Below are 144,179 nucleotides of genomic sequence, written 5' to 3'. Positions count from 1 at the left end.
CTGGATAGGGGTCATCAAGTCATGTGACCGCTAATTCTTCTGGTATGGACCTCTCTTCCAGCTCTGTGAACCTTCTCTAAAAGAAAAAGCCCTTAGATGAGAGTTTAAAGGCACAAGTTGTTGCTCTGCCACCTACTATGAGAACAGTGCAGTCATTTGACATTTCTGAATCTATGGCAAGATTAAGATGCTTGGAAGCCCTAAACATTGAGCATATCATGACGACATGACCCCAGATGTAACTGTCAGCAAATACAACAATATTCTGATTCTCTCCAATCTGACTACTTATGCCTTTTTCAAAAAAACCAATGACCAATTGTCAAATTTGCTCATCTCTTGTTCTTTTGGTGTCCCTAACTGAGTCTACTCATTGGGTAACTATTGTCTTGCTCTCAAGAGCTTCATCCATAAAATGAATAAGATGATCTGTTAAATTTCTTTCAGATCTAAACTTTGATTCTGATTCTTTAAAAAATCTTATTTATTTATGGCTGTGTTGGGTCTTCACTGCTGCAGACTTTTCTGTAGTTGCGGTGAGCAGGGCTATACTCTAGCTGTGGGGCGTGGGCTTCTCATGGTGGTGGCGTCTCTTGTTGAGGAGCATGGGTTCTAGGGGTCACAGGGTCAATAGTCATGGCTCTCAGGCTCTAGAGCACTGGCTCAGTAGTTGTAGTGCATAGGCTTAAGTTGCTCGGCAAAATGTGGCATCTTCCCAGACACAGGAGTCTCTACCATTGAGCCACTGGGGAAGCCCTCTGAATCTGTTTTAGTTCCTTTCTTTCGTTTGCTATGTTCTTTTTTTTTTTTTTTGCCCGTTGCTATAGCTTCGTTGGGGCTTCCCAGGTGGAACTAGTGGTAAAGAACCCGACTGCCAATGCAGGAGACATGAGAGACAGAGACGTGGGTTCCATCCCTGGGGTGGGAAGATCCCCTGGAGGAGGGCATGGCAACCCACTCCAGTATTCTTGCCTGGAGAATCCCATGGACAGAGAGGAGCCTGGCAGGCTATAGTCCACAGGGTCGCAAAGCCCTGGACACGACTGAAAGATATTAGCACTCACGCATGCATAGCTTTGTGTTAGTTGCTCAGTCGTGTCCGACTCTTTGCAACTTCATGGACTGTAGGCCGGCAGGCTCCTCTGTCCATGGGATTCTCCAGGCAGGAATACTGGAGTGGGTTGCCGTTTCCTTCTCCAGGGGATCTTCCCAACCCAGGGATCAAATCCAGGTCTCTCGCATTTCAAACAGATTCTCTACTATCTGAGCCACCAGGGAAGCACACACACAGCTTTATTGAGGTGTAATTGACAAATCATAAATTGCATAAATTTAAAGTATGCAAATTGAGAATTTTTGACGTAGTTATACACCCATGAATCCACTGCCATGGTTAGAATAGTGAACACACCCCTCATCCCTACAAATTTCCCTGTTGTCTTTGGTAAACACCCCCTTCCATCTTTACTTACCCCAGCCACCAGGTAGCTATTGAGTTAGCTGCTTTCTGTTACTATAGATGAGTTTACATTTTCCAGAGTTTTATATGAATGGAATCATACAATACGGACTTTCCTCTTTCTGGCCTCTTTAACTCAGCATAACTATTTTGAGATACAACCACGTTGTTCATGTATCAATTGTTCATTCCTTTTAGTTGCTGAGCAGTACTTCACCATGTAGATATTACCATAATCTATTTATCCATTATCCTGATGATGGATATTTGAGTTGTTCCTAGATTTTAGCTATTTTGAATAAATTTGCTGTGAACACTCCTGTATGAATCCTTATATGAATACATGAAGGCTCCATTTCTTCCATACTCTCACCAACACTTTGCATGGTCATTATTTTTAATTTTATCCATTCTAATTAAATTCACATTTCTCTAACCTAATGTTGTTGAAAAGCTTTTCATGTGCTTTTCATATGCTCCCATCAGTGTATCTTCCTTGGTAAAGCAACTGTCCAAATCTTCTGTACAATTTTTTATTATTGAATTTTGAGTGGTTTTCAAATATATGTATATTCTTGATGACAGTTCTTTGTTGTATATATAATTTGTGAATTTTTTATTTTACTCGATGACTTATTTTCATTTTCTTAAATTATGCTCCTAAAGAGAGAGTTTTAACACATGTAAGTTAATTTGCGAACTCTGTTAAGCTCAAAGAGGAGCATATGTGAATCTGGGAAGTAAAAAGATATTAGCAAACAATTCTGCATTTTAGCATTGAATTCCTTTTTGCATAATTTTCTTCAGTTAGCACTTATTGAGTGACTTTTCTGTGTAAAGCATTGTAGTATAAATAAGCATGGTGGTAAGTAAAGTTTAAACTTGAATTCTGGGCTCAAATCAAACTTTTAAAATGAGTCTCCAGTTTAGAGAAAACCCTTATTTTCATGGTTCTCACTGTACCATGTCTGATCAGCAAACAGTCTAAGCTAAAATACCCATGCATACCATCCATATATCTATACCTATATCATCATCTGTATGACTTATATTTCCATATATGTGTGTATGACTTGTAAAAAGCAATCTAACTTGCATTCACATTCAACTTACATCTTTGGTCAGACATAACCATTGTGGAGACTGTTATGAACTTAGAGGTAAACTAAATGATAATACGAAAATACATGTCACAAAGCCAATGAACTTTACTCCACAGTAAAAACACGGATCGTCCTTCAGGTCTTTATCCAGACAATTATTTATAAAGTAAGATATATTATAAGCAGCGAGACCAGCATGTGGAATAACAGTTTACAATGATGGGAGGAGAGAGCTAAAATACAGAGCCAAAAGCTACAATGCACAGAAGCCTGGATTTATTTTGTATAGCTACAGTAAGCTTAAAAGCATGAATTCTCCAGAGGACCCTGAGTCATGCAAAGTTTATAATAATTTATTTCAGAAATGGTTGGAATAAAATATAAGTTCTCAAAGGGAATAAAGTTTTAAGGAACATATAATTAAATCTTTGATAATATAAAAAATTTATATTATGGTGTAACTTGAAGCTATAAAATGTGTAAGATTTTAAAAGAATGGAGCCAGAGATCTGAACGAAGTGAAGGTCGAGTGTTTATCTTGAAAATGCTTCCGCTTTTAATATTCTAAGAACAGACAGGAAGTTACAGTTAATTCTAGGTGAGAAAGCAATAGCTATCGAATGGATTTCTAGTGGATATTGAATGGATAGTGACAGTAATTGAAAAGGGACACTCTCAAGTAATCTTGAGTGAAAAAAAATTGCTTAAAACTCAACATTCAAAATACTAAGATTGTGGCATCTGGCCTCATCACTTTATGGCAAATAGATGGGAAAACAATAGAAACAGTGACAGACTTTATTTTCTTGGCCTCCAAAATCACTGTCAATGGTGACTGGACCCATGAAATGAAAAGACGCTTGCTCCTTGGAAGAAAAGCTATGACAAACCTAGACAGTGTATCAAAAAGCAGAGATGTTACTTTGCCAACAAAGGTCCGTCAAGTCAAAGCTATTGTTTTACTAGTAGTCATGTAGGCATGTGAGAGTTGGACCATAAAGAAGCCTGAGCACTGAAGAATTGATGCTTTCAAACTGTTGAAATTTTAAGGAACAAAACTTGGAGAAGTTTTGGTGTTGGAGAAGACTCTTGAGAGTTTCTTGGACTGCAAGGAGATCAAACCAGTCAATCTTAAAGGAAATCAACACTGAATATGCATTGGAAGGACTGAGGCTAAAGTTGAAGTTCCAATACTTTGGCCACCTGATGCAAAGAACTGACTCATTGGAAAAGACTCTGATGTTGAGAAGGACTGAAAGCAGGAGGAGAAGGGGACGAGAAGGTGAGGAGACAGAAAATGAGATGGTTGGATGGCATCATCGACTCATTGGACATGAGTTTGAGCAAGCTCCGGAGAATGGTGAAGGTCAGGGAAGCCGGGTGTTCTGCAGTCAATGGGGTCTCAAACAGTCAGACGTGACTGAGTGACTGAACAAGGACAAACCACCTATTATCATAGTATTAAACTTTTAATCTAACGTTTGAAAATTTTAAAGGTAGGACTTCCTCCATCGTTTGTTATTTCCGTTGTTAGAGTTAATTAGTGCCTAACAGCATGCACTTTAGAAACTGTCCAATGTGGGTGCGAGTCCTAATACTATCACTGGGCTGGATTCCATAGACCCCAGGATTCTCATCTGCAAAACAGAGCTAGAAATCCTCACCTCATGGGGTGGTGGTGAAAGAGTTAGTTACTCAGTTGTGTCCGACTCTTTGAGACCCCGTGGACTGTAGCCCGCCAGGCTCCTCTGTCCACTGAATTCTCCAGGCAAGAATAGAGGAGTGGGTAGCCAGTATCTTCTCCAGGGAGTCTTCCTCACTCAGGGATCGAACCTTTGTCTCCTGCATTGGAGGAAGATTCTTTATCATCTGAGCCACCAGGTGGTGAAGATGACATGAAATACAGATAAAAAGCTTAGTCCAGTGCCTGGGCCAAGGTTTCAAACAAACCATATTAAATATTACAATCATTATTACGGTTTGTTCTAGTCAGAAATCAGAAAGTGAAGAAACATTGGAAAATTCAAGCAAAGAATACCAGTTGTTGGTATCCTATAATTTGGAATTGAGGATTGAAACTAGGTTTTATTTTCATCTGTTTTTGTTTCTCTGATTTTAATAATAAAACTTGAGGAAGCCCCCAAACATACTTGGCCACTCTTAGGGGCGTCTCTTGATGCTTCACGTGCTGCATCTGGGCTGCAGCCGTCATTCTAGCTCTACAGACGAGGAGGTCGCTGAGGTTAAGTGTCCTTCACAGCGACACCCAGGTCGATGGCAGAGTTAAAGTATGCCCCCCAGGTCACATAACTCATTCTCTGTTCAAAAATCTTCCCTAATCCCTGTGCCATTTGGGAACGGTTTCAAAGGCATTCCAACTGCAGCATCATGCCAGTGCACTGGTTATCAATTATTTTGTTGATCCTTTAGCAAATCCTCAAACTGATTTTTCTGCCCTCCTGGGACACAAGTCACAAAGCTGACCTTAACCGCTTTGGCATCCCCCTTCCACCCCCAAGGCACACAAAAGCGCTGTGCTAGATTGCTGATTTAGTGTTTTCCCACACAGGTCATGCTCGAGCCCAGACAGATAGAGATCTGTCTTCAATGAGAGAAATGTACCATTACTTGGTCATAAATTCAATGTAATGGTAATTTTAGTAGGGCAGCTAGCCCAGGGTTTGTAGAAACACAAATCAAAAATCCCAAATTCCAAGCATATCCTCCTAGAAACTCTTTTGGCAGCTCCATTCCCTTTGCTTTTTCAGGAACTCAATTTCCCTAGTTATGGTCCCCAGTTGCTTAGGGTAGATTTGCACAAGGACTGGAATCACTGTGGCAGCAGAGAGTAGAGTGAGTGGCATGCTGCTCAAATGATTTCTGCCAAGCATCAGACCTTGCCTTCAGTCGTCAAGGAGGCACAAATGAACTGACACACAGATTCGGTATACGGCCCAGAAAAGTAGTTTGCGGTAAGAATATTCAAGACAACTCCAAGGAAAGGTTTTATTTATTTATTTATTTCAAATCCTCATGTCCTTGGTCAATTCTACAACTGATTATTACTGGTCATTACCACTCTCAGATCTCAAAATAACTTTTTTCCCTAAGATTGATTGATTGATTTTTGGCTGACCTGGATCTTCATTGCTGGGCACGGACTTTCTCTAGTTGCGACAAGTGGGGGTTATTCTTCATCGTGGTGCAGGCTTCTCACTGCAGTGGCTTCTCTTGTTGCAGAGCACAGGCTTTAGGCATGTGCGCTCAGTAGGCATGGTGCTTGGGCTTAGTTACTACTTGGCACGTGGGATCTTCCCAGACCAGAACTCATGCACCCTGCATTGGCAAGTGGATTCTTAACCACTAGACCACCTGGAATCCTCAGAATAAATTTTTAATCTCTGAAGAGTTGACTTAGTTGGTGGTACTGGGTTAGGAGGATATGCAGAGTATATTCAGGCCCAATGCTACTAGATACCGCATTGAACTCTCAGAAGTAGACTTGAATATACCCTCTTGTCTTGTATCATATCCTATGCTCACTTTCATCATAGCAACTAGCATCTCCTTCTGGGTAGTTATTCATATGTATTGCCTTCTACTAAACTGTATGCTCCCAGGTATAGGGTGATGTCACATATATGTGCATTTTTCTCTAGTTTCTAGCCCTATGCCTGACATGTGACAGATGCACTGTGAATATTTGTTGAATGAATAGAACTGTGAATGAATGAAGTTCATGCCTTTCTGAGAAGGTCTGAATTTTAAGTCGGGGAATCTGGTAATGGCCATTTCTTTCTATTTGGTATGGTGTATGTGGATAGGTGAGACAGTGCTCTGGAAGACAGTGGAGAGAAAACAGAAGTGACGATAACTGACTTTCATGGAGTCTGTTAAAAATATTACTTCATTCATCTGAACAAATATGTATAGATTGCCAATACAGCCAAAGTGTTCGTGCCAGCTATTGAAGGACATTCAAGATGACTAGGAATCAAAGAGCCTGCAATTTACTTCTATTAATAACATCCAATGTGTAATCTTACAAATTATTTTTTCCTAAAAACATAGATTTGCCTGGTGAAAGGACGTGAACTCTAGTTCTCCTTCAGTGATTTGGTTTTGTAGGGGGTTGTACCTAAATACTCTCTCCAAATATAGAGGGGAGTTTAACTGGCACTTTATTTGTATTTTATTCACACATCTAGCATGTGGGAAGGTCAGGTTTAGAGCAGAAAGGGAGGCCTGGAGCCCATGAAAAACTCTGGGCTGAATGAAGCACAGGCTGGAATCAAGATTTCTGGGAGAAATATCAATAGCCTCAGATATGCAGATGACACCACCCTTATGGCAGAAAGTGAAGAGGAACTAAAAAGCCTCTTTAATGAAAGTGAAAGAGGAGAGTGAAAAGTTGGCTTAAAGCTTAACATTCAGAAAACTAAGATCATGGCATCTGGTCCCATCAACTCATGGGAAATAGATGGGGAGACAGTGGAAACAGTGTCAGACTTTATTTTTTTGGGCTCCAAAATCACTGCAGATGGTGACTGCAGCCATGAAATTAAAAGACGCTAACTCCTTGGAAGGAAAGTTATGACCAACCTAGAAAGCATATTAAAAAGCAGAGACATTACTTTGCCAACAAAGGTCCATCTAGTCAAGGCTATGGTTTTTCCAGTGGTCATGTATGGATGTGAGAGTTGGACTGTGAAGAAAGCTGAGCACCGAAAAATTGATGCTTTTGAACAGTGGTGTTGGAGAAGACTCTGGAGAGTCCCTTGGACTGCAAGGAGATCCAACCAGTTCATCCTGAAGGAGATCAGTCCTGGGTGTTCATTGGAAGGACTGATGTTGAAGCTGAAACTCCAATACTTTGGCCACCTCATGTAAAGTGTTGGCTCATTGGAAAAGACCCTGATGCTGGGAGGGATTGGGGGCAGGAGGAGAAGGGGATGACAGAGGATGAGATGGCTGGATGGCATCACCGACTCGATGGGCATGAGTTTGAGTAATCTCCGGGGGTTTTGGTGATGGACAGGGAGGCCTGGTGTGCTGCAATTCATGGGGTCGCAAAGAGTCGGACATGACTGAGTGACTGAACTGAACTGAAAATCACCGCAGATGTTGACTGTAGCCATGAAATTAAAAGACACTTACTCCTTGGAAGAAAAGTTATGACCAACCTAGACAGCATATTAAAAAGCAGAGATGTTACTTTGCCAACAAAGGACCGTCTAGTCAAGGCTATGATTTTCCCAGTAGTCATGTATGGATGCTAGAGTTGGACTATAAAGAAAGCTGAACACTGAAGAATTGATGCTTTTGAACTGTGGTGTTGGAGAAGACTTTTGAGAGTCCCTTGGACTGCCAGAAGATCCAACTAGTCCATCCTAAAGGAAATCAGTCCTGAATATTCATTGGAAGGACTGATGCTGAAGCTGAAACTCCAGTACTTTGGCCACCTGATTCAAAGAACTGACTCATCTGAAAAGACCCTGATGCTGGGAAAGATTGAAGGCAGGAGGAGAAGAGGATGGATGAGGAGAGAGGAGAGATAGTTTGTTGGCATCACTGATTCAATGGACATGAGTTTGAGTAAGCTCCGGGAGTTGGTGATGGACAGGGAGGCCTGGCGTGCTGCAGTCGATGGGGTTGCAAAGAGTCAGATGTGACTGAGTGGCTGAACACAACAAAAATTTTTTTTAAAAAGCAGTGACTTTTAAGCTTGATCAGGTTTGAGAATCATCAGGAGGCCTTGTTAAGATCCAGACTTCTGGCCCCCACCTCCAGAACTTCTCTGTGAGGAGGTCTGGGTTAGGATTCTGGAAGTTGCATTTCTAACTGGTTTCCAAACAGTGCAGATGCTGTAGGTCCAGGACAAGCTGATCTAAAGTAAGCCCTGACACTTACCTTCTACCGAATTTTATTCTCCCATTTTTTTGAATAACCCCACAGAGCGATTCCATTTGTATGGTTTTGTCAGGTGGCCTTGAACTGAGGTTAAAAAAAAAAACAACAATTTGGGTTATTTTGTAGCCACGTGCTAGTTATTGACCAGATTTTTCACATTGGTGATTTTCCTTTAGCCATTTAGCCCATGGAGTTATAGGCTGCATCTCCTAGCATTAGTTCAGAATAAGAATAAAGATAATATGAATGAAAACAGCACTTAGACCATTTGTTAACAGAGGGATGTGTACGTGTAAAGCATTTTACTCATGCCATTGGCCTTGTGTGAAAAACTCTGTGAAGTGATGAATTTAACATTGTCCCTTGGATTCCTGCTTTTTCCCCTCACCTGCTCTGACTAGGAAAATAATTGTAACTTTAGTCTGAATGGGAATGTAGCAGCCAGGTCTTTCTGACTTCTAGATAGCTTCTGGCCAAACTATCTGGCTTTCTGATTACACAGTTTTTATGAAGAGGGAAAAAATATTTCTGTAGGAATCCTTTTTAAATTATTTTCTCCTCTCATGATGAAAGGCTTATCTAAAAGCTGGCACGTCATTCAGGACTGTTTCCTGCTTTTTTGTCATTCCCCATTCTTCCCTGACGCCACCCACCCCTTAGACAGCCAGGGATTTAAAAGTATGTTGGAAGATTTTGATGGTATCTGCAGAGTTGAATTACATTCTTCTATATAACATTTGGACACCAAGCAGAAAGATAGCACAGTCTGTCTAGCTCTTTGTAATTAGTTTCATGATATTGTTTTAATTGTGGCACAGCTTAATCACTGGCTGTGCACAGATTATGCCACATGGTTAAAATAATTATGGGGATTTGATAAGATAATGCTTTGAATTCATATAATGTTTCTTTTCCAAAAAGCTCTACACTTTAAAAGGAGAGAGAGAGAGAGAGCAAAGAAGGAAAGCCATTCAATTCCAGCTTTGGTTGTTTTTTGCACCTTGTCAGGGCTGGTTGGTAATTATATATCTATAGATATATAGATACAGATAGATAGATAGATAGATAGATATACATAGTTATTTAAGGTCATAGTCTACTTGTCTAAGAAAGTATTTTATCCAGTACTCAAAGATTCTGAATATAGTGTGAAATGATACATACTTGATTTGCTAGCTAATGCCAGACTATACAACTGTTAGCCTAGGCAAGCCTGTATGGATGCATTAGTTCTAAATCTAAACATTTGCTTACAAAGCTGATAGCTACTGGCTCCATGAGCAGTTCTTTACTTTCAGAAGAGTGCAGTCTGGTCATAAACCTTTCTCAGAACTACCATACAATTTGTATGGTTTATTGAACATTCATTCATTCATTCCAAGTAGTATGCCTATTATGTGCTAGTCAGTAAGTTCAGTCACTCAGTCATACCCGACTGTTTGCGATCCCATGAACTGCAGCACGCCTGGCTTCCCTGTCCATCATCAACTTCCGGAGCTTGCTCAGACTCATGTCCATCAAGTCAGTGATGCCATCCAGCCATCTCATCCTCTGTCATCCCCTTCTCCTCCCACCTTCAATCTTTCCCAGCATCAGAGTCTTTTCCAATGAGTCAGCTCTTCCCATAAGGTGGCCTAAGTTTTGGAGTTTCAGCTTCAGCATCAGTCCTTCCAATGAATATTCAGGGTTGGTTTCCTTTAGGATTGACTGGTTTGATCTCCTTTCAGTCCAAGGGATGCTCAAGAGTCTTCTCCAACACCACAGTTCAAAAGCATCAATTCTTCAGCACTCGACTTTCTTTATGGGCTCAGTCAGTAAAGAGTCTGCCTGCAATACGGGAGACCTGGGTTCGATTCCTGGGTCAGGAAGATCTCCTGGAGAAGGAAATGGCAACCCACTCCTGTGTTTTTGCCTGGAGAATTCCAAGGACAGAGGACAGGGCTACAGTCCATGGGGTCACAAAGAGTCAGACATGACTGAGTGACTTTCACTTCACATCTTTCTTTATGGTTCAACTCTCACATTCATACATGACCACTGGAAAAAACATAGCTTTGACTAGACAGAACTTTATTGGTAAACTAATGTCTCTGCTTTTTAATATGCTGTCTAGGTTTGCCATAGCTTTTCTTCTAAGGATCAAGTGTCTTTTAATTTCACGGCTGAAGTCACCATCTGCAGTGATTTTGGAGCCCAAGAAAATAAAGTCTGTCACTGTTTCCATTGTTTCTCCATCTATTTGCCATAAAGCGATGGGACTGGATGCCATGATCTTAGTTTTCTGAATGTTAAACTTTAAGCCAGCTTTTTCACTCATCTCTTTCACTTGCATCAAAAGGCTCCTTAGTTCTTTACTTTCTGCCATAAAGGTGGTGTCCTCTGCATATCTGAGGTTATTGATATTTCTGCCTGCAATCTTGGTTCTAGCTTGTGCTTCATCCAGTCTGGCATTTTGCGTGATGTACTCTGCATATCAGTTAAATAAGCAGGGTGACAATATACAGCCTTGACGTACTCCTTTCCCAATTTGGAACTAGTCTATTGTTGCATATGCCGTTCTAACTGCTACTTCTTTCTTTTTTTGTCAGTATTTAAATAAATTTAATAGGACCAAGCCCATATTCCTCAATGTTAGACTAAATCTTAAGAACAAACTGAACATTTAAAGCTGTTAAAAACAGGTTCTACATCTTATTAAAAAAAAATCAACTCAAACCCTTTCAATTAAGGCATTTGATGAATGTTATAGTGAATGTTTGTTAACTTGAGCAGAATATAAAGGTTGTTTAAAGTGTTCCCTTTAATACAACAAATACAAAACCTTGTGAGATCATACCTCTATAATTTCATGTCTTTGAACAGGTGAAACTATGGTTACCAAACAGCTACTGTTGTCCCAGTGTCTGATACAGGGTAACAGTAAATAGCTGTAGGTGCAGCATAAGACACCCGTTTATTTAGTCACAGTAGTGGATCTTACTCCTCATTTTATTCTAAATTTCGTCTTTACTGTTCAGATTCTCCAGGCTTACGGATGTCGTCAATCTTCAAAGTCATTCTAACCATTTGTGTTACAAGAGAGATCAGCTGCTTTTTGCCGATCAAGATTTCTATGACATTTTGATGTTTCATATCATATAATGTTTCATATCATTGGATCCCGAGGGCGGGGTTCACCTCCTTCACGTGTCTGGCCCGGAACTCAGTCATGGTCTGGATGGGGTTCATGCCGCTGTTCTCCGCGGGCTCCATGGGGATGGCCACCAGTCCCTCGGCAAAGGCGTGCATGGCGTACTGCTCCAGGGCCGGCCTCCTGGCTGACCATCAGGGCGCAGGCCATCTCTGTAGCACCCTGGCAATACACCATGCGGTTGTCCGGGATGAGGTTGCCGATGACACGCAGAGCATCATGACGGGAACGCTTGGCCTCCTCTATGATCATCTTATTTCCTCCTCTGATGAAAACGGTGATGGCTCTGGAGTTCTTACACTGCTCGATGACCAGCATCTTGTCTTTGGTGGTCCCAAACGAGATCTCTTTCACAAGACCTGCAAAGCCCAGCTTCTCAGCAGTGAGCTCTGAGAACCTAGGGGTGATGTGGCCACCTGTGGCAATGGGATCAACTCAATTTCAGATCCTCCAACCTAGTGAACCGCCGGCAGGTTATTCTGGAGAAGTAAATGATTAGCTTCATCATCAAAGCCCCAATGGCAAATAACTAGGTTAGCACCAGTTTCTTTAATGTGCTGGGTCATCTCTTCAAGCTTCTCCATTTCACACTTCTGAAGGGCTTTAAAATCTGCCACAGATGTCACATCCAGCTTATGCTTCATCTTTGGTTTCGGTGGCTCAAATGAACATGTGAGGATTGCAACCTTAGCATCTTCCACTTGCTTGGGCATCTGCGGGTGACTGAAGTCCTTGTCCACAATCAAGCCCTTGATTAGCTTGGTGTCCTTCAGCCACTCACCCACCTTGCCTTCTACCTTGATGAGCTGGAAGTCAATGTCCCTGTGCTGCATGTCGGCCACAGTGCGGACAGTGCACGGTGATCTCAGCCGTTTGTCAGTGATAGCTGTTCATTACTTTGGAGCCCAGCGTGGTCTTCGCTGTCTGGATCAGGGGCTCAGTGTTCTTCATGTCGACAAGGACACTGTCGCTGATCTTGTCCAGGTGCTCAATAATGATGCAGGCGGCCTGCTCCTGGCCATTGGTGATCCTGATTGGGTGAATGTGGAGGTCCAGCAGCTGCTCAGCCATTTTCAACATGACAACCACTCCTGTGGTTCCATCTCCAATCTCATCATCCTGTGATTTGGACAGTTCAGCCATCAGGTTGGTGATCTGATGGTCAACATCCATCATGCTTAACAGGGTGACACTATCATTGGTTATAGTCATGTCTCCATGCTTATTCACCATCATCTTATCAAGCCCATTTGGTCCAAGTGATGTTTTCATTGTATTTGCTACAGGCTTTGCTGCCATTATACGAGATTTGAGGGCCTCAAGTACCAAAAGATGAGACTTGCAGTCCTGATCCTTGATGATGAAGAAAGGACCGCCATAAATGTCGAAGTCGAGGGTCCCCACAGACCCCATGATGCAGTAGCAAGAGTTACTCTCCCTCAACCAGCGGAGACCATGCCAGAACTCAGAGCCCACCTTCCTCTTCAGGGCTATCTGTTGCTTCTTGATCTGCATACAGGTTTCTCAGGAGGCAGGTAAGGTGGTCTGGTACTCTCATCTCTTTAAGAATTTTCCATAGTTTGTTGTGATCCACATAGTCAAAGGCTATGTGCCAAGTGCTGTTCTGAACTCTTACAGTGAACAAGTTAAGCAAAATTTCTACCCTCATGTCCCTGACATTCTAGATGTAGGGGAATTGACAATAAACAAACAATAAAGTAATAATTTCAGATATGATTAGTCCTATGAATAAAATAAAACACAGTTGGGGATCAGAGTGACTTGAGTGGGGAACTTCTAGATAGATTAGAATGTATCTTTCTCAGAATATGACACTGAACAGGGTCCTGATCGTGAGAAGGAATCAGACATGTGAAGGTGTGGGAAGGGAATTTTAGGCATAAGGAAGAGAAAGTGTAAGGGGCTGAGTCTATGATGAGCTGAGTGGTTCTAGGAAAAGCAGGTGGGGCAGAGGGGCTGGAGGAGAGTGAGTAAAGTGTAGACTTATTGGAGCTGAGATGACACAGAGGCTAGGTCAGGGGACTGTACCCCATGGCAACAAGATTTAAATTTTAAGGTGATGGCAGGTCATGGAGGGTTCACATGGGCTGATTCACATTTTTGAAAAGTCATACTAGATGAGGAGATTAGACTAATAGGCAAAAACAGATAGGAAATACTAAGGAATGCAAACCATTTTTTTTTTAAGACATGTTGAGTTTGACATAGGTATCATACATGCAAGTGTGGGGTCTAATTGGAGAAGGAAATGGCAACCCACTCCAGTATTCTTGCCTGGAGAATCCCATGGACAGAGGAGCCTGGCAGGCCACAGTCCGTGGGGTCACAAAGAGTCAGACACAACTGAAGTGACTTAGCACACACGTGGGGTCGAATAGATGGTTGAAAATGTAAATCTTAGCGCTTAGGAGATAGGTCAGAGTTGGAGATGTCTATGCGGGAGTCCTTACTGTGTACATATAATCATTATGCTGGGCTTAGTTGCTCAGTCATGTCCACCTCTTTGCGACCCATTGGACTGTAGCCCACCAGGCTTGAATACAATTTTTATTTTCTCATTTGCTTGTTTAATAGCAATTAGATCAAAATATAGGTCTTAAATAAGTCTTATCTTTCAAAGGAGCCAGGTGGGAGGGCTAGCCAATTGGGCCAACAAAGCCACCATTGCTCAGAACTTTCTTGGAGTGATCGGGGCTCCCTTTTAGATTTGCTTTTTCCTCACAAGAAAGTCAGCCTAACTTTTTCATAGACTTATGTCTCATTTTTGATTGAAAAATAGAACCAACTTGGAAACTCATCTGCTGTTGTACTTATAACAAAGCTAAAAAAAAAAAGCAAAACTGATTATTTCACCAGAGGGAGATGACTTGATTCCACTGATGATTTTAAAATGACTTTGTCATTTGCTTTGGCAATTCTCAGAATGGTGTCTAAATATGTCTGGGTCAATAAGGAGATGATCGGAATAAGTACACAGTCTTCCAGGTGATAAGTTTGAAGGAAATACTATTTATTTAGATTTGAAGTTTTAGCTTTATTCGTTCATTCACTTATTCATTCATGAAAAAGTTTATCATCTGCCATATTCCTGGTGGTTTTTTAAGCAGTGAAAACACAGTTACAAACAATGAAAGGCGTAAAACAATGCTAGCTTTTAGTACTTCATCTTTGAACTGAAGGATACCTTAACCATCAAAAATTCCATTTTTACAAATGGCTCAATTAATCAATTTATTGAAACAAAAACATTCAAGTGAAGGAATAAAATTTAATATGCTTGCTTTTGCCTTCCTCATCTGTTTTCTTCTTCCTGTCTTATTTCCAGAAACCTGCCTCTCAACCTCTGAGAGGTTTTTTTTTTTTAAAGTCTAAAGTGATCTATTCCTTATGCTATAAATTTCCCCTCAGACACGGAACATCCTTTTACTTTTCTTTCTCCTCCCATTTTGTTACTAGAAGATGTTGATGAATCTCTGGGATAAGATTCTGATACATGAATTAATTCATAAGAGGTATAAATGATTTGATGCTAATTTACTACAGCCTGATTTTTTTAAACAAAAGAACAAAACAGATTGAAGAAATGCATCTGTAAAAGTGGAAATTAAAGAATTTGCAAGTAATAAAGTAATATATTTCTTGGTTGAGAGACTTCTCCATGTTTCTGAAATCACAGCTATATAGTTTATATTGCCAATCAGCATCTCTAGGAACAAGAAACTTTCAGCTTCCCCTGATGCTACTATCTTTTTTTTTCTTTTTGAGGGATATTCTGCAGCCCTCATGTGCCATGTAATATACTAGCAAGATATCATAATAGTTTTGTTAGAGTAAAGGGCCAAATTTTGCCTTGGCCTTTGTTTAGCTGGAAGGTGCCTACCCCTGAACTGGGGCTCTCCACCACCATAGCGCCTTCAGCCTCATGCAACATATTATTACAATCAGCTTTACTTGTTCCCAGGGCTTTCAGCATCTGTAGTGGCAGCTGGCACATCTCCCACTTCATCAGGAAGTGCATTCAAGGGTATCCGGCTAGAAAGTTCCCCCAGCAAGCACTTCTTCATATTGCAAAATGAAGAAGCAAGGTTTCAGTTGGAGGTATTCATATTTGGGGTCAAGTAAGGTAGAGGAAAGTTGGGGAGCTCTTCCATCACCACTGTATCTTCTTCATGAGTGAGAGCAGTAAAAAAAACCCACTCTTTTTCTTCTAGTAGACTGGCATTCCTTTGACCCCGGGTTTAATCAGAAAAAGGATGAGCAGAATTATGCGATTGGCACTGCCCTTGTTTGTTTTCCAAATTCTCAGAGAGAATTGCTCTCATACCATGGGTTTCCCTCAAGATCTACGTTTCTGATTTCCATGGTTCAGTTTTATGCAGAGTTTTCTGTTTTGCCTGTGAACACCCATATTTCTCTTTCCAGCAGTTAATAGGAAAATTCCATTGTGCCAAGTATAACTTTGCTCTTCTTTCCTGTGAAAATAACCTCTATTGTTCTCCACCTGCTTTTACCTCCAGCCATCTGCACTAAATGTAATTGCATGTCAAAGAGGGTGGTGATGATAACCAGCATGTGTCAGAAACACTTGAAAACTGTTCTGGATAATTAGAAAGAGCTATGGTTTAGGAGATCGAGCTCAAGTGAAAATAATGTGGCCCAGAGATCTAACTCCTCTTCAGCATTTTCTCCCTTTGAGAATAAGAGCTTTGGGACAACATTGCTCAAGATCATTCCTTTTTATCTTTTAATTTATTAGTATGCCCAGTGTCTAGTCTGGAGTAGGAAATGGCAACCCATTTCAGTATTCTTGCCTGGAAATTCCTTGGACAGAGGAGCTTAGAGGGCTATAGTTCATGGGGTTGCAGAGTCAGACATGACTGAGTGACTGAGGATGGCGCTGGCGTCTTGTAATCAACCTTAGAGCCAGAAGCATTGAGCCTTCAGGAGTCTTTGATGGATACTGAAGTAGATGTATCTCCTGAAGAAAAATTAACTGAAGTCTGATATGTTTAAGGAAGCTAACAATTATTGAGTGCTTATTTTGCCAGGCAGTATGTTTAGAATTTTTGCACATATTATCTCATGTCATAAATTCTCAAATTTTCTGTTTATTCTAGTCACCCTTTGGTGTCTGTGGGGGATGGCTTCAGGACCCCTATTTTCCCCACTAAAATCTACAGATGCTCAAGTCCCTTGTATAAAATGGCATAGTATTTGCATACAATCTACATATAATCCTCATACACTTTAAATCATCTTTAGATTACTTATAATACCTAATAAAATATAAATACTATATAAATAGTTATAAGTTCAATTTAAATTGCTATGTAAATAGTTGCCTATGTGTGGCAAATTCAAGTTTTGCTTTTTGGAAATTTCTGGAATTTTGGGGGAAATTTTTTTGATCTGCAGTTGAGTTAATCCATGGATGTGGAACCTATAGATATGGAGGATGATTATAATTGGAATATAGATTTTATTTGGTTTTATTCAAATCTTATTTTTATTACTCTGGTATGAAATGTTACCTATGTAGTTTTGTGCTTGAGGGAAAATATGGTTAGTATTCTAGAAGAGCAGTGGTGGTTGTAAATAATTTGGAATTAAACTTGTTCATGACATACACAAATAAATTCAAAGTACACCAACAAATTTAAATTACAGCATCAAGACTGGTTAACACAATAAGAGTGAAGTAAGTTCACAGGGCAGTTTCATGAATTTGGTACTATGGTAGTCATTAGGAATATGCCTCAATATTTCCAGGCAGTGCTCTTGTGCCATATAAGAGCAATCAGTCCTTATAGTTAGACTGCATTAATCCACATCTTTAAATTATATGTGGCCACGTCAGGGCTGTATATTGTCACCCTGCTTATTTAACTTATATGCAGAGTACATCATGAGAAACGCTAGGCTGGATGAAGCACAAGCTGGTATCAAGATTGCCGGGAGAAATATCAATAACCTCAGATATGCAGATGACACCACCCTTATGACAGAAAGTGAAGAGGAACTAAAAAGCCTCTTGATGAAAGTGAAAGAGGAGAGTGAAAAAGTTGGCTTAAAGCTTAACATTCAGAAAACTAAGATCATGGCATCTGGTCCCATCAGCTCATGGGAAATAGATGGGGAGACAGTGGAAACAGTGAGACTTTATGTTTTTGGGCTCCAAAATCACTGCAGATGGTGACTGCAGCCATGAAATTAAAAGACACTTACTCCTTGGGAGGAAAGTTATGACCAACCTAGATAGCATATTAAAAAGCAGAGACATTACTTTGCCAACAAAGGTCCATCTAGTCAAGGCTATGGTTTTTCCAGTGGTCATGTATGGATGTGAGAGTTGGACTGTGAGGAAAGCTGAGCGCCGAAAAATTGATGCTTTTGAACGGTGGTGTTGGAGAAGGCTCTTGAGGTCCCTTGGACTGCAAGGAGATCCAACCAGTCCATCCTAAAGGAAATCAGCCCTGGGTGTTCACTGGAAGGACTGACGCTGAAGCTGAAACTCCAGTACTTTGGCCACCTCATGTGAAGTGTTGACTCATTGGAAAAGACCCTGATGCTGGGAGGGATTGGGGGCAGGAGGAGAAGGGGATGACAGAGGATGAGATGGCTGGATGGCATCACCGACTTGATGGGCATGGGTTTGGGTGGACTCCGGGAGTTGGTGATGGACAGGGAGGCCTGACGTGCTGCGATTCATGGGGTCACAAAGAGTCGGACATGACTGAGTGACTGAACTGAACTGAACTGAACTTGCTTCAGCCAAAGAAATGTGAGCAGAATTGATGAACATGGTGTGTGGGTGCTCAGTTGCTCAGTTGTGTCTCTGCGATCCCATGGTCTGTAACCCACCAGGTTCTTCTGTCCATGGGATTATTCAGGTAAGAATATTGGAGTTGGGTTGCCATTTCCTCTTCCAGGGCATCTTCCCCACCCAGGAAGTGAATCCCTGTCTCCTGCATCTCCTGCTTTGGCAGGCAGATTCTTTACCACTGAGCCATCATCTTCAAGTAAAAGCTTGTAAGGCCAGTGCATAAGTCACCATCTCCCTATTCTCCAGCCATAATGACCAACACTATTTCAGATGGTGAGGGTCTGCCAGTCTGAGTCCTGTGTGAAGATCATGTGATACCAAATTCATTGTGTGTGTGTGTGTGTGTTAGATGCTCAGTCATGTCCAATTCTTTGAGATCCCATGGACTGTAGCCTGCCAGGCTCCTGTGTCCTTGAAATTCTCCATGCAAGAATACTAGAGTGGGTAGTCATTCCCTTCTCCAGAGGATCTTCCTGACCCAGGGATTAAACCTGGGTCTCCCACTTTGTGAGCAGATTCTTTTATCATCTGAGCAACCAGGAAAGCCCCACCAAATTCATTCCTGACTTCATAGAGACTTGGGGATTGTTTGGTACAGTAGCACAACGTATTTGAACTAATGTAGGCATCATTCATCCAGAAAGTAGAGACCCAAAAAGTCCTTCCTAAATGTACCTTTTTTCATTATCTGTGTAGTTTAACCAGAGGTTTGAATTGACCAGACCCTTGGAATGATTAAATGGCATCGACATTAAGAGGTCTGTGCAGTCAGGCTGCTTCTGTTTAAACACTGGCCCTGCTGCTTTCTTCCTGGAAAGATTTAAACGAGTTACTTAATCTCTTTGAGTGTCAATTTCATTGCTTGGAAATTGTGGCTAATAGTAATACCTACCTTACAGAATTACTGTGAGATGAAATAAAATAATGCATAGAAAACACTTGGCTTTTCAGGTGTCTCAGTGGTGAAGACTCTGCCTGCCAATGCAGGAGAGGTGGGAGAGTTGGTTTCGAAGCCTGGGTCAGGAAGATCCCCCTGGTGTAGGAAATGGCAACTCCCTCCAGTAATTTTGCCTAGAAAATTCCATGGACAGAAGAGCCTGGCAGGCTACAATTCATGGGGTCGCAAAGAGTCAGACGCAACAGAGCACACACACACACACACACGCACACACATGCACGCACACACATGAAAAACACTTAATGTGGGGAATCATGCCTTGTCAGGTCTTGAAAAGAGGTGGGTGTGGAGAGTTCCTAAGTAACAGGCATAAACCTTCAGTCGACCAGATGACTGATCTGTTGTACAACATTGCACCCAATAATACAATGTACACAGATACATTTATTAAGAGGGTAGATCTCATGTTAAGTATTCTTTCTACAATAATAATTAAAGAATAAACGTTAGGTAGCGTTCTATTATTATCCAGTACACTTGACAACGACTTTATGGAGTCTATCTTTTTCAGTCTAATTGTCTGGATAACTGATTGTGAAAGCCCCTTCCAGCTCTAAAACATGCTTTATGGTTCCTACCTTTCCTTAGAGTAGCTTTAGTTGTGGTTTGAGTTTTGTGGTGCCTAAATGAACTGATTGTAGCAGAGTTCCTCTGGCTTAGTGAGAACTCTACAAAAATCAATTTATTACGCTGCAGCTTTCTCTTCCTTCTTCTGCTCCATCACTCTTAAGGTTGTCCCAGAATTCTGTTCGACTTTGTAGTTTTCTGCTTCTTTCTCACTCTGAAGTATATTTTTCCTTTTGGCTTTTGACTCTGGACAACATAAATTTTTCTTTTAATTGATTTGCCCATGTATATAGTAAATAAGATCAGGACTATGTCAGGGAAGTTTCCTCAAGAGATCAGGCCGGTTTTTGATGGTGAGGAAAAACTTGTTAGACACTTACACATGTAAAATATGTCAAAACATTTTATATACACATATTTGCAATAGTATTTCTGATGTATTGTGTTTATTTAACAGTGTTCTTTCTAGGAAAGAATAGATTGTCCCCTGAAAAACTAGTCATCATTAGCTAAAACTGCTTTGTCAAATTTAAAAGTACAGTCTTAAGTATTTTATTAGTGTGGTTGGGATCAATGACTATTGCTTTGCAATGCAGATGTGGGTGGTGGAGCCAGGAATGTGCAAGGAAAATGGCATTGTCTAGGTGAGGGAAAAACCTAGACCAGTGCCACATGTAGTTGCAGGTAATGCCAAGATTATTTGTAGAGAAAATAATGGTGGGAGGGTGCCTGAATTCCTGGGACAATAGCCTGAGAAGTCAGGCACTGGAAAGAGTAGAGGCAGGAAAAGTGAGCCTGGGGATGGAGGAGGGGGAAAATCCGAGGCAGGAAGAAGGACGAGATGAGAGAGGATGCATAATAAAGGCAGGGCAGCAGACAAAGCCCTCAGGAGCAAATGCCAGAGAGAATCCCAGTTTGTTTAGTGAAGAGACAGGAAAAAGGACATCCTCTCAAAGGACCTAGGTTATGGGACTGGATGGACGAGATAGATAACAGGAAAGAACCAGGCTTCTCTAGGGACCCAAAGAGCGAGGCCTGTCTCTCCTTCCCCCCACAATCCCCCACCCACCCCTTCATCCCTGCCCAAACCCTTCGTGTGTGTGTGTGTGTGTGTGTGTGTGTGTGTGTGTGTTTGTGTGTGAGTTATTCAGTCATGTCTGACTCTTTGCAACCCCTGGACTGTAGCCTGCCAGGTTCCTCTGTCCATGGGATTCTCCAGGCAAGAATACTGGAGAAGGTAGCTATTTTCTTCTCCAGGGGATCTTCCTGACCCAGGGATTGAACCGGGGTCTCCTACATTACAGGCAGATTCATTATCATCTGAGTCACCGGGGAAGCTCAACCTTTCTCATAGGATAATATAATAGCTTGACTTGAGACAAATGGGACAAACTATCTGAAAGGAGATAGAACCAAGTCCTCGAGGCAGGAGACTGCCAGAGTAGGCCTGTCAGGAAGTCCAGCATACTGATGCATCCCTCAGTGACAGGCTGTCTCATGCTTTATTTTTTTTTAACTTTTAATTTTGTATTGGAGTGTAGCTGATTAACAATGTTGTGATAATTTCAAGTGGACAGTAAAAGGATTTAGCCATATATATCCATTCTCTCCTGAACTCCCCTCCCATCCAGGCTGCCACAGAACATTGAGCAGAATTCCTTGTGCTACATGGTAGGTCCTTGTTGGTTATCCATTTCACTTATTTATTTATTTATTTCGTGGAGGGGGAGGAAGAAGGAGGAAAGGAGGGGAAAAAGGAAGGAGAGAAGGAGAGGGAGAAAGAAAGAAAAAGAGAGGAAGCTCTATGGTGACTCTTTTTAAAAAAAGTTTATTTGATTAGATAATATATGCCAGTGTCTGTAAATGCTTATATATTATTAGAATTAACAGTGCTGTTTAAACTTTTCATTTTGTGTTGATGTATATCTGATTAACAATGTGGTGGTAGCTTCAGGCAGACAGTGAAGGGACTCAGCCATGCATACACACGTATCCTATCTCCCATGCTCCCCTCCCATCCAGGCTGCCACTTAACATTGAGCAGAGTTCCATGTACTATGCGATAGGTCTTTGTGCTTAGTCGCTCAGTTGTGTCCGACTCGGACTGGGACTATAGCCCACCAGGCTCCTCTGTCCATGGAGATTCTCCAGGCAAGAATACTGGAGTGGGTTGCCATGCTCTCCTCCAGGGAATCTTTGTAACCCAGAGATCGAACCCAGGTCTTCCGCATTGCAGGCAGATTCTTTACTGACTGAGCCACCAGGGAAGGTTATCTATTTTAAATGTAGCAGTGTGTACATGTCCATCCCAAACTCCCTAACTAACCTTTTCCCACATTCATCCCCCTTGGCAAAGCATTCTTTTATCAAATAAATGAATGTGTGGAGTGGAAAGTGGTGAACTTGAGCTGGGCTAACCAGCCGCATGGCATTCAACTTCAACTCTTAAAAGCTGAGATCCTGAAATGCCCTCCCAGGTGGTAAGATGTCTTGTCTGGATTTGGAGCCCATCAGACGCTGGGGGAGACAGCACTGAAGCTGAGTCAGCTGTGAGCGGGCCGCAGAGAAGGGGCAGAAGGGGTATATGGTATCCTGGCTGGAAAGTCAGTGCAAACGCGGGGGTTCCCTCTTTGGCTTTCCCGCCTCTCTCAGATCAGGTGAGTAATGGGGAACCCTGGTAAATCCATCACACTAAGTAAGTTGTGTTGTGTAATTCACCGAAACATTTAAATTGTTTAGTCTACACTGGGGGGTCACTGATAATCCAAAGCAGATACAGGAAGCATTTTGAAAACAACCAATGCTAGACAAAGGTCCAGGATCCTCTGTCAATTCAGTGTCATGAATCCCAACCTACTTTTCCCTTGCAATCTCCATGAATCCCAAGCAAATCACATGTGAGTCAGTCTTAGGGAATTTGGTGCCCCCACTTTGGGCAACTAGACCCCGAGTGTCCCCTGCCTCCCCTCATTCCTCCTGAGGGGGCTTCTCAAACGTCTTCTGGGAGGATGGCCTTGGCTCTCCACTCGTTAGTTTTACGTCTTTAGGAATCTGCCTTGCTCACCTGAGCTTCAGTTTCCTCATCTATGAATTGGAGAATCACCACTACCACATGCTCCTGCTGCTGCTAGGTCGTTTCAGTCGTGTCCGACTCTGTGTGCCCCATAGACGGCAGCCCACCCGGCTCCTCTGTCCCTGAGATTCTCCAGGCAAGAACACTGGAGTGGGTTTCCAGTTCTTTCTCCAATGCATGCATGCATGCATGCTAAATCGCTTCAGTCGTGTCCAACTCTGTGAGACCCTATGGACAGCAGCCCACGAGGCTCCTCTGTTCATGGGATTCTCTAGGCAAGAATACTGGAGTGGGTTGCCATTTCCTTCTCCATCACTACCACATGGGGGGTTGTATAAACCGATGACATGGTACACTGGAAAGGTTCCAAGGCTGAATGTGGGCTTTTATTGTAGCTCAGATGGTCAAGAATCTGCCTGCAATGCAGGAGACCTGGGTTTGATTCCTGGGTCAGGAAGATCCTCTGGAGAAGGGAAATGGCAACCCACTCCAGTATTCTTGCCTGGAAAATCCCATGGACAGAGGAGTCTGGTGGGCTACATCCACGGGGTCTCAAGAGTTGGACACAACTTAGTGACTAAACCACCACCAAGGCTGGATGTGGTGTACAGAAGTTCTCCAATAGATGCTTTCCTTTTTTTCCTCTCAAAATGCCAGGCATCTAGTACATCATCTTTGCCCAAGTAATCTTGGAGGATCTTGCCCCAGAAAAAAAGCAAGGCAAATTTGTGTGAGAATCTTAAAGATTGCTTCAAGAAGATGAGTTTTCTCTTAGCCAAATGGGCTTGAGCAACAGACAATCCACTGTTACTTTCATCCCCCAGCTGTAGACCTGTTCTTGGAACACTGGCTGCCTGAAGGGTGGAGCCACTAACCCCTCCTTAAGTCCATCAGAGGACAGGTTTGAGAACTGGTGAAAACGAGCATCAGTACATGTACATGTAGCTCAAGCAGTAAAGAATCTGCCTGCAGTGCAGGAAACTGGGTTTGATCCCTGGGTCGGGAAGATCCCCTGGGGAAGGGAATGGCTACCCACTCCAGTATTCTTGCCTGGAGAATCCCATGGACAGAGGAGCCTGGAGGGCTACAGTCCATAGGGTCACAAAGAGTTGGACTCGACTGAGTGACTAACAGTTTCACTTTTCATTTCATGCATACATATTATGTGAGTTCTACTTTACTGAAGGTCAACTTGCAGGGAACACGTCTCAGCAAGCCTAAGGATGGTATCAGACAGGAGTATTTGCCTGGTATGGCTTCTCAGAAACCCACATATCCTAACGAAAGACACTTTTATCTACCTTGCTGACCCTCAACCACGTCAGCCCAGAACTCAGTATGGTCACTTCATGGTTGCAGTAGCATTGCGTTGCTGTTTTAGCCATGGCTATAAAATAATCATTAGGAGTAATATGAGTGCATCTATAATAATGCCTCACGTTCCAGCCATAAAGCCTAGGAGAGACTGAACACCTGCCTGGCTGTGACCTTCCGAGGCCTGCAGTGTTAGCACTGCCCGAGCCTGGAGCTCAGGGGTTTGTATTGTGTGGACTCCTGTACCTTTTGGTGGGATCCCTGAAGAGCTTATGCCATCTGCATTGCAGGCAACTACATTTTCCAGGTTCCCTTGACAACTGGCTTTCAAGTAGATTTGACCAATGGGCGGTACTGGTAGAAGACTGGAGGGCAGGACAAGCCAGAGTATTTCTCCTCGTTTTTGCTTCCAAAGAGGCTTCCAGCTCTGGCTGCTTGTGTTTGCTTGCTTATTTTGCGGTTTCAAGCCCATCCTCTGGGTTCCCAGCTCCTGCAGAACAGCTCCTGCCACAGAGCTAACTCTCACCCAATGGCTTCAGGTTCTGGCCCTGGTAACACACATCCTCCCTGGGTCCCTTCAGCCCTAGGGATGGTGGCAGCTTGCTGCTCTTGCTAATATCTGAGTTGCTTCACCATCCTCCCTTTGGCCTTTTAGCTCTTTCATTACCTATGTTACCAATTCCCTATGTTAAGTTGGTTCTATTTAAAATGCCACGGGTGGAGTCTGTTTTCCTGATGCGTTTCTCATTGCTTCACCTCCTTCAGTCAGCTCTATTTTACCTTCATGTTGAACCTAAGCCTCTCATGTAAGGTCTCTCCTCTCGCAGGCCATCCACTGGGAAACTGGGCAATGGTTTTTTCAGCTCTCAGGTTTCCCTGAACATATCCTGGATTTCACTTACTTCTGTGGGCTTTGGAACCCATGAAGGAGACAGAGTATTTTTCATTTCTTGGTGACCTATTTGATATAAACACCAGTCAGATTTCTTCAGATTGTCTTTGGCCTCCCACTCATTGGCTAAACTAATTTCTTTTAGAGTCCAAAAATGGCTGTAAGTTCACCATCTCTTCTCCTCCCTTCTTTGGTTTATGATATAAACTCTATGTCATCCTCCTACACTTTGCTGTTGGGAGACAAGCCTTTAATAAAACAAACACAAAACCAAGCTAACGAGCATTGAGTACCCTGTAGATCCATCCATTAAAGTGATTGGCAGCTGCATCAAGTTCCTAGGGACAGCAATGGTCCAGGGCTGTCAGCAGTGTCTAGTGATGGGAGTGTGGGTCTGCTACGATTGCTGGTGGCATGATGTCTTTACCACTGAGGCTCTGCGGCATAATTTGAACATGATCCCTGAATGGGTAGCTTCTGAACTTGGTTCTCTGACTTTCCTAGAGATTTTGTAAGCTACCCAATATAATTTTCCCCTTTAAATCCTTAAAAATTTGTTTCTGATGTGTATAACTAAGAAATAGGTATAGAAATTGGAACCATGCACAATGTTTTCTGATTCACAAAATCATGCATTTAGCTGTGTTCAGGTGCACTCTAATCTGATATGCTCTCAAAATAGGTCCACAAGGTCTGAGTTTCATGTAAATATTCACAAAAAGTCCTGGAGTACTTAGATGATCAATAAGATCCGCTCTTTGAAAGCTAGTAGCTCTTTATCCTCAGCTGAGCTCAGTGGGCTCAGTAGTTGAATGGCCATGGTGGCAGGAATTGACATACTAGCTCCATTACGTGAACTTCTTCACCAAGGCTCTCCCAGTATCACCAGCTTGCCAGCTCTAGTGACCAACCATGACTTTCCCAACTGATAACACTCCAAGGAGTCTAGTCATTCACATGATGGTAGGTTCATAGCATTTGATTCCTTCCTTTGTGGAGAGAGAAGCAATATGTCCTTACTAAAATACACAAGATTTGGATTTACTTCTCTTCCCTTAATGCCACTGCCAAAACCATAATCTGTAGGTATTCCAAATGCCTTTTTCACTGTCACAGTATCTCATTCAATGTTGCTTCTCAATAAGAACCTCACCTCACCTGTTAGGAGAGGAAGACAATGTGCTGATGCCCATGGAAATTCACGGTCTTATCTTAAACTCTGTTTTGGAAACAGCTGGCTTTATAAAACAATGGGATGACTGAAGTAGGAATCAGTCATGGTGCCAACTGAAACTTAGTGTCTTGAAGGATTGGAGTGCTGTCTTAGAGCTGACACTGATATCTGCTTGTGTTTGATAGATAGTGCAGGCTCTTGCAGAAAATGTGGATCCAGAGACCGAGGTGAGAAATGGGAATGTTACTTCTCACAGTTACATTTTATATCATACCTTTGACTTTGGGTAATGCTCATATATGGGCTTTAATACTTGGAGAAGAAAGGAAACAACAGAGACTGCTACCCTGCCACTCCAGGTTCTTTTTAACACCAGGTTGGGCTTTCTTGGTGGTTCAGACAGTAAAGAATCTGCCTGCAACACAGGAGACCTGGGTTTGATCCCTGGGCCAGAAAGATCCCCTGGAGAAGGAAACAGCTATCCACTCCAGTATTCTTGCCTGGAGAATTCCATGGACAGAGAAGTCTGGTGGGCTACAATCCATAGTGCTGCAAAGAGTTGGATGTGACTGAGTGACTAATGCTTTTACTTTCGGGGAAAACATAGGCTATAGTCCATCCTGGTTATCAAAGGTTCTGATACATAGCATAGTCAGAGGGGAATGTGAATAAAATTCAGAGGAAACTCCTAGGTCTGCCCTGTCCAGGCATAAATTAGGGGGGGTGGTCTATAGAAATTCTTTATAACCAGGGGCCCCTGAAAACTCAGATCCCTCTGGAATAAAGTTTTGGGTCACTCCCTGGTTGGAACACAGGCCATCTGAAGAGAAATTAAAGCAAACATAGGATGAGTAGTGGACAGTGGAAATAATAAACCTTCACTGTGGCCTTCAAGTCATGGTTTGAGAATGGACATAAAAAAGCAGGAAGTATCTACACTTGCAAGAACATAAAGGAAACCTCCAAAGCTTGTAATGTCTGGGATCCTTGATTTTATCTCATGTTTATAGTATTCCCCAAATAGTAGCTTAATATCTCAGTGTTGGACACATAGTAAATACAGTTTTAAAAAACAAAAAGCAATTGATTGACAGATTTTTGATTGATGCCCAATTGAGGCTTTTACTGAAATATAGGTGAGTTAGTATGTGTATGTATTTGAATATCTTTACCTCTATTTTAAACTTTTAGTAAAGCGACACTAGTTCTAATCTTTTCTTTGATTGACCCCATGACTCTGCAGTGTGGATGAGTGTCTTACAGCTTCATGGAAAATCCACTTTTGATTCTGCAACTTCAACTCCATTTCAAAGAAGGCAAAGAGCAGACCCTCTGTCCTCTTCAGGCCTCTTCTAGCCCAACCTCTGTGGAAGGGGAGGTGCCACCAGAGACAGTTCAATAATGTGGGCAATCAATCAACCAACTACATCTATGTAATGACGCTCTAATAAAAACTCTGGACTCCGAGGCTGGGTTCCCCAAGTTGGCAATATTCTGTATTGTCACACTAATGCCAGGGGGAGGGGGCGTTCCTGCATCCTCAGGACAACAAACTTTGCATTTGGAATCCTCCTAAACACTGCCCTTTGTGAATTTTCCTTTTGTTGCTTCTAACCCTTCCCTATGGTAAATCATGACCATATGTATAATAGCTTTCAGTGAGTTCTGTGAATCTTCCCGGTGAATGGTTAAACCTGGGGTGGTTTGGGGAATGCCGCAAACCAGCAGCTAGGATGAGAAGTAAGGGCGCCTGGGGAGACTGTGCCTTGAGACTGCAGTTTGGCTGACTCCGGTAATGACACCTCTCATTCCTCCTCTTTCAAGAGCTTGAAACATGATTGGAATCATAATTTTGTGTTATCGTAGTTTAGGAGAGACAGAGCTGACCCTTGCTTGTGTTCTGATTTATTTTATTTATTTATTTTTTCTTTTTTTTTTTTCTGATTTATTTTTCTGCCTACTCTGCTGGCTTCATTTCTACTGCCTTTTTCAACTTTTAGTTTCTCTCTTCATAATGTCCCTCACCATGTACTCCACCTTACCCAACTCCAGGGCTTCAGGAAGAAAGGTGGGCTAGAGAGGAAGAGCCACTTCTCAGCTGGTGTAGCCCGCATTAAGGTACTCTAAAGGTCTCTGGCCTCCTGGAACCCAGTGAAAACCCTTGGCCACTGCTTTGCAAACTTCAGACTTCCCCTTCACATCAGATGTGGACTTTGTGCTACCACAGCAGGTCATTCTGTGTCTGGGGACACTGGCTTTCTTTTGCATTAAAAACCTTTTCTGCCCATTTTGAGTACTTCCTAAAGTTGTTTAACCAGGTGTTTCATAAATCTAAGTGATCCTAAGGTTCTTGTTAAACGTTCAGGTTCTCTGTGTATCTCATGGAGATTTCAATTGAGGTCTGAACTTTGACTCAGACTCTGTTCTTTTAATATACCTCCAGCCTTCTCTGTCCAAGGGATTTTCCAGGCAAGAATACTAGAGTGGGTTGCCATGCCCTCCTCCAGCAGATCTTCCCAACCCAGGGATCAAATCCAGGCCTCCTGCATCGCAGGCAGATTCTTTACCAGCTGAGCTACTAGGGTAGCCCAATATAACTGATAAGTATCTAGTTATTCTTTATGATCACCAACCTTATCCATGAGCTTGGACTTCTGCTTCATATCTGCTTTTAACTTTCAAGGACCATCAGAAGCATTTTCCTGTCCCTACTAATGTAGGGAAGAAAACCTGAACCTGTCTGTATGCCCTCGGTGCCGGAGGAGTCATGCCTTCACCCTGGTCCCAGGGCTGGCATTTCTCCTACCTGGCATTGTTATGGCCGGCTCTCCTCTCTGGCACTAGGATCCTTCCTGTGCCCTATCCCAGTGTCTGTAGTCTTGCCACACATAGATGGATGGATATCTAATATGATGACCAACTCTACAAACAGCTTCATTTAACTCAATAAACATTTACTGACTTGAGTTATGTCCCAGGCACTGTGCTAGATCCTGGCAAGATGAAAAAAGGAAAATACTCATAGTTTAAAGGGTGTGACAGACACATAAAGAAACAGCCATAATATCGTGTGATAAATGCTTCAGCAGAAGCATGTACCAAGTGCTATGGAAACTCAGACGGGGGAGTAATTAATTCCTCCTGGGAAGGGTCAGGAAAAGTCACAGGGAAGAGTTTACATTTGGAAGGTGACCGAAAGTTCTCTCAGAGGTCAGGAAGAGGGGAGGGCATTCCAGGCAGAGAGCGAAGCCAAATTAAAGCCAAGGAGAGGGAGACTGCTCACTGTACTCAGGCAGCTTGGATGGAGTGGTTTCATGGACCAAGAGCAGTGTTTTTTCCAAGTGTGGTTCTCAGGCCATCTGCACTGTAATTCCCCTACAAGCCTATTGAAAATGCACATTTCAAGGACCCCACCTCACAGTTAGTGATTTAGAGTCTTAGGGGTGGGGGCCTAAGCAATATTTATTCTTAACAACCCCACTAGATGATTTTATTTTTAAAATTTTGGTGCTTGCCAATCAAATAGGTGAAAAGATGCTATTGCACATAGTGTTTTATTTTTATTTAAGATCCACTGGATCTTCATTGTGTGTGTATGGGGGGTGGGGGGTTTCCTCTAGGTGTGGTGTGGGAGCTTCTTCTTGTGGTGTGTGGGCTCAATAGTTGCAGTATGCCACCTTAGTTGCAAGTGGGATCTTAGTTTCCTGATCAGGGATTGAACCCATGTTCCCTGCCATTGGAAGGCAGATACTTAACCATTAGACCACTAGGGAAGTCCCCAAAAGATGATTCTTAGAACAATGAAAGCAGTGATTCTTTAGTTTGTTACACTATAATCACGGGGCAGGGAGGGGAAGCTTTAAAAACTCCTGATGCCTGAGTATCACCCTCAGAGAGTCTCATATAATGGGCCTGGGATGTGGCCTGGGCATCTGAATTTTTAAAGTTCCCTGGTGATTCTAATTGGAGAACTCCTGTACCCAGGTTGAGAACCATAGAACTAGAGCATCAGATGGTCAAGCAGGCACATGAACAGCTACAAATGATGATGAAGATGAAAAAAGTTTATGAAGGGCTTCCCATGCCAGGCTGAGGAGTTTGGTTTTGATTTTGTAGGAGATGGAGAGAGAATGGGTGTGGTGGAGCCTACAAGCTCATACTTCTATTTAGCTCTTACGAAATGGTAGTTTTCGGAAACAAGACCCAATCTGCTTTGTACTTCCTTTGTGTTCGGGAAGAGCTGTTCTCCAGGGAGCTTGTCTGCATAAAGTGTCTCAGCTGAACCCTCAGGAAAACTGTTCTTTCCTGATATCTGGGCACGGAGTATTCCTGTTACTTTCTTCAGAGATACATTAGACACCTATCCTGTGCCTGTGGTTGAAAAATCCCCATCTGTACCCCAGGCAAATTCTGAGCCATGACAAGTTCAAGGAGGCAAGACTATAGGCAGATTGGTGGTAGGGATTACACATCCACATAGTCTCGGTTAGGCTCAGAAGTTAGAGGTAAAAACCTCAACCAAGTCCCTGAGTTTCATGAATGGAAAGAAGTATGTTGTGTGGGTTATGGCACCTTTAGTGTGTAGAGAGAAGCTTACAATGGATTGCAATGGCAGAGAAGAGGGAGAGGTCCCAAGTGAGACAGAAAGTCTAGGAAAACAGCCAGTCACCACCCCAGGCTGAGGTCCAGGAACCTTAGTGGACCAATTTGATCAAGATAGAATCAGATATTTTGTGAGTAAAGGTGTGAAGAAGAAGGAAAGGAGGTCAGAAGTCCAGTCAGGAACCACCTGAGGGTCCTACCTAGCAAGCGGTCATGCAGACACTCAATGAAAGTTTCTCCTTCTTATAATCTCAATTTTCTTCTCTTTTCTCTTCTTCCTCTCTTTCCACTCTTCTTTAACCCTCTGCATCTTCAGTATTATCAACAGTACTCCTGGGGACAACCACCAACATTCACAACACTCCAAAGTTTTTTTTCACGAGCCTGTGAGTCACAGTCTTTGTTGAATCCCAGAGTGAGCCGAGAAAAATGTGGGCAGTTCTTTGGTCCAACCCTTTCAATTTGTAAATGAAGAAACAGAGGCTTGGAGAGGCGAAGTGACTGCCCAGAGAGACGGAGATCACATAGCTAGTCAATGGTAGAATTATGACAGACTCGTGTCCCTGGCTTACTCTCTGAGCCTGTTCTACTTGACTAAGCTGTTGTCACAGTGGTGAATTCTTGTGTTCTGCATGCTTTGAGTGGTGAATTTCACATTCATCATGCTCAGTTCCTACAGCCACTTTGTAAGAAGTCTATAGCAATTAATTCCTCATGTTTGCTGAATCAGCTGAAGGAGAATAGAACTTTGCTTAAAGATACAAGTTTTCTCAGACAGGAACTAGAAGTTTATAAAATAGGGAATTTCAGGTTCACATGCTGTTAAGGCATATGATCAGAATTTTCGTACAGTAGATTCCAGAATTACAGCTTACCATTATCATGATTTAGAGTCCCAGAAACCCCACCCTGGGATGAGGAGAGACTTTGATAGTTCTGTGGTCAAGTGCGGGAAAGAACATTAAGTGGTTTTGTTACTTTGGCACTTTGAACTTTGTCTTGCTTCCTTTTTGAGTCTTCTGACTTTGTCTGCTGGTGCTGTCACACTAGGTTGTGGGAAATGAGCTCACTACTTTCCTCACCAAGCAACACAATGACACCTTTGGCTTTATAGAACCAGGGAGCCCAATGTGGTGTCTGACTCAGTACCTGGCACATAGCAGGCACTCAAGGGATATTTGTTGACCTGAGTTGAGATGAAGTCAGAGGAGCTGCACTGAATTACTATCAGGGCAACCTTAGGCAAGTCATTTCCATCCTCTAAGCTCATTCTTTTCTCCTATAAAATAACAGACAAGAACCAGACAACCTCTGATGTTCCTTCCCGCTCAGAGATATGTTTTGGCATCCCTTTTTCAAAAAATCCCAGAAATTTGGACCTAGGAGTGACTTTGAAGGTCAATTAGCTCAACCCACAGTTGTTCAAGGCACAGCCAGACTATTCAAAGAAGTAGAGATTTGGCAACTCTGTGGTTTGTGTAATAGTGAAAGTCAGCCAGGAAGAATAATTCAGATTAAAAATCATTTGAGGGCCAGAATTATTCTCTTTTGCTCAATATCCATCAAGTTAATGAGAAATAGTTAAGTCTCTGCTTTGGTTTTCTTCTTTATTTTTTTATTACTGCATAACTTCCAGCAAAAAGCACAGATCTTAAAAGTATAGCTTAATGAATCTTTTACGTAGGTATCCATCCATGCAACTACCTCCCTCATCAAGACATAGAACATTTCAACACCCAGAGAAACTTCCTCATACCCCCTTTCAGTCATACCCTCTCCTAAGGAATAAAGATCTAGTTTCTACCACCATAGTTTGGTTTTGCCTAGTTTTGAACTTTGTATGAACAGAATCACATAATATATAGCTTATTATGTCTGATTGTTTCACTTAACATTTTGTCTGAGATTTAGCCATGTTGTTTCATATGTCAGCAGATGCTTTTTATTTTTAATTTCTAGATGTGAATTGTATGTGTGTATCACACTATATGGGCTTTCCTAGTAGCTCAGCTGGTAAGAATCTGCCTGCAATGCAGGACACCCCAGTTCGATTCCTGGGTCAGGAAGTTCCCCTGGATAAGGGGTAGGCTACCCACTCCAGTATTCTTGTGCTTCTGTGGTGGCTCAGATGGTAAAGAATCAACCAGCAATGTGGGAGACATGAGACGTGGGTTTGATCCCTGGGTTGGGAAGATCTCCTGGAGGAGGGCATGGCAACCCACTCCAGTATTCTTGCCTGGAGACTCCCATGGACAGAGGAGCCTGGCGGGCTACAGTCCATGGGGTCGCACAGAGTCAGACACGACTGAGCGACTAAGCACAGCACAGCACATCACACTGTATAACTATGACAACTGAGAATTCAGAATATTAGCTATATCGTAAGAGAAAAAGCCGGGAGAAATATCAATAACCTCAGATATACAGATGACACCACCCTTATGGCAGAAAGTGAAAAAGAACTAAAGAGTCTCATGATGAAAGTGAAAGAAGAGAGTGAAAAAGTGGACTTAAAGTTCAACATTCAGAAAACTAAGATCATGGCATCCAGCCCCATCACTTCATGGCAAATAGATGGGGAAACAGTGGAAACAGTGTCAGTCTTTATTTTTTGGGCTCCAAAGTCACTGCAGATGGTGACTGCAGTCATGAAATTAAAAGACGCTTACTCCTTGGAAGGAAAGTTATGACCGACCTAGACAGCATGTTAAAAAGCAGAGACATTACTTTGCCAACAAAGGTCCATCTAGTCAAGGCTGTGGTTTTTCCAGTAGTCATATATAGATGTGAGAGTTGGACTATAAAGAAAGCTGAGCGCAGAAGAATTGATGCTTTTGAACTGTGGTGTTGGAGAAGACTTTTGAGAATCCCTTGGACTGCAAGGAGATCCAACCAGTCCATCCTAAAGGACATCAGTCCTGAGTGTTCATTGGAAGGACTGATGTTGAAGCTGAAACTCCAATACTTTGGCCACCTGATGCAAAGAACTGACTCATTGGAAAAGACCCTGATGCTGGGAAAGATCAAAGGCAGGAGGATGAGATGGTTGGATGGCATTACCGACTCCACGGACATGCGTTTGGGTAAACTCTGGGAGCTGGTGATGGACAGGGAGGCCTGGCGTGCTGCAGTCCATGGGGTCGCAAAGAGTTGGACATAACTGAGCAAATGAACTGAACTGAACTGAACTGAGAAGGAAAAGTCAAGAAGACTAGAGTTCTAATTAAGCTACCACTAAGGAGCTAAGTGAACTTTCTGGACCAGTTGTCCTCATTTGTGGATGAAGAAGTTGAACTAAAGCCATTTTTCCAACCTGAAGTTCAACAAATAATGTACTAATCACACACTCAATAAGCAGTTGGAAGAGAGTAACAATCTTATACCTGTCAGGGCAGTCATAACAGCAATGTATAAGGATAGGGTGGGAGGAAAGAGACAGGCAAGGGATATATGTGTATTTATGGCTGATCCATGTTGATGTATGGCAGAAACCAACACAATATTGTAATTATCCTTCAATTAAAAATAAATAAATTAAAAGGACATAAAAAGGACTCCTATAAATCAGTAAGCAAAAAATATATACAACTCAACTAAGAACAGGAAATATGTTGTGTGTGTGTGTGTGTTACTGTTGTTACAATGGAGGAGAAATTTGTTGAATGGGAAATCTTGAGGTGCTATGATGATGTAAAAATTGTTTAGACACTCAGAAACATTTGTTATCTACATGCTGCAGAGGCTGATTTTGTTAAAAAAAAATCCTTTTGTATTGTTTTCTATAAGGGAGACACCATGTTTAATGTTAATGCATGAAATGCACATGAAAGGCTTCATAAACTGTAAAGCTTTCTGCGAATGAAAGGCATTATTATTATTCCCAGATACAATATGAACGCAGCTGATATCAACCGCCATTCATTTCAGTTGCAGGTGTAATGACCAACACAAGTATTTTCCTTTGTTCCTTTGCCATGGCCATGGGAGAATGTCTGAACCCAACACAGAAATAACAGCTGTGATTTTAATGGAGACTTCTGAGAGGATAAGCAAGGTGTACATGGAACACATAGCAACAGATAGATTTTCACTTGGGCAGCCACATTATTATTTCCTCAGACTTTGAAAAGGGAAAGTTTTAACAGACCTCTTGGAAGCCACCCTTGTTTTCCCCCCACCTGTTCAGTTACTGTCACAGAATGCGTCATCTCTCTCCCACGCGCACAGTGGGAAACAACTTTGCCATTCAGAGCAAAGGCAGTGTTTTGCTGTGTCGGGGATCGGGAGTCTGCATATGGTTCACTGTCCATTTCTCCATTAGGCTCCCTCCGTGGCTACTGGAGTTTTCTGCCCAGAGAGCCTACCTGGGATCCTTATCTTTTCAGCAGAAATAAGTCGGCGTGAGAGGCGATAGCAAACCAGAATTTTGCCAGAATGCTTGTGGTCTCTGCCTTGCCCTTTTGAAAAATATTTTGCAATTCTGGTTTTGCCTTAGCAGGGTGGGAAATCATCCCAACAACGTAATCAGCCCAGATTGGTCAACCAAAGGGAATGCAGTGATTTGTTCACATGTGTTGCCTGTATCTTCTGGGACCAGGTGGTCCTGGAGCTCTGTCCCTCAACTGGGCTGTCTAACTGTTGGTATTCTCTTTCTAGTATTATGTACAGATGTGTTTCAGACTTTGTATTTGCCTATGAACATCTCCCCTATGATAGATTTAGCAGCTCTGTAGTAACACACACACACACCCCCCAATCTAAATACTGTAGTCATACACACTGCTAAACTTAAAATGGATAACCAACAAGGTCTTACTGTATAAAAAGGGAACTCTGCTCAATGTTATGTGGCAGCTTGGATGGGAGGGGAGTTAGAAGGAAAATGGATCCATGTATAGGTGTGGCTGAGTCCCTTTGCCGTCCACCTGAAACTATCACAACGTTGTTAATTGGCTATACTTAATACAAAATAAAAAGTTAAAAAACACTATAGTTGTGGGGGTCTTTCCTGGTGGATCAGATGGCAAAGAATCTGATTGCAAGGCAGGAGACCTGGGTTCGAACCCAGGGTCGGGAAGATCCCTTGGAGAAGGGAATGGCTACCCACTCCAGTATTCTTGCCTGGAGAATTCCATGGACAGAGGAGCCTGACGGGTTATGGCCCATGGGGTTGCAAAGAGTCAGACAAAGTTGTAGAGTGTAAAGGGTCTCAGAGTCTAGAAAACCTTGGTTTGGATCCTGAACTTATTATTATACAATGATAGGCCTCAGCTGCCTTATCTGTGAAATGGGGATAAAAATACTTCCCTTGTTTCCAGGATTCTTGTGACGTCAAAGGAGGCAATGCGTATACAGCTTCCCAGAGAGGTCTGGTCCATAATAATTGTCATAAACAGTGAATGAGATGAGTTTTCTGTAAATGTTGCTTCTGAGACTGTCACCCAGAACACAGAAGTGGCCAGCCCATTTTGCAGTAAATTACTGGCAGGCGCAGGACAAAAGCTAAGGCTCTTTTCCCCTCCAGAGCAAAGGGAGCCATGTCCAAGAATTGCTTCTGGGGTTTGGGGAGGAGACAAAACAAAACAAAATGGAATGAAATACACTTCAATGAGGTGAGTTAACAAGCTTTGGTGATTTCTTAAACTTAGTGGCCTATAGTTGACTGTCTTGAAAGAGAAGTTTTTGGTTTTGTTTTTGAAATACTAATCTCTCTTTAAGTTTCAGTATTTTTTCCCTAATGCAGCCAGTAATCTGTATTACTTTGAGGAGAACTAGGATTGTTAGATAAGGAAAGCAAAAAGGAAGAAACTGGTAGGTTTCTAGTAGGCTGCCCAGCTTACAACAGAAGCGTGGATTTCAGTGCCAGAACTTTTGATTTTGAAGAACCAGGTTTGGAGAGAGGAAACAGTCACTGAGAATCTGAGATAAAGGTTCTTAAGGAAGCAGGCTATAGAATCTATGACATAAAATTTGGTGACATAGAGAATAGGGAAAGAACCAGGTTACTGAGCCCTGAGCCCCCTCTCTGGGCTGGCAGGTGGTGGTCTGGTTAGCTGATTAGGAAACGGAGAGGTGATGTGGTGGGCTGAGTGTTGGGATGAGTCAGCCATACCTGAGGGGACCAGGTAGAAGGGAGCTGGTGGGCACACATGGGTGGTGTGTCCTCCAGACTGTGCATGGCCATTTAAGGGAGGGCCATATTGGCTGTTTCTTTAAGTCTTTTCTGTTGAGGACCTTCCATACACAGCTTCCTACATGGCACTCATGTATTGTCATCAGAAGTGATACCCCACAATCTCCCAAGATTCTGCTAAAGTCCATATGAGCTACCTATTTGGACATGACTCTTTTTAAAGACCAAGGATACTAATAAAAAAGGCTGTGAAACACAGGCATAGTCCCCAGAAGATGGATGGAGATGTGGTGGGGAAACCCCAAGCACTCATCCCCAGCCATCTTTGTTAGATTTAATTTCTCTCCATGGAATTCTCCAGGCAAGAATACTAGAGTGAGTAGCCACTCCCTTCCCTAGGGGATCTTCCCAACCTAGGGATCAAACCTGGATCTCCTGCATTACACATATATCCTTCACCGTCTGAGCCACCAGGGAAGCCTCAGTTATTAGGATTGTGTTCTCTGGAGTCAGGATGATTGCTTTGTGTCCTGGTTCAGTTCCCCGATTAGTTGGGAAGTTTTGAAGAAATTTATGTAACTCTCGGCTTCCTCATCTGCTAGAGGACATAATCCCAATGTCTGCTACATAGGTCTGCAATGATCAAATGATTAACACACACAGAAGACTTGGTTAGAACAATGCCTGATACGTAGTAGGGCTCAATAATTGTCACTGACAGTTGTTCTAACTGTCCGTGTTTAGCCACACCAGGGCAAGTGTGTGTGTGTGTGTGTGTGTGTGTGTGTGTGTGTGTGTTAAAGAGCTGACAAACTCTGACAGCATTTTATAATAATCAAGAGAGAAGTTACATTTTAACTCTCTTGACTTTATGGGGTTGTTCACTTGATTTTCTGTGCATTCATTGTATATGCTTTCAAGAAACATTGGGTTGGCCAAAAAGTTCATTTGGGTTTTTCTGTAAGATGGTATGGAAAAACCCGAAGGAACTTTTTAATCCAACCCAATATTTATTGAGCCCTTTCTATATGCCGTCAGGCACCATGAAGGTGCTAAGGATAAAATGATGTATCCGGCACGTATACTTGTCCTCCTGTAACTTGTAACCCCAACTATTCTCTCTCAGTAACCCTTTTCCCTTCATCTGATCTGGGGGCCAGGGCGAGTTTCTTGAGTGCATTCCCCAGTGCTGGCAATCTGGGGTCCTGCAACAGGCCATAAAATGCATGGTATATGGGTTTAATAATGTCAAGGGAAATTTTCAGTTAATCCCTTGGACTGTGGGTACACTCAGGATTCAAAGGCCAGACCAAAACGGCACGAAGAGAAACAGAGAACTGGTAATTATCTGGTGAATTTGGGTCATGTGGAAAGCCAAACCAAATTACTTTAGCCAAGGAAAAAATGATTTTTTTTTTCTCCTCGCATGAATTAGTCGTTTTGGTAAGATTTTGCTGGGGTCTCCCTTCCCCTTTTTGCTTTATTCCACCAGATATTTCCTAGAAACCAGCTCCCTGTGGGAAATATGCAGACAGGACTTAGAGGGAAAGGACCACCATCCACTCACGGGAACCCTGGTTGTATTCCCAGTGCATCTGTAGATAGGAAGGTTGAAGCAGGATTCTCGGCTGGACTGAGCTCTAGGCTGGCAGTGCTGTCACAGACCCAGCCAAGTCTTAGGTGCTCGGATTGTGAACTAGATCTGACAGCCTCTCTCAGCTTGTGAAACAAATGTTTTGAGTTAGATGCTCTCTTATGTCTCTTTTAGTTCCAAATTATCTTATATCATGAATTTGTGTTTCTAAGGCAAAAGTGAATGAAGAGAACATGCTTTAATTTTGATGTTTCAAGTCATTTATTACCCTTTTAATAGAAGGTTTCAATGCAGTCCCCCTCCAGGAAATGGTAATGGAAATTGCCTACTTCCAGGTGTGATCTATAAAATCTCGTTAAGTAGTATAAAGAGAATTTGTCACTTTGTCACCTAACTGACCTTTTACAATGCTGAGACCCACAGTGATGTGACACCCTCCCCAACTCAGATGAAATGCCCACATATTTTACTGTGTTCTCACCAAGAAAAGCCTTCAGCCAAAATTTCAGCTAGTCCAAGTCAATTTTCAAGCAAAGTGCATAACCAGAAATTGGCACAAACATTTGTGTATCATCCTTTCCATATTCAAAAGCTGTCTGAGACTCATTTGATTAAGCATAAAAATAACTCTGTGAATGTCATTAGAAAGGCTGATGAACATTCCATGTCTGGTCCCTTGAATTTGTATTCTGGAGATGTATTATTAAGTCACCGCTAAATAGTTTCTCTTGTAAGAACCTGATCATGCTCTCTAGAGTCTGAAGGAATTATTTTCATATTGAGTTTAGAAGGTTTAATTTTTCTATTTCCACTCAACAGAAAGGAAACAGCTGGTAAATTAAGGAAGGCCGGTATAATTTATTTGGCTATGTGGCCTCCACTGGCTTCTTCGGTTAACAGAGCATCTTTATTCCAATGAGGGTCCCCTCGCTGCCAAATCTCCTCATTAAACTGAGTTGTGATTAGAAAAGAATAAATGACATTTCATTTCATATGCGATTCCTTCCAAACTTCCATACTCCTCTTTAAGTTTTCCTCTTACACAACTTTTCCTTTGCCTGGCATTTCTTCTCCCTGGCAGCTCTTCAACACAGACTGTGCAAAGTTCTTGTCCAGTCCTGTAGACGGCTACTCAAGGCAGCATCTCCTCAGCCCTTCCTTGGGTTCAGTTGTTATCCATTCATTTGTTTCTTCCATAAACATTAATTCTTACACACAACATGGCCTTGTGTTCTTTAGACTCAAGCAGTCACCTCTGAGGATCATGTATTGGTTCAGAAATGGAAACCTCATTTCACTTCCTCAGATTTATTTCCCTGTCATGCGGTGGTGGTGGAGTGCTTCTTTAAAAGTCAGGATCCACCACAATATACCTTGCATGTGGAAGTGTATGTTCCACATATGGGCTGATGTTGACTGAAAAAGTGCCGCTTGAGGACCTTGTTCAAAATGGGAATTTTAGGAGCCTAATTTCAGAAGTTCTGAAGCAGTTTAGGTAGAGCTCTGAGAATTCTCATGTATAGCTGACTTTGGTCCCTGTACTATGTAGGGCTAAAGCAATAGAAGTGGTTATGGAACAAGAGGAGACATTGCGAAAGGATGGACCTAGAAGGTAGAATGGGAAGGCTTGACTATTACAGGTGGTGAAGGGAGTGAAGAAGAGAGAAGAGCCTTTATACATATTGTCCTCAGTTCATTTATAAAAACAAAAAGAATGCTTCTCATTTAAGGGATGGAGAAGCTTCCAGAACAGCTTTAATAAAACCATACCAAGGAGTATTCCCTATGTAATTCTTTGACCTCAAAAACAAAACACCAGTTAGAATGCACATTTTTTAGGAAGAATTTATTTTTAATTGAAGGATAGAATGCACACTTTTTGACTGACTGTAAGGAGTTTACTGGAGGTTGAAGAAAGTAAAATTTAATGCTGTATTTAACAAAGACTTTGACCTTTTTCTCTAGTATATGCAACTGATAGCAGTAGACAAGTGGTCACACTGGTATCGCTGTGTATTTGCAATTATCATCTTCAAATAGACATTGTCTGCTAATGCGTTTCTCTCCTGTATGACCTTCTACCTTCTGCAACAGATAGATATCCCCTAATTACCCACCACAACGAATATATTTTTTACCTTTTATTCCCACCTCAGACTTCCACCTCCCCTGCCCCCTCTCCCCATCCCACACTACCCTCAATTTAAATGATGATCTTAAATCCTACTTCATGGAGAATATAAACATCATCAGATAGGCACACCTTTTTTTTTTTTTCCTACAAATTTATAAACCTACCTGCAGCTACGCATTTTTTTTCTTTTTCCCTGCATTGTTATCACAGAGGAAGTATCCTTTCTCCAGTCAAAGACCTTTTTTTTTTTTTTCAATCTATTGGGGTCGGTCTGGATCTCATCTTCATGTTTTCCCTTTTGTCTCTTTTTCATTTTAAACTTTTACCTTTTTTACTGGGTCATTTCTATATGGCTGCCTCAAATTCATATGATGAAATCTTAATGCCCAATATGATGGTATTAGGAATTGGGGCCTTTGGGAAGGGCTTAGGTCATGAAGCCTTCATGGATGGCATTAGTGCTTTTATCAAAGAGACTCCACAAGGCTCCCTACTGTCTTACACCATGTGAGGACACAATGAGAAATGTGCAGTCTGGAAGAGATTCCTCATTTGACCATGCTGGCACTCTTATCTCAGACTTCCAACTTCCAAGACTGTCAGAAACAAATTTCTGTTGTTTGAAAGCCACTCAGTCTATGGCATTTTCTTATAGCAGCTCAAATGAACTCAGATATCTGTCGTCTATCTATCTATCAGGCTCGTGCAAAAGTAATTGCAATTTTGCATTGCTGAACTTCACTGATATTGGAATATATTCTTAAATAAATGTGGTTATGTTATACATCAATTTAATGCACATTTCTTGCTTTATGTTTTTTGCTGATGACTTATTACTTGCTGTTTGTCCTATATGTAATTTAGACTATGGAAATGATGTTAGACAAAAAGCAAATTTGAGTGATTTTTTTATTCGAGTTCAAAATGGGTTGTAAAGCGGTGGAGACAACTCACCAACATACAACGTATTTGGCCCCGGAACTGCTAATGAGCCTACAGTGCAGTGGGGTTGGGGAAGCTTTGCAAAGGAGAGGAGAGCCCTGAAAATGAGGCGTGTAGTGGCAGTCATCAGAACCTGACGATGACCAACTGAGAGCAGCCACTGAAGCTGATGCTCTTGCAACTACATGAGAAGTTGCTGAAGAACTCAACACTGAGCATTCTTTGGTCATTTGGTGTTTGAAGCAAATTGGAAAGGAGAAAAAGCTTGATAAGTGGGTGCCTCATGAACGGACCAAAAATCAAAAACATCGTCATTCAGAAGTGACTTCTCTTATGCTATTCAACAACGAACCATTTCTCTATCAGATTGTGATGCGCGATGAAAAGTGGATTGTATACGACAACCAGCGATGACCAGCTCAGTGACTGGACTTACAGGAAGCTCCAGAGAACTTCCCAAAGCAGAACTTGCACCGAAGAGAAAGGTCATAGTCACTATTTGGTGGTGTCTGATCCATTACAGCTTTCTGAATCCCAGCGAGATCACTATACCCGAGAAGTATGCTCAGCAAATCGGTGAGATGCACTTAAAACTGCGATGCCTGCAGCCAGCATTGGTCAACAGAAAGGGCCCAATTCTTTTCCATAACAACGCCCGACTGCACATCACACAACCAATGCTTCAAAAGTTGGACAAATTGGGCTAGGAAGTTTGCCTTCATCTGCCACGTTCACTTGACCTCTCATCAACCGACTACCACTTCTTCAAGCATCTCAACAACTTTTTGTAGGGAAAACATTTCCACAACCAACAAGATGCAGAAAGTGTTTTCCAAGAGTTCACTGAATCCCAAAGCATGGATTTTTATGCTATAGGAATAAACAAATTTATATCTCATTGGTAAAAATGTGTTGATTGTAATGGTTCCTATTTTGATTAATAAAGATGTGTTTGAGCCTAGTTATAATGATTTAAAATTCATGGTCTGAAACTGCAATTATGTTTGTACCAACTTTAACATCTAACATCTGTCAATCATTTCCATAGAAAATGTCTTTTTTGCTGTTGTATACATGATATGTTATTACACATATCTTTATAAATCTTGCTTTTTTTAATTTAGCATTATGTCTTGAAAATCTGATCATATATTTCATAGAGATCTGCCTTATTATTTTAACTGTTTCATAGTGTTCATTGCCATGAATACATTCACTGTTATGTAATTGTTCCTCATACTGTGGACATTGATATTATTTACAGATTTTCGCTCTAACAGACAACACTTCAGTGAATATCCTTGTTCTTTCCTTTGTGGACATACATATAAAAGGACTTCCCTAGGGCAGAAGTAAAATCGATGAACCACAGGATATGGGCATTTAAAATATTAATTATTATTGCCCACTTGCCCTTTAATGAACCAGCTTATACCATCCATAAGCAGGATACACATGAGAATATCTGTTTTCCCATACTCTAGTCAATACTTGGTATTACCAAACTTAAAAATTTTGTCAATATGAACAAAAATTCTATCTCATTGTTTTTAAATTTTTCTGCTTATAAATGAAATTGAGTACTTTTTTTTTTCAAACGCCTTATTTTCAACATACAAAAGACAGCCATTTGTATATTTATTTCCATGAGTTCTATGTTCATATCTTTTGCCCATTTTTCTGCTAGGTTATTTGTATTTTTATACTGACTTACAGGAATTTTATATAGATACTGGATACTTCTACTTTTTTACATTTCATATTTTGTTTACTCATTTTTAAATTAATTTTTATTGGAGTTTTGTTGCCCTACAATGTTGTGCCAGTTTCCATTGTGCAGCAAAGTGAACCAGATACACATATAAAAATACATTCCTTTTCGGATCTCCTTCCCATTTCCTTCACCTCAGAGCTCTGAGTGGGGTTCCCTGTGCCATACAGTAGGTTTATACATAGTAGTGTGTGTATTAATATGCTAGGCCTAGTCTCCCCGCTCATCCCACCCCCTTCTTCCTCCCTTGCTAACCATAAGCTTATTCTCTGCATCTGTGACTCTATTTCTGCTTTGTGAATATATTCATCTGTACCATTTTTCTAGATTCCACATAAAAGTGATATTATTCAATATTTGTTTTTCTCCTATGACTTATTCTGTATGATGATCTCTAAGTTCACCAACATCTCTGCAAATGGCATTATTGCATTCTTTTTTTATGGCTGAGTAATATTCCACTGTATATATGTATCACATCTTTGTTATCCATTCCTTTGTTGATGGACATTTAGATTGCTTCCATGTCCTGGCTATTGTAAATAGTGCTGCAATGATTGGGGTGCATGCATCCTTTTGAATTCTGGTTTTCTCCAGATATATGTCCAGGAGTGGAATTACTGGGCCATATGATGGCTCTACTTTTAGTTTTTAAGGAATCTCCATACTGTTCTCCATAACGGTACCAATTTACATTCCAACCTACAGTGTAGGAGTGTTCCCTTTTCTCCACACCTCTCCAGTGTTTATTATTTGTAGATTTTTAGATGATGGCCATTCTGACTGGTGTGAGATGATACCTCTTTGTAGTTTTGATTTGCATTTCTCTAATAATTAATGATATTGAGTGTCTTTTCATGTATTTGTTGGCCATCTGTATGGCTTCTTTGGAGAAATGCCTATTTAGGTTTTCTGTCCATTTTTCAATTGGATTGTTTGTTTTTTTGATATTGAGCTGCACAAGCTGTTTTATATTTTGGAACATATATAAAGATATAACATATATATCTTTAACATATATAGGTATATATGTATCTATAACATATATAACATATCTATCTTTATAACATATATAAAGATATATGGGGCTTCCCTAGTGGCTCAGTGGTAAAGAATCTACCTGCCAATGCAGGAGACATCGGTTTGATCCCTGGGTTGAGAAGATTCCCTGGAGAAGGAAATGGCAACCTGCTCTAGTATTTTTCCTGTGAAATCCCGTGGACAGAGGAGCCTGGCCAGCTACAGTCCAGGTGTGTATACGTGTGTGTTAGTCGCTCAGTCATGTCTGACTCTTTGTGACCCCATGGACTGTAGCCCGCCAGGCTCCTCTGTCCATGGGACTTTCCAGCAAGAATGCTGGAATTGGTTGTTATTTTCTTATCTAGGGAATCTTCCTGACCCAGGAATTGAGCCCACATATCCTGCATTGCGGACAGATTTGTTACCATCTGAGCTACCAGAGCAGCCCATGGGGTTGCAAGAGTTGGACACGACTTAGCGACTAAACAACAACCACAACTACAACATGAGGATATATATGCAGATAGTGAGAAAGCGAACTTCGGATATATTTGTAATGGAGAGGTAATGGGGTTTGCTGATGAATTTGATTGGGGCATGGGAGAAAGATATCAAAAAGAGCTTAAGTTTTTTTACCTGAGTCCCTGGGTGAGTAGTGGTATCATTTCCTGATATGGAGAGAATAGCAAGTTTAGGGGAACAGGATTATGAAGACTTTCCCCATTTACTCTGATAATACAGCATAGAAATTAAGAGAAAGGCCTTTGGGGTCAGACAGGCCTGGGCTCACAACTGGTGTTGTGTTTTAGGGCATTTACTTCATCTCTCTGGACCTTGGGATCCCTATCTGCAAATTGGGTGTATTAATAATATCTCCCACATAAGGCTGTTGGAATGATTAAATGTGACTATAGATGGACATGAGTTTGAGCAAGCTCCAGGTGTTGGTGATGAACAGGGAAGCCTGGCGTTCTGCAGTCACTGGGTTGATACGACTGAGTGACTGGACTGAACTGAGCTGAGATGTGAGGTACTTAAGCGTTCATGGCAAATAGGCAGTACCCCCTCTATAACTCTTATCTATCCATTATTTTGAGAGGATCCCACAAGGATGCCCAATGTTCCTTCAGTTGTCACATTCTTTGATTCTGTTATCAGTGTGTTAGATTTGGAAAACTGATATAGCATCAACGTACAGGTTAGATGGGAATGGGGAGATTTGTTGTTGTTTATTTGCTAAGTGTGTCCTACTCTTTGTGACGCCATGGACTGCAGCACACCAGGCTCCTCTGTCCTCTAGTATCTCCTAGAGTTTGCTCAAATGTATGTCCATTGAGTCTGTGATGCTATGAAACCATCTTATCGTCTGCCACCCCCTTCTCCTTTTGCCGTCAATCTTTCCCAGCATCAGGCCGTTTCCAATGAGTCAGAAATGGGGAGATATGGAAGTGTACTATAGCCACAGCCCTTAGCATACGGCTGTGGCGGTGCCCCATTACTGACCCCACCCCCGTTACCCGGCAACAGTTACCCAGTACCATTAGTAGTCCTGCTCCGCCATTGGTCCATGCCTGTCAGAAGACCCCTCCCCAAAGCAACCAGCTTCAATGAGCAACCGCTAGTGGTCCTCCTCAGTCACTGGTCAGGGCCACAGTGGGCCCCTCCCACAAGCAACAAACTGTCAATGAGCGACCATTAGTGGTCCCATTTGTTGGTGGAATAGTGGCCCTCAAGCAGAGAGTGAGGTAAGAGGCAGATCCCGACTTTCTCCCCTGGGGCCCCCAGCTCATCGGGCCCTGGGCCAGCAGCGGAACTGGTGTTTCAGGGAGCAGGCTGGGACTGCATGTTCCAGCAGCACGCGGCCCGCTGGCCTTGGCTCAGGTCTTGAGGGAGCGGTGAACCTCTCTTCCATCCATGTCTCTGTGACCTAAGGGCAGCAGAAGTCTGCCTGGGTCGCAGTCTGTGGGATCTGGCCATCCCCCACCTCCCCTCCCCGTGGGGTGGCCTGTGGAGTCTGAGGACCAGTTGGGTCCTGGGCACTGCTACAGTTGGGCAGGGTCTGGGGGCCTGGCCCTGAGGAAGCTGCCAACTGAGATCTGCCTCCTCTTAGTTAGGACTGGGCCATCGTGGGGTGAAAGCTGTGCCTTGGAACCTTGCCCTTTCTTGTTAGAACAGAATAACATTTGTTTACTGGAGGTTTACAGGAACATCATTACCTGATCATGACCTGACCTCAAGAATAAAGGATCTGACAGGAAGAAGTTTACAACCCATGTGCCTCCATCACCTTTCCTAGAAAAGGGCTTTGCTGGAAGCTTGTGGGGAGTTCAGGGATTTTTAAGGCATGAGCTACAAACCTCCTTGCAGGGCCTTGTTATAAATCTTTCTCTGCCCCAAAGTCGGAAGTTTTGGTATTGCTTGGCCTCATTGTTCATCGGGCACACGGACTTGTGTTTCAGTGACATGAGCAGCATGCAAGCTAAGTTACTTCAGTCGTGTCTGACTCTTTGTGACCCTATGGACTGTAGCCCACCAGGCTCCTCTGTCCATAGGGTTTTCCAGGAAAAATACTGGAGTGGGTTGCCATGCCCTCCTCCAGGGGATCAAAACCACGTCTCCTGCATCTCCTGCATTGCAGGCAGATTGTTTACTGCTGAGCCACAAGGGAAGCCCAACAGGAGCAGAAATCACTAAATTATTCTTCGAGAGACATCAACAACAGTGGTGTGGGAACAGAAGGGAGGGAGGAAATAGAGACCATGCTACAGAGGAAACATGACAAGATTTGGCAAATGATGAGCTGTGAAAAAAAGGATAAGGATACCTGACTTCCTAACTTGGAAAAGTTGGAACAGAATCATTAACAAAGGTAGGAAGGCCAACATATCAGCTTCCCAGGTGGCACTAGTGGTAAAGAATCCACCTGCCACTGCAGGAGATGCGAGAAATGAGGGTTCGATCTCTGGGTAGGCAAGATCCCCTGGAGAAGGAAATGGCCACCCACTCCAGTATTCTTGCCTGGAAAATTCCATGAGCAAAGGAGCTTGGCAGGCTACAGTCCATGGGGCTGCAATACAAAACACGTATAATACATAGGAAAGCCAAAATACAGAGTAGCCTTGGGGAAAGGGAAAGACACCTTCAGTTTGAATTGAAGTACTAGCAATACTAGAAGTTAGGTATCAAGTAGAATCATGCCTAGTATACAGTAAGTGCTCAATATCTATTGAATGTTTTGTAGATCTTCTGGGTAAGCACTGTCTGATAGAAATACAATGAGAGACACAAATGTAAGCCATGTGTCATTAAAAAATTTTCTAGCAGTCACATTTAAAAAAGTAAAGAGAAACAGATGAAACTAATTTTGATAATATATTTTACTTAATGCCAAAATATTATTGTGCCAACACTTAGTCAATATAAAAATACCAAAAATACTAATATATTTTCACGCTTAGTCTTTGAAATCTAGTACATGTTTTATACCTACAGTGTATCCCCATTTTGACCTGCTGTCCGGTAGCTGCTGTACTGGACAGTTCTAGGTGGAGGTGATTGTCAGTGGGTGATAATGACTGAATTCCAGAAAAGAGATCAGCCTAGCATCGTCTTCATGGCAGAGAAAACCAGATGACAGGATGGGCTCTGTTAAGGGAGAGAATGCTAGAGGAAAAGTGAACCCAAGGCAAAATGGGATAGTAATTCATTTTGTAAGAATTCGACTTCTCCATTGGATTGCTTGGCCCCAGAAAAGAGATGAATTAGTAATACTGATTCAATCCACGTTTTCTTGAATTGCCCTCTTGTTTTCTCTACTATTTGAAAGTATCTTGTTCATATATTTGTCTACTCTTCACCTTCCTCTTATTATAATGTAAGTCTTTTTTGTTCATTATTATATTCCCAGGATAGTATTGCTCATATTAGGGCTCAGTAAATACCTGTGGGTTAAAATCCAAATCTCTGCCTTCAGAGATTTACAATATGATTGATAGACAAGTGTTCCATAGAAGAAAAAATAACATCATGATAGATTAGTAGAGAATTAAAGTCCCAATGAATAGTACTGCTAACGTGAGGTCCAAGAGTTCAAAAGAGATAGATTTATAGGGTTTCAAGTAGCCTAGAAAGACAGAGATGAAATACGCACTGTGTCTTTAATGGTAGCTAGCCTTTGGATATTTACAAAAGAGGGGCATATGCAAAGATGGGGATGAATAGAAATAGTTTAGTTGTAATAGATTTTGGGAAAATGTAAGATATCAAGTTGTAACAGTAGCCACTGAAGTTTCTGAGAAGGTGTACAAAGCAGAATTTTACAAATGGTCTATAAAATGGATCAGAGAAGCAAAAGCTGCTAGGCAGTTATTATAATATCCAGAAGGTGATGAGATTTGGATTGTGGTGATGCTTCCGGCGATAGGCAGGAGAAGAGATATGAGAGATGTTTGAATAAAGGCCTTAATGAATTTCGTTTTGGACTAAATATGCGTTGGATGGTCAAATGTGTTGCTAAGGACAGCGCCAAGTTTCTGAACTTGGTTGACTGAGTGATGGTGCCATAAACTGAAAGTTCCAAATGGTAAATTCCTTTCAGGGGTGGGGGCTGAGGGAGGAAAATGGTTGAAGTCAAAATGATGGAAGCTATCCAAGTGGAAATTTCCAGTAAGCCTTCAGATGACTAAGGGATTCAGAAAATGTAGGCACTTTCCAAAACGTCTGTTCTTTTTGCCTATATACAAAGTGTTTACTTTATGTGTTTCCCTGTGGCTCTGTTGATTACATTCTTAAGTGTGGTTTGAAGCGCCTCTGGCTTCAAACTTGTATTTGTTTTGGGCATGGTTGGAGTAGAGTGCTAATGAGCACAAGGTCAGAGGTTTGATCCCCAGAAGGGCCAGTTCATTTCATGGAGAGGAAAGTTGTGTTCCATGGTTCACAGACCTTACTCTTAAGCCTGTCTGCCTGTCTCTAAACTATGCAGCATGGGTCCCCAGAGGGCCCAGTGAGAAAGTGTGAGTGGTTGTTTGCAAATCATTAAAACTACTGGAAGAATGGCTCCACGTGGGTTTATCTCGGGTGCTCCTCCAAAAAGCTTAGTCTTCCTTCCTCCCTCAGCTCGTGGGACAGAGATCAGATTTTCAGAGGCAATAGCCCGACGAAATGCACATGAAACTGTCCTGTTGATGGCCACCCACATCTGTTTCCCACATTCATTTACTTCTTAGGTAAAAAGCAGTGTACTGATCCAGGAATATGTGGTACTTCAGTGCAAGAGTTTACTTATGAGTTTTGGAGTTTTATATGTTTGACTTTTAGAATTGGCTTATTAATACTATACAAATAAACCCTGGAGGGCTTGAACATGCCCCAGAGCCTCTAAGCAAACCTTTCACTGACTGATTTTCCTTATCTTATCCAGCTGCTTTTAGCTTGCTATGTATTCTTTCTGGGAAATACAACTCTACAGTCAGAATTCTTGCAATGGTCATACAAGGATACAGCATAGAATGTGCTGTGTTTAAAAGAGTGATGGTCTCCACAGACAGCCGCTGGGCAAACCCACAGAAGGCATCTTCCACAGAAGTGTAGAGTTGCCAGCATTTGCTGGGATAGCATCTGAGGTCTGTTTCTGTGGATACTGCATTTTCAAAAATCAATCCCAGAGATTCTCAAGTTGCTTTTCCAGTGACTGATACACCCCCTGGGTCCTGCAGGAGCAACCCCAAAGAGGATTCGGAATAATGTTACACATACAACGAAAGATAAAAACTAAATTCTCACAGCTTAAGAAGGACTTGAGAATATATTCTCTTCTCTTTCAGGGATGTGTTTGCCTCATGAGGGATATTTCTATTATTTGATATTATGGAAAATGGAAAAAACTGAGAAGTAAGAGACCAGGCCATCTAATATCATTTAACAGCAATTGCTAAGAATAATTGTGATGACTTAGAAGAATATGGATTGGAACAAATATGACTAAAAGTAAAAGGCAGAATAATTGAAGTTGTGTGTTGAAAAAGCCAGTAAAACTGGTTGAGAAATTATTGAAAAATACAAAGCCAATGGAGATTTTGCATGATGACAAATAACTGACTTATTTGCATTGTTTCTTTGAATTACTTAGATTAAATGTTTTGGTATTATTTAGGAAGGGCCTGAAAATACCATATAAATAGTTAAAAATCATTATATGGAAAATCTGTAGCTGTGCTGACTGGGATGGGCTGGGCTAGGGAGAAGAAAGAGAAAGGATTAAAGTGACACAGCAAGAAAATGCTAGACTTGAACTTTTACATTTGCTTTTGTAGTAGAAGGATTTTTTTTTTTTTGGCTCAAACATTACTTTCCCCCTGAAATGCTAAGTCAGAGTAAAATTAGGTGAGGAGGTGGTCACTTGTTCAGAATAGTTGGGGCCAAGAGAATTGTGCCTTGAATATCTTGTATCCTTAATAAGTACTGTCATTCCTAATAATAATAATAGAAGTAGTGACAACAGAAGTATCAACAAGAACTGAGGAGCAGACCAGTGCTGGACTGTGCCAGAGTTTTCAACCGTAGAAAAACCAAAAAGATGAAAGGAATGAATGGAGATGATGTGATGTTTTCCATAAAGATTAATTTATTAAATTTAAGAAACTGCTCTTAAGTCTGAGATTATATTCATGTCATGTTTTCAAATGATTCTCTTTGAATCACATGGTGGTAATGATTGGTTTTTTAAAATGTCCTTACTTTAACCAGATAAAGACTTTGCCATCCTGTTTCAGTTTCTTGAAAATTTTACTCTTATTTTTGGAAATTTTACAATTTTGAGAACCCTAGAAATTTAGGAACTGTTACATGATAGTGTTTAATCCTCAAATAGCAGTAAGAGGTAGATATTGTTGTTGTTGTTGTTAATACCATTTTACAAAAGGGAACTGAGCCTCACAGAAGTTGTTTGTCTAGAGAACCCAGCTAGAAGGGTCAGAGCCACAACACACACCCACATCTGCCTGATTTTAGCACCCATGCTTCTTACCTCGGTGTGATTCCTGCGGGTGTTAGTTAAGGTCCAGAGAGGGGAGCAGAAACGATTCTAGGTATTTTAATCAGAGGATATTTAGTACAGGTGATGGGAGAAATAAGTAGTCAAATAAGAGAAGGGAGTCAATCTAGAGATTAACAAAATCAGGAAGTCACAACCATCTCTAGAACTAGGGAGACACAGAGAGGAAGTCATGTTCCCATCTGAGAAAAACCATGTGGATGGATCTAGGTCCACCGGGGGGATAGAGTGCTGCTCCAGGTGGGAGGCCAAGACTGCAGTTACTGCTGAAGATGCTACTTGAAGCAGAGAAAAAAGGGAGGAGACCCCTGGCTCCTTCCTTCTTCCTGATCTCTATTGCTGTCAGTGCCTCCTGCTAGCCAAACCTGCCTGGAAATCACAGAAACAGGAGCTAGAAAATGTGAAACAGTGCAGATAAATAGAATGTTGGGAAATGGATATGAGAGCAAATAGATGAACATACAGTACATTCTAGCATACATATATATTAAATTATTTCACTGTCTCTTTTATTACTGCAGTGAAGACTAGAGATACCAGAAGAGACTTTTCAATATTAACTAAGAGAATGGCTCAGATGGTAAAGAATCTGCCTGCAGTGCAAGAGATCCAAGTTCAGTCTCTGGGTCGGGAAGATCCTCTGGAGAAGGGAATGGTTACCCACTTCAGTATTCTTGCTTGGAGAATTCCACGGACAGAGGGGCCTGGCAGGCTACCGTCCAAGGGGTCGCAAAGAGTCAGACCTGACTCAGCAACTACACTTTCACTTCAGGAAAGGAATGGAAATGTTTCCATTTCCAAAAGATCTTTAAAGGAGAGAGAGACAGAAAAAGACAAAAAAAATAGGGAGAGAATATTGGTCCTGGAGTAACCCTATCTGAATATTTTAGATTCTAGAAGAGTGGCTGAATTAGAAGATCTGGGCCAAATAAGGTGTGGGAGTACAATCCTGAGTATGATTTCTGCCTCTCTTACTGCTGTCTCCTTCCCTCTCTAGGAGGACCCTTTCTCCATCTCTGTTTGGATCACATCTTTTGGGCACTTGGGTTTGGGAAGGAGAGTTCCGTGTTTGTAGGATGGAATGGAGGATTCAGCCACAGCACTCATGTAGAGAAGTTGCTGTGAATACAGACTAGGAATCCCCCAAATTTCCATTTGGAGAGCCTCTCCCCAGTGTTCCCTCTAGTGGAGGAGTTTGGGGACTAGTGGGAGCCAATGACTTCAATAAATGCAGTAGAGTTAGAAAGTCATAAGACAGTTACTCTTAACTTGCCTGGTAGTAACCATTATAAAGAGAAACCTCCCTTCTAGGCCACATTTCCGACCTTGCTTGAAATCCAAGGTCGAATTTTACTTCTGATGTATTGCTGCTATTGTCTCAAATCCAATTTACATCTGTTTCTGTTTTCAGTGATTGCTTTATTCTTTTCCAAATCATCTCATCCCATCACAGGGTGAAGGAAAGAACATTTAGAAAACAGATGTTGTATCAACCATAACCATTATCCTTTATTGGATCCCAAAGAGGTTTATCTTTATCCATAAACAGGTGAGGAAGATACAAGCTTTCAGCTCAGCTCTACACTAAAATGCCTCACTGGGAAGAGGGCAAAGGCTCTGCCATCCATCTGTCATCATGACTCAGGTAGAATCATAATTGTTGTATTCAGCCCTATCATACCCAAAGCTCTCCTTTTTATAGCAAACATTTTATGATATACTCTTTAATATCCCAAAGTGAAATTCATAGATAATACATACACAAGTTCAACAAAAATAAAAGTGATGCCTGAACTGTAATATAAAGTAGAATGAAAACAGTTTGTAGCAAAATAACATGCATTGCAAGATAGAAATGCTAAGGCTCAATTCTATTAGAAAACATAGTGGTCAGATATTCACCCCATGTGGAAAATTATGAACATGACAGCTGCAAGATGACTGATACAGGTAGAGAATGAAGAGATTCAAATAGCACAGTTAGCACTGACATCAGTGATGCTTTTTTCTGGAACAGTGGGCAATGTTTGATAAAGTTCCAAATGAAATAAGTTACCACCTTCCACTTAGTTTACAATGGTAGCATTCCTGGAAAATTCAGTTTATGTTAAAATCATGCTTAGGTAATTATAAATAGGTTTTATCATTTGCATGAAGTGTCTGGAACTCTAACCTCTGCCCAATAAATATCCATAATACCCCCTAATCATTGTGATTGACAACCCCAAATGTCCCTGCACATTTCTAAAATGCCATCTAAGACTAGAACTATACCCACTGGGAATCCCTAGAGTGGAATAATTAAGGCCTTTTTGAAAGACAGGGATATAGAAACTAGGAACATGGACTCTGGGAGTCTACATTTTTGTCTGTGGAAGCCTTGCTTCAACTATGTTTCTTGAGACCTCACTGACTTTGACAAAATGTCACGAGAACAGTAGGTGTATTGTTGCCAGAGCCCTTGGCAAGATTCTTTGTGATCAGTTTCTAGTTTTAGTTTTTTAGAAAGAGTTTATTTCTGAACTGTGTAAGGACTCAAGAATACCCTTCCTGGCTGAGACTGATTTACCCTTGGGTATTATCTGCATGATGGGAAGGGCTATCACAGAATGACCCTGGGATGTGGACTGTGGAGGAATGGCCGTAGGTAAGGTTAAAAGCCTGGTTAGACATATTGATTATTGAGCAGAAAAGCTGATTTACCTTAAGTTCATATTCAAAAATAGTTTATCACTCAAACGTCCAATTAGCTCTGTTTCTGCCTCGTACAACCAAATATGAACAAGAATGTATCTGTGTATGGAACTGTCTTTGTGTCTGGATTGGGGCATGAATGATGAAGTAGTGAAAACACATGTTTTGAGGTCTTCAAACCCAGCTTCAAGGCTGCTCTGCCTGTCTCTGAGCTTCAGCAAGTTAAATAATGTCTTTGAACCTCCATTTCCTCATGTGTATAATAGGGTTCATAATAGTGCCAAACTCATAGGGTTTTTATAAAGACTAATGATAAAATATGTGTGAACCCCTTAGTGTAGTGACTGATCCATAGTTAGTACTCAGCAAATATTAACCATTGTTGGGGTGGCGATAATTTGTCACTCACACAGATCTTATAGGAAGGGAAAATATAATTTTTAAAAAGAGACTATAATTTGACCTTGATGATCTTGAAAGGAGGCAATTCTTTTGTTTAGGAAAGAAACAAGTTTTGGGCATATGCAATGATAAAAGGCGAGCTGGCCTGCCCCAGTTCCCACTATGGGCAAAGCTGTGGTGGAGAACTGTAGTAGAATTTTCTTGCAAGTTCTTTCAAGAGGGGAAGATGAAGGGTTGGATAGGAAGTAATTTCTGGGAGAGTTTGCAGAAGAGAGGAAGGGAACTTACTAAGATGACAGTTATGTTTGACGTCTTTCTGCCCTCTGCCTTCACCATCCACAAAACTTCTGATGAAAAGGCTGTACCCAGACGAGCCACACACATGTCACATCTGTACACAATGCACTTAGAAGCTTATGGTCACAGGAGGCGTGATGCTGAGCACAAGCAGAATGAGGAGGTTTAGTCCTCCCGTTGGTCCTAGGCAGAACCATGGAGACTCTGAATGAGTGAAATTGGGTGTAGTGGTGAGCCCCATGTGGGAAAATGATACAGGAAACTTTAGTAATATTATTAGTTCCTTAAAATCAAGTGCAAAACTTGTGAGCCTTTTTACATTTAGGTAAATTTCCCAATAATTCATGGAGGGTTTAAGTAAAGGGAAACAGAATGAGATGCTTTCAAACAACAAGAGGGAAATTATCAATACTAATTTCCACCTGGTGCTTCCACAAATGCTACTGTGAGTTTGATATTCACAGTGTCTATTCAGTAAAGAATTAGATTTATTGAAACAAAAATTCAGTGTTGAGAGATCACATTCTTATAACATCTCTCCACATGGGAGTGTATTAAATGCTGCTTGTATATTATGTACCCTGCATGATAGAAAAGTTTTTCCCAAATGCTTTGTGTCATGGGTTATAACTCACTGTTGGATTACAGTGAGTGGGATGGCTTACTTAAAACTGCTTTATTGTTAATGGATCTATTGTACAATTCATACATCTCTTACATAGTTTATACAAGTTCTTTGAAACATTTATTTTTAAATATAACCTGTAAATTTTGTAAGATATCTCCATTCTGGTGTATGATTAGTTTTATTTTCTGGGTAAGTTTTCATGTTTTATTTGCTGCAATGATCTTAATAAAAATGCTACATTACAATAGAATTCTTAAGGAATGACACATTACACCAACATTGTCCAAAAGAACGAATTAATCAAACATGATTAATTTTAATGTAACTACTAAAGAAAGATATATCATTTTATTATGACGCTCTAGCCATACATTTTCAAAATATGCTTATTAAACAGTAAATGTCAGATAATGATTCAGTTAGTTACATTTTTAGAAGTCATTAGGATCAATATTCCTCTGCCATAAATGAATTGAATAATAATTTCAAATACAGAGTTAATTTAATAAAAAATATGTTTTGAACTAAGACAGATATAGTGAATGACCAATCATTATTTTCTGGTTTCAGAGTAGCAGGGAAGATTAATTCAGTGTCTGTAAGTTTACTTATCACACTTGGCCTATAAATGTGATAAAAACAAATGAAGCAAAACACACGATGTAATCCCAGGTTTCAACTTCATTAGCTCTTTCAGCAAAAAGAGATCTGACATAGTACTTGGGGCCTTTGTATAAACTGAATACAAGCTGCATGATGTTTGAAAGTTTTTGATATTTGAATAGACATTTTAATAATACACAGACACAGATAAGAGATGTGAGTAGGTGGCTTGAGGTTTCAGAGTCCCTCCTGCAGTGTGTTTAGCAGCAGGTACAAGATAAATACCCAAAAAAAATCAGATTAAGGGATTAACAGTAGTGATTTTGCTATGGGTAGGTGAGTGGGGCCAGTGGGTGGTTTGGAAGGGATTTTTGAGCTCTTCTTTCATTTTTCCTACTTTTACATCAGTGCATTTAGGCCTGGGCAATTAAAAAAAGGGCATATCCTAAGGAGAATGAAGGCCATTTGAAGGTGACAGGTGAGATTCAGTAGAGGTTAAATTGGAGAAACTATATCTTAATTTACATTTCAACTGGGCAGTGACAATTGAATTTTTGTGTTCTCTTTTTAAGTGATTTTTTCTTGAAAGACCTTATCAATGACAGTTGAAGAATGGGGAGAAATGGGGACCATGTTTAAGATCAATGTGGCTTCATAAATTAAGAAAACAGGTGAAATGTATGTTTTAAAAGAGGTCCCTTTCATTTCAGGGTTTCAGTTTGGTCAGTCCTCTACAAAATTTTGAGACAGATACTAAATGAATAAGGACTAAGAGGAAAAAAAGAGTTTGAAAACTTCCCTGGGCCTCTGTCTCATCTATGAGAGGTTCTCTACAAAAAGTATTGCTCCAGATAGGATTTGATTGTTTAAATTTGTATCTTTATCCTGTACCACACGCACTTAAAGCTCAGACAGTCATCTCATCTCCTTTTTTTTTTTAAATAGAAATCACACAAAAAAGATATCTATGTATCAGTTTCTAATACCTAACAGAAAAGTCTTTTAAAATATTAACGTAGCAATAAGCAAATATGTACTATAGGATTAAACACTAGCATAAAAAACAAACAAACCCAAAACAAAGAACCAACAAAATTTTCTCTTGTTTTCTGCCCCTTTCAGATTTTGGACTTTACGAGCATTGCAGGAGAGGGGCATGAAGAATCACACTTATTTTATTTTAAAATTTGAAAATAAATGATGCCATAATGATGCATAAATCAGATTATTCTTTCAAAAACATCGATGGGAAAGCCCAGGTGATTTGAAGGGAAATGCTCTTTCTTATGAAGAAAGCCAAATAGGATCTGTCTCTAATAAATTAGTACAATCTTTTAAGATTAAAAATAGCAAACACATTTTTAAATAGTCTGATTATAGCTTCAACAAGTCAAACATACATTTCTATCTAGCCTATAGTTTTAAAGAATCAGTCTATATGGGTTTAACTTATCATCCCTTATTCCAATATAAAAAAAGAAGAAAAAAACAAGTCATTTTTGAACATTAAGATATTCATAAAGACTGTATAAAGTAAAAACAAAAACAAAAAAATCTTCACAGATTGTTAGCCATCTCTTTCAACGATTTCTCATAAATTCTTCTCTGTCCTTATCAGTAGATAACCCCCATCTCAGAAGGAAATACTTTCCAACACTTCCCAATGAGATCAGTGATTGCTTTTATGAGAGCTACTGCTCTTTGAGATGTTTAGGTGAAGGGAGAATATCTTCTATTAAACCAGTCGACGCCAAAGAACTACTCAAGGGGGATGTGGCAGAAGCTATTTTTAGCAGGTGAATCTATGCATTTTTCTCTTTGTTTTTATTTTCTCCACTTGCTGAGTATGTTTTAGAGCAGAGAGTACACACACACACACACACACACACACACACACACACAAATCAATGAATAACTCAATCATCTTTTCAATTCTGCCGTTTGCCTATAAGGTCTTTTTTTTTTTCTTTTTTCTTTCCCTTCTATACTCCATGCTCCTGAATCAAACAACATGTTCAGATTGGATAATATATTGCTAATTTTGTTGAGTTTGAGAGCCAACAAAACAATGGAGCCTTCTAACTTAAAACAATTTTCATCTTCAGCCCTCGCACCCCCAAACTCACAATTTGGTGAACAGTACACTACTTGCAAGTGATAAAAAGTTGAAAGGTGGTGGTGACTAGACCTAATGCTATTTTCTTATGCCATCTAGCTATAGAATTGTTGTTTTCATACTTTAAAAAAATATGTCTATGCTTTCTTTTTTTTCTTTTTTTCTTTTTTTTTTTTTTAGTCAAGTACTTTCTTAAAGAAACATTAGCACCACATTGGCATAGCTGGCCAAACAATAAATGGGAAAGCAAAATGTGCTACATCTTCCGTTTTAAAGCATTCTCCCAAGTGCATAAACTAGTAACAGAAACCCTGAAGCCACAGTGCATGAGATGGTTTCATCTACACAAACATTGACATTCCAAGGAGGGGAAGGATTCTCCAGGGACACCAGGCTTTTTTTTTTTTTTAAAGATTTTTCAAAGAAGCGATTTCTTCTCAATATTCCATTGGACTCTTAGAATGAGTGTGTGTGTGTGTGTAGGGTGAGTATTGGGAGAGTTTTCCCTTATCTCTAGAAGAGTGGATTCTAATGGAAAGATGCTTTCACTTTTTTAGTGGGTCTTCTTCATTTTAAAATGTTCTAATAATGCAATTATACTATTTGGGGAACTGGGAACGGACATTTGACCTAGGTATTGTGTTGTCAATTAAACTGGAAATCAACCCATAAATTGAAAGCTCACTCTTACATGTATTTATAGTTCTTTTGCAAATATCTTGATATTGCCTCATCTTAAAATTCTAAAGTAAAGCTTACAAATTGAGCTGTAAGATTTTTTGTGCTTCCTTCTGTCAATACTGGGTCATTCTGCTGTACTGTATAGTGATCAGCTGGTTTTTGGAGTTGACAGCAATTTGACTTCTAGTTTTAAATCATTTGAAAATAAGACAGTGGGTTAGCATAATTAGCTAATTTTTAACTAGCTGATTTATGATACAGTTGAATAGGACTGTGTGTTAGAAAAAATTAAGAAAAGTAATATGGCTTTCCATATTTAAGCTTTCCTCACTGGAGTATTTTTGGTTATGAATAGAATTATTAGTGAATCAAATAAGTCATAGACACTCTTAGAATTAACATATTCACCTATGTCTGGAAACATAAGTCTGTTGAAGGTTGCATGTAACATGTTATTGGTAGTCAGTAATTTAAAAAGGTATACACTAGGAATAAGAAATAAAAATCAGAAGTGCCATTTTGGGAAAATGTATCCATTTTCCCAGTGGATCCACAGAACCCATATGTCTAGAAAACAGATGAAGAGCAAAACCGCCTATGGTTTCTTTTACATTGTCCACAGTGATCAGAACATAGTTCAGCATGCTGGAGGTGCTGAATTCAAATAACACTGTGGACTGAGGTTAAAATACCAGTTGGCTGAAAGGGACATCCATTAAAGAGGCCTCTTTTTGCATAAGTTTGGAGATACAAGAAATCTCTTTTTTTTCTGGCCTCTGAACCTTGAGGTGAACCAGTGGAATGAAAACCAAAGATGCTATTTTTGTTTTGCATGTACACTCTCCAAGAATAAAAGGGATATAATTTACATGAAATAATCAAGTCTGGTTGCTTTTTACCAAAAAATTCTAAGGCAGATAAAAAGATATGAATGATGAATGATTTGTTGTTTTAGTAAGAAAACCTTGATATATAGACAGGAAATATTTTTCTAGGTCAGCACGGACTTGTTCTTATCACTGGGTTTTCTTGATACCAATTTTCAATTGAATGGATAAGATACATCCACAGAGGACTAGAAGCCACTCTTCTAAGCAGACAAGAGTTATGAGCTAGAAAATTTCTAGCTGTGAAAGAAACTTTTGTCTCTCAACTTGCAACTCTGGTTAAGCATGTTTTTGTGGAAAAAAAATTTAAAAATATATGTTTATGTATATACTTCCAAGGATAAGAACAAAATACATTCAGGAAAGTAAATTTGTGACTTTTTACTAGTTATTATTTCAGTATTTGAAATCTTGGGCTTAAAGAGAGGAAATAACTGTGGCTTTCAAAACGAATAGTCTCATTTATGATATTAAAATAAGTATTATTAGATTGGGTTTCCCAGGTGGCTCTGTGGTAAAGAATCTGCCTGCCAAGCAGAAGATGTGGGTTCGATCCCTGGGTTGGGAAGACCCCCTGGAGGAGGTAGTGGCAACCCCCTCCAATATTCTTGCCTGGGAAATCCCATGGACAGAGGAGCCTGGTGGGCTATGGTCCATGGGGTCACAAAGAGTAGGACATGACTGAGCGACTAAACAACAACAAATTATTCGATTATTAGTAAATGCCTGGAAGAGTCAATATGTGCTAACAAAAGGAGTAACCATTCTTTCACTTGTAGAAATCTGTTTTTCTCCTTCTTTCTTTTCCTTTCTCCATTTTCACTTTATATTTATAAATCCAAATGCAGAATTCAAAATCAAATTGTAGATGCAAATGTTTCTATTTTGAAAAGTGTTTTAAAAGAGATTGAACTGTTAGCTTTTAACAGATAGTTAGTTGGATAGCCTCACTGACAAGAACTGGCATGTCAAGAGCATTCAGCTTATCAATTTTCTAGCTATGCTGTGAATGGGTTGTTTATAGAATTCTTTGCATCCTAGCAACTCAAGGGCTCTGATCTTGATGCCCTCATAGCAACTCAGGATAAAAATCTGGAGCTTTATCTTTTTAATCCTCATACCACCCCTGTGAGGTAGGTAGATTACATATTGCCCCCATTTTGCAGATGAGGAAACTGAGGCACAGAGAGGTGAAGTGACTTGCCCAAGGTCACACAGTGGTGAGTCCATGGCAGAGTCGTCAGATGTTTGTTTCTTCAGCGAGAATAAGAAACCAGGATTATTAAACTCCTAGCCTTCTGCTTTTTCTACTCCTCTCTGGACTTGCCAATCAAATTTGTATCAGTGGACTTGGTGTCTTATTTTCCTTGGAAGCCATAATTGGGGAGCTTTTCTTTCCCAAATGTTTGAGTTTTGAGTACCCTTCCCCTCTGTGTAACCTTTGGCTCCAGGCTTCCTCTTCAGTTTTGCTTTCACCTTTTACCGTTTTGGCCAGACTCTTTCATATAACAAACTACAAAATAGCACCATTGTACTAAAAAACAGAGTTTTACATACTGTTTGATATATCCTGTAATATTGATACGCTAAATTTACATAGTGCTCTATATGGAAGAAATAAAAAGAGAGAAGTACTGATCAGGTCACACACTAACTCATCTCTTGAAGGAACCACTCAGTTTGAGACTTTCTATGCTTAAAACATACGCCTAAAACGATTGGCCTCAAAGTTGTAACTACTTGCATCTTTTAGCAAGATGTGGAAAAAATAAAGCTTTGTGTCTAAAATAAATGCATCCAACTTATATTTGGTACAAATGCCACAGATGGGATCTTGTGGGTTAAACACTGGTGTGCTACTTAACTGCTTGCTGCTGCTGTTTCGGAGGCCAAATTCAGCAAATATAAAGGTGATGGAGAGGGGGGCGGGATAGAGGAACAAGGTTTTCAGACACTGTAAAACAAACAGCCTGTGTTGCGTAAAAAGAAGTGCAAATAAAAAAATTAATAAACCACTTAGACAAGCCTGCTGAATGAATGTCTCTAGCAGCCAAGATTCAGAGATAAATTTAGTGCAACTGGATCTATACAACACCCATGCATTTGTGGCTCTTGAGAGGCAGGGACTAAGATCTATATATATATTTTTTCTCTATAGAACATTATTGATAAAGGATCAACAGCAATCTACCAACTCCAGGGTCATTTTTGCAAGGTGCAAAGCTTTGAACAATCACTCCTAAAGACAATGTTGGAATGTTTACTCGTTTCACTGGGGGGAATGCCCATCTTCTGAAATGTTATCAAACTTGTTTTTGGTGGGTCTTCTGGTGTTTGACCGGTGACTCGTGCAGAGCGAAGGGTCCTGCCGGTGGCGCATCATTCTTCACTCTTTGGGGAGGTCCTCCTACATCCTGTAGTTCTTGCTTCCTGCACTGCCTCTGCTTGTGTTCTTCAAATGTACTTCCTAAAAACATGGGAGAAAAAGTGACATCACTTGGATGAATTTTTATGTACCCAACCCATCTATTTCTAACACTGGGTCTCAACCTTCATTCCTTATGTCTCACCAGTCAGTTTAATAGACAACTTGGGCCAGGGTTTTCTGAGAAAGACATAAACAAGTGGATGGCCTTGGGTTTTTCATTTAGACAAACCTCACTAAAGCTACTTCAATTTACCCTTGATGGCATGGGGACCACAAATTGCTTTGTAATCACACAAAAATATGTGTTTATTCATCTGCCACTATCACAGGTTCTTTGGCAGGAAGGGGATCCTTTAAAATCCAGTCTTCTGGCTTGGAACATCTTTTCCTAGTGAGAAAAAAAAAATCATATGCTGGGATCATCCTCCATTGTTTTATTGCTTTTTGTTCTGTTTTAGTTTCTGTAAAAAGGAGATAACTTTTCACTTTCTTCTTTTTCTCCTCTGGAGAGAGGCAGAGGTTTTGAAGTAGAATATTGGGAAGTTTTGTACCAGATTTGGAAACTACAAAATCACAGACATTCTGAGCTGTGCTCAAATCCTGGTTCTTCTATTTTCTAGCTATGTGAACTTGTGTAAGTGACAATCTCCTGTGTCTCAATTTCATCCATTAACTGTGATAATAATAGTTTCTACCTTTTAGGATTAAGGATTAAAAAATTAGAACATAAAATCACTTATAATAGGCCTTGAACACCGTGAAAACTACATAAGTATTACCAATTGTTATTTACTATTATTATTATTATTCAATATTTATTGGAAAGGAACTATTCTTGGATTAAACATTCTGGGTTCCTTGTTTTGGTGCTACCATTCACCTATCAACAACCATTCTGTTATCCAAGGAATACTGAGTTTTGCTTAGAATAGAAGCCCTATGATAATAGGGACATGTCTCTGCTCACTGTTACAGCTCCATGTCTACACCAGTGCCCAAAACATTTCAGGTGCTCAATAAATACCTATTGAATGAATATAATGAACCCTCTGATAATGTGCAGGATCAAGTCATTATACTTCTTCTGTAATTATTATTTTATCCTTGAACATACTTAAGTAGCAACATTTATTTAGACAAATAAGCTGCAAAATAAAATCCAGAAGGAAATGACATTTACATGCATAAACATCAGGTGCGGCTTCTCTTGATTTTCCTTCTAGTCAGGAGGCCCTGAGAGAAGGACGTAATGGATAATCATTGGTACAGAATGAGTTTTAAGGATTCCTTTTTCCCAGGAACATTTTCCATCCAGACCAAAACCAAGGGTTCTCATCACAGGCACTGGAATCTCCAAATCTTTCCTTCTGGCTAAGGAAATGATCACTCTTCCAATCATTGTTAGACATTTAAAGATCATTGTGAGGGACCTTGGAGATCACTCAGACCTGAGAACTGGAGAGGGTGAGAAGCTGAGGCAGAGTCAACTACTAATCACTGGAAATGATACCTTTTGACTCAGACCCACAGGGATTTGATCATTTTTCTTACACATATTTTCAGCTCTACCTGGAACATTAGAGTTATCACCAAGTCCTTTATAAAAGCAAGTTAGTACTTTGTATGTTGATGGTGAAAATAGTACCATTACACGCCAGTCAGGATGGCTGCTATCCAAAAGTCTACAAGCAATAAATGCTGGAGAGGGTGTGGAGAAAAGGGAACCCTCTTACACTGTTGGTGGGAATGCAAACTAGTACAGCCACTATGGAGAACAGTGTGGAGATTCCTTAAAAAACTGGAAATAGAACTGCCGTATGACCCAGCAATCCCACTCCTGGGCATGCACACCGAGGAAACCAGATCTGAAAGAGACATGTGCACCCCAGTGTTCATCGCAGCACTGTTTATAATTGCCAGGACATGGAAGCAACCTAGATGCCCATCAGCAGACGAATGGATAAGGAAGCTGTGGTACATATACACCATGGAATATTACTCAGCCATTAAAAAGAATTCATTTGAATCAGTTCTAATGAGATGGATGAAACTGGAGCCCATTATACAGAGTGAAGTAAGCCAGAAAGATAAAGACCAATACAGTATACTAACGCATATATATGGAATTTTAAAAGATGGTAATGATAACCCAATATGCAAAACAGAAAGAGAGACACATATGTACAAAACAGACTTTTAGACTCTGAGGGAGAAGGCGAGGGTGGGATGTTCTGAGAGAACAGCATTGAAACAAGTATACTATCAAGGGTGAAACAGATCACCAGCCCAGGTGGGATGCATGAGACAAGTGCTCAGGGCTGGTGCACTGGGAAGACCCAGAGGGATGGGATAGTGAGGGAGGTGGGAGGGGGGATCGGGATGGGAAACACATGTATATCCATGGCTGATTCATGTCAATGTATGGCAAAAACCACTACAATATTGTAGAGTAATTAGCCTCCAACTAATAAAAATAAGTGAAAAGGAAAAAAAAATCATACCTCCTGAATAGAAGGAGGAAAACACCATTGTGTAAAAATGTTTATTAAAATATCTAGCTCAAAAAAAAATATATATCTAGCTCAGTGGCCACTGAAAAAAAATCTTTGTGGGAAGAAGATGGGCATTCGTGTAGGAGAGCTTGAGATGCTATCTGTTTACAATCCTGGCACTTTCCCCTCTAATATACAAATTTTACCATGTTCACTTGACATGCATTTGTTGCTCTACAAAGCATCTGCTGTTAAGCTACCGGTAAAGTTTTTATTTCTAAACTTACACCTTATTCTGCTTCCTTAAAGCAGTTCTCTGGAAAATGGAAGAAAGACATGTAGCGACAGAGTGGACATACTACTGTCCCAAACTCCTTGAAACATTTCTGTTCTGTTCTCAGTAGACCCTGCTGACGGTATATGGCTCATCAAACCCCCATAATCACTATTTTTAAGGATACTATTGCTCTATCTGACTAGTAACCAAATTAATTAACAGGACTAAAAATACCCTAATTTGGGTTTTAGCCTCTTTTTCTGTTTACAAGGCATGACAGCTTAGAAAAAGGATTTTAAAGAATCTGAATAAAGCCCATTCTAAGGAAACACTCGGTTACAAGTAAAAAGAAAGTATGTGAGGTACTTAATCTCCAGTCTTCTTCTCAAGCCAAATTAGTCACAGGCTTCCAGAAGAAAAAGTTCAGGTATATTCCGTACCTCTCTCTTCACATTCATGATCACTGTAGCAAAAACGATTGAGGTTGGTTTGGCCAACCACATAGATCTTATCCCTTTCCCCAATTCAGAAACTCTTTCTTTTCTCTTAAAGCAGAAGTATAAGGTGTAAAGTCTGAGTGGAGGGATCTTCTGGGCTCTTTCTGCTGGGTCTGTCTCGGCATCACAGCCAAGTCCTGGGCAGAAACTCACTCGATAAAGCTGACACTGCTCCAAGTAGCATGGTTCCCATGCACACAGGCGTATGATGGAGGCCATTCAGAACCAGCTGGGATGGCGTCTGGTTTGCATTTGGCTCTCTGCCCAGGCTCTCACATGTGACTTCTTTGTTGCAGACAATGACAGTGACAAAACAAAAGCACTCAGGATTTAGTCTCATTGCATCTGTTGCTTTGCTCATTGTTTTAATTTAATGACGCGGGCCCCCCTGGACAATGGGTGCAAGTGGAGGCCTGCGCGGGGCAGCCGTCGGAGCTGGCATCCTCCCTCCTCAGTGTGCTTCTTGAAGGGGTTATGAAACTGCCCCACATTCAGCCAAGCAAAAACTTTTCACTTCAACAGCCTGTCCAAGACAAACAAGCCAGCTAAAACCGTTTCTAGTATGCAACTAGACAGATTTTTTGAAAGGAAAACAGTAGTGAGTAAATACTGTTTCCTATTGACACCAGAGAAGGTAAGATTATTTACAAATAAAAAAAAGTTGGTCCTCAAGCTCAGTGGGGTTGGCTAAGGAAACATACCCTCTGAAGGAAGGGTTAACTGACTCATGAGCGATAGGTTTGCTAGGGGTTAATTTGTGATATACATTATTACACAGTGTATGCCATACACAGATATATAGGAAGTTGGAAAATGCCATGAAGGGATCATTCACATTCCCCCATTATCTCTTGGTGATCCTAGCTCTTAGTTCTCCAGTGGAAAACTGTCCACAAACTTTTTAAGTTCCCTGAGAGCTAACGACAATGGCAGTAATAGTTATCTTGATTAAAATTTGCACGCATTTTACAGTTTACACAGTCATCTCCGTGAATCCTCCCAACAACCTCAGGAGATGAGGTTGTTTACATTGGTATCATTCACAGTCTGAGGCTCCTGAAGATTTAGTGACTTGCTTGAGGTCACATAGGAACAACTTGACAGACCTAGAACTAATAGTAAAACCACCTATTATTTTCATCAAAGAATAACAGTTCTACCAGTTGAACATGTGTATGTGCTGGTCACTGTTTTATAAGTGTTAATTGTAGACATTTTATTATTTAATTCTCATAGTTCTCTCAGAGATGGGTACTAGTGTCTTACCCATTTTACCTTCATGAAATATGAATAAAAAGCAACGTGCCTGATTTCTTACAGTGAAGATGTAACCATGTTTGGGATTTGTATCAGTCGCTTCTGATCCTGGAGCTCACCAGATAGATACTCGACCATGATGCTTCCCAAAGAGGTAGACCAATATCTGGTGTTGCAAAACGCAACAGTAATTGATAATGTCATGAGTTGCCCATGATCCCAGATGGTGGCAGATGCTGGTTTAGAGGGTAAGGCAAGACTCTAAACTAGGGACGTGGGTACCCTCCCTGATCCCAGTGTGAGCTGAGTCCCGTTTGTATGCTATTAATGGAGATCTAGTAGCACAATATTCATTTAGCAAAAGCTAGCCCTGTGAATATGATTAGCCCTTACTTTCTCCCCGCCTATCTTTGTGAGACATTGCCTGAGAGGCAGAATCTAAAAGGATGATAATAGCCCCTTTAAATTTTAGGGAGGAAGCAGTGATGTTTTCAATAGACTATGTTTCCATCTCCACCCACTACAAACAAGTTAAGTATTGTATGACATAAACGCTAAGCCTGGCACCCTATAAAAAATGCTGGGAAAATACTGCCCATCATGGAATGTTAATAGCCTATTGTACAGCCTAAAGTTCTAACTCAGCATTGACTTTCTCCTAAAAAGGGCAAAATAGAAAAAAAAAAAAAAAAAAGGCAATGGATGATTGAAGAGATGGCCCAGATGTCAACCTGTTGAAAAGGATGTGCCCTGGCTATTTTGCTGGCTTAGCCTGGAGACATGTGAAATATTGGATGATGATTTAGATGTCTCAGTATCAACTTTGATATCATTATTTTGGGGGACTGCAAGTCCAAATTCCAGGAGAGTGAGGTCAGTCTTTCATCTCTGGGAGCCACGTAGAGTGAGTGTCATGAGATCAACTCAGTGCTCTGGGATGTGACTTTTAAAACCAATCGGGATGGGGAATACATGTAAATCTATGGCTGATTCATATCAATGTATGACAAAAATAAAAAATTAAAAATTAAAAAAAAAACAAACAAAACAAACAACAAGGTGCACTTTTCAAGAGATGTATGCTCCTGGTAGAGTAACGGCCTCTTCAGCAAAGAGATAGGTCTAACCGTCTGGGCACAGGGTTGGTCTGCCCAGCCCCCTTTCTATTTATGTTTTTCTAGAAATGACCTCACCCTATCTTTTATGTGGTTAGAGTGGGAAAGGACATTTTTTCCAACATGATCGTCTCCTCTGACCATGCAAGGTAGATGGGTCCCACAGCCCCCTCTCAGAGCTCAAGAGTGTAGTGGGGACACCAGGGCAGACCCAATATCTGGGAAACCCAAGACTTCTTTATTGGCCATCTTTGGCTCAAGGACTCCTCAGAGGCTTTGCTGACTTTTCTTTAGATGGTACAGCCATCCAGGATGCTTGTACCGAGTCATCTCTTCTCGGCTTCACTGAGGTCAGACTTGCACTTGCATTCTGCTGACTTACTCAGGCTTTCCTGATCCTCTCCTGCTGCTTTTCACATGGGTATTTTCCCTCATCAAACCCTTGCTCCTGTAACCCAGTCTCATACATATTTCTCAGAGAACCTGGATTTATATACCTAGCTTGGATCCCAGCTCCCAACACAGAATTGTGTGACCTTTGACAATCGCTACACTGTCCTCTCCTTCTCAGTTTCCTGTTCTGTAAAATGAAAGGGTGGAGTAAGAGCACCCACCTCATAATGTTGTTATGCTTCCATGTGATCACCCTTACACATTTACCTACCGCAGTGGTGTGCAAGAGAGCCAGTTGTTTCAAGGACCCTTGGTTTAGCTCTCATTTGTGAACGTGATGGCAACAGCTGTCTGTTCTGGCTCTGTGCTGTCAGAATCCACTCTGGGTCTGCCTTTGTTAGAGCACTGACGTGTTGTGGAACAAATTATCTAAGTGTTTGCTTTCCCACTAAAAAGTAATCTCCTTGAGGGCAGGTAGCATGGTCCCTTCACCTCTATCTCCTCCTTGGATGTGTGAGCAAAATGGCGAACCCGGAAATGCGTGTTCCATTGATTTGCATTTCCTGCAGGAGCGGTGGCATAGAGTTCAGGTTAACGGCAGCCTTACATGGCTTCCTACTTCCTGCTGCGCACAGAGCCCATCCTGTCTTGGAACTTAGAGGTGGCAGGCTGCAGTACAGTAAGTATCAGTGAAGAAATGCAGAAGAGAGGGCACAGTGCATGGTTAACATGCGGCAGTCCACCTTGAATTTGGATTCTGGTCTGACCACTGGTTAGGGCAAGACCTTGGCAAGACATCTAGCCCCCTTAGTCTAGGTTTTCTAATTGTACAGTGTGGGAGGGGGCGTAATTATAACATTTACCCTTTAGGCTAATGGTGAAGATTAAGGAAGTGATTTGTGAGAGCCTTTACCTCAGGGCATGTGCCTAATAAATAACAGCTATTATTATTGCCTTTTTAGAAATAGTTCCTGTTGGGAAGGCACACCCCATGCTCGAGTACTGCCCTTTCTCCGATTGGGGGGTAATAGTTACTTGTTGGGTGCCCAGGGCACCCTTGACCGCTGCACTAGCAGATGCGTAGCTCTTGTTTCTAGTGACAGGTACACCCCTAGGAATCCCCCAGTCTAGGGAATGTGTTTATCCTATAATTATTCACAGATTATCCTGTCTTGGCAATTCCTTACTTTTCAAAGGATACCACCTGACTCTGTTTGAAGTATTTTTGTCTGTGATGTAACAAATCACTACCAAAATGGTTTAAAAGCCTGAAAAAAGAAAAAGGAAAGGGAAAAAAAGCTGAAGGGTATTTTCCCTTGCTGGCAAGAGTTATTTATGTTGCCTTGAATAGTCTTGAAGGATGTTGTAAAATACTCCAGGGCTGCTTAGGCTGTTGATTTTACGGGCAGCCTGTTTTGTTAGCTGTTTGCGTTACATTTTTAAATTAAAAAAAAACACACAACACTTTGAGCACACTATCTTTCCCAGAGGGAGTTGATTTTAGAATTGCTGAAAGGTTCAACTGTTGTGGTATTTAAAAAAGTGAAACACCAGATTCTAGCAATTTTACTGATATGTGCTAAAGATTCAGCATATTTTTACCTAAAAACTGGATTTGATTATTTTTTTCTCGTTAGCCTCCAAAATAGCATTGTTTCATCTGACATAAAACATATGTTGGAGTCCTTAAACTCATGTATGCAGTAATTTATATTCTAATATTCTGGGGAGATGTGGGGCTCAAGGTTGTTACCTTTTGGTATCATTTCAATGCAATAGTGATGAGTTCAGAGATTAGTAGGAAAGGGCGTTACCCTCTTTCACTCATGCTTTGTGTGTGTGACAAATCTGGGCAGAACATTCAAATACTGTGTTCTGAATTTTCCTCCTCTGAATTGAGAGAAATTTTGCAAGTTTGGAAGGCTCTTCTGAACTTTTAGGATGAACAAAATAACACCATGACAAGTTAAAGTGATTTGCGTCTGTTTGAGGTTGACGTGAGTCTTCAGCATATAAAGTAAACGTGCATGGTGCCAGCCAGTGCTTTTCCAAGACAGAAAATGGCACAAGAACAATTCATGTGTGTATACAGTTTAAAAGAAAATCAGAATTGTGCCCAAAGTACTTTTACTTCCATCCTAGTGTTCTTTGAATAAGGAAACAAGTATCATTATTGACAGAGACAAACCAGAGCATCCAATAGTGGCCTTGGTCATTCAATACTGACAAAATAATGCTATGTATTTATCGATTCCTTTAATATTTTCCATTTTTTTCTAGCCCTCCAATGCCTCATGAATGATTCAAGTTTGCCACACTCAGATTGTGACATAAATATCACATATTCTCAAGTCTACAATAGGATTCCTTATCCAACCCTCAACCTGCCATAGTCTTACTCCTAATCATTTAGAATTTTTGTCTTGCCATAATTGTCATCTACAGCTGTGAAAATACCACATCATATTTTCATGGATGGCAGAGCTGGCTGGTCTTTGATTACATGACCTCTTGGAGCTGACCAGACAGAAAGCTCCATGTGAATGTTTATATATTTTACAGAGAATTTTGTAAGAAATTCTGGCATGTGAATCCCACTGTGTGCACGCGCGCGCACACACACACACACACACAAAGTAAAGAGAAAATAATCTTTCTTCCAAAACTAATTGCTGTAGTTAACTACAGATTGTAAGTTACCACCAAGGATATTTGGAATTAAAGTTGGATGGACCTTTAGCATTCTTATTTCTATCAAACCTCCACTTTTTCAAAAGACTTAGTTTTCTGACCAAATGGATCTGAAAACTATAATCTCATCAGTGAATAAAATAGATGGGAATCTTTGGAAATGTTTTCTAGCTCTTATTACTGATGGGGTAGTAGCCCATTGAGCTATGGTTGAGTTCCTCATGTGGTGAGAAGTTTCTTTGCTGCTCTCCATTAGTACCAGACATGAGCTCATATGCCCATTGTCCCACATCTCTCATAATTTCCTTGCTGTTATCAGTTTCCATTTCTCTCTACTTGAGTTTAAATGTAAGTCTATATTTCTAAGCCATCTCTTTTGTTTGCAAGATAAAAACAAGGTGGCCCTAAGGGTATTAAAGTGTTAGTCGCTCAATTGTGTCTGACTCTCTGTGACCTCATGGGCTGTAGCCCACCAGCTCCTCTGTCCATGGAGTTCTCCAGGCAAGAATACTGGAGTGGGTTGTCATGCCCTCCTCCAGGGGATCTTCCAACCCAGGGATTGAACCCAGATCTCCCGTATTGCAGGCAGATTCTGCACCATATGAGCCACCAGGGAAGGCCCCCTTAAGGGAGTTAAAGCAGTCCCATTAAAGAAGGAGTCCTAAATAGATGAGTATCAGGGAACGGTACTCAGATTTCAGTTAGAGCTCTGAGGATGAAAAAACTGACTTTGACCTTGCAGATCTGGAAATTTAATGACCACTGAAAAATTTTTCCTAACCTTGCCTGGTCCTTCTTTAAAAATAGACTTATCTTGCCTAGGCCAATATATATTGTCACTGATTTTCAGAGGATTCAGGTGCTGGGCTTTTAATCACTGGAGAATTCTATAGTGGATATTTAGAAACTCATAAAGGCACTCTGCTTCTTTTAAAACAATTTATCTTTATTTTTATTTTTATAATTATTTTCTATTGGAGTATAGTTGCTTTCTAATGTTGTGTTAGTTTCTACTGTAGAGCCAAGTGAATCAGCTATGTGTATGCATATATCCCCTCTCCTTTAGATTTCCATCCCATTTAGGTCACCACAGACCACTGTAAGTGATTTATCTTCTCATTGTCAGCAAAAGGCTTCCACCTTAACTCTAGACTATCAGTTTTGTCCTGGATTAAAAATCAGCTCTCTGTTGTCTAATAAACATTGCTCAAAGCCCTATTCCCTTCATACAGGCAAGCAAAGAGAACAGACCTCATCTTCCTCCATGGTGTGTAAGTGGACTTGAGAAATGGCAAGCCCTATTAGTTAGGAAAACATCGTTTCCTGTTGGTGCGGGTGGGAGGGAGAGGGTCAGGAGCTGGAGGGGAGAGGGAGGAGGGGCTCTCCCGGAGCTTCTTTCTCTGCCTCCTTTTCCACCCTTACATCCTAACAGCACGCACATGAGAAGCTGTATGAGGTTTTGTTTGTTTTCAAGAGATGTTTGAAAGAAGATCAAATGCTTGTGAGAGGCACTGAATCGGCAGCCCTAGAAACCGAAATGTCCCGGAAGCTGTGTGAGCCCGGAAATATCCCACATTTTTATTTATTTTGGCAATTTTACTTTAAACTAGTAAGGGCTGGAGTTCATGCTACAATTAAATTTTCCTCAGGCACTGTGAAATGAAAACACATTTTACATTTGATTTTAACTGGTTGAGAAAAATGGTGGTTTTCTGAAAGTTCTTTTCTACAACCTCAAAATAAAAGTTAACAGTTCCTCATACAGGACAGTCGAACTTCCATTGAAGTTGGAATAATTCATAGAACTGGGGTTCTCTGGGTTGGAAGGGGTCTTAGGTCACTGAATTCTCTTTCTCTTATCATGTGCTTGAAAGACACTACCACATCACTGGAAAGTGTTGGTAAGCTTAAGCTTGAAGATTTTGGTGACAGGGGACTTACTTCCACTCAATGAGACCTATTTCTTTTTCAGATGGCTCTAATTTTAAGAACTAAGAAAAATAATATCAACTAAAACTTTAATAGTGCTTACTATGTGCCAGGTACCATTTTAAACACTATAATTTATATTTGCACACACATACACAATCTCAATAAATCCTCACAACTCTTATGAGGTAGATTCAATTATTACTCCCATTTGGCAGATGAGGAATCTGAGGTACTGGTAAATTACATTATTTTCCCAAGGACATACAGCTATTAAGTGAGATAGCCAGGGTCTGAAACCAGGCAGTCTGATTCTAGATTCTGTACTCTTAACCACTATGTTTTGTTGCCTCTCCTATCTTTATCATTCTCCTTCATGCCTTGTACAGAGGTTTACATATCGTGGGGTACTCAGTAAAAATATTTTTCAACAATTTAAGGATCATGAGTCCTTACATATTCCTGTTAGTTTTACACACAATCATCAATTTGCCCTAAAAGAAGCAGTTGAAACAGAGGGCTTTTAAATTATTATGAATACTCTGCCTACTACAAGAAAGCATTGAGGGGATGAATAGGGAACATGACATTCACTATAAAGTACTCAGCTGGTTTCCATCTTTAGCAATAAGTCCTTGAATGAATTCAATTTTGGCTTGAGTATAGCAAATTCCAAACATGCAAAACTTGTGCAAGCACAACTCCTCTGCCTTCCCTCTTTTACTCTGCACTTGCGTTACTGTCTTAGGCAAGGACGAGAGGAATTATTTCATCTCAGCAGTGCTACCCTGGTGGCTCAGACAATAAAGAATCCACCTGCAACACAAGAACCCTAGGTTTCATCCCTGGGTTGGGAAGATCCCCTGGAGAAGGGAATGGCTACCCACTCCAGTATTCTTGCCTGGAGAATTCCATGGACAGAGGAGCCTGGTGGGCTACAGTCCACGGGTTTGCTAAGAGTCAGACATGACTGAACATCTAACACAGATACAGTGCTACTTATGGTCTATTTCCCTACCACTCTTCCCCTCCCTATCTCACTCATTTGTCCATCCATCCTTTCATTCATCATTATATGCCATGTATCACTAGTGCTTGTTTTAATAGTAGAAGGGAGGAGATGAAAGACAGCAATAGATTCTTTCTGTTTACTTAATTTATGTTATTTAGAAATCACATGTAGGCATTCAAGATGACTGCTTTAGTTAATATAACCCATTGCAAAAAGAAAGAAAGTGAAGTCGCTCAGTTGTGTCCGACTCTTTGCAGCCCCATGGACTGTAGCCCACCAGACTCCTCCATCCATGGAATTTTCCAGGCAAGAGTACTGGAGTGGGTTGCCATTTCCTTGTCCAGGGGATCTTCCTGACCCAGGGATTGAACCCGGGTCTCCCGCACTGCAGGCAGATGTTTCACCATCTGAGCCACCAGGGAAGCAGCGTTTTAACTAATAGTCTGATGGTGAAGCATTCTTTAACTGGAAAGTTCTATTGCTTTCTTTTCCTTTTAAAGTCTTTGCCTTTTTTCTTGAATGAAGTTCATTATTGGGTATAATTGTCATTTATCCCTGTGTTATAATGGCATTGATCCAACCATCAATGAAAAAGGGAAGGGATAATCCTCTAAGAAATCCCACAGAACATCGACTGTTACTTTTCTGCCAAACTGTGGTCCCTTGAAAAGCCATCTCAGTTTGAGGGTTACTCTCAGGTGGTAGAAACAGTAGGTGTTGGCTTATGCTTGAGGCTTATATCTGAGGCTGGTTCCAAACCATAGGTGTAATAGCAGGAGAACTGGGAGTCTCCTGAAGAAGGTGGCTGGCCAGATGGGCTCAGGCTCCAGCCTGGCTTTTATCTGTTCTGATAAGCCAGGACCCACATTGCAACCACAACAGAAGTGTCTTGGCTCCCATACGATACTCTGACAAGCTCGTGATCAAACTTTTTCCTCCTGGCTTGAGACTTGGACATACCTATATATCATATATCCTGCATTTTCAGTGAACCATGGACAAAGGATGATCCTGAAGTAGAAAGCACGGCTGGGGCAAGAAGGACAGGTAGAAAGGATGTTCCTTTATACCTCGACATCTTCCAAGGGGGCTATTTGGATGAAATGCTTCACTTCTTACCCTGTGTCGTCATTTGCTTGGCTGAGCACTTCTCTCTTGCCCCCTCCCTTAGCTTGCATAATTCACAATTTGAATGATCTCGAGACTTTTTGCTTTATTATCTATGAAGATACTAACCCTACTGCTTAAATCAAGGAAACTGAAGGAGGAAAGTCTCTAAGACTCAAATTCTGTGATTCTACCTGGCATTTCTTTACCCTCAAGAAAACTGAGTGCTTTTGTTCTCATTCGCTCCCATCTTTTCCTTTTGGAATTCTTTCTTAGTCTATGTTGATTTTGTGCTGCTTTCTCCTGGCCAGAAAGAGGGTGTGGCTTAGAAACCAAGCCATTTTCAGCCATTTCAGCCATCCTTCAGCCATTTATAGATCTCAGTATCTTTATCTTTAAAATGAAGGGATTGAAGCAAATGATTTGAGTCCTTTTGCAGCCCTAACATAACATGGCCCTGGTATTTCATGGAACATAAACTCATAGGATTTCAGGTCTAAATATCTAGTGGGGGGCTGTGTGAGGGGGGAGGGGGCGCATAAGAGAGAGACGTTTATAGGTGATAGAATCATAGGGCAGTAGTCAGACATCAGGAGTCTTTGATTTGGGGCTGACTTGTGTTCCCCCCACCCCCGCCCCAAATTCACAAGTTGAAGTCCTAACCCCTAGTACCTCAGAATGTTACTGTATTTGGAGATGGGGTCTTTACACAGATAACTTAAGTGAAAATAAGATCATGATGATCATATTTTAATCCAATATAACTAGTGTCCTTATAAGAAGAGGAAATCTGGGCACAGAGATTTGTACAGAGGGAAGATGATGTGAAAACACAGGGACAAGAAGGCCAGTTCCAAGTGGAAGAAAGAGACCTGAAACAGATCCTTCACTCACAGCTCCCAGAAGGAACCGATCCTGCCAATACTCTGACTTTGTACTTCCAGCCTCCAGGAATGTGTGAAAACGAATTTCTGTTGTGTAAGCCACCTAGTCTGTGGTGTGGTACTTTATTCTGGCAGCCCCAGAACATTAATACATCTTTCATATCTGATTCCAAAGTGCACACACAAAAAGTTCAGTGACCTCCTTTCATAGGTAAGCTCTCGGGCCTCGCGGGCCTTTAGGCAAATACTGGGTGCCCTTTGGCCCGGGCTTGACTAAGAAATGCAGGCTCCAGTCACACTGCAGGGAAGGAAATCTGGGGATGTTTATGACACAATTCAATCTTGCTGAAAATTTGAGGTTAACGTTTAACTCTGGACATTTATTGACATGGAAATTCTTGTAAAATTCACACAAAAAATTAAAATGCATATAAAAACCTTGATTTTTATTTTAATGCTTGTTTTTCTGTGGGGAAGGGAATATTGCTTTATTTCCCTCTTTCGTAATTTTTGTTCATGTTTTCATTCTTGCCACTGTCTTTGTTTGGATTTTCCCAGGCATTATATGTTACTTTTCCATTTCTCCATGTTTATCAGCCACTTCCTACAACAGGTTTCTTCTCCTCCTTCTGTCCCACGCATTCTCTAGCTCCAGCTGGCCTACTTTTCTTCATTTCCTTTATAGCATCTCCCACTTTTCTCTCTTGCCGTCTGCTTCTCTCTCATCCTCCTCATCTCTGTCTTAGTCTTTCTTTCCTCCATGTTCCTTTCTTGCCTGTGTTCAGTTCCTAGCTCCAGTCTCTCTCCTCTGCTCTTTCATCTTCCCTTTCATCTGCTGACTTCCTTCCGTCCCCTCCTTCTGTTCCCCTCCTGGGTGTTTCTTTGGCCCACCTTTCCTTCTCCTCTGAGACTTCATTTTCTTGTTGGTAGATGGGGGCTGATACTGTAAACATCACAAAAATAATTGCATTGAGAACAGGTGATCCCCTTGGTGTCCCAGAAGACAGAGCCTTTGAATGCCTTGGCTCCATAGATGCAGAAGACAGCACTGGTGTTGGAGAGGTGTCTGGACCTCAGTCACTATTAAACCTGCCATTCCAGAACTTAGGGACTCATCTCTGACACCACCCACCCCCTCCCAAAGTGGAAATTGAAAGGCATTGGGTCACCTGGAATGAGAAAGATTTAACCTGCCTCTGCTCACCTTGAGCACACTTCTCAGTCACATTCACCTGAAAGGTATGTGGGGCTTGCTCCCTGACACATCGACAGGCTCCCGTGTTCTCTCTGAATCAGACTCTGCCCAGTCTCTTCCATCACTCAGGGTGGCTCCCTGGGGTCACATCTCTGCTGAGGCCCCTGTTCCAGCCTCAGCTGCAGATGAGGACCAGGAAGCCACAAAGGTGCCATTATGAACATCTTGATCTCTTATCATGTGCCCTCTGCACGATGCTAGTTTTGACTCCAAAGATTAAAACCACTAGTTGGTTTTTTTCAAAAGAGTCCCCAGGGAAATCTGAGAGCATTTAACTTTCCTTATTCATTCTTCCTCATTTTCTTCACCTTCTCTTTAGTTCTCATTCTTTCTACTTAGTGATGAAAATGTAATCACTTACATACATTTGTTCACCCATTCACTCACTCAACAAAGGTTTATGAAGTGATCAATGTGCATCAGATGATTTACATATTTTTGATGGCATAGACAGTACCTCTAAGGCTTGTTTAAAGTCTTGCTGTTAGTAACAGACACCTGCAGATTTTGATCATTAGAATTTTCTTGCTGTTCTTAGAGCCAAACTGAAATTTCTATTTTTTTCCTCTGTGTTTGCCACTAAATGTGAATTTCTATTAGTTCCAATTTTAGAGTGTTATTTTTCTTTGCATGTTTACAGAATACCAGGACTTGAAAGGTCACATGCTTTGTTCATACAATTATGACAGAACTTAACACTTGTCTGACACTTACTTTGTGCAGGAGTGTGGAAAGCATTGCATGTGCATTAATGACCTGATGAGGTAACTGGTACTGCTATCCCATCTTTACTGATAGTTTCATCAGCAAAGGCTTGGGAGGCTACATTATTTGGCCACTGGCTCTCAGCTGGTGATTGGCAAAGCTAGGATGTCAGTTTTGTCTGATGCCAAAGCCCCAGGTTTAGTCACTCTTCTCCACCATCTTCTGGTGATCAGATGGGCCACAGCAGTGGAAGGGAGAATTTACCATGTGGAGTGATGGAATTTACAATGGAGCTCTTTTGACCCTATGAGCCAGCAGTCTATGAGGGTGTGAATTACTATCCGGCTGCTAGAGGCTCAGCCGCATCACTCAGCTCTCGCGAAGCTGGCCGACCCTCCCCGCCACCCCTGGCGGGCTTACCTTCTGAGCCTTGGGCATGTCGGTGTGGCGCTGGGCACGGACTGAGCGGGCCGCCTTGGTGGGCTTGAGAGGCGCGCAGTACATCTCCAGCCTCCTCAGATCACAGCTCCGGAAGCAGCACTCATCCACTATTCCCGTCTGGGGCGCCCTCCGACTGCTCGAGCCGTACCCCGTGGGCTTGTCTGTTCAGATCAAACAGAGGGCCTGGCTTTAGAGTGGGATAGTACGCTGTGTTCACGGCGACACCCAGCCCCTGAACACTCCTCTCCCCACGCCAGGTCAACCTACACCTTTACAAGTTAGTCTTCTTTCGAAGCTCCTCCAACAACTCCTGACCCTCCCAGATTTTTCCAGATTCCAGTATGCCTCCAGGAGTCAGTGCCACGCTCATTGGCAATAGCTCATTCATCATTCATTTATTTGTGTTAATTGTCCTCAAATTCTTAGCCACCTGTAGTCAAGGATCTTGTCTATGCCCAATCCTCACCACTCCTCATATATTGGCTTAATTGGGAGGCTGCTAAGAATATTAATTAAAAGATCATGTTTTCCACTTTTTTAATCTTTTTAGCAAATCTGCATGGTTTTCGTGCACAGGATGGCCCCAATGTTTGTTCTTTGTCTTATCTGCTTCCATTATAACATTCCACTGAAAATCAAAGAGGTTTTAAGTCTGGGAAGGTCTCATCACTTAACTGATGTGGAAACCTAGACTCAGGATTGGGAATGACATACTCAAATGACAAGTCATTCAAGTTTCCTGGGCCTCAGTTTACCCATTTGTAAAGGAGAGTTAATATGTTCTTTCTAATCATCGCTTGAGGATTACATGGCATACAGTATGAAAAGTACTAAGTGCATCACTTGACACCTAGTGGATCCTAAATATATGTTAGCTTGCTTTGAGCATCACTTTCTAGGATCATATAGGGTCTGTGAAGAGACAGCATTGCTACTGACTGCATCCAGAAGCTTTAGAACTTGAACTGATAACAATACCAGTGTGATAGGACTTCTTCTCCTATCACCTTAGAGGGACCAGAACATCAGCTCTGTTTTCTTGTAGAATGATCACTAGACTAAGAATGAACTAAATGTCCACCTTTCATTTGATTTTGATTGCCCAGAGGGAACACCATGAATCAAATTTCTTTTGATATTTGCAAATCAATTAGGCCTCTTTACTTGGCAAGTGGGTTTTAGTTTGATTCTATTTTGTTTTGTTTTGACTTGGACACACTTTCCCTGGCTCTAGAATTAAAAAGAGGGCAAAACAAGTTTATATGAAACTAAATTAAAAACGTACTTGAATTCTTTGTAAACTTTTTGTCATAGTAGAACTTTTGTTACACCAAATCTTGCGTATACATCAGTATACAAAAGAGACAAAAGTGAAACTGCTTTGGCTTATGCAAGAAAGCTATGGATCTTGACTTTCTCTGCCTCATTTTTCTCCCTTGGGAGGTGGAGGGCCTCAGTCTTCTTCACTGATGTCCAGGCTTCATGGAAGAAAATCTGTGAACCATTGACCCAGAAGGATCCAATCAGTCGATGTGATGTATGTCCAATCTCAGTTCCTGACACAGAAGACAGCATTATATTTTAAACAAAATTCTTACATTTGTGTAATGATGCTGTACTTCAGGATGGAGTTTTGAGAGTCAAAATCCCCATATGTATTTTGAACTCCCTAGTTGAAGGAGATCAGACCCACGGTCATGGCCTGCTACCAAGCTAGTTTGGCTGCCTTGCAGCCCAAGGGGCCAGCCATTCGTGGAATCTTCTGAGAACCCAAATGTGTTCCTGATGCTTGGCACTAGAACACGAGGATGCCTCCTCCCTTTAAGACAGGTTTATTGTCATTCTTAGGGCAGCTGGGGATAGAAACTCAGCGAGGGTTCCATTGTGGTCTCTCTGGGTGGGGTGTGCTGCTTTTGCTCAGGGCAAACCCTGTGGGCTCCTCATGGCTGAGGGATTTGGAAGGGACAGGCAGCTGTGCCCAGCTGGAATCTCAGTGGTGCTTTCACTTGCATCGGAGGATTGTCCAGCACAGAAGACTCTCTGCCTCTGCTCACCAGCCGGGGCAAACTAGGACTCATCTAGTTCCTTGAGCAATGTAAACAATGCTTTTTTGCTGTTGTTGTTTTGTTTGTTTGTTTATATAATATTTTCCTGTAACTATAAATTAAGGACAAAAATGTGATTACATGGTTTTTTGTGATCCACAAAGGACTTCTACATACTTTTAGCTCAGTGGCCATTTCAAGAGGCTGAAGCGGTCAGCCAGTGGAGAGTAGCTGATACACTTTGGTTTTCTCTTGGGGAGGGAGAGAGGGGAAGGTGACTCAGTCTACTTTGAGGTAACTGTCCCCATCATCCACCACAGGTAATAATTGCTTTCTGCTGAAACAATACATTTCTTAATGGGATATAACTGAGGTTCACTTGTTGGATTTGGAATGGTAATTTGAGGTTTAGAGGTAAAGTGGCAGGAGTGGTTTCAGAAACCTTCAAACTTGGCTAATTTAGAAATGACTAATTTCAAAATTCATCCTTATGGGTTGAAGATGCGGAAGGATAATCTCTGTGATCCTAGGACCTACTTAGCACCTCTGTTTTAAGTATCCCTTCTGTTTCCTCCTGATGCTTCACAGGTTCTGGAGCTCCTTGCATGCCACTGGAGGAAGACTCTAACCTTCATCTGAGAATAACATTAAACGTTGTGTATAGTGCATATTCCCTTCTTTGTGACTGTCGACAGGCATGAAACTCACCACAGGTCTGTTTCCTCTTGTGAGACAGAAGGTAATCCTCAGCAGAGCAAAAAATAATAGCACACACCAGGCGTCTGGTTTGTCACCTCTTAGATGAGCTCAGAGTTTGACACGGCCCCGTCTATAAAATAGCTGTGCTTTTTAGTCCATAGATCAGTGAATTTAGGAACAGAGAAATTTAGGACTCTTCTGTAATGCTCTAAAAAGAAAGTTTACCTTATGTCTATATCTGTTTTTTAATATTGTTGAAATATTATAGGCTTGGATTTTGCCATAAATGTAACTACCAGTTATCTCTAACCACTGCAGTCCTAGAAAGATGCTTTGTCTATTCATAATGTCTACAATGGACTAATTGTACTTCATTGAAAATATATGAATATAACAAGTGTTTACCTTGCCTTTTAAAGTTTAATTGATCCTTTGAAGTATCTTATAGACTTGATTTCTGGTTCTACATCAAGATATTTAATAACAACAACAAGAAATTTCTCACCAATTGAGAGGCCAGAGTTAGAGGGTCAAAGTTTTTCTCTTTATCTTCAAATGCCTCATATTTCTTATTTTTCCAGAGCCAAAATAAAGATATTTGTTGCTATGGGCTAAAACTAGGAGCCTGATGCAATGTGGTTTTCCAGGAAAGCAGTAAAATTATTTGCAACAATATCAATTTTGAGAAAAGTAGAGATTTTTAATGATCTCAAAATTGCACCTATTGTCAGTATGGGCAAGTTTTAAATGAGATGGAATGAACTGTTTTAAAGGAATCCTTATCTTTAAAAACTCCTCATTAAGCACTTGTTATCAATAATTGTGCTCCAGTGGGCAAAATTGTTAGACGAACAGGAAACAAATGTTGGATTAATATAAGAAAAAAATGTTTAACAATTTGAACTCAAAAGTGTTAAAAAATGGGACTGACTTCTTTTAAAGGTAATGAATGTCCCATTGCTGGAATCAGTGATGTAAATAAAGGCTGTATGAACACTTGTTAGAGATCCTACAAGCATATTCCTATACTGAACAGGGTCTGACTGCTATGGTCCTTTCTATTCCAAACATTCTGCAATATGTAAAGAAATGGAGAAAACTCATCAAGGCCAACTAAACATTCAGTATGATTGGAAGCCACTTACATTGTCTTCAAGAAAGAGGTCCAAATATTTTCTAAGTTAGAAGGTTAAAATTTGTTTTCTATTTGTCACCTGAGTTCCTGAAGATGCTCAAACCATTTTTCTGTACTCAATACTATAACAAAAGACAGGTGACTGGGATAATAAATATTTTCTACAACTAAGTATACTCCCAGAGTCCTGTTACACCAACATTTTTATGAAGGATCCATATACTTCCTCAACTGTTAGAGTGAACAAGTATGTATAGAATTTCACAGAATTTTCCTTGCTGATGAAGTACTGACTTTGGAAATCTATGTATTTATGTATTTATTTTTCAGTAGATTTGCTCCAGAGCACGCAGACCAAAGGCTGCTTAGCAGACAAGTTGGCTACCACCTGACTAGGCCTGAGTCTTCCATAAGCTGACACAAAGTACCATCACAGTGCTCTCCTCTATCCTGAAAGTTGGCCAACAGACAGGATTCCAATGATTAAACAGCTGGCTTCTATAATTATAGCACTTCCTTTTAAATAATGCATGGTCAGTGGAGTAATTCAATAATCTTCAGGGCAAACTTGCTAGTTATAAGGCTTTGGGGCAGAATTGTGGCATCATCAAAACCATCCCAATTAGCTAAGTGTCACATTTTGTCATGGATGCAAGATGCTTCCCTCCATCTCTGAAGGAGAAGGGGTAATACTGAAATTAAACTGGGGTCATCACTTCTAGAACAAAGAACTCTGGTCATTCATCATTGGTAAAAGAAAAAACCAGTACTGCCTTTATTGGTGCTACATAAACTGGTGTTTCTTATAGCTTTCTGAGAATGTAGTTGGGACATTGTACTCAACTTTAATTTCCTTTAAAACTTTGCCTCTCGGTTATTGGGACAGCTTTCCTTTAATTATTTTAACTATGTCATTAGAAAGAAGAGACATTGATTTGAAGAATCAGTATTTAAATAATGAAAAGAGCAAACATTTTCCAAATAGGGAAATATTCAATTCTGAAGACATACACTTGTTACTCTTTGAGTTCCAAGGACTAAAACTGTTCGCTAGAAATTGCTAAAAGAGGGAAGTTGAAAAGTTGATTGTGTTTTGAAAACAGGAAAAAAGTAAGACAGTTCACATACAGAGTGAAGCAAATCAGAAAATCAAATATTGTATATTAATGCATATATGTGGAATATGAAAAAAAACTTGGCACAGATGATCTTATTTACAAGGCAGAAATAGAGACATAGACATGGAGGACAAACCTACGTATACCAAGGGAGAAAGTGGGGGTGGGATGAATTAGGGGATTGGAGTTAAGATATATACATGATCAGTACTATGTATAGAGCAGATAATGAGAACCTACTGGATAGCACAGAGAACGCCATTCAGTGCTCTGTGGTGACCTAAAGGGGAAGGAGAGCCAAAGAAGCGGGATTTATGTGTAACGTGTAGCTGGTTCACTTTGCTCTATGGCAGAAACTAACACACCATTGTACAGAAAGAAGTAAGACAGTGCAAGTTGTATCTTCAGGGCTATTTCTAGAAAATTCACCTTTTTGTGTCTGCTAGAAAATGCACATGGATTATTAACTAATAAAAAAAATTTGCATTTAACTTTGATCACACAATCAAACACTGCAGTTAATATGTGTAGAAGTCAGACAGTTAGGTTTCCTATACCAACTATCTATCCAAAACCTCTAGATGTTTTTAAAACTTAGAAAATTCTAAATTTACACAATTTAGAATAACACAGAATGATTAGCTTCTTAGGCAACAATGCTCCATGGAACCACCTTATCTAGTAAAAATTCATCCAGGTAACATAATTCTGCGTGGGATGCTAGTAGGAAAGTTGGGTAAAATGTAAGTAATCTTAAATTTATCTCCATGTTAGCATTTTAACTGCTATGTGCATGTGTGGAAACGTGAGATTTGCTTCTCAGTCTTTCCTGTTTTATGGCTTTATGTGGGAAAACAACTCCTTTCATGAATTCCTAATATAAGGAAGATTGTGATAGGGCCATTACCTAGATCCCAATTGAAATACATTCTATAGTCAGTATTTCCTGAGTTCATAGGATTTGCATTTAAATTAAAGCCTTTTGATGAGTCAATATTTGCCTTTAAAAATTCTACAGAAATTATACTTGAATTGAAACAAATATTGAGATATATGTGGTCATGTACTTAGTAAAGATATGGAAAGATGCCTTCACTGCTGTTAAGACTATCCACATCATAATGCATTTAGAATAGCAAGGGTCTATACACACATGTACTCAAACACATATTGGGGAATTAAGTACCTGTCAGTATCAAGACTATTGTCAAAATATTTTGAAATTAGGATTGTTTTTGAAGAAATTTTTCAAAAATATATACCTATTGCCTGCCTCATATGTTGCTTGTGGACTCTGCACATTTCTGCCTTTTCTGCAGGTCTTTCCAAGTAGGACTGGCCTTTGGCATTTATAAAAGCGAACACTGAGAAAATGTCCTCTTTTCTATGAAAGGCATGTCATAAACTTTTCTTGAAAACCTATCAAATTGCATCACTGATTTCACTTTGGCCTGTGTTAATTTTTAATTGCCAGTGTTTGCTGGTCCCACTACTTCTCAATTGGACGAGGTCGTCTTTTCTAGGAATTGTGGTCCTATTAGACCTGCCGCCACCCCCACAACCCAGCAACTCATTCCCAGCTACTAAATCCCCATAACCCCAAAGACCAAAGTCTTCCCATTACCCAATCAAGTCAATGTTTGTGTATCTCTGGGCAGAAAAGGAATGAAGCAGAGCTCGGTGAGGCTGCTCCTCTCTCCAAATCTGCTTTTCTTTTGGAAGCCCCAACTCAAGGGCAGGTGTGAAACCAGCGCTGTTCAGTCTGCCTGTGTCCCAAAGGCCAGGGAGCTAAAGCGTAAGGCCTGCGGGCAAGAAAACTAGAGACTCAAAGAAGAAACATTACTGTTTTAGGGCTCTTTGGAGAAATGGGCCGACAGAGTGGGAAGCAACTTGATGTATTACTTTAGCCTGAGACAATGCCCTGGAGGGCGAGCGTCTTGCCAGGTCAGCAGAATTTACTAGTTTAGGTTTGATTCCAGGGCTTGGAGGAGACAGATGTAGCCAACAAAATTATACTTTGGCAAGAGAAATGCTTTGCTGGACAGAAATGTTGTCCTAAGGGAATGGTTTGGTTTATCAATGTCTAAGGTAAAAGATAATCAAATGCCAGGAGGTCATTTTTATTTTTGAATTATTTCAGTTGGGCCTGCTATATAACTTAGCTACCATTTTCCAGTTACATAGTTTTCATTATTTAGGACATACTGCAGGATTTGAGTATGATCTGCCCGTGACATCTGTCATACCAATGAAGGAGGCAACATGTGGCTAAAAGCACAGGTTTTGGAGTCAGACAGATCTGGAATCTGCCACTTATTCATCATTCACCTTGGGCAAGGCTCCAAATCTTCTAAGACTCAGATCCTCTTATGTAAAAAAGACTGTTGTGAAGGTTAAATGAGAATGTATGTAAAGTGTTTTGTACAATGTCTGGGATGCAATAAACTCCATTAGTTCCTTTTTTTTTTTTTAAATGAGGAACTGAGCCAGAGCAATTGTTTTTTTTAATTTGTGTTTGTTTATTTGTGGCCTCATGACACAGCATGAAATCAGGGATTGAACTTGCACTCCTTGCACTGGAAGTGCAGAATCTTAGCCACGGGACCACCAGGGAATTCTCATAAATGTTAGCTGTTATAATTACTATTGTTATGGAATTGAGTTGGTCAACAGGGCTAGCTGGGCAGGTATGCTCCTCCTTTCTTCCTCTTAAAAATGTGTCTTTCCAAAGTTTTGTTAAGAGATGGCTTTTCTAGATAAAACAGGACTGTTCTCCATTAAAGTGAATAGTTTTAATCTGGAATAGGCACTTTACAAGAACGGATCCTTCAACTGAGTCAAACAAGTTATATGGGCTTATCTGGAACTCTTGTTACCTTTGATTTCTCCCAAACAATCCACTCACTAAAATAATTGGTTTTTCAGCATTAGTAACTATTTACTTATTTCAAAACAATGCTGCAAGGCATGGGATGGGTGTGGACAAAATACATGGTCAGAAGTAGTTCCCCAATCACTTTTTTTTTCTTTTTATTTATTTATTTTTTTTTCAGTGGGTTTTCACTTTTTTTTTTTTTAACCTTTACAAATTTACTTATTTGGCTGGACTGGGTTTTAGTTGTGGCATGTGGGATCTATTCCCCTGACCAGAGATTGAATCCAGGCTTCCCTGCATTGGGGAGTCTTAGCTACTGGACCACCAGGGAAGTCCCTCCAATCACTTTCAACCAATGTATGTATTCCTCCCTTCTTTCTTTTCTCTTCTTCCTCTAGATCTTCTCATCTTCTGTTATCAACAATCACTAACATTCTTTTTCTCACTGGTGCATTTTAGGGTCAAAGCTCATATTATGCAGAGTTCATAGAAGGGTAAGAATTAGAGTTTAGTTCCCTCTCTGAAATGACTGAAATTTAAGGCTCCCTTTCCTGCCAACCATACTTTGGAAATAAGCAGCCGCCAGGTATACAATATCATCAGTCCCACTTAATCACTACTCCACCTTGGACCCATGCCTGAATGAGATGAAAACAGACAAAACAAAAGAAAGAATAAGAAGGGATGTTGAGGAATCACATACATGGACCTGAGTTATCTCACTTGTTTGAGAAAGACTGTGACGGAAATTGTAAGATGAATCCGGCTCCAATGTGGAGATTGTAGCCATGCCACCACCAGCATTATCTCCTATACTTACACTGGTATTGTCAGTTTACCCTTTCAGATGTGGGAAGAGAGGCCTCTTAGGCAAAACATAAGGCATTCACGAATAGAGGGCAACGCCCCTCTTCCTGGTGCCACAGGAAGATGAATCAGCCAAAGGGGTATTAAAACACATTCTCTTTATTTTTAGTTTCACTCTAAAGTCTATCATTTCTCTTTTCTTTTCAACTTGGCACCTGCCCCGTGTTCTCAGGGGCCCTACTCCCCATCCGTCTCCTCGCCCAGGCCTCTGTGTTTTGCTCCGGGTACACCTGGAGGTTTTCCCAGGGGTGGGTGTGACACGCTCAGCATGGCAGGTGAAGGGGTGACGGCTGCCAGGGCGGCCTGGCGTGTCTGAAGGGAGAGTGTCGGGAGGCGGAGGCCCTGGAGGGAGAGGCATCCGGGCCTGCATCAGGGAGTGAGCTGCTGGAAAACGGCCTCCACGGCAGCAGAGACAGCCCTTGGCATCACTGCAGAGAAGCAACAGCCAGAGTCAGCGACAGGTTGAACACAGGAGAGAAGCCGGGAGGGAGAGAGGGAAGGAGAGGTGGTTAGAGCGTCACAGGATATAAATAACTGCGGTGTGTGCACTTCAGTGCCAGTTGGGCTGTATGTGATGTCCCTTTCATGCTGGTGTGTCAGCAGCGTTGTTCCTGAACTGAAAAGGCCTGGGGAGTGTTTCTATAGCACCTAGCACTGTGCCATATGCAGAGAGGAAATAAGAAAGCAGGCAATATGGTATACTGAAAACAACATTGGCTTCCAGCCGCGGATTTTTTGTGCAAACTCACAAGTCGCACAGATTCTCTGAGATTCAGTTTTCTCATGAAGACAAAGTACTGGGTAACATCAAGCAGTCCTCCTAACAACGTGACTCTAAGGATTATCTAGATGGCCCCGGGGGCCCACTTTTTAATCAACAATGCATATATGGCACATAAGTGTTTTTCCCTGAAAGTGTAAGTCGCTCAGTCATGTCCAACTCTTTGCAACCCCCTGGATTATACAGTCCATGGAATTATCCAGGCCAGAATACTGGAGTGGGTAGCCTTTCCCTTCTCCAGGGGATCTTCCCAGCCCTGGGATTGAACCCAGATCTCCCACGTTGCAGGTGGATTCCATTACCAGCTGAGCCACAAGGGTAGCCCAAGAAGGCTGGAGTAGGTAGCCTATCCCTTTTCCAGTGATCTTCCCAACCCAGGGAATCGAACCGGGGTCACCTGTATTGCAGGCAGATTCTTTACCAACTGAGCTATGAGGGAAGCCTGCTTTTCCTTAATAATAGAGAAGAATCTTCTGAAGAAAAGTTTGATGAAAGAACTAGGACTTTCCTCTTTTTCAGGTTTAATTTTAGACAAAAACAAGATTGATATTTCAGATTAATTTAAGAGAAGTAGGGATCAGCATTGAGTGTGATGGAGGAAAACAGAGGAAATGCTCAATATAGAGGCGGGTTTGGGTAAGGAAAGGGAACAAGGCCCTGTTGGGACTGCAGAAGCCAGATCGAGGCATGATACAGGGGGGAATTAGGAGGCTAAGAAAGGTAAGAGTCATCTGCTGGAGCTGTTGAAACAGAAACAGTTTCCATCTCAAAAACTGAGATCCTAAAGGTTTTGAGGCATGAGGAAGTGGCCTCGCTTGTGTGGGCACTTAGAAATTAGAATGAGTATGAGAAAAGTCTTTCTAGAAATCACTGGACATGGTCTTTTAGCATTTCACAAAGCTGTATCTTCTAAAGGTAAGTGACTAGTCCTAGAAGGGTTGTTAATATTGTTGACCAGAGCACTGAACTTCCTAGTATTCAGTATGGGTAACACTTTATTTCACTGGTTTCCTGAGTGTCTGTCTATGGTATATGAATCCTCTGTGTGATATTCAATTCCTTCCTGGGGGGACAGGTGCAGAGTCCCCAGAAAATTCCATCTACAATTGCATGGTATTTTATCTGATAACATGAATGGGCATCCAGACAGGTCATCATCTCTGTCATTGGTATCCAACATCTGCCCAGAGGACAAAATAAAAAGTGGACCATTATAAATATGGTTTTACAAATGCTACACTTTTATTTATTTATTTTTTTTAATAAATTAATGTTGAGGTTGTTAAAATTTTGAAATCTGTACAGGGAGTTCTCAAGCAAGTGATAATATTAATATGATTCATCCGAATATCAAGCAAGTATGCAGACTGAGGCTGACTGCTTCCTTTGGAGAGTGATTATATTATCTAGGGGCTTCCCTAGTAGCTCAGCTGGTAAAGAATCTGCTTGCAGTGCAGGAGACCTGGGTCAGGAAGATCTGCTAGAGAAGGGATAGACTACCCACTCCAGTATTCTTGGGCTTCCCTGATGACTCAGCTGGTAATGAATCCATGTGTAATGGGGGAGACCTGAGTTACATCCCTGAGTTAGGAAGATCCCCTGGAGAAGGGAAAGGCTACCCACTCCAGTATTCTGTCCTGGAGAACTCCATTGATTGTACCATTCATGGGTTCACAAAGAGTCAGACACGACTGAGTACTTTTCACTTTCACTCTCTTTCTTTCTATATTATCTCAGAAACTTTCAGCTAAAATCTGGACTCATCCTACCATTCTTTATTTCTTTTTTTTATTTCTATAGAATTTTGCTATTATAATTTTCTTCCCTCCTCCTTAATGTTTACTTGCTTAAACATGACTAAGACTTCAACAGTTTTCCTCAAATTATTGTATTTTAGAAGTTTATGTATCTTTGGATATGATAGCTGTCCTTAACATTGACTTCAAGGTCAACTAAGAAGTATCTTAGTCATATGACAATCACAGAACTCAGTTTAGCCACCCCACTTCTCCCAATCTCTTTCCCTACCCCCAAATATTATTTTTCTGAATTGAGCAAGTGAAGTATGAAAAAAGAGAGAGGTGTGGCTAGGTTGCGACTCATCTCCAAGCTAAATCCTGTTTTGATCTTTACTTCTTCTGGGATCAATATCATGTCTGTTATTTCCAAACCTCATTCAATGCTTTTAGCAAATATTATTATCAATCAAGAAAAATATCTGCTTCTCTTATTTATGTTACTAATGGAAAACATTTTCAGCTTGTAATTTTGGCTGGAGAAACCAAACTTTTTCATTTTTATTTTTTCTCACATACTCCAACACACTTGTGAATGACCCCCTCACTCTACTCTGGGACCACACTCAGAGGCAATGTCCTCCTGGCCTTTGAGCCAGTCACTCACTTCTGTGAATTTTCTTTCTGAGAACTGGAGACAATTGCCCCAGAAGTCACTTTCCAATTTATCACAGAACCTGTCCGTGGCTGCAGAATTAGTTGGCCTCATTAGAAGCAAGCAACGTGAGGCCTGATGTGTCCTACAGCTGCAGAAGCTCCTTTGTGCAGGGACACTGGGCCAGGATAGCTGCTTGTGGGATATTTTATTTCCCTCAACACTTGCCTCCTGTCTGCTCGCTTTGGCTCAGGTCTGGGTTTGGGAAGCCTGCATGAAGGCACTGCTGATGCTAATATTTGGCATGATTGTTGTTGTTTAGTTGCTAAGTCATGTCCAACTTTTTTGCAACCCCATGGACTGTAGTCTGCCAGGCTCCTCTGGCCATGGGTTCTCCCAGGAAAGAATACTAGAGTGGGGGTGCCATTTCCTTCTCCAGGGGATCTTCTCAACCCAAGGATCGAACCTGTGTCTCCTGCATTGGCAGGCAGATTCTTTACCACTGATCCACCATGATTAGCTCTGACCTAACTCTGTTAGAAAGTCAGGGCCCAAGTTCAGGGGCAAAATACACAGTTGTCAAACAAGGTAGCCTCTATTCTCTCTTTCCAGCCTGCAAACAAGTACCTGCTTCCTTATAACCCTACAACTAGCCTCTCACATGTCTGAGAGAGGAGAATATAAAATCCAGTGACCTCTTAATGGGTATGGTCTCCATAATCACCACAATGTCAATTAAATACCTATTTGTATAATATTTGTTAAACTGCATGTATAAACCTTTAGATTGATGAGAAGAAATGATTGTCAAGGTCTTGCAGCACCTTCTGTGTAACAGGGATGGGAGGAGAAGTGAAGCGTTTTGATTCGAGTAGCAGGGATTCTGATAAGAGAATGTAGAGAGAGCTACATCCTCATTGTTGGATGTCAGTTCAAGTCTTTGGCAATGATTTTCACAAGAAAAAGTGACAGGAAAAAGAGGGCTGTTGCTTTAGAAATATTTTAATCTACTTCTAAAGACTCGCTAAATTTATTAATTTTTCTTCTCAAGCAACTTCTTGTCTTCCTCTTCCTCCTCCTCTGCTCCTGGTTCAGGATGATACTCTGAGAAAGGTACTTGTGAAGTCCTAGTCTTCCCGTATCTTCTCAAAGAACCAGTGCTCCCGCGGCCCACTGAGATCTGCCCTCTACAGGCATTTCCCGCGGTCAGACTATGAACCATCATAAATTCCTTGCATTCTTCAGAACATCTGTGCCTTCTTTTGCCACATCTTTTTTCCTGGTACTCAACAGGCCACAAATCACCCTGGACTTCTTCTTCCAGGCTGTTGATGTCTTAACACTCCCCTTTCAAATCAAATTCCTCTCGTCCTTGGCTGTGGCTCTTGGCTTTCCAGTCTTCTCATCTCCCCCATCTGGGTTAGTCATCTGTGGCATCACCACCTGTGGTTCTTCCTCCTAGCCTTCTATCTGGCCTGAAATGATGCACTTCTTCAAGTGTCAGAGTTACTACGCAGACCATACTACCTGGTTTGATGCTTAGTTAAGCTTCCTTTCCTTGGTTTAAACACAGTGGTGCAGACAACATCTTCACGTGCAAGAACACTTGAGAACACTAAAACTTAGAGGCTATTGATTAGCTAGTGAGAAAGAAGGAGCTATACCAAGACCTAAAGGTATATGAAATGAGGTTTGAACCTTTTCTATTAAACACAAGTTTCTCTGGAGATTGAAAGGGGCATTTCATTCTTCTGTCCATTTTACGTTTAAACTTATTTCTTTCACATTTAGAACAGATGGATGCCTTTGCAATAATATATTACCAACAGCTTCCCTTTGTTGAATGCTTTCTATTAAAATTGTATAGTAAATATTACTTTTCTTGTCTTATTTCATTTATAGCCTCTGCATGGAGTAGGCATTATTACTATATCCATTTTACAAAGGAGGACACTGAGGTTTAGCAAGGTTAAGTAGCTGGTAAGTTACCGAGCCAATTCACCTCAACTTGGGATACCTTGAAAGTGGGAGATTTCTCAGGTAAGGAAAATTTCTGAAGCTGATACCATTACCGGGATCCTCAAAGGCACATAATGCTAAAATCCATGATGGATGTGGGGAAGACTATCTAAATTAGCCCACTAACTCCAGTGTTAGAGCTCATGAGGCAGACAGAGGTTTAGCCTAGGCATTCCAGAGAGTGCCAGAAGGAATGTCATGCATGGCTTTTGCCCTTGAGAAAAAAGTCTGGGCAGCCCTGTGGTTTAAGGCATGGCTGGGTGTTCACATCTCACCCAGTACACTGCGATTCTTTCCACTTTCAAAAGGGGTAGTCAGCTCTGTCATGCAGCCAGACCATCTTGTTTCCAATCCCCTTGAATTGCACAAAGTCATAACAACTTTAGCAGAAATTGAAAAGAGAAATGTTAACCAGACTCTTGCTATCCCAACAAATCAAATATCATAATTTAAAATTTTTTTTTAGTTTTCACCCAGATGCATGCATCAGTTTGACACAGGTACGTCACAGCTTAAATTCAAGGTAGCATTTTTGTGTTTTTTCACTTTTTTTTCATTTTTGTGTTTATATTGTAGGCATTTTTCATACTGTTATATAATCTTCATAATTATAATTTTAAAGCTGAAGAATATTTTCTTGAGTAGATTTGCCACCATTTATTTTTTAAATCATTTTCCTGTAGTTAGACATTTAGGCTATGTCCAGCTTTATCACTATTTTAACTAATGCAACAATAAGTGTCTTTGTGCACATAACTTTCTACTTCTAGATCATTTGTAAGAATAAATTCCCAAATAATATTATCAGACAATCCTAATTTGATGAAAGCCCACAGTTTCTCATAAGGACCAAAACAGAGAATTATATCCAGATTTCCCCCCAGGATTAGAAAAGAGAGCATCAAGGTGGAGCATAAACAGGAATCTTACCTGCATCCCATGAATTAGAATAAAAGAACCAATTTCTGTTTTCAATTACTAGTGCAGTAATTGAATTGCAGTTTCCTAGTGCGTCCAAAAGTTTGCCAAGTAGAAGAAATACCAGGAAAAATGAAATTGATGACAAGAGACCCTGGTTCTCAGTTTTCAAAATCACCAAGTACCTATATGAGTTTTCTTCTCTGGGGTGGGGGAAGGGGATCCCCAGAAGCATAGCTGCTGACAGCATCACACCCCCGCAGGGAGCGGAGGAGTTTGTGGTCTAAATAGCAAAGGCTCTGCTCTCAGGAGCCTTCTGAACTCAGGTCCTCTCTGGAATGCCTTGTTCTGCCCAGCCTGGAGTCTCTCAACCTGCTTTCAGGGAGTAATACCCCTGACAGCCCATCTGACTCCAGATTTGACCACATCTGTCCTCCTTTTACTACATTATTCCTCTCTTGCTTATAATCATTCCATCACAAATGTTCATTGAACACCTACTATATTCTAGACACTGCTCTGAGTCCTGAGGATAAGACATGAACAAAACAGACGAAAATGGGATCACAGGTCACCATGCCCTCCATGACCCCGGTTCCTATGACAACCTGAAAGGAAGCTATAGTGCAGAGATGCTGACTTTAGCAGTTCAAACACCACTGCCCAGAGTGGCTGGAGTCTGAGTCTAGCAAGGGAGTTTCCTTCCAGTCCCTGAGAAAACTCTTGTCTGAGGGTTTCATTCCCGCCAACCTCTTTGCTATGGTTTTGCCAGTGGTCATGTATGGATGTGAGAGTTGGACTGTGAAGAAGGCTGAGCACCGAAGAATTGATGCTTTTGAACTGTGGTGTTGGAGAAGACTCTTGAGAGTCTCTTGGACTGCAAGGAGATCCAGCCAGTCCATACTAAAGGAGATCAGTCCTGGGTGTTCACTGGAAGGACTGATGCTGAAGCTGAAACTCCCATACTTTGGCCACCTCATGTGAAGTGTTGACTCATTGGAAAAGACCCTGATGCTGGGAGGGATTGGGGGCAGGAGGAGAAGGGGATGACAGAGGATGAGATGGCTGGATGGCATCACCGACTCAATGGGCATGAGTTTGAGTAAACTCTGGGAGTTGGTGATGGACAGGGAGGCCTGGCGTGCTGCGATTCACGGGGTCGCAAAGAGTCAGACACGACTGAGCAACTGAACTGAACTGAACTGAACCTCTTTGAAAGTGCAAAATGATTGTTTTGTGCATCACAAACTAGCACCTCATCTATACATTAGTCTTTATTTTCTGTTTTATTTCAAATGGTAAACATTCTCCACCCACATAACTGCCTCCTAATTCCCATGAAAAGACCAACTTCAGGTTCATATGCCTGTGGGGACTCTTGAAGCCTCCAGGGCCCAAGGTGACTCAGACGTCATACAGTGGGTGATTACACAGTGATACGTATCAGTACTTCTGAGGTTGTGCATCTATCAGTATCATCCAGAATTCTGGTTAAAACAACACTGTTGGGGTCCACCCTCAGTTTGTGTATCAGGAATTGTGAGCTGGTGCCTGAAAACCTGCATTTCCAAGTCTTCAGATGATGCCCTTGTGTTTCTGGTCTCCATGGGATACAGGCATCTAACATCAGGATGTAATATATGACTAAGTGGTGGAGCTCTGGTTAGGAGGAAAGGGCCAGTGAGGACCGACATCCAGAGAAGGACCCCTTACCCTTTCAAGACTCCATAAAGACTTCCTATCTCTTTGGATAACTGGTTAATAAAGGTAACCATATGTTAGTCTAGTAGCAGATCTAGTTTTACTGCAAGAAGGAAAAAAAAATCATAACCCTCCAAAGTAAGAAACTACACTGAAACACAAAATGCATGTTGACCTTTTTCCCTTCCCTGCCTTTTTTATCTGCACAGCCTGTGTTGTTCTGACTGCAGCTAGCACCTGAAGACAGCAAGCCAGTTTGCGGGGAGGGAAATTAGAGCCTTAACAAATTCGCTGGCCACGTGGAAAGCTGGAAACACAGGGACGTCCTCTGATATGGAAAGCTGCCTTTTCTAAGGATCAGGTTCAATTTATTTTTATGCTTCCAAATTGTCAGGTGGGTATTCAAGCCAGTCTGCTCAACTGTAAAACTTATTTCTAGACGACAGACCTCCCAAGGATCCACATCTATCGTTTCTATGTCCTCACCCTTTATAACCTCCCAGGCTAATGCAGAGAAGCCAAACAGGGGTGGGGTGGGTTTTTGGCACACTCTCAGGACCACATCATCAAAACCTCTTTTCACGGGTCATTCAAAACTCATGGCAAAGGAGTGTGCAAGGGAAATACAGAACCAGGTGGTTAAATCTACCAGAGGGCATCCAATTTTGCAAAAAAGAAAAAATCATAATTTGTTATTTGTCAGTCAGGCTACACATACGCATCAGCATTTCTTGAGCAAGTGTCAGGATCAACCCTGCTGAGGAAACAGGGTTAATTAATCCAACTGCTTCCATGCAGACGTGGCAGGAAGAGGACAAACGCTGCTCTATTTCTTTGCCGAGCCCTTCTCATGAGAGCGTCTGTGAGGCTCCCATAGCTTTAAATCAAATGGTGCCCCGCAGGCAGGAAATCCATATCGGGAGCAGGGGGAGGAAAGCAGGGGCCACTGCTGGCTTGGCAATTATAACCTTCCTCCAGGTCCCTGTTTCCATTTCCCTTTAAAGAAGAAGTTGGGTTTTTAATGATTCCCTTTCTAGTCACTTCCTTCCCGTTGCCTTGCGAGGTCATTTCAGTGCACGCCTTCTTCACAGATCTATTTCTGGAAAACATCAGAGGGAAAATGACCTCATTCACTAATTGGGAAGCCAGTTGGGTATCCCCAGGGTTGGCTGGTACTTCTCTGTTGAGGGGTCTCCCCACCCTCCCTGGCTGTTACTTATTAGCATCCTTTGCGTACTGAGCACTCCATCAAGGCTGAAGGAGCTTGGGAAGAGGTAGAATACTTGGTCTAGCCCCAAGAAACTCAGAAGTTAATAAGAAATGTGAACCAACAGGTCAACATGAGCGCAGAAACTTAGTAGAACTCTAGCACCAAACAGGTCCTTAGAAACCCTCTAGTCCAGAGATGAGTTTTGGTAAGAGGCCTGTGAGTCCTCTGCATGGCGTGTAATTATGTGTGTTTATGGATTTTCCTGGAGAGTGGAAATTCAGACACTCAAAAGGTCCCATGATCTGAGGAAAATAGGGAAATACAGGCCCAGGCTTGCAGGGAAGCCAGTCGTGTTCCTGTTTTACCTTTCACAAACATCCAGCTGGCCTGCACGGCGTATACCAAGTACTGCAGTCAATCTCGAAAGACACCAGAGGATCTAAGACCCTGCTTCAGCCCAGTGTTCACCAAAAAGCCACACAAAAAGCTCAGGAAACAGCTATACATGTCATCCCATTAGAGAGTCTGAAACTTCACCAGCCTGTTCAAGTTTGTGAGAGATGCTATAGTGAAGAAACTTATCTGATGGTACTGAAGTCCACTTTCCCTATATTTAATGGACCATTGGACTCCTATTTTCCAGAAATGTCTATCAAATTCCTAGGGAACTAAGGCAACCATATCCTGAAATTCCTTCCATTTATCACTTCTTTTGATTAAAGCACATGAAAGAGTCCTTTGGAAATGTCAATAATTTACTAAGGAATAAGGCATTATCTATAAATTAAATTAATCAATAATTTACCAAGGAATAATGCATTATCAGGCTTCCTTTGTGGCTCAGTTGGTAAAGAATCTGCCTGCAGTGTGGGAGACCTGGGTTCGATCCCTGAGTTGAGAAGATCCCCTGGAGAAGGGAAAGATTATCCACTCCAGTATTCCAGCTTAGAGAATTCCATAGACTATACCCATGGGGTCACAAAGAGTTGGGCATGACTGAGTGACTTTCACTTCACTTCAATGCATTATCAGCCATCGACATCCCAGCAGAAGTGAAGTCTAGGTCTAGGAGAATAGCCTATAAAGAGCGTTGGTTTGCTAATGGGAATTGGTTCAGAATAGCAGACAACTGCTAAACTGTAAGATGTTCAGAGCTACCCCCACCTCTTGGGAAGCTTTCTCCTTGGGGAATCTACCACATTAAAGATAGCCACCATCTGGACATCTATCATTCCATTGTTTCTTTCAAAACATTGATCAAGATTTGATTGGGTTCTGTTTATTTATTGCTTGACTTGTACCTAGCCTCCTTCCTCCCCACCCCCACTGGAATGCAAGATCCATAAGATTCTGTTCACTGCTGTAGCCTCAACACCCACTGCAGACCTGCAAATAGTACAAGCTTAATGAATACATTTTGGTGGTATACACTGTGTGGACATGCTACTGAATGAATAGAAAAATTGTGATTTGTTCACTGCTGTATCCCCTGTGCCTTTCATTAAGGCTCAAAAAGATGTTGAATCAAATGGTTGGACAGAAGTGGTTTGCATTGCTTATCATGCTCAAACCATGCTTGTGGGTATTGGGAGAAGTGAGTGTTATTCAGATTCATATAGGATTGATATAAATTGAGATTCCTTTCTCAGTGACTGAAATAATAGAAGGTTTTTCAGATTGCACGAAGGCAGGAAAAAGATTCCCAAGCATTAGGAGGTAGGATTACAATCTCAAGTGACCTTTAATAGTGTAGAAGGGGGTGGTCATTAAAAACAGGAAGATGTTTAAAGTGAACAAAAATGGGCTCCGATTGGCAGAGACAAGTACTACAGCAAGATAGCTGTGGACTCTGAGTGAGTGAGAAAGTTTAGCAACAAAACTGTAATATAATGCGGACGTATGTCGAGAATTATAAAATGAAAGCCTAGAGAGTAATCTTTCCACAAAACTTGGCATTGCTGAGGTTTTAATTAGAGTGGGAACTCAGATTTCATTCTCCTATTTTAAGACTCATTTGGAGAATCTGGAAAGGATCCAGATAGGAGTAAAAAAAAAGATTAACTAGGTGGAAAATAGAATGAAAACTCAGCCCCAAAAAGGAAAGACTGAGAGGTGACTTAATCTTCACCACCAGGTATAATAAGGGTTATTATTACACGGAGTATTCCTTCTCATCTCCACTGAGGACTAGACAAGGGTAAACAGACTTGCGCTGCTTTGAAAGTGTTTCCACTTTAGCATCAGGAAGAATTTCTTGATTGTAAGGGGGAAACATGCCAACCCAGTGTGCTGTGGGAAGCTGCCCTGGAGATCTTTAAATGTAGGATGACAACCATCTGCCTCGGAAGGCTTAGATAGAAGCAGGGGACTGGACCTAAGGACCTCTTGGCTTTCCTTCCATCTTTGATTCTGTGTTCAGAATCCCAGCCACTAAGCACCCCATTCTACACTAATCCTCCATTCCCGTCATAAGACAGACCCCACACTGTCAAAATCCGAACGGCTTCCCCCCGGGAGGAGCTCAATTGTTCTCTCGTGAACAGGAAGGAAGCTGATAGTGTTGCTTCAGCTGCTTCCCTCCTCCAGCCCCCACAGAGCGAGGCCAGCTCTGGTCCTGATGGGCCTCCCCAAATACTGGGACGGGTCTGCTCTCCATCTTGTGTGGGACTGGAAGATGTGCATCCAGTTGGAGACAGTTGATACCTCCAAGAATCAAGGAACACCAGAGCCGCCAGACATGTCAGAGCTAATCCAGTCCAATCACCTGCTGCTCAAATGAGGAGACCTCAAAAGCTGCAATGACTGTCTTCAGGTCATTCAGCCAGTTCTCTCTGCTTGGGACTAAAATATACACCTTGTTTTTCCTTATTCCACAGTGGCTCCTCTCTAATTGTTTGTACGCTAGTTGGAAGGAATATTTTAAATGCAGATAGAATGTCTAAAACCGTATCTGCAGTAGCTTAACTGTAGGTGTAAAGATAGGAAAGGAAGAGCAGAAACTCCTCTGGCAGGTTACGGATACCTGGGAGCATCATTCAGCTGGAATGAGCACACACAGCTCACCCTTGGTCTCTAGTAGGTCACCGTCTCCTGTCAGTGAGGTCAGTGGACCAGGAATATTTTAAGGCTTATTCCACTGCAATATGTTGTGATTCTGTGATTTTAAATTTTTGTTACAAAATAATAGTGAACAGAAACTCAGTTGCTGGGTTAAAGGAACGAGTTTGGGGGGGAGATTATTTGTGATGTAATCAGATAGCTGCTCAGTTTATCTGAGACTCCAAAATGGCAGTTTTCTTTCTTTTTATTTAAAAAATAACGTAAAAGTTTTATATTGGGGTGGGGGATGGCCAAGCTTCAGCTGCCACCTGTGCAAAGAAATTTCCAAACCTGTTCCTCTGGACTGTCCTCTCTGAGCTTTGGACCGCCACCACTCATGAGCCTGGGGATTATCTTCTGAATGCCCCATTATTATTCATTATCTCTAGAACCAAAGTGAAAGTCCTTGTCATTAACAAAAGTTAACCAAAGTCAAATATTCCTCTAGACTTGCCCATGTCTGCACCATCATCCTCTTACTTATCCAGACCCAAAATCCTACAATCATCCTTGACTACTTTATCCACCTTTTTCCTTTTGTCCAGAGAGGCAACATATTGTATCAAGTCTTCCTTTATCATAGCTGACAGATTTCCCAATTTCTGCCCATTCCCACTATTCCTGGAAAATTCCAGGCACTCATGACTCTTCTGTCTCCAGCTTTTTTTTGCCCTTGTTTATCTTTCAGATGAGCTAGAGCAAATGAGGCAGGTGACAGAGGATTGCAGTTTCAGAAGTCAAGAGCGATAACTGGGAGTGGGAAATAGCTGGAAAGCAGACTGTGGCAGGAACTGACTTGGGGGAAGCTTGGCACTGCACATCTTCAGAGGTTGGGCAGTGTGTGGATGTCCCACAGAATGTGAGAAGGAGGTCACAAGACATTTTGTATAGATATTATAAAAAACTGTAACCTAAGTAGACTACAAACTTGGGGACATCTGATTTATCATTTAATTCTTGAAACAATTCTATAAGATAGTAATTCTGTAATAATTTCATTTTTCCCATCTTACCAGTGAAAATACCAAGTGTTAGAAAAGTTTATTGATTTGTCTTAAGACCATTTACCTACTAAGTGGCCAAGCCAAAATTCAAACTCAGGTCTGCCCAAGCACTAAATCATTCTACCATAGTAATCCTGCCTAGAGCATCTTAGAGCATTCTCAAAGAGGAACTGAATATGAAACACTAGAAAATAAAGCCTAGTATATCTCTTAATCCATTTACTTGATACAGCAGTGTGGATAGTACCAAAAGAGATATATTTTTATTTACCCTTTTCCAGAGTGACTTGTCACATTATTTTGCTTGGCCTAATAAATAAAGTTATGTGAAAACAAATGATCTTTCCATTACAAAAAATATACTCCCTCCCTCCATCATTTTAGGCTCCTTTTTAAGTTCTGCTGATCCTAATTGTCATCTCTTAAGGTGCTGAGAAGCTTGTTAATTGCTTTTGCCTTGTTCAACATCATCTAACAAAGGCAGAAAGGAAAGGACAACTGAGGATAAAGTCATTCTCTTGGGTAGCCATTCATTTGCTCTAATACAATTGGTTAATGGACAGGGCATGAAATTGCTCAAGAAACATGGCCACCAGGAGTTTTGTTAATATTTTCTATACCCAAGTTTAAATAGTTTAAAATAATCTGGAGTGAAGCCAGTCTCATATGCAAGCATAATGATAAAAATAATAATAAATGTTAGCTGAGCATCTACTATGTGCCAGGTGCTAGTCTAAGCACCACTGGTCACCTCATATCATCTCATAGGAACAAAGAGAGTGTCCCTATACCTGTGCTTGATAGCATGGAAAGTAGTCCAGAGATCACAGAGCTCATCAAGTAATGCTGCCAGGACTGGCATCTGGATCTGGCTGATACTAGATCAACCTTTGATTCTGTGGTGCATAGATGAGCACCTAAGTGGTATGACTTGTATTTTGGGGTGGTCCTTCTGGCAGGGATTCCTACTCATTGCTCAATACCCATTTTCCCTCTTTTCATAATAACAGAAATCCTAATTTTTAGCTAACCATGTTTCTCAGACTCCCTTGCAGCTATATATGGCCATTTGCTGAAATTCTAGACAATGGCACATAAGTGAAAGTGTTATGTGATAGCTTCTAGAATCCTTCCTTAAAAGACAACCAAATATATATATATATATATTTTTGCTTTTTGAAAATCTTGCTGACTGCAATGCTGTTCCTAGATGCTCCAGGAGCTAGTGTGGGCCATACAGATGAGGCCAAAATGTAAGGATGATGACATAGAAAGATATTAATAGAAGGAACCTGGATCCCTTAGGACCTTGTGGAACAGAGCTGATGTTCAACAGCCCTGATCTATGTATCTTGGGGTGTCTGCATGAGAGAGAAATAAATTTCCATGTTGTTTAAGCCAGTATAATCCTAGAACTCTGTTACTTGCAGAGTATCTTAATGATAACCACTTCTTGAATGAACAAAACTCGCTGGTCACCAAATGACTCCTGCTGCCTCGAATGTCCCTATTATAGCTTTGTTCATTTGGATTGTGAGTGAGTGAAGTTGCTCAGTCGTGGCCTACTCTTTGCGACCCTGTGGACTGTAGCCTACCAGGCTCCTCCGTCTGTGGGATTCTCCAGGCAAGGATACTGGAGTGGGTTGCCATTTCCTTAGGGTATACTTATACTGGGCTTCTGGGAAGGAAGGTAACAGACCCCACAGGGTGCATGGATGGAGCATGAGGAGGCATAAAATAGGTAAGCTTAAGATGTTTATAATTTTGTGGCGGGCCTTGGGAGGTGCTGCTGTAGTGGTGTGTGTGAGGGGCCAAGATGGAAGGGACAGAGTAGAGTTAGGGTCTTCCTCACTCTTGACAGTATGGAAGAGGCCTAATTTGTATTTTGTCTACTTAACAGTTTAGTTCAGGGGCTGGTCTCTTTTAGGAAATTCACCCAATTCTGTGATTACACAGAGCAAAAGTTCAGGTTATATAAGAATTGGATAAGTGGTGATGATGACACCTTTGTATCAGCTATACTAGACTGAAACAGGAGAATCATGGTCATACAAGTAGAGCATTCTCCCAGCACTCTCTCAGTTTCACAGGGAAAAAAGAGAGCAACCTCTGTAAGCAGTTATTCATGAGTGTATTCACTCAGAAATTCACGCAACAAATGTATTTACTGAATACTATTTGGTAGGCATACTTTTGATGGATTAAATATTAGAAAATGTTAAGGAAATTCAAATCTATGGTGACAAAATGACTTCTAATCTAAATAGTCTTCTGCAAAGTTAAAATCCAGTTTAAATACAAATCACTTTAAAAAGCAAACAAAACTGTTAATAACCTACCATATTTAAGGCACCATCCTAAGTGTTGTGGAGTATGTGACAATGGCTGGGTAAGGCAAAGTCCTGGCCTTCACAGAGTTTCTGATTCTGCAGGGGGATGAGATAGCCCTTCATATAAAGCAGAATGAGGTTAAGTGACATAGCAGGTACAGATATAATGAAGGTCAGAGAAGAAACACTGCTGAATCTCCACTCATGAGAGAGACGACTATCTCGTGGATTCCTTTAGTACTCCATTGCTATGGTTTTCTGCTTGCAGAATAGGGGAGGCAGTGGGGTTGTTCTACCACTGATATCCGCACCATTGTAGGGTTTCAGCAGAGGCTTTCTGTCAGGACATTGATGATGGGATTGCTTTCTCAGAAGAGAGATTTTAGGAATTGAAAGGTCTTTTCCAACCCTATAATTCCGTGGTTCTTCTATCTCCATTCTTAACAGAAACTCTTACCATCTGGACTACCTAGAGTTTCTAGGTTTTGTCATATGATATGTATTTGGCAGAAGGAAAATATGAACATGGGTAGTACAGAGACCTCCAAGAGATGCTACCTCATGAATTCTCTTTTTCATCTCTTCCAGTAGAATAGATAGAGGTGCCCAAAAGAAAATGTTCAACAGCATTGAATGAGGGTTGTGAGATGAAGACTTAAGCATTTTGGTAAAGTGATGGATTCTTCAGAACTAAGAAAATCCATCCAGAGTATCTCTGTGTTACAGGTGTGTGTAAGTTTTTACACAGTCGATTTTTTCCCAGGGCTTTTACATTATTCTCCTATCACTGTTTCTTTCCCTCACTAAATTTCATGCTTTTCTTGCCCGTTTCGCTCATTTGTTGCTCAAAGCTCAAAAATCTCCTTATTTTACACAATTCTCATAGAAATTGCTCCATTACAAACAGAAAAGGAGTAGCACAAAGAGCTAAGTGAAACATTTTGGTTGTGACAGGAACCTTATTTGCCTTTTGGCCCCGCTTTCTGGCTTTCTTTGTGAAGTTTCTCTTGCTCTGATGGCCCCAGCAGCTTTTCACCATGAGCGGAAACACAGCCACCAGGCAATGCTCCACTTGGAGACAAATGGACTCCTGATAGCTCTAGGGCTAAATTAGATCTGATAAAATACTCTTTTTTTTTTTTTTTTTTTTACTCCTCAATCTATTTTCACCCCTCATTTGAAGGTCAAGGGAATGTACCGTCTAATTTGGAGACTGTGATTATTACCATATGTTGGCAAATACAGATAAAGGACACATTTTCTTTCTCTTAAACTCATTTTGGTGCCCTCAAATTCTACTGATATTTTAAATTTCGTTTTCTCAGTATCTACGTGCTGCTGGTCAGTATTATGTTATTCTATCTGTGGATCTAATTTTGACTCATTATTTCCAATTTGAGTAAGGCTGTAATAATAAATTGGGTAGACTTTCAGAAGAAGGGTCTTGGGTCATTTCTCCTAAACTCCTATTTATTGCAGGCTTTGGGATCTAGGGATACAAAATTGCAGAGGGTTAGCCTTCAAAGAAGCTTCCTATCATCTCATTGTACAAAGTTAATCTACTAGTGTTCATTACTAGTGGTAGAGGAGAGCAAAGAAAAGGATTTTTCAAAAATGAGCAATGTTACTGGCAAGAAAATAAGCTAATGTCAAAATATACATCCTAATGCCATATCAAGTCACAGTTTCATATCTGGAATTTGATCAGTGGTTCCCCACACGTAGTCTAGCTTCTATATTCTGAGAACTCTTTCAGGGAGACCAGTTGGCTCCTAGATAGGGGATTGGGTTCATGAACGAAGTTTGATCAAAACCAGCTACTTACAGACTCCAGCTCGCTTCAAGGACCAGAGAGACCATTGCTTTCCCTTCTACACGATCAATTGTATATTTCTCAAGCAAATAACTGGAATACTGTCTTTTTTAAAAAAATTCTATTTTGCTTGTTTGTAGAGTTGGTAATAAATTTCTAGGAAGCTAGTGCTTCCAGAAGTTTAAGAGCAAGAGACCAAGTTATAGTCCAGTGGAGATTTTATGGTGTCCTTTCCTTAATACCTTCCCAGGACTAGAGGCTTCAGTGTACCTGGAATTTCTCAATACTTGTAGGAAAACAGAGAGGACCAATGAGTCTGACTCCAGATGGAAACCAACATGTCACACAATTTTTCAAGTTGCCTCCCTTGGTTGGCTGGGTTAAGAGGAAAGATTAAGAGCTCAAACTGAACCTAACAGTGAGATTTTCTTCACAGAAGAAATCTAAAACCAGGAACTGTATCAGTGGCAATGCATGCTGTCAAGAGAAAGAAGAAGAAAATAAGAAGAAAGGGGGGAAAGGAGAAGATGGGAGCTTGAGTAGAAAGACAGTCCTACAGTTGGTAAGGAAAGAAAACTTGGTACTGTAGAGTCTCCTCCAGGCAAATCCAGGGCACAAGGATCTCACCAAACCTCATTCCCCCTTAGCACTAGCATCCTGTATCTTTCTGGCAAAACTCTAAGCACCTAAGGCAGAAGCCCTGTCAGTCTGGTTCAATACTATATTCCTAGAACCTGCTACAGAGTCTGGAGAGCAATAGTTGCTCAGGAAATACCTCTGCACGGAGCACATTTTATTTTAGCACTCAACTCTGCAGAAGTATAATGTTCAATATGCATAATGCTCTTGCCAATTAGAAAATTGTAGACCATTCTACGTGCTTGTTTGTTTGACATCCTTCCAGAAGGCAGAGTACTGTGTTTGTTGCTCAGTCACTCGGTCGTGTCCGACTCTTTATGACCCCCATGGACTGCAGCATGCCAGGCTTCCCTGTCTTTCAGTCTCTGTTGTCATTGACTATCTGCGTTTCAAGGTAATTAAGGACACACATTAAAAGTATAATTTAATAAGACGATAAGACCTTCTCTTCCTATTGGCTATGGGAGAACAACATCTTGTAGGCCAGAAAAGAGTTGGGTGAAGGAGGAAGAGCATGGGCTGGAATCTGCCAGAGCAGTTTGGCCCTCAGGTATATCTAAGCAGCAAAGCAATTTAAGGACATGGGCCCTAAAAAAAAAAAAACAGCACCTGCCTTGCTGAACAGTCTAGTCTGGAAACTGCTAGGTTAGCAACACGTTGTACCCTGTGAAAACTTGTGACTTCAATGTGAAAAAAAAAGAGGTTTTAATTAAATTGGATGTTTTTGAGTCTCCTGCAGGGAGCTGGGATTGGGGGGTTGAGAAGCTGAGAACTTTATTAGAATAGAGGGAGCCTTCTCAGAAACCCTGGAACCCCACAGCCCTTGGTGAGACTTCATCCATGGGTGGCTGCGTTTTTGTCTTTAGCAGCTCTGTTACCATTAGCCTTCTTTTGCAGCCAAGCAGGACTGAACCTGGAATTGTGTTCTTGGTCTGTGGCCTGAGATAGTCCACATCATGCTTTTCCAAATGGTTTTTTAATGAGTTGTAGGTTTTCAGGCGTGAGAGAGTTCCCTATGAGGCCTAAGATTTCTTAGGATTTTTTTAAAAATTGTTTTGAAATTGGAAAGATGATCTTAAGGAGATGTGGTGGGATTAGGGGACATTTGGGGCCTCGGCCAGTGGACTCTGATACTCAGTTCAATTCAGGCAATGTGAATTGAGCACTTGACACATGCAAAGCACTGTCTCAGGTTCTGAGGATTCTAAGGGGAATAAGATGTCAAAGCTGGCCTGAAGAAGTTCACAAATGAGCACATCCTGAACTCTAATGTAGAAAAGATTGGAAAAAATCACTGTAGGTAAAAGAGAGAAGCCAGGAATAGGGAAAGATAAATTCTTGCTGACAAAGTGAGAAGAGGTCTCACTAAGGAAGGAATATATGAACTTGGCCTGAGAGGTTAGCCAGTATCTCCACAGCCAGGGAAGAAGGAATGAAGGGAAAAAAGCAAAGAATAAAGGCATGCTATAGATAGGCAGCTGAAAAGCCAGCCATGGACCATGGGTGCTGGAATTCGCTGCCTGAGAACACTTCAGTTTTGTCTTACTCAAAAGCTATGTGGGAACTTCCCTGGTGGGCCAGTGGTTAAGACTTCACCTTCTAATTCAGGGGCTGGGGGTTCAATCCCTGGTAAGGGATTAGGATCTCACATACCTTGCAGCCAAAAAAAAAAACCCCCAAAAAACCAAAAAACAAAACATAAAACAGAAGCAATATTGTAACAAATTCAATAAAGACTTTAAAAATGGTCCACATTAAAAAAAAAAAAAATCTTTAAAAAAAAAGCTATGTGCCCTTAAATACATTATATACTTCTGGGTGCCTCAGTGGCCTCACTTATAAAGTGAGGAAAATGCGAGAATTCACTTCACAGGTTTCTGTGAGGATGATAAGAGTTGATGTGTATCAGTGCTTAGAATAGGATGGTGCACACCTATTATTGTTCTTTAACACAAATGTTGCTCTAAGCTATCTTCTGGGGCTTATCCTGAGCGACTGTCTGCTAGCATGTGACCCCAACACCCGCCTGGATAGTGTCTGCTCCTGCAAGAGTCCTCGACATTCTGTTTATGTGCTTTTCCACTGACTTGGTTTCTCTACCCAGTGTTTCCCCAGCTATCAAAACCCTATCTATTCAAGGTCTATGTGAAATATCAGATATGACTTCCAGACAAAAGGGAGTAAACTCATTACACTTTACAGGCACTGTGGCCAATTTTTGGAAGCTCCCTTTCTGAAACTTTCCATTAACCAACACTACTACTGACCCTCTTGAGTGATTCCTGAGGTCTGGGGAATGTCAAGGTTTTCCCCCCTGTCTCCCTAGAGGGGAGTGCATGTACTCGGGGAAGGGCCCGTTTGTTCTTCTGCTGGTCCTAGATTTCCCTGAAAGGTGACAGCCACAGAGAAGGAACAAGGTGAGTTGGCCACCTGCACATGCCAACGTTTCACCTAACCCAGTCTGAAGGCCACTGCCACCTCTGTAAATAAGCCAAGACTTAGAGCTCTTCATGAAGCTCCTGAGAACATTCTAGGCCAGCCTGTTTTAGAATGGGAAAGAGTCTTGCCTTCTCAATTTTGAAGTTTGTTCCACAGTTGAATCTGAGAAATCACCCAACTGGTTAAAACATTTCCCATCAAGGGGTCAACCAAGTCAGAGGTCAACATTAGCCACTGAGTCGGGCTGTTGGACAGAACCCCAAATATCCGATGGGGAATGCCAGGACACGTGGGAAGAAGCCCTTCCTATTCTATGTTTACCTAGCAGTCTGGGAACAAATTGACGTTCAGTCTCAAGTTTCCACAGCCCACTGTGTCAGAGAGCCCAGCGCAATGCAGTGCTCAGCAGAGCTTGAGGACTGAGAGCTGCTTCTCGAGTCCGGTCTCTCCAGCCTGGAGAATCTGGCCTGAAGGGGTGGGGGAAGGGAACCAGAGGACCCAGCCACCCACCGTGCGATTCCTGGGTTTTGATGAAAGAAGAAATGATTGGCTCTGACACTCTTGAGTTGCAAGATCCAAATGTATTTTGACTGTTTAGAAGAACCAAGGGCTCAGGTTTCACGGGAATGATCCCACTCAGGACTTCTGACTTAAAACCTAAAGCAGCTTGGCTTCTCCGTGGTGAACGCACAGCAAGTGCCGTGAGCAAAATGACATTGTGATGCCTGGGAATTGCACAACTGCATGATGTCAGCCTTCTGATGGGATCTGGGCTGTTGAGCAATGCCACTTGGAAGAGAGTGGTCACACACAGAAACCTGTCCAACGGTTCTAAGAATTTTATATCTTTAAAAATATTCAATAGATGTCTTTATGTGTTGGAAGCCAGGCTTTCAAAATCCCTGATTAGTGTTTTTCCAGAAATCTCCCCCTGAATCTTGGGTCAGGCAAAGAATTTCCAGTTGACAAGCTAAGTTCTCTTTAAAATATCCCACAATGAAACCAGAATTGGGCATTTGAAGTAGAGGAGGAATCTCCCAGACTGGTCCCTGCTTATTACATCTGCCCTTTCCTCCCAGTTCTCTCTACCTATAGCCTGTCTCTTTCTCTCTTTTTATCAGGGTATAACTGCTTTACAATGTTGTTCTAGTTTTTACCGTACAGCAAACTGAATCAGCCAGGCTTATTCATAATCCCCTGTTTCTTGGATTTCCTTCCCATTTAAGTCACCACACGGCATTGAGTAGAGTTCCCTACAGCCTCTTTCTTAATGCTGAGTCTGGAGTAGCTGGCATTAAGACCTTGCATGAGGCAAGGTGGGTGGACTCAGGTAAGACTTTTTCCGTTGCCTCACCCTAGCAGGCGGGAGACACGCAGTCTATTGCATTCCATTGCGCCTGGTACAGGACCGAGGTACCCTGCTGCTCCATCCACAAACCCTCGTCCCAGGATGAACCTCGCAGACAGCTTGGATGGGAAGCTGCCATTTCTCTCCCTGGCCCTGGGAAGAGATGAGTCATAGACATAAGCAGAGGACAAGGAGCTGGCTAAGTAGGCCTGCAGAGCTGGGATCCCTCTGCATATTCTTCCCTCCAGAACGAGAGAAAATGATCGCATATCTGACCATGTTCTCAGTAACTGCAACCTATGGTTTGGGACCCTTCATAGAATGATCTTTTACTTTATCCCTTTAGCCATTATGCTTACTAACATGTTAATAGCTGAGGATCCACATGTACACAGTAACTTGGTAAAGAGTCTCCTTTGTGAAAAGGAGAACTTTGGTAATAGATCGTGGTGACCTTCTTGAGAGGTGTCTGAGGGGAGAGTTTTGCCCTTTTTGAATTCCTAACTTTGATAGTCAATTTTTCCATTTTTTAAAAAAGGTGTGTGTGTGTGCGCGTGTGTGTTCCAATCGGGACGGTAAGGAGAGATCCTAAGGAGCTGATAAAATATGAACAAATGTACTTCAAAGACTAACAACTAAATTCTAAACTCAAATGAGAAGAGTGTCTTCATTTAGGGAAAATCAGAGAAAATACCACAGGGAGGAAAAGGTATCAAATCTAACTGTTAGCATGTCATAATATTTTGTCAGGAGTTTTTCCCTCATTTCTGTTCAACTACCGACTTTCAGCTAGCATTAATCTTCTAATCAAAAGGGAGCAAATCTATTTATAATTGACATAAATGATAGTCCTATTTATAGTTCTCTTTGGCGTTCTGTGTTTCTCTGTGGGAGATTTTCTCTGAAACAAAAGCCTACTTTCTGAAGCAACTGTGTTCCAGGGACAGCCTTGATCATTTCTGTTGCCCGAGAGATATATTTAATTAACCTCTTATCCTTACTCATGGGATGGTGGATTATGAGAAGCACTGACCAATAATATAGCTATTCCTGCTTCTGCCCTTGTAATTCCAGTCCACAGAAAGCACACATGCCCCAAAAAGGAACGGCTGCAGAGGAAGCTTTCGAGGAGGATGCAGGAATTGAATGCCATCCTGACTAACTCACTTGTAACCTCAGTATGGACTCCAGTCTAGATCAGGTAGGTATTTCACTCAGCTGTGTCCAGCTCTTTGTGACCCTATGGACTGTAGCCTGCCAGGCTTCTCTGTCCATGGAATTTTCCAGACAAGAATACTGGAGTGGGTTGCCATTCCTTCTCCAGGGGGGTCTTCCTGACCCAGGCATCAAACCCAGGTTTTCCACATTGCAGGCCACCAGGAAAGTCATTCAAACAACACTTCTTCAAATTATCTCTGGAAGCTTGTAGCTGGCCTTGATTCCCTGAGCATTTTGTGATGACTCCATGGGTTTTATCTAAACTGATACTCACAAAAAACCCTTTTGGGAGGCAAGGAAGGGCTGACTGTACCCATTTTACAAGCAAGAGAACTGCCCAAAGGTAGCCGGGTTATAATCAACAAAGCCAAGTCTCTGCAGGTTCTCTTCACCTCAAATTCAGAGCTTCTTCTGATATCTAATATCTCTTCGGTAACAGAAGAAATATTATTGAAGTATACCCAGGCATTCATAGTTGGATTTCTGTTTAATTCAGAAAAATCTCTGTTTTGAGGATTTCTTGTGCTGAAAGAAAAGGAACCAGTGATGCCCATGTTCTTTGTGTCAGATCCTATCTGGACTGGGGGGTACAGAGGATCAGGTGGGAGGGGGAAACGCCTGACTCCAGGTAGAATTTGCATTGACCTTGCAAGGGAACTGTCCTTGAGTTGTCCCTGGACATCAGTTGGAAAGACTGGTTCAGCAACTCCACAAAAGAAAGGGTTCTTTTATGAGCTTTCCATCAACTCAAAGTCAAAGCACTTTGTTTGCCCTTATTTCTGGCCTCTCTCTGGCAATATAACTTAACCATACCTCTACCTAGTCAAGAACCCAGGCAGAGAAAAGGGACATAAAAGTGAAAAATTCCACCTTACTGTTAAACATCAGTGGAAAACCTCGTAAGATGGTAGATAGGGAGAGGAAAATGAAAATCCTTGGTCTTCATTTGTAGACATGATTTGAAATTGGCCATGTTCTGGAGGAATAGGGGGAAAAATACCATATTTGTATTTATTATTTATTTTATTGCTGTCAAATTAGTTTGATGATGACTCCTACACATGGGTAAGTGCTACATTCTTAAGCAGGTTGAAGACAACCTTAAGGCTAGTTTGATGTCATACTTTGAGAATTTCATAGGTGTCCATTAATATTCGTTGTCTCTACTTTGGCTTCCCTGTTTCAGTTTTCTTGATTTCTAGCACTATCCTGGGTACACAGTTGTCCATAAGACACTGCTGAATTAAATTACACTTAAGAAGAGTGGCTTTCTTATTTTTTAGTCCACAGTTTACAATGATCATTTTGATCAAAATGGTTGGATCCATTTCTGAAGTCACTGAGTTTTGACGTCATAATCTTCTAACTTGTTGACAGCTCTTCTGCCAGGGCAAGAAGGACTGAGAGCACCTTTCTGGGCATGCAGTAACTTTAGAAATAGACATTTCTGTGTGTAGTGTGCAGAGCTCTTTCTATTTCCTGTTTTTTTTTTTTTTCTGGGGCATTTGTGCTCTACCTGGCGCTGGCTCAATTCACTCTTTCAGCCGGGCCCCCAGGAATGGATGGACTCCTGTAATTCTGACACAGGATGAGCATACAAAGGGTTTGCTGAAGTTCCTTGTGAGACACGTGATAGTGATTTAATTTGAAGATCATAGCAGCTTCCAACAAAAAGGATCGTGTTCTGTTTACCTACATTCCCTCAGTAGTGTCCTTCAGATACAGCGTTTCTCACTCCCTACTTGAAAATGCCTAAAAGTCGACAGAAGTCTTCCAACTCAGCCGTGCCTGCCTCTCAACTGAGTTACTGCCTTCTTGTGGGTACACACAACTACTACGGGCTTGAAAGGCCAAAGGAAAATGGATAACTTAATTAATTCCATGCAAACACAGCCTGTACCGTCTGTGTACAAGAGAGTAGGTGGGACTCAACAGCCTTCACCTTTGAGGCGCTTTTAGTTAACTAGATGGCATAAAGCATGAATACCCAATTAAAAAAAAACACACACACAATATAGGATAGAGTATGTGTTGTTAGAGGAATATTATTGCTATTCAGAGGAAATAGAGTTAACATCTGGTAGAACATTTTACAGAGGAGGTGACATTTAAGAGAGGAACAGAAGGAAAACTCAGGAAAATAAAATGTGTGGTAGTAAGTCATCTAGGTCGGATATTGGCTATCAGAGCCATGCAAGTCACATAAAGGAGTGAAGTGGACCAGAATAAGGTAATAGAGAATGGTGAGGATTTGGGTAAAGCAGAAAATATGTGCCAATCTAGAGGAAAGAGTCATCTAGTAAATATTGACAGATAATTCAGTTTCATGAAAACACTGTATTTGCCAAACAAAATACTTTTGAAGACTGGATATCACTTACAGACTGCCAGTTTGTGAACACTGCTGTAGGGAAACACTAGTTAGACATTAGAAACAAAACATTACAAACAAAAATACATTTGGGAAGTTAGATAGAGGCCTTGTATCGAATGCGTTACCATCAAGCTGGGGAGTTTGGATTCAATTTACTTAGCCATGAATGGTCACTGGAAATTGTTTAGAAGAGGGATAAAGTGATTAGGACTGTGCTTTAGGAAGATTAATCTCATGGGTGGGATGGCTGGTGTCAAGCACTGTTGGACACAGAGCCATCACTGAGGAAGTTGTTGCAATAGTTTTGGTGAGTGATGAGGGGGACCTCAACAGTGATGGGAATGGAAGGAGGCACACATGTGTAATCTTCCAGGGAATTGGTAACAGCTGTTCTGGATCTTGGTGCAAAACAAACTACAATGCTACAACTCTCTTTGTCTGAAGAGTTGGGTTTGATGGTCTCCACTGTCCTAAACACTCCGAGTGATTGTGCAACTTGTCCATCGCTCTGGCTGGGAAGCTGGCCTTTCCTGCTTTACAAGGTCACTGGCCAAAAACTCCACTTGCTCTTGAAGAAGTATCTCTTTGATGATCTCTAAATTACTGAATGTCCAGTTTTTCAGATTTAGGTTTCTTTCTTCACCAGCAGGATTTTCTTGTCTTTTCAATGCTACCTGAACTGTACTTTTGCTATATTTGAGGAGAGCTGCAGATTTTGTTAAAAATAAAATGTGTATCTTGTTCATATGCATTGGCAGTGGCTATCCTAGTGCCTGGGTGACAGGACACAGGCAAGAATTGAGTGTTGAACTGAGTAAAAAAAAAAGGATATATGATTGGTATCCAAAGAAGTCTTGCATATCTGGAACATGAGGGTCATGGATTGATGTATGCTGAGGCCATAAGGGTACATTGAATAAATCAAGCCTGTAAGGCAGTGGTCCCCAACCTTTTTGGCACCAGAGACTGGTTTCCTGGAAGACCATTCTTCCATGGACCAGGGGGTGGGGATGGTTTCAAGATGATTCAAGTGTATCACCTTTATTGTGCACTTTATTTCTATTATTATTATTATATCAGCTCCACCCTGTATCATCAGGCATTAGATCTCAGAGGTTGGGGATCCCTGCCCTAAGGTATTGTGATCAGCTGGAGGGGTACATACTCCACTTAGAAGGCTCTAGCCTATAGCTGCCACTCAGGAGCACCAGCCAGCAAAGTTAGATCACCCAGTTTTTCGAGGGAAGCTGTTAATCTTCGTCTCTATTCAAAATCTCTTGATTTTCAAAATTTCAAAATTTGAAAAGCTTATCAAGTAGATCAAAGAGAATGTATTTGTTGACTAGGTTCAGGTGGGATGGGAGTAGGGTCTGGGACCATTTGGTGACATCTGTTCTAGAGTATTAACTCTATGAGGGTAGGAGCAATGCTAACTCTATGAGGGTAGGAGCAATGCTAACTCTATGAGGGTAGGAGCAATGCTAACTCTATGAGGGTAGGAGCAATGCTAACTCTATGAGGGTAGGAGCAATGCTAACTCTTTGAGGGTAGGAGCAATGCTAACTCTATGAGGGTAGGAGCAATGCTAACTCTTTGAGGGTAGGAGCAATGCTAACTCTATGAGGGTAGGAGCAATGCTAACTCTATGAGGGTAGGAGCAATGCTAACTCTTTGAGGGTAGGAGCAATGCTAACTCTATGAGGGCAAAGGCAATGCTAACTCTTTGAGGGTAGGAGCAATGCTAACTCTATGAGGGTAGGAGCAATGCTAACTCTATGAGGGTAGGAGCAATGCTAACTCTATGAGGGTAGGAGCAATGCTAACTCTATGAGGGTAGGAGCAATGCTAACTCTTTGAGGGTAGGAGCAATGCTAACTCTTTGAGGGTAGGAGCAATGCTAACTCTATGAGGGTAGGAGCAATGCTAACTCTTTGAGGGTAGGAGCAATGCTAACTCTATGAGGGTAGGAGCAATGCTAACTCTTTGAGGGTAGGAGCAATGCTAACTCTATGAGGGCAGAGGCAATGCTAACTCTATGAGGGTAGGAGCAATGCTAACTCTATGAGGGTAGGAGCAATGCTAACTCTATGAGGGTAGGAGCAATGCTAACTCTATGAGGGTAGGAGCAATGCTAACTCTATGAGGGTAGGAGCAATGCTAACTCTATGAGGGTAGGAGCAATGCTAACTCCATGAGGGTAGGAGCAATGCTAACTCTATGAGGGTAGGAGCAATGCTAACTCTATGAGGGTAGGAGCAATGCTAACTCTTTGAGGGTAGGAGCAATGCTAACTCTATGAGGGTAGGAGCAATGCTAACTCTATGAGGGTAGGAGTAATGCTAACTCTTTGAGGGTAGGAGCAATGCTAACTCTATGAGGGCAGAGGCAATGCTAACTCTATGAGGGTAGGAGCAATGCTAACTCTATGAGGGTAGGAGCAATGCTAACTCTATGAGGGTAGGAGCAATGCTAACTCTATGAGGGTAGGAGCAATGCTAACTCTATGAGGGCAGAGGCAATGCTAACTCTATGAGGGTAGGAGCAATGCTAACTCTATGAGGGTAGGAGCAATGCTAACTCTATGAGGGTAGGAGCAATGCTAACTCTTTGAGGGTAGGAGCAATGCTAACTCTATGAGGGTAGGAGCAATGCTAACTCTTTGAGGGTAGGAGCAATGCTAACTCTATGAGGGTAGGAGCAATGCTAACTCTATGAGGGTAGGAGCAATGCTAACTCTATGAGGGTAGGAGCAATGCTAACTCTTTGAGGGTAGGAGCAATGCTAACTCTATGAGGGTAGGAACAATGCTAACTCTATGAGGGTAGGAGCAATGCTTACTCATTCCTTTCGTCATTTCATGTTTTGCTAACTAGAAGGCACTCAATGAGTCATGTGAACTGGAATAAAATAGGGGAGAATTATTCCTGTCTGAGTCAAGCTTGGGGTTGTCTGATTGATATAATTTTTTAAATTGCTTACTAGGACTTTATTTAAGATCCTTTTACAATGCTGATTTCCTGTGCAATTTAATCTGGAGTTCACATGATATTAAGTATCTCATAATAAGTTCAATGAAATTCTGCAGGGACCCAGTTATGATGCCATAATAATGAGAGATTAGAATGAGAAAATGCATAAAGGTCCAAGTCCAGAAAAATCCACTGTGATGCCAATTTGATAGCACAATGAATATGATAGCAAAAGTATTATCGTGCAAGCCTTTGGAGAACCACATTGAGGGATGTGATTATAAATGGAGGCCAGTACATATTTTTTACTTGATATATATAATGAGTCCTTATTTGCTATTATGAAACCTCTTTGAAGGCATGGCTACATCATCCCTTGGGTATTGCTTAGGACAGAGCACATGACTAACCAATAATGCTATAATGAAATTGATTAGTTCATGCTATAATTTTATATCCATACATTTTACTAAAGTACTGAACAAGAGCAATGAAAGAAGAATGCTAATAAAGCAACATACATGATCCACATCCAGTTAGATCCCTTAAAAATTTTTACAGATTTCCACGAAATAACAATAAATGTCAGTTCTGGAAAGGTCTTAGAAATTATCTTGTCAGCATTCTTTCAATGGGTAGAGTGCCAAAGAGTCAGGGATATTGTTGTGTTAAAATGCTGTGGGTTTAAGTCTAAATGAATTCAATATATATGTGTAAGCTAAGTCCAATGCCACCTTATCCTAGCATTGAATACAGTGAAGACGTGGCAGGTACTTACATTTTAAGAAAAATGTTTGTGAAAAAATATCAACATTCTATCCATGGCTTATTCCCCTCCCCCACCCCTGGAAAATTGTGAAAAGAGACCCCAATAATCCCATTTCAGAAGCAGACTGTCTTGGTTCATCCTAATACCATTGTTCCAGTGGAAACATGAAGACCCATGGGACTAATCACCAAATTTATCAAGCTATTTCATGGAAGAGCTCTGAGTAAATCCAAGATTCCCTGACCCCTCAGTGCAAATCCTCCCTTTCTTTTAGTGTCATTCAAGGAAGAGAAGTTACAAACTGGCCTTCTCTCACTTCCACCTACCCAGCTGAGGCATCATGTCTTTCTGAGGAAGCCATGTCTTTCAAATAACCAGACCTTCATTTATGGTCTCCTCCCGGGGAAACAGCCCAGCTCCAGAATGGGTCTAGTGAAGGCTATCAACTGGGGAACCAGCTGTCCCTTTGAAAAGCAGATGTAAAGTTTACCCCTCACCTCTCAGTAAGTGACAGAAACCCATTTTTTCTTAGTTTAAAACTATTTCTCTTACATCCCAATGGGAGTCCTAATGGAACTAATCAACTTGGAGTTAGAAGAAATAATACTAGAACCTGGCTGAGGATGACAAAGGCAGGAATATGATATGAGTAAAACACATTTCTCCCCTCAATGCAATTAGAAATATTTTTTTAAAGGACTCTTGCTTGGCTGTTCTTAAAAATGTAACTATTGAAAAAGAAACTGGCAAGATCTTAAGGCCTGGATCTGAGTTCCTGGCCCCAGTGATGGGTTTGGAAACTGCAGCCACAGCAATTAGGAGTTCCAATTTCCAGTTCACAGAAGGTCAGGCCATGGGGTTATGAGTGGAGCAGTTCTATATTTCCTCTGAGGAAAGGCTCCACCAACTTCAGAGGATTAGGACTTGATACTGTCGAATCAGCGTATACATTGTTAACCATCACAAGCAAGTTTGGCCCCAACACCATTTTTCAACTCCTTAGTGAAAGTCCAGATCTGAATATTTTGTGTTCTCTCTCTTAGATGAGAGAGAGAGAGAGATATCAGTCAGCAGGTATCTGCTATTTCCTGTGATTCGGTAGACCAGGGCTCCTCAAACCCTCACATGCATAAAATCTCCTGGGTATCTGCTAAAATGCAGGTTTTCTTTTAATTAGCTGAGAATAGGGCCCCTGGTTCTGAATTTCTAAGAAGCTCTCAGTTGGCTCTGAGCAGCACGGCTCTGGATCCATCTACACTAACCTGTAGTTTTACCATGTGACACTGTGACATTTGTTAATTAAACCCAATTTTCCCATCATTAGTAAGAGATTATTTCTTGTCACAAAACACTTTCCCTGGCCTTCAGTGAAGTCTGGCTTCTTCTAAGAAATAGACTGTTTTGTTTGTTATTTTAGCTATTTTTGCAGGGGAGCATTGAAATCATTTTTGTTGATTGAAACCAATTACCGATGGAATGACTTTAAGACACTAAGTGACCAGTGCCTACTTCAGAACCAGCCAGAAATAAGCCCTTATGTATCTTTAGCCTACGTTTGATGGTGGTTGAGAGCAGTGTTACAGAATCTTTGTCTGATTTCTCTGGTAAGGGAGATCTCCATAATTGCATGCAAAGTACTGGTAATCTACAGAAATGTCAGCCAGATTTGTGGCACTAATACTTTTACAAGTCTTAGGATTCATATGTTTCAGGGCCCTCAGGATGTCTCTCTTAAAGTAACCCTGAAATAATGCCTACAGTGGGAGTAGGTCATAGATCTTCTCAAAATCTGTCCCCAAATATCTGTTCTACAGTGAGAGGCAAGAATCAGAGAAGGACACTTTGGAGAGCCAAAAACGTTTCTATACCAAATGGAAAGAGTGGAATTACAAGGTGAATGAAATTAGCTGGCAGTGGCATCTATGCCTAAAACATAACCATCCCTTTAATAGAGAACATTTGCTGTGCTTGACAAACTCAGAGTGAAATGGTTGGATCCATAGGAAGGAACATGCTGAAAATGGTTTCAATATGATCCTGCTTTTTCGCTCAATAGCCATTGATTGAGGGTGTCCAGCCAAAAACAATGAGAAAATGAGCCAACAATAGTCTTACCCTTTGACCATATTAGATATAGTTGCAGCTGAAATTTGTTACATGTTTCAGGAATAACAAAGCATCCATATGGAACAAATATTTGGCAGTATGGCAGCTGATGAAACCAGGAAAAATTAGACAAATTATCAATTGCTCGCTCCCAAATTACCCCAAAAAAGAAATTAGATCCATTTCAGTAGCTTTGCTTTCAAATTTCTTCATTCCATGAGTCACCACTACCTTCTGCCAAACTAAATATGTCTATGAACGGCTGGAAACTTTAATGGAAAGAAACATAAAACTCAAAATACGTAGGAAAATTTAAGCTTCTTCATGGAAGGCCTTCATGGAAGACTAGCAAGTCAGGAATGTTTAGAGACAGAAATAATGCATCAAGAATACCTTTTGTTTTGGGTAGCTTCTGGGTTAACAAGCAATACAAAATGCATCAACCAATCAACTTGCTGATGTGACTTTAAAATGGCCTCTAAAATGGAAATTAGTTCTTTCCCTTTTTGTTTGTTATAAGCCTCCAAACCATCAAACTACTAGAGTCTATGAAGATCCATAGTCCTACAGTCAGATTGATCAGATTTGGGATAAAAAGACTTGATAATATTATCCAAATGGGTGATAGAAATTGGGGAAAAGTTCTTATGAGTGGTTAAGGGCTTAACTTTTCAAAGACTGTCCCAATGCATGACACCAGAAGAATATGACATAGCTGTTCACTTTGAGTTTATGAACTGTGGTTACTAGTGCTATACCTTCACGATGGGCTTATCAAGGTTAAGTTTAAAACATCCAGCTATGCAAAGAGCCCTAAACAGAAGGGTGAGGTGACTGAATTACAGTCCTGGCTTTCCCATCAGCATGCCTTGTGACCTCATGCACATCGTGTTTTTTCTGGATTTTTGTTTCCCTCATCCGGGAAGCGGGAACACTGAACCAGATTGCTCTATACGGTTCTTTCCAGCTCTCCAGTTCTTCAGTTATACTTTGGTAAGGAGAAAGCACTTGTGTTCCCTGAAGGCTGGTGCCCTTGTTGTTATACCTACCTTGGGATTTATTTGCCAGGAATATATCATTTGTTACATATCTTCCCTGCCTGCCACTTCTCCTTTTAGTATGCTGCCTCAGTTGAAGTAAGAAAGAGGAATTGAATGGAGGTTCTGTTCTCAAAACCATTCTCATAGGTGAAATCTATTTGTGCGGAATCCTATGATAGCTCTTGAAAATTCCCTGCTGACTAGAATTAGCTTACTGTTGTTCTAGAAGTCTTCACTGGGGCCACAGTTGAGGAGTCCCGCAGGGTGACACCTCAGGGAGCTTTTTCCTTCTACACCTTCAACCTCAGATTCACAATGGCGGCAGTAGCAAATGCAAAGTCATGGGGTATAAAGCCCTGGGGGCCGGTAGAAGGAAATAGCTTTTGGAATGCCTTTTTAAACATCAAGTCCAGGAGTTTTATTAAGTGTCCTGCATGCTGCAGAGGACATAAAGAACTATTAAAACTTAGTCTCTGTTTTTTTTCTTGAAAGCACTCAAAAGACAGAGGATGAGAATTCATGGCAGCAGTAACCAGTATTTGACCGTGGTTTTCTACATCAAACATTGTGTCTCTAGGAGTGGTTGTATGTGAAGCTTCTGGGCTAGAAGAATCACATGTTCACAGGTCCATATGGTGATCAGACTCAGAATTTTTATTTCACCAAAGCCATGCTCAAACAAAAAATTCAATTCTTCTAAGTCAGACCGTGATAAGGAAGCAGTTGAGGTGGACAAAGATACTGAGAGCACAAAGATACTTTTCTGATTACGGAGTATATTCCCTCTGCTGAGTGTTGCTTTTTTGAGGGTAAGCAAAAATCACCAGTAGCTGACTTGGGAGAATGGAAATCTTTTTGCTTACGTGTGGTACCTCAGTGACTACCTAACCACTATCTGGAGTGTGGTAAAGTGATAGGTCCCCCCCCCCCACCTTTTTTTTTAAAATACTTTCTCCAATAAGGATATAAACAGTAATACTGAGTAAGTATTCTGAAGATCCATTAATAGACTTTTGGGTGGTCTAAATTCAAAGTGATAGGTGAATAGAAGATACCAGCATGCTTTTATTTTTAATTAATTAGGTTGAGAAGATACACCACCAAATTAACTTTTCTAGACTGTAATTATTGCAGAACCATTGAACTAATGGTTCAAAGCCACTAAAGGCTGTCAAACCACTATTCAATTCAGTCCACTAATAGTGACATATTTGGATTCTCTTTCAGTTTCCAAAGCCCCTCTACAGTTGAGCCCTAAAAGAACTCTGTGGCATAGTATTTTTACTCTTATTTTAAAAGCGAGGAATATAAGACCCAAGGAAATTAAGTGGCTTCTCCAAGAGCATACAGCTGTTAAGTAAGGGGGCTGGGTGAGCCTCAAATGTGAAATCTCTGATTTCCAAAGTAATACTTTATTGATCTGTTTCTGCTTTCTGGTGGGGCTGTTTATAGATAATAAAATGACTAAATGACACTCAGATAGGAAAGACACAAGCAGGAAAAATGAGCCAGGCTTTCACTCTGAATTGAAAGCCTTTGACCAAGAAGGGAATAGCTACAAATACTGAAGTCAAAGAAAAACCACTTTTTTATTTCATTTACTCCAAGGGGTCACACTCAAACTTCTAAGCACACAATGTTGCTCATTTCTGCCTTCCCATACTGCTGTTACTAAAATAAATGAGTTCCCTAGCTATCAGACGAAAAGGAGGGCTTGTAAATACCTTTTTTTTTTTTTTTTTTGGTAGCCTATAGGAAGAGAGCTTTATTCTCAGAAAGAAGCTTTCAAAACTCCAGTAATTCTTCTCATTTCTTTACTCTGGGCAATGAACCATGGACCCCATTAACCAGTGACTGATAATTAGTTTGTGTGTCTCTTACACTCACGGCTTTCCCATCTCTCCAGTTGCTTTTTTCTGGAGCCAGCTCTAGTCCAATAGTCCTCAACAAGGTGTAATTTTGCACCACTCCCCTCCCCAGGGGATTTTGACAACACCTGGACACATTTTTGATTGTCACAACTTGGAGGATGGGACTTCTGGCATCTAGAAGGTAGAAGTCAATCAGATATGGTGCTAAACATTTTACAATGCACAGGACAGTCCCTCTCCACCAGCAAAAAACTATCTGGCCTAAAATGTCAATAGTGCTGAGGTTGAGAAATCCCGGTGCCGATGGCATTGCTGGGGGAGGTGAGTAGGGAGCGGGAGAATAAAGTAGAATTTTAAGACATGCCACTTGGTCTTACAAAAGGGCTGGGGCTGGAGGCAGGAAGGGAGGAGGAGCGAGGAGGCTGAAATGATATAGTGTCCCCAAGTCAGCTGAATCCAGAATTCCCACCCTTGGCGCTCCTTTCCCCAGTTTCATAGATTATCAGGAGCTGGTTGCATGTAGGTTGGCTCAGCACAGACTTTCTTCATCACTTGCCTCTGATGAAAGACCCATTTCATCAGGGTAAATGGTACAGAGGTAGGACCATCTTCTCACAGAACTGACTCACAGAATTGACTCTATGACTAACCCATTCTGAAAGCTTAAAAGACCCTTCCAACAGCCTTTCTAGTACCTCAGAAAGACCACAGGTGAAAGAAGAAAAATCTGAAGAGATTTCATAGAGCATTTGCTTGGAAATGTGCAAAAAAATCAGGTGCAAATTTCTTTTGGCTTAGGGCCGTCAGAGAAATCTCCAGAAAAGAAGCTGATCCAATGACTCGTCAGGCTGTTTCAGATTTTCCAGGAGCACAGCTTTGCTAAGTCATTCCAAAGCAGTTCTACCCAAGTTGACATTGGAGAGAGTGACCAAAGAGTCAGAATAATATAATATATAATAAAACTCTAAATCATGACCTGAAGTAGATTTGGAATTCCCCAGGCACACTGAAAGGCTGAGTGCATGGTATAGGAAAAAGGCAGGGAATACCTTTGGTTTGTACAAATTTCTACAGCAAGGGAGTAACAGTCTCTTACTCTCTGAATTCTCTAACTTCAATCTCAGGAAATTTATTGGAATGAGAGCATCACCAAGATCTATGTTCATTTGGATGAGACTGACTGAAGGCATCTCCTGGTCATTTGAAATTTACCAGGTAACTTAGACATAAGCTTGGTCCATCATAGATAAAGGTGGAACACAGCATGAAATCAGGAAACAGAATCAAAAGTATCTCCTCCTTCTTACTTCTGCACTAATTAGCAGGGGCATGACCTTAGACTTGTCCCTTCTCTCTGAGTTTAACTTGTCATGTTTGACTAGATTATTTTTCAAGGGCTTCCAAGCTTATAGCAATCTTCAATTTTACTTTCTGTGAACAATTAGGTAGTTTTATTACAGAGATATATACTTAATCAAGAATCAGGTTCTTGGGTATCTTCCCAGGGACTTCAGCATGCCCATTCTCTCTCTCTCTCTGTTTTGGCATGGAAACCCTTATCCCTGCACAACGCCTGAGCATTTGATGCAAAAAAGGTTTTCATTTAAAAGACTGTGTGGTCTCTGCTGATTGCACAACTTCTTTTTGTGTCCACACTGCTGCTGATCAAATATTGCAAAGCCATTAATTACCTTCGGACAAATGCAGAGGGCCATGTGCAAAAGTTCTGGGCAATTGCATAAAGTAATATGCCAGATGTAAAGTAACTGAAGGATTTTTCTTGGTATTTAAGGTTCAGTGAAAAAATAAGAGGGGCAGCTATGCCAAGAATGAAAAGCCAGAGCTTGCCAAGTGCTTCTTTAAGGGGCTTTAGCCAATGTGAGACTAAACAATGCATTAAATAGGCATACAACTTACTGCACTTAAAGAATCACACGTCAAATAACAGCTCTTTGCTATGTTTTAAACATGATCTCACATATAGATAAAGACAAGTGAAATGTTCTGTTGTCATCTCCTTAGTCTAACAGCTAATAAGGCCTGGGGACTTGAACTTTCCAGGCAACCAAAAGTAATTCTTTGTGATGTAAGAGCTTGCTGATGTTCCATGGAGAGGTGTAGGATGGAACTCTGCCAGGGCAGCAGCTCAGTACAGGAATGATTTTTTGCCACCATGGTTGTCAAAGACTCTGGCTGCATAAAAGGGCAAAGGCTTCGTAGCCCATCATGAAGAACAATGAGCAATCTCCTTGGGAGAAATTGCCTGCCTGTTAACAGAGTGTTTGATTCTTTGGTGTAGGCTCTGAAATCAGAAGAAAGTCACCTACAGGCTTGAGGTTGGCTCTTTACAGAGGCCTTGAGAAATACTGGCACGGTCCATGATGTCTGGACTAAGTATACAGAGACGCAGTGGTTTGGAAAACACCAACACTCTTCTGGATCCAAAATGGAGCTATGAGCCTCCCAGCCATGAACATCTGAGACCTTCCAATACTGATGGTCTTCAAGCAGCTGGTTGAGAGGCACCTGCCCCGGTGGGAGCCTCCCAGCCAAACCTTCCACAGCTCCTTTCATGGTCAAGTTGGGGAAGACACGTCCTGCCTGGCCCACTCCCATATGCTGCCTTATAGCCACTCCTCCTTTACCATCTCTCTTATAAAACCCAGAGAGAGAGAGATGTCTGGTCCAACAAACAGTTCTTCTTCAGCAGGTCTTTGAGAAAAAAACAACAGAACTCGTAGCTACTAGGAAAGAAGCACTGGAAGTGTGGTGGCCAAGAAAGAAGAAAAGTTGAAGTTGGCCAGTGGAAGGAGTCCCCTGGATCATAAGAGATATCCTTATGCTCAACAGGGAGCTGCAGTGTGCTATCTGAGTGGAGCCCAGTCTGTGAAAGCAAGGGACTCAAATGGCAGCAGCCTCTAATCGAAGAAGCTTTTCTGGTGCAGCCTGAAGAAATTCTATAAATATTTCCTAAACTGTAGGGTCGGTCATTCCATGGATGTCTCCCTTGAGTCTCCTTTCAAAGAAGTTCAGAATCAACTGCGCCCCCAGGGGTTTCTGTTCCTGCTCTCCCAGAAGATGCCAAGGCCTTTTGGAAGCATATCTCTACATTGCAACACTATGGGCCTTTAAGCGATGTGAATGGGCAGATGGACATGCTTCTTGGACACAAGACACCTTGACTTTGTTTCTGGATCCATCCAGTAAGGTAAATCACAAACTCTCTGGGTCTCACATTTCTCACTTGTCCAGTAAAGCAATGATTTTTACCTTCTAAGACTGGGGTAAAGACATAGTGAGAGAGTTGCTACAATTGGATTTTGAAAAAATGAAAATGCTGGTCAAGCATAAGACATCCTTTGTGCTACTGATACTACTGTAAGTGTTCCCATTAGCAACAGGTTTTATCAGCTGCCCCTACAGAGAGAAATAGGTTTCCCTGGTGGCTCAGATGGTGAAGAATCTGCCTGCAATGCAGGAGACCCGGGTTTGATCCCTGGGTTGGGAAGATCCCCTGGAGGAGGAAATGACAATGCACCCTAGTATTCTTGTCTGGAGAATCCCACGGACAGAGGAGTCTGGCAGGCTACAGTCTACAGGATTGCACAGAGTTGGACATGACTGAAGCAACTTAGCACACATTGAGGGAAATGAGTGTGTAATGAATTGGGCTGCCCAGACCTTTGCAGTAGACTCTGTGACTGATCCCAGAAGAGAATAAATAAGTATAATTGTTAATGTGTTTATGATGCTTCCCGTGCCAGGCAGTATTCTAATTTAATATGTTCTAACAGATTAACCAGTTCTGTGAGGTAGTGCTTGTTTTGGGGATGAGGAAATTAAAGAACAAAGAGGTTAAGTGACTTGCTCGATGCCACCCACCAAGTAAGTTACAGAGCTAGAATTCACATCCTGGATTCTTGGCAGTAGAGACCACACTTGGCCTTGACTCCTTCCCTCTCTTGCTTCTTGTAACTGTTTATCGGGGAGAAGATGGTCTTGAGGCGCTTGACCATATCAGAAAAACGTAAATTATTGCATTTGCAATATTGCAATATTTTCTAAATTTGCACAGAAATCATCAGTTTCTTAGAAGTCCCTTGGTTGCCCAGACTAGTCCTCTTGGGCATATTTAAAGAGTAGTAGCCACTAGTGAAGGTCAATATGAAAACTCACTGTTGCTCTTTAAGCATCTCTGTGGCCTGTTAGCTTAGTGGTGCTAATGAGGCCAGGGCCAAGGTCAAATCCCACATGTTCCAATTAGCTTCAAAGAGAAAGTAACAGCCAGTGACTGTACCTCTAACTTTGACCAGCTGTCACACAAATGCATAGCTGGAGGTCTAAGGGTTGCCAAGCCAAGGAATGCAAACGGTGTAGCTCAAACCCGGCCCCACTCAAAGCAACGCTCATGGTGGCTGAGTGTGTCTTTGGATGTCCCCAGTGCTGTACTCTCTTTAATTGGATAGGCAGTCTCCATAGCTGGGAAAAGGCTTTTAGTCAAGGTTTAGAAGACTACAGATTCAATCTGCCCTCTAATTTATAAAGAGCAGCTAAAAACTGACATACTTAACTGGCCTCGCTTTCAGGAGACTGGAAAAATGTAAAGATGAGAACTGTCAGTGAGTCCTTCCTAGCAAAGAACAATGGCCATCTGTTTTCATGAGGTGTGTGCTCCTTTGGCCAGATAACTTGCATGTATTTGGTCATGTCTGAGCTTCTATTCCATCCCTGAGGGGTTGGAACTCAGCTTAAAACAAACTAAAACAAAGGCACTGGCTTGTCTTGCTTTAAGTAGGTGGGGTCCCCTATCTGGGGATGAACAGAAACTATGTGAAGAAGATAAAGGAGTCTAAAACGTTCTTTGGTCACTATTTAAATCCAAGATTCTCCTTTCTTGAATAGTACCAAATCCTTGTTAATTACAACCTAGACTATGAGTCTGTTAAAAGTTAGAAGAGGTCATTTACTTGAACAAAATCCCCTTGTTTTATAGACAAGGACATTTTGGCCCAGGAAGTTTAAATGCCTGCCAAAGTCATACAGCTAATGAATGACAGGTCTGGGAGCAGTTTTCTGAGCACTATATTTCAAATGAAAGAAGCTTGAGTTAATAATAATAACCTCAATCTAGGAAGGTTGTTGCAATCAGTAACAATGAAATTCATTGCAAAGTTTTACTTAAACTCTTTATAAAACAGTATGTTTTAACACATGAAGAATGCCATTCATTTATTCAGACCTGTTCTTAATAAGTATGCATTGGAAGTATATTTTATAAAAGCTATAAATCTGGACTAACCAAAAGGGTATCCAACTTTCCTTTCTAATTGATTTACTTCTCCTTTTTCCCAGACCGCAGAGATAAAGCGTATACAGTTTATTTAAGGGACTGTTTATAGACTCTTAAAACTAAAAAGGACCCCAGAAACTCGCTTTCTTTTGGTTGCTCTTAATTGAAACCATTCAAGGTGGTTGGTTGTCTGTCAATTTTAAAAGTATCTTCAAGGAGAGAAATTCCACAAGCCTCTAAAGCACATGTTAAAATGGTTAATCACCATGACTGTCAAAAATAGTATCTATGGCAAGCTGAACTTCTCCTATTTCACTTGAAGCTCTTTTCCTCTTGTTCTGTTCCATGCCACAGCAAGGTTGTGACAAACTGCTCTCTATGAGGCTCCTCCATCAATCTGGAAAGATAATAGCTAGCTCTTTCCCAATGTGCCAACTCCATTAGGCCACCATTTTTCTCCCAAGACTATGAAAGTACGAGACTGGTTGACATGCTCTCATACTATGATACATAAGGAAGAATCAATACTTAGCTCTTTTATTGCATGTAATGTGTGGTGAAGCTGTGTTAATTATAGAAGAACTTTTGCACTTATGCTGGGAAGATGGTCACAAAACAGATAATCGAGAAGGTGGCATGCTCTGTGCTCTAGTGGAACTTAGGCTTGTAGAGAAATAGGAGCTCGTTTAGAACATTGGGTTGATCAATACAAAATTAAGTGTTACCAAAAAAATAAAAGTTATTCAGGATAGTTTTGTCTCTTAATAGGGTTAAAAATTCCCCTTGTTAAATATTCTGGCCCAGTAAAAAAGATAGATAAGGAGGTAACATTTTTTTAGATGTTTTCATTTCAAACTAAGATCAGAAACTCCCTTCCACAGTTAAAAAAATACATACGTTCAAAATGGATTTGAAGCAGCTTAAAATGAAGAACGCAGCCACAATAAAACTTTGAAAAGGGTAAAAACAATAATAAGAGTCAATTGACAGGGGATAGAGGTAGGGGAGACTGCTTTCCTCTAAAAAGTATTTCAAAGGCTGTAAATGCTTAGAGCTGACTTCTTCACACAGAGTAAATCTCAAGGGACAAAAAGGAAACTCAATAAAATTTGTTGACAACAGTTAATGCCTTTAAGAATAATTGGCTCAGACGTGAAACGGACCATCAGTGTAGCTTAGGGAGGATCTAAATGCCGCCTCTAAGTCATTGTTGGTATACATTGTATTCAGTTGAAAAAAGATAAAGTTTTATCAAATAGCTGGGTAAATATGAGGCAAGAAGAATTGTCCAAAGTACCTGACAAACCTAATTCTTGATGATTCTAAAGACTAAGATCTCAAACAAGTCATGCCATTACATTCAATGGGATTCAGTTCAATTCAGTCCTGCCAGTTCAACAATCAAACTTGAGCCGCAGCTATATCAGCCAGGCATTGAGCTAGATACTGGGATTCAGTGGTAAATAATCTGGCCTTTGGTATCAAGGAACCCATTGAGAGGGTAGATCTTGGTCAGCTGATTTTAAAAATGGGAAAAGTATTTAGGAAAAGCATAAAGGATTGCATTTTTCCTCCATGATTATTTTCCTCTCTGATACTTGATAATACTTTTTTTCTTTTAACCTCCTAACTAGACTGTGAGTTCCTTGAAAGCAAAGTTAATCTCTCATTCATTTCCAGGTATCTCACTCATGCCTTGTACAGTGTCTTACACATAGCAGAGGTTCCATCAATGTTCTGAATTTAACAATTTAAAGGGGTTAACTTCTCTTGGGCAAAAAGGCTAGTCCAGTTGACTAGAAAATTGACAAGAATACTTTTGTGCATGAAAGTTTATGTCAGACAAATAATTTACATTGCCACAGAATTCTATAAACCAGAACTTATGAAACCTAGACTCTCAATAATAAAACACAATTTATAAAACCACTTTCTATCCAAAGTTATATTCTATATATGGCATTAAGAGTTGCCATGTAGAACCTTCCCCTTTCAAATTAAGAGAGAATTAAAACACATTTGTAAAATTTGATCATTTGAATAATAGAATGCCTTCCAGTGAGTTGAAATCAGTTTCCATCATAGTTATCCAACACCCTTAATTCTTTGTGTGAACATATATAAGTATCAAAGGGTAACTTGGGATCAAATTATTTTTTTTCTTTCTCATTTTCTGTCATTTAATTATAAGCATCATCACAGTCATAGAAAGATCCAGTTTTCATGCACTGTGCATGGATCCTGGAGCATGTCACATCAAACGTGGCAATTCAACCTGGCACATAACCCAAGACACTTGGGGACTCGGCCATCACCTAGTGAACTGGATAAAAAGAAATGGCACAAATGGATTATCAAAGCAAAAAAAAAAAATCCTCTTGGGCATAATAACTGAGACCCACTTATCCATTTTTTAAAATGTGGCTCAGTAGTAGCAAAGTAAAGAGTAGTGACAAGCCATCGCCGGGTGATGTCGATGTGACACATTTGCCTTCTGCCAGATACTCTGAAGGTAAAACGGGTCTGCTATTCGAAAAGCACTCACCAAATGAACTCATTCGTCTGCATAGAAACAGAGAATGGGACAGAATTGCTCTATTGCCAGAAAAATAAATGAACTCACTCAAAGCATTGGCTGGAAACAGAGGGTGGGAATTTGCTCATTCAAAGAGTAGAACGCACTTCTCACTCTCTGTCACTAGTTGTTGAAAAGCTATTTGTCACCAAATCTACAATGAGTACAGACCATCAACATGCCTACCAGCCTCTTCCTTCCCATTCTCCCTACCCATCCCAGAGTGCTACACTCACAGACCACTCCTTCCAGTCTCTCTCTCACACACACACACCTTCCTGGGAAGAGGAGAGAGACTGGAAGTGTGAGTCATCACAGGAGCTATTCAAAGCCTAGTGGGTAACTGAGGTAAGCTGTCTACACTTAAGCCACATGAACCTCTAAGAATGATTCACCGTCCTGAAGACCTGCGTGTCCGTTTCCTGAAACTCTCTAAATTTGCAAAGAATTAAACAGAACGAGCATATGGCTTTCCATCACTCAGTGTCCTGTAACACAGACGAGCCAGATGCCTCTGAGGTGTGTTCTCTAAGTGATCCATTCCCTCAGGCAGCAGGGACTCCCGTTTGTGTTTATTATTTATCTGCAAGCGTGGACTTGGCTGTCTACTTTTTATTGACTGTTGACTTTTTAATCACCTGAGACCTACTTCTGGAATAAGTGACCTTACACTTGTCAGAAACCCTTTTCCAGATGGAGGCATCACTGGAGAGCCCCAGAGAAGGGTGACATCAAAGGAAGGCAACAGCGAAGACTCAAGGTCAGTGTGAACCGAGGGCAAATGAACTCAGCGTTTCAGTTTGCATTGAGCGAGAGCCTGTGTCTTTGCAAATGTGCCTTTCGGCGATGTTCACCTTCTGCCTGTTCGGGGTGATTTCATATCACATGGAGACACCTGGGATGTGCCCCTTTGCCAAGTCCACCTTTCTAGTTTCCTCCAAGTGACCTAGCACTTAAAACATCCCTACATGTTCACAGATGTCATTACGTGCACCCACAGATCTGGAAAACCAAAACTTCAGTCCCCCAGGGCCATCTTGTCCTGTCTTTTCCCTGGAAGGAATGGAATAGTGAGGGCAGAGCAGAATAGTTGCGGGAAAGCCTAGCGGGAAGTAGTTAAAAGACAAACTGCTAAGGAGGAAAATTCCATCCAAAATCTGCAGAACGTGCCACGGCCCCGCCGAAACACTAGGCTTGCATTAAGGTGAGGAATCTCGGAGGCCGAGGATGGCTGCCAGCCACAGGCAGTCATTCAGTTCTTTGCACACTCCCCACGGTTGTAAACCCACAGAGCAGCGAAGGGGAGGCTACTTACTGAAATAAAAGCCCCTGTCTCCGCACACGAACTGGAGAGCATCCACCAACTCAGCCCCGCAGAGGGTCTCGGGTCCCGCCGTGGCAGAGCTGGTGAAGGCGAGCAAGCACAGGGCCAGGTAGAAGAGATGCGAGGAGGATGTGACGGGCATCTTCACCTGCTGAAAAAGCAGAAGGAGGGTCATCTTCCTCCTGGGTCCGTGCCAGGGCAGTGCGGCCAAGGCAAGGGTGCCTTCACCCCAGCTCTGCATTCCTGTTATTAATCAAAATTATCCCCTCAGGAGTGCAACAAGGTGTGTGAGTGACTTCTGAGCAGGTCTTGGCATCATGCTATCTGACTTTAATCCTCTTGCTACTGTGAAACCTTGGGGAAGTCCTTCTTGAACCCTTTCTTTATGGGTTCCTATTACAATTCAATGAGATAAATGTCCTGAAACATTTAATGTGTGAAGGTGAAAAATGCTCTTATTGCATACCACTCAGAGATCCTGGTAAACCTTTGGAATCATCAAAGCTTAATTTGTGCTCAGTCCAGACTTGGGACCAGATATGTTTTATTAATTTAAATTCTCTCAAATTGGCCATTCACAGATGGCATGTGCATTCATTACTGACCAGAATATTAAATCAACCAGAACGTCATTCCCCAGCTACTGATTAAAGAGAATTTACTGCAGCTGAAAAAGAACTTGTGAAAATACTATATATCATTATAGCTTTTTTTTCCACTTAAGAGAGGCAGAGACAGAAACAGAGGGAGAGAAAGAGAGACTGAGAGATTTCTTACCTGCTGAATGTCAGCAGTTAACAACTACAAGTAAAAGTTAAAAACCAGGAACAGGAAACATCTGAGAATTTCAGAATGAAACTGGTTTATGGTAAGTAAACCCGACTCCTTTTGCATTCTAAAGCCCCTGTGTCAAGCTCAATATCAGATCAACACACATGTAGAGAGTGCCTTCCACAAACAGGGAACTGGGCTCAAAATCTGCAAAAGGCTTTTTTATTTTTTTAAGTCTCAGGAATTCTGACTTCATCTGTTGGAGGGACTTGAGTGTCACTGTATCCTTTTTATAGCAGAGACCCCTGGTTGGCTTGACTTAGCCAGTGACAGCCAACTGTCAGGCCTGCCAGAGGCAGGATTCCTGTGGCTCAAGTCTCCATCCTTGCTCTCAGCAGTGAAACAATGCAAAGGTGATCATTAATTTTTTCCACATTGCTACTTGTGGCACAAAGATGTGGTTTCTTCTAGGAAGCCTCCCAAGGTGAGTAGCTTTATCCCTCTCGGATGCATTTACTTTCAGCAGCATCAGCAGAGTCAGTGACAGGATGTTAAACCAGGGGCCCTATCAAAAGGTCATAGAGTTAAACTGGAAACTATCATTATGAAAAGAAGCTTTTCTGAACCTCCCAGTGGTGGCAGGTCCATTCAACTCCATCACTTTCAAAGAAACAGGCTCAGTCATTTATTTTCCGACCACCTTCCTTGCCCTCCCTGGACTCTTAATGGCTCTCTACATCAGTGGCAAAGTTTGCTCCATCACTGTAATTAAGATTTCCATTTTTGTGGCCAGACTTTCAGTTCAGCAATTGGGGAAAAAAACCCTAAACCCCTGATTCTCGTTAACACAACGTAAATATTTAGTTAATGCTTGTAAAACAGTTGAAGATGAAAAGCGTCCTCTATTTGCAAATCATCATAAATAATAGACATAAAATAGAAGAGGAGGTGAAAGCTTGATGGAGAATTTCTTCCATTTTCTCCATAGGACCTGTTCATGGAAACCGTCCACCCCCACATAGCCAAAGCCACAGGGACTGCTAGAAACAAGTCATCCAATCCTCATCTTTCTTAGTTATAAAATAATTGGTGGGAGTTTTCCCTTTCAGTATTTCCAGTGGAAATCTCAACAAGTCCAAGCCAACTGGACTTCCTTGCCCTTTTCAAAAGAGAACACTCATAATTGATCTTACAGAACATACCCCGCACTCTGGCAACCAGCCAGTTCTAGAACGTATGTTATTTTGCCAGTCCTATTTCTCCATCGCTCCCGTCTCTGTTGAGTTAATGGTGAAGCTTAAGGCAAAGCACCTGCAACTGTAGATGCCTTCAGGTTCTTCAGTTGTTGTGAAATCCAGGGGAAAAGGAACTCAACTTAAAGTCTTAGGGAACTGAGAACTTTACATTAGATGTCAACATTATACTTTTAATAGCTATTTCTTTTGTATAACACATTTGAAGTCAGCAATACCTATCAGTCTCTGGCATTTAAGAACTTAAGATTTATTTTTTACAGATTTCCCCCTTTTCTTTCTTCTTTTTTCCCCCTTTTTACTGAGTTATGTTCTCAGATAAATATCAGCACTTATAGTTCTAGGACAAGATAGAACCTCTAGTGCATTTTCTTTTAGTTCAGGAAACAGTCCATCACACCCACAGAGAACCAGAGAATTTATCACATTATGTTCCCCCAAAAGAAAACAATAAAGAACTTGCTTAGGAGTTAAAAGTTTGAAATGAGTGGCCCCATATGTTCATCATTTCCTTGGCCTTTTATTTTTCCAAACACAAAAGAAATGAAGAGAGAGAAAGGAGAGATCTGAAAGAAAGAAATGAAAAAAGAACTAGAAAAAGAAGAGAAAAAAAAATTCCAGAGCACTCTTTTTCAAAAATCATTCACAAATCTAAAATTTTAAAGACCTTTCTTTTTATCTTAAATAAATGGAATATCAATTGGTTCCAGATGTCTGGGTTATAATAAAAATGCCCAGCAAAATTTGAGGGCAATAGTCATAAGAAAATACTCACTGTAGGTGTAACCATTTTTGTTTGTTCCAGATCTTTTACAGCAGGTCAGGGTGGGTATTATGAGACTGATGTGAATAGGAAACTGAGGACTTAAAAACATGTGCTGCTTTGTGGGTGGGGTTTATGAAAGCATCTAGTTACATTTGGACACCCAGGCAGGTATGCTAGGAGCCGGGGTGAACTGCCTTTTGTCCATACAGACAATAAACAAATTGCACGGCTGGGATTTGAGTCAATCTTTTCCTCCCAATCAAGCCACCGATTTCCATCGTGTGCCTATTGTAGCCAGCCTGGACAGGGACCCAGGCTCTAATCCTCCCCTGTGCCCTCTTCCCTCTGACTCAAACACTTGGAAATATCTTGAGACTCACAGTACAATCAGCTTGTGAGCTCTGCCTGGCAGACACCTTTACTCATTGAATTACATTTGAAAGAACCACGTAGCTCCCTGAAACCACTTCCTGCTCCAAGTACAGGAAAAAGCAACAACTTATGGCTAGCTAGCTCTACTTCTGAAAAGTTCAGCATACACAGCAAAGTTCATTTGGAGTTTTCCAAACTTGTAATTAATGCAGAGATAACACTACACAGTCCCTTTTAGGATCATCTAAGCGGGGAGACAAAATTCCCAGCTGTCAGACCACATAGCATATGTGTATACTGACTTCATTTCTTTTAAAAGCAAGGTAGCCAGTGTGCATCTTGGCATCTCAAGGGCGGCAGGATCAGGTGCCCGACAAGGATGTATTCTTAACTCCTAAGCCACGGACTTGACTAAGAAAAGTCCTAGTGGCGGAGTACTTGAAAGCAGCTGGACTAAGCGGTAGGGATGTACCATGAATTGAGCCCACAGGCAATTGCATCGGGGAGCCAGTGACAGCAGCTTAAAAGTGCTTGCAAATTGGAAAAATACAAGTCTTGAAAGATATAATTTTGCTGAGAATGGAAACTTGAACTAGGGCCAGTTATTGGAAAGGAGAAGTCAGTGCATTGACAACGCTAGCCAAATTTACCTAAAGAGACTTTACAATCCCAAACACAAAATCCGAGTTTTACAACACAAAACCCCAAGTCCAAACTTCGCCCCTGAGAGTCCTCTTCAAAAGAAAAAACTTGGAATAGCAGTTGCTAGAAAGTTTCCGCTTTCCATATACAGTGTGCATTTGTTTAAATTATCCGAATATGCAAGGTCAGCAGGAGTTCTTAAGGAGTTCTTTTTCAGAAGAGCAAATGAAACTTCACTCTAACTCTGACTCTCTGGGCATAAGTGCAGAGAGTTCCGGGACCTTAGCTCCAAAGATCGTATTTAAAAGCTTTAATATCATTTAAAATGTAACTCTTTGTATGTGGCATGCCTTATAATCAAAAGTCCTGGCAAGTTACACACACACACACACACACACACACCACACACACACAGTCCTACATACACATGAACATGGTCTTAAAAATAAAACATCTGCACCTGCAAAAAAAATCCAAAAGTTCATATCCATGCCCTATAGCCCTTAACCGTAGACCGGATTTAAAGGAATCTTCTATAATGACACCACTCAAGCCCTGAAGAAGTGGAGGATTTAGCATAAGTACCTTGCAATAGTTTTTACTCATACAGATATCTGTGCAAAGGCATTTATCTCCCGGAGCTATTTTTTCAGATCCCACAGAATTGCATATTCAGCAATTTATAAATAACTCCCAGTGCCGAAACAATGAAAATTCTAAAGTGAAGAACATTTCTAAGCAGAAGCAAACAGTACACAATTTAAAGAAAATTCCCCAATGACTTCAAAGAGTAAGAAATATTTACCTTCAAGAAATCACAAAAGCAGCACTTAAATAATTGGGTTGGAAGACTGCTGATTTTTCCCATTGCTTCTGAAGTGCAAAGTCTGGAAATGAATTGGTTAGCAGGAATAATGAGGCAAAAAGAAATCCAGGGAGATGGGAGATGTTGAGAGCAATGTCACATTTCAATTTTGAGGACTTTATTCCATTGCGCAGGCTCTATCTGCTCTGAATTTAGCAGTGACAGTGAGATTTAGCAAACAGAAGAGGGATTTAGAGAAAATCCTCACATTTATCTACAAAACACAGACACTGTAGACAGGAAACAGCTGGGGGAACGCTTGCCTTCTCTCTCTCTCCCTCTTCTGGCAAAGTTATCGAGTAAGGACTTTTTTGGGCATGGTGACAAATAACATCATACCTTTGCATTTTAAAACTAGAGCACAGAAGCATTTTTTTCCCTTAAAAGAATGTGTGTTAGTGACAAGAGGAGCAGACATTAAAATACTGATGTTGTCCTCTGATTAACTTTCTCCCGGGCACGAAGACACACACATCTGCTAATACACCTTACCAGTATGAAAGGAATATTCGTGGAGGATGGGCGAGCAATTTTATATTCCAGAGCCAACACAAAATTTAAAAAACAAGAAATGAAAAAAAGACCATCTCAAGCATACGCTACGATTTTAACCCTCAAACGACTGGGGGTAAACTAGAGTGGAGGACAGCGCTGGGATGACCCCTCGTCCTAGTTGCCAAGTGAGGGGAATGATCTCATTTCCTAGAACCTGGAAAGGGGCGGGCAGCTTTGTAATTGGCTCCCCTCAGGACACTGTCTCATGCTTTTTGCCCACGACAGGGCAAAGATTTTGCTGAGCTGTAAAGCCAACTGAAAAAATAAAATCGAATCTTTTTCTTCCTTCCTCTTCTCTGTTGCTTGGCCCCCACCCCGACCCCCACCCCACCCCAGGGGAAGGGCATCTGAGGGGCAAATGATTTTCCCATTGTTCATATTTTTCTGCATAACTTGAACCTCTGTGTGTGTGTGTGTGTGTATTTGTGTGTGTGTGCACGTGAGTGCATTTTCTTTCCCCCATTTTTGTGTATTCTAAATAACACCAGCTGGCTAGCAATACCCTCTCAAGGGTTATGATGTCATTCAAATCTCTCAGCTGGATGAGTGGCCAGCAACATGGTCCAAGCCAGCTGTTTTGCTATTTATAATGTATACTTGCCTTTGCCATTGAGGATCAAGTTGTGATCTTTTGTCAATAGAATTTGTACCAATTTCTCATCAGTTTTGTGAAGGAGGAGATAAGAAAGTGGATTATGAAATAAGATTGCAAAAGCCCAGGTTAAACATCCCACTTTCCCTGGGGTCTATCGGGGCATGGTTTCCTGGAATGGTCAGAATAGCCGGGACTTTGCATTTCTCCCTCTTGATTCTCAGGGGACACAGTGGTCCTGACGCTTCGATTAGAAACAGAGGTCTGCTTGAAACTCTTGTCTGGGTCTTTACGGCCATGGCTAGGAAGTTGTTTGCAGAGGTGGGTGCCCTCAAAGGAAAACCTGATTGGTTTTGAAAGGGGGTTGAGTTTGCTCAAGCCTTCTCTGTGATTAAACTTGGGGCAGTGTTTACCTTCGAGAAAGACAAGTTAGACATGAGGAGTGATGCCATTTCAACAGTGCACTACATTCAGAGTTCAGTGAGTGTGTACCTACTGTGCGCCCAGTTATACACGTCACAGGGGCTTTCGATGAAGCGGCAGAGACAGAGGAGAACAGTGCGGTCATGTGGTGGGATGTGCATGCGGTGGGATGTGCTCTTTTAAAAATGTGAGAAGTGCACACTTTCTCTGGAAAGACAGGGAAGTGAAACTACTGAGAATCCAGGATGGGGGAGGAGGGGTGTGTCATGAGAGGCTTTGAAGTGCAAAGTTGGGAAGTTTCAGGGGATGTGGTTTGACCTGAAGAGTCTAGAGATACGCATCATCAAGAGGTAGGCTGGGGGGCATCTTCAGGTGTGGGGGCAAGTCCTGTACTTTGAGAAGAATCCAAGACCTCCTTTCATGAGGCCCGCTTCATGCATTTACCTTAGGAATTGTTCACTAAAAATCTGGGGTTTGGGTTTTTGTTTTTTTTCCTTCAGCTCCAGCACATCACACCTTTCGTGAAAAAAGCCCAGCCACCTCTCATGGACACTGAAGGTGCAGAGTGTCTCACGGGTTGAAAGATCTCCGATTTCCATGCCTGCAGAGTCTTGGTGATGAGTGCCTCGCTCCACCACTGGGCATCTTCACCGGTAGAAGGCCACAGCGTACCCATTTTGGTTTTCACTTGTTTGAATCATTCCAAGGTGTCCTGGGAGCTCACTGCCCTCTCCAAGGCCCCCCCCTGGTCTGATGTGCTATCCAGGAGCGCCATGTGCGTGGATCACCTTATCCCCAGCCGTTTCGAGGGAAAGGCTGCTTCGGGAGACAGAACGCACGCCGTTCCATCTGACACAGGGCTCCTGCGCTACCGACACACTGACTCACAGTCTCTTGGTTTTATAACCCCAATTACCCTTAAAGAATAATTGGGTTTTAATTTATGTCCTAGTTTTTATGTCACAATCAAAAGAAAACTGAAATTTCAGTGAGTCGTAATTATCATCAGCTGTACTGTGGAAACATTCCGATGTGAGCTCTCAGTTTCCAATAGGGAAAGCAATTTCCTGAAGTGATTATTGTACACTTCAGTGCGGAGAATGGTCTAGATTTCTGGGTAGGGTGAGCAATCATTCCTAAGGAAATGCCCATTTTCTTGGCTAATTCCAGGAGTCAGCCTGAAAGCCAAAGGGCAATAAATGTGCCATGTGATGACTCTTTAACGACTGAGTCCTGCACCTGTTTAGGAGGAAAAGAGAGGAAGGCACCAGAGGGTCCAAAGTGGTAGTAAATCTAAGCCTCAGGAAGAGTTCAGGTCAAGAAGCCCTACTGGAGAGAAACACACAGGGTCGTTCTAAAATTACTGAATGATTATGTCGTCTCCTGCCTGGAACAGCCTGACAGTTAGATATCGGAATGGTGTGCCACCAAAATAACAAGGATGTGTGCTTATCATGAGAACATCCACTCCTGGAAATGCGGAGATTCACAGCTTCACCTTTTGCATGTGTAATGCCTGTGGGATATAAATAACTCTCCCCTAAAGCCTTCTTCTTGAGTAGTGTATTTGCATAAAGCTGCAATCTCAGACTTCTGACACCTTTCTTTAAAAAAAAAAAAAGGCTGTTCATCTCCTTAAAGCACAGGCTGCCTGAGATTCACAGAAATGGGAGGTGCTGGACCTTCCACGCTTTTTGCTTGAGCCACATTTCCAGTCTTCCCCATGTCAACTGCAGAGCTGCCCATTCAAAAAGTCATCTCCTATCCACGTGTGATGGGGAAGACTTACAGCTTATTTCATGAATGTCTGTGCTGACTCCTGAGAAAAGCTCAGGATGAGTATCTGAGGTAAGAGGACTTTGGAACCAAATAATGGGTGAGGTGTCAGGTTCTGGGGCCATCCAGCAGGCAGAGGACTTGGGGTAAACTGCTGGACCTATCTCTTGGCTCACGGTTTGTGTGGTGGGTTGGTCTGGGAGTGTGTGGTCCAGTTTCTAAGATCAAGATCTTGTCAATTCATAATGTAAAACTCCGAGGAAAAGGCTAGGTCTCAAAAATACAACATGCTGCCGAACAAGGGGACCAATGTCAGCACCAGAACTGCTCAGAAGCAGCTCTGTGAGCCCGCAGAAAGATCTTCAGCTCAAAGGAACAGCTTTAAATCCTTAGAGGCGATTTTCCCCCACAGCTAGGGAAAACAGTAATAGGGAGAAGAAATCCTCCCACTAGAGAAATCAATGCTTTCTTTTCAACATCAAACTTGGATCTTATTTCTTCTAAAATGTCAAAAGGGCAAATGCTGAGAACAGTCAGAAGCAAAACTTCTGTGGTTTGGGGAGCAAAAGAATTCTCCGTAATGGCAGACGAGGAGTCACTGCATGGGGCGAGGATGGCTTGGTGGAGGGAGAGAACCAAGGGCTCACCACAACTGCCCCAAGTTGAAAAGAGAGTAAGGAAAGGAGACACCAGCTCCAAATTTCTGGGGCAACTACCCAAAGAGCGCTTTCTTTTGGAATCGAAAAATGTGCGCGCCCTCTAGTGGGCTGTGGGGAAACTGCCACCGCAATCTTAACCGTTGATGCGTGGAGTTTGGTAGGCGTGGGGCGTTTTGAAACGTTCTGGGTTCAAATATACTTTAAATTGCATTAATCTTTTGAAACAAATAAGCTAGGTATTTAATTCACTCTAGTTTTTTAAAAGATAAGGGTACTAAGAGGAGAAGAAAAGATGATAAACTTTATGAGAGCACGGATGCTCTCCTTGACTCTACTCCCAGCGCTTACTCTTGGGCTCCAAATAAGATTTGTTGGTTGAATCCAAGTCTGGAAAATAATGATAATGAAGGTAAACTATTTCACATAAAAAGGCAATAAACTCTCTGAGAGCGAAATAACCAATTTCTCCATTTTATAAATAAGAAGAATGAGGGGTGGGGGAGTGGTGAATAGAAAAATGACTTGTTTTAATTAACAAATTTAGATTGCACGCTGAGCTCAAATCCAACCCCTTGGTCTGTTCTCCACTGTTTCTTCCACAGCAGTGTTCAAAATGTAGGTTTAACACTGATGGTCAAAGACATGGCATTAAAGAATCATGTAAGAGTGGAAGTGGTTCCATTTTTAATTCTCTTTCTAGCCTGAATTTACTGAGGGAAAAGTCTGTTTGGTACATATCTGTGTTCAGTGCCTGACAGTTGCTAATCACTTTTTTTTTTTTTGACAAAACAAGAATAAACAGACAAAACAAAAGCAAAAAAAATGAATCTTAAGTCACAAGTCTTTGCATGCAGTGGTTTTATCCAGAATTTAATAATACTGTTTTGTGTTATTCCTTTTTAATAATACTTTCTCTTTAGGACTAGTGATGCTGTATTTGAAGTAGGTATTTTAAAGCTTAGTTTTAAAATATGTTTCTAAGTCTTAAAAAATCAATCTAAGAAAAGATATTTTTAAAGTGAGTAAATTATGTTACAAATGGCAGACAGTTACGACAAAAAGTGGTATTACTTGGTGTTTGAATTCTGATGTTTGGGCATCATTGTTGTGTAACATGCTATGTGTTAGAAAAAAAAAAAAAAGAAACATAGCCACAATGAAAAAAGCAGGGAACAAAGACCCTGTATACAAAACATGCCACCCTATAAATGTATTAATTATGTTTCCTGAGGTATGAGTTCATGTCCAAGGTAATAAAAATGGTCAAGTCTCTTTCAGGCAGAGGAAACATGTTATATGGAAATGAGGAGATTCTCAGTGTTGTTGTAAATATTTATTTATCTATTTGAGTGCACCGGGTCTTGGTTGCAGCGTGAGAACTCTTAGTTGCAGTATGTGGGCTCTAGCTCCCTGACCAGGGATTGAACCTGGGCCCCCTGCACTGGGAATGCAAAATCTTAGCCACTGGACCATGAGGGAAACCCTCCTAGTGTTGTGATGTGGGAGCTGAGGCTGAGGGCATGCTTTCAGACGCCTGCATTGTGGAGGCCTTTATGGTCTCTCCTTTCCCCATCAGTAGCCTTCACAGACCTGCAAGACTAGAAAACAGTCTAATTCCCTCATGATTCCCTTGTAAACAAAGATCTGTATGTAACTGAATCTGTGATTAATTCTGGGAATGGCACAGTGCCTCAAAGTAAATAGGCACCAGCAGACCCGGGTTACATTATAACCCAGGTCAATCTGAGTAGTGCTGGGTAAGGGGAACGAAGGTGGAGATTGATCACCCAGTAGTCTTGCCAGAGATTCCATTTTGAATGATTTAACTGTGGTGTTTATCTTTGATAAGCAGATTTTAATGGAAAAAATGAAATGATTACACTTGATAAAGATTCTCCACAATAAAGATTGAGGCAAAAAGATCTTATTTCTGGTGAACTCTGAACTTCTTGGAAAAGCTGGTTCATTAGAGCATCCCACTCTTTCTCTGGGTCAATTAAGGCAGTTTTATCATCCCCTTTGAGAGCAGGCCACACAGCCTCTAGCCTCAATTCTTTACTTGAAGGTGGCTGCTGAGAAATGTTTCAGATTGCTTCCTGTGAGTGTTCCTCAGTAAACAGAAGTGTGAGTAGTCAATTGAGGAGGAGACAGAGAATCCAGGGGAACCCTTGGAAATGACCCGTTTGGGGAGCATATATCCTTGGAGACTGTACCTCATCCTCTGCCCAATTGAGGGTTCAGTGCCGTAGAAGCGCACACTTTGCTCCTCTTTATAACACCTTGGTAAAGCCCTCAGCTTCCTCCAGAGCTCAGAATACATCTTTAAACCCAGTTACATTAGTCAGAGTTCTCCAGAACAACAGAATAAATAGGATCTATCTACATATCTATCTTTCTGTCTCCTCTCTCTTTTTTTAAATTTAATTTTTATTGATGCTAATGGTAAAGAACCCACCTGCCCATGCAAGAGACATAAGAGATGCAGGTTTGATCCCTGGGTTGGGAAGATCCCCTGAAGAAGGATATGGCAACTCACTCCAGTAGTCTTACCTGGAGAATCCCATGGACAGAGGAGCCCAGCGTGGGCTGCAGTCCATAGGGTCTCAGAGAGACACGACTAAGCGACTTGGCGCGGCACAACACGTATTTGATTTACAAAGGTGTGTTAGTTCCCGTTACACATATGTCCATTCTCTTTCAGATTATTTTCCCGTTTAGGTTGTCATGGAGTACTGAATAGGGTTTCCTGTGCTATAGAGTAGGTCCTTGTTGATTATCTGTTTTATATATAATAGTGTGTATTTATTAATCCCTCTCTCGATCAATATATTTTAAGGAACTGGCTCATGTGATGAAGAGGTTTAGCAAATCCAAACTCTTCAGGATAGGCCAGAAAACTTGAGACTCAGGAAAGAATGGCAGTGTGAGTCCTAAGGTGGTCTGCTGACAGAATTCCCTCTTCTTTCAGGGTGATTGGTCTTTTTCTATTAATAAAGTGGCTAACTTGATGAGGCCCAACTTCTTTATGGACGATAATTTGCTTTACTCAAAGTCTACTGATTTAAATGTTAATCTTATCTAAAAAACACCTTCACAGAAACGTCTAGAATGTTTTCTCACACATCTGGGTACTGTGGCCTGGCCAAATAGACCCATATAGCTAACCATCACATAACCATCACAATACACTCACTGGTCCTCCCTCCCAAAAACTGAGCAATAAGGATAGGTGCAGAAAAGCAAACTCAATTGATTACATCTCCCAATCCTCAGTTTTCCTCCCACACATTAAACTTCAGATCTTGGGCTTACTGTTCCTTGGTTGTTGCCAAAAAGAAGTCACAGCAAACTTGCCTTGACTACATCATTAATATTTTATGAGGATTCTGTTCATTGGTGACGAGTTTTGTTTCTTCCTACCGCTAAGGGAACGGGTGAGCACGTGACACTCGGGCACACCCACACTCAGACCACTCAAACACACGCACACAGTCACACATGTGAGCATCTGTGCTTGACTTCCCTAGACAATAAGAAGTGTGTTCATCCCCTTACTTGAAAAATTGCAGTTTTGATCAACGGAAAGAAGTTTCAGGCATAAGGTGGTGTTTGGGGTGGGGTGATGTCCTGCTTTCTGCCAAATGGAAGGAGAGGTTTCTTTCCCATATCCTTTGTTCCTGAGAGACCCACTCTGTGCCTGGTCTAATGGGGGGGGGGTCCCATGCCCTTTGAGTAGCAGGATGACAAGTGATTTTAACTTTTTATTTCATACTTTTCTGCGTTTTCTAGTTATTATTTCTATTTAGCAGGTATTACTTTTATAGTCAACAGTTGTTAAAAACATCATGATTAGAGCTATCTGTCCTTAGTATTAACTGAAAATGTAGCTTATACGTGTATGTTTATGTGGATGTATGTTTAGTGACTTAGTTTACCTCTTTATTCTTCAAAGCTTAAACCTCTACGCTTAACGTCTCTGACTTGGCTTGTTTATGTGGCATCCATATGCACTTGCTCATCAAACCTCACCCTCATTTCCCCTTCTTTCCTTCGTCATGTCTTTGTCTTTGAAGTTCAGCTCTCCCTCTCAATTTGCCCAGCGTTGTTCTAGAGTGGATTGATGAATTCCCGGATTAGTGCATGGGCTTCTAACCAGCCTTCCCTCATCGAAAGAAAGTGAAAGTGATAGTCTCTCAGTCATGTCCTGCTCTTCGCCACCCCGTGGACAGACTCCTCTGTCCGTGGGATTATCCAGGCAAGAATACTGGAGTGGGTTGCCATTCCCTTCTCCAGGGAATCTTCCCAACCCAGGAACTGACCCCTGGTCTCCTGCAATGTAGGCAGATTCTTTACCATCTGAGCCACTGACGAAATCTAGCCGATTCAGTTAGTTAGAATCATCTTCTTCAAACACCACATTCGTGTTACACTTCCTGAGAGTCCCTTGGTCACATCTAAGTCCCCTCCTGCCACTCAAAACACTCAGCAGCCTGCTCTTGCTGATACCCGTTATGGCTTCTTCTCAACCCTGTTATTCTTCAGCTGTACATCCCTTGCCCCAGCCTAGTGTTCGGTCTTTAACTGGTTCTTACTAAATATTTGTTAATTAATAATGATAAATGGAAACAGTGACAGGCTGTATTCTCTTGGGCTCCAGAATTACTGCAGATGTTGACTGCAGCCATGAAATTAAAAGACACTTGCTACTTGGAAGAAAAGCTATGACAAACCTAGACAGCATATTAAAAAGAAAAGACATCACTTTGCTGGCAAAGATCTATCTAGCTAAAGCTATGATTTTTCCAGTAGTCATGTATGGATGTAAGAGTTGGACCATAAAGAAGGCTGAGTGCTGAAGAACTGATGCTTTCAAATTGTGGTCCTAGAGAAGACTTGAGAGTCCCTTGGACAGCAAGATCAAACCAATCAATCCTAAAGGAAATCAGTCCTGAATATTCATTGGAAGGACTGATGCTGAAGCTCCAATACTTTGGCCACCTGATGCGAAAAGCTGAC

At 41.3% G+C, this 144,179-nt stretch overlaps 1 protein-coding gene and 1 pseudogene across 9 annotated transcripts; both read right to left on the bottom strand.

Moving 5' to 3' along the window:
• Positions 1–11,478: 11,478 nt before the first annotated feature.
• On the bottom strand, positions 11,479–13,075 carry LOC122680560 (annotated as a pseudogene).
• A 42,973-nt stretch (positions 13,076–56,048) lies between these two features.
• IGF1 (insulin like growth factor 1) lies at positions 56,049–135,809 on the bottom strand. 9 transcript variants are annotated; one of them, XM_043881097.1, is made up of 4 exons: positions 135,099–135,422; positions 130,481–130,637; positions 78,502–78,683; positions 56,049–62,506 (listed from the first exon to the last, which is right to left on the bottom strand). In XM_043881097.1, exons 1-4 carry the CDS (start codon positions 135,159–135,161, stop codon positions 62,447–62,449), a joined length of 462 nt encoding a protein of 153 aa, XP_043737032.1. In that variant the 5' UTR covers positions 135,162–135,422; the 3' UTR covers positions 56,049–62,446. The 9 variants fall into 9 exon arrangements, with proteins under 9 accessions (XP_043737032.1, XP_043737031.1, XP_043737034.1 ...); XM_043881096.1 differs by having other exon boundaries at positions 130,481–130,640; positions 135,099–135,418; XM_043881099.1 differs by lacking the exon at positions 135,099–135,422 and adding an exon at positions 133,289–133,514.
• Positions 135,810–144,179: the final 8,370 nt, after the last annotated feature.

This window comes from Cervus elaphus, chromosome 22 (assembly GCF_910594005.1).
Source record: "Cervus elaphus chromosome 22, mCerEla1.1, whole genome shotgun sequence".
Taxonomy (NCBI): domain Eukaryota; kingdom Metazoa; phylum Chordata; class Mammalia; order Artiodactyla; family Cervidae; genus Cervus; species Cervus elaphus.
The sequence above is the reverse complement of the archived record's forward strand: the minus strand, read 5'-3'. Positions and strand labels throughout refer to the sequence as shown.

Excerpts from the sequence above, each read along its gene's own strand:
- IGF1 (XM_043881091.1), bottom strand. The coding sequence starts at position 135,161 with ATGGGAAAAATCAGCAGTCTTCCAACCCAATTATTTAAGTGCTGCTTT. Across the intron at positions 130,641-135,098 it reads GCTTTTGTGATTTCTTGAAG|CAGGTGAAGATGCCCGTCAC; the intron begins GTAAATATTTCT and ends CTGCTTTTTCAG. Across the intron at positions 78,684-130,480 it reads AGACAGGGGCTTTTATTTCA|ACAAGCCCACGGGGTACGGC; the intron begins GTAAGTAGCCTC and ends TGATCTGAACAG.